Source organism: Bos javanicus, chromosome 25 (genome assembly GCF_032452875.1).
Source record: "Bos javanicus breed banteng chromosome 25, ARS-OSU_banteng_1.0, whole genome shotgun sequence".
NCBI classification, from domain to species: domain Eukaryota; kingdom Metazoa; phylum Chordata; class Mammalia; order Artiodactyla; family Bovidae; genus Bos; species Bos javanicus.
The window spans coordinates 9160956-9273979 of record NC_083892.1 but is presented as its reverse complement, the minus strand read 5'-3'; the positions used below and the strand labels follow the sequence as shown (position 1 = coordinate 9273979).

The 113024-nt window shown below is 40.6% G+C and overlaps 1 protein-coding gene across 9 annotated transcripts; it reads right to left on the bottom strand.

Annotated features, from left to right (window-relative positions):
- Nucleotides 1-30746: 30746 nt before the first annotated feature.
- ATF7IP2 (activating transcription factor 7 interacting protein 2) lies at nucleotides 30747-106821 on the bottom strand. 9 transcript variants are annotated; one of them, XM_061401108.1, is made up of 12 exons: nucleotides 106689-106795; nucleotides 105419-105564; nucleotides 105219-105334; nucleotides 82544-83397; nucleotides 81414-81538; nucleotides 75503-75637; nucleotides 74859-74954; nucleotides 71791-71948; nucleotides 45147-45217; nucleotides 43906-43967; nucleotides 43400-43469; nucleotides 39704-41710 (listed from the first exon to the last, which is right to left on the bottom strand). In XM_061401108.1, the coding sequence occupies exons 4-12, from the start codon at nucleotides 83385-83387 to the stop codon at nucleotides 41001-41003; spliced, it is 2271 nt and encodes a 756-aa protein (XP_061257092.1). In that variant the 5' UTR covers nucleotides 83388-83397; nucleotides 105219-105334; nucleotides 105419-105564; nucleotides 106689-106795; the 3' UTR covers nucleotides 39704-41000. The 9 variants fall into 9 exon arrangements, with proteins under 9 accessions (XP_061257097.1, XP_061257096.1, XP_061257092.1 ...); XM_061401107.1 differs by lacking the exon at nucleotides 106689-106795 and adding an exon at nucleotides 106366-106609; XM_061401111.1 differs by lacking the exon at nucleotides 106689-106795 and adding an exon at nucleotides 106366-106609 and having other exon boundaries at nucleotides 105219-105322.
- Between the last annotated feature and the right edge of the window lie 6203 nt (nucleotides 106822-113024).

Sequence of the window (113024 nt, the reverse complement as noted above, 5' to 3'; positions counted from 1 at the left end):
GTCGTGTCTGCAACCCCATGGACTGTAGCCGGCCAGGCTCCTCTGTCCATGGGATTCTCCAGGCAAGAATACTGGAGTGGGTTGCCATTTCCTTCTCCAGGGGATCTTCCCAACCCAAGGATTGAACCTGGGTCTCCTACATTACAGGCGCATTCTTTAACATCTGAGCCACCAGGGAGGCCCTGCATTGGGGGAGGACATGTGTAATACAAGAAAGAGTGAACTCTAATGTCCTCACTGGTGTAAGGGAATTCACACGTGTGATTTGTTTCTCCCTTGTTGGATTTCCTCCGTCTCCTCTGTCTGAACTGGGTTTCCTCTCTCAAGCTGACCTTGTAGGACATCCCAATCCAACAGGAAATTAGAAATATATATTTTGGGAACTTCCTGGCAGTCCAGTGGTTAAGACTCCCGCTTCCACTGCAGAGGGAGTAGGTTCCATCCTGGTCAGGGAGCTGAGATCCTACCTGCCACACTGCATGGCCGAAAAAAGAGAAAAAGAAAAGAAGCAAGTGTTTAGCCACACTTGGGTGTATGATCAGATGCTTCCAGCTTCCAAGAAAGCCCGTCCTCTCTCCCTCCTCTGAGCACAGTTCTCCCTCGAGCTTCTGGGCTTGGGCTCCGGGTGGAAGGGGCTGGAGGAACCGCGTTGTGCAGCCCTGCACAGATGGCCTGCGGGAGAGGCAGCCCTGCCAGGTGTCCGGAGCTCACTAATTACAGAGCCTCTCTGGCTTTAGGAAGCTGAGGTTTCTGACTCATCACCCGTGGGGCAGGAGCCTTCATTTGCCTTTTTCTGTTCTGATCATTGCTTTCCTTGCCCCCCATCGAAGGCCATGGCCTGGGACTTCTGTGACCAACCAAACCCTCCCTGGGAGGGAGTGTAAACCAGAGTTCCGACCCGACTGGGCAATTAGGAGCCAAGAGGCTTGAGTCAGCTACTTAGACTCTTTAAACCTCATGTCCTAATCTGCAAAGCCAGAATGATACTTAGTCGCAGGGTCTCTCCTCCCCTGAATATTTGTGGAGCAGGTACTATGTGCCACACATTGAGCTAGGCACCGAGACAGGTTGTATCACACAGGATAGCCCCATGCACTCATGGAGCCTACATGGTCGTGGGGGAGAGGGGCAGACAATAAACGAGAAAAAGGATAAGTAAAATCACAAGTCGGCAGCAGAAACCAACACCACATTGTAAAGCAAATATCCTCCAATTGAAATAAATTTTCAAGAAGTTTGAAAACAGGAAAAAGCTACACATTGGGATATAATCTGTGAGGGAAACAGTGTATTATAAAGAGAGCAACCTGGGCTAGGTGAGGACTCAGTGATGAGATGACTCTGAAGCTAAGACCAGGAGAGCTGAGAGCGGGAAGGCATGGGCCCGTCTGTATACAGGGGCACGAGGATGAAACAGATGGTGCAGCAGTGTGACCAGGAGAGCTGAGGGCGGGAAGGCAAGGGCCAGTCTGTATACAGGGGCACGAGGATGAAACAGATGGTGCAGCAGTGTTCACCCCGGCCCTGTCACCATGTGGGGCATTGTGCTTCCAGACCAACCCAGAACTGCAGCTTACAAAGTGCCTTCGTATGAACTGTATCATTTGATTCTTGTGACCACCCACCCAATAGAGAGGGCAGACCCTGGTGTGCCCATTTGATTGGTGGGAAAGTGATGGGAAGAGCAGTTAAGTACAGCAAGGAGGCAAAGCCTTTCCCTTTGTCTCTGATCTCCCCAAAAGTCGCCTGCTTTGATTGACAGTCCATGCGTGCTTAGTCGCTCAGTTGTATCTGACTTTTTGTGACCCCCATGGACTGTAGACTCCTCTGTCCATGAGATTCTCCAGGCAAGAATACTTGAATGGGTTGCCATTTCTTTCTTCGGGGGATCTTCCTGACCCAGGGATCGAACCCGGGTCTCCTGCATTTGCAGGCGGATTCTGTACCGTCTGAGACACCAGGGAAGCCCTTGATTGACGGGGGATGCTTGCAAGATAGCGGGTGAGTTAGCTACTGCCGTGCAACCACAGCCACAATGCATACGACAATCAGTGTTCATTGTTCACACGTCCGGGACCAGCTAGGGTTTGGATGGGTGGGTATGCTGACCTTGGCTGGATATGCTCACAGGTCTAGGTGTTGGCTGGTGATGCCCTTGGGTGAAGTGACTGGGGCGGCTCAACCTCCTTCCTGTCTCCTGTCCTGTATCAGACTGACTCAGGTGTCATCTCATGTGATGGTAGAGATGCAGGAGAGCAAGTGGCCACATAAAGCCTCTTAAGCTTGCAATTAAGATACCATTATTCTCTGCCTTCTATTGGCCAAGCAGGTTACAAATCTTACCCAGGTTCATAGGAGGTGAAATCAGCTCCCTCCTTCAGGGAAAAGAATCCAGAGGTGAGGGCAGAAGCAAAGAATTAGGGTCTTTAATGTAATCTATTACTGCAGGCTTCTGTTAGATTAACAAAATGGAGAGTTGTGTATGTGTGTGTGTGTGTGCATGCACATGCGTATGTGAAACAGTTGAATCGTTTAACGCACACATGGAATATTTGTGAAAGTGCGGATTCTAAACTAAGCCTGTTAAATCTCTAAGAGCATGACTCAGAATCTGGTTTTTATAAGCCCTTCCGTTTATTCTGACGATTGTAAAAAGTCTGCAAACTGTTATTTTAAGGGATCAGGCCCTAGATCAGATGGGTTTTCATTTTACATTTGGAGGCAAATACTGGAACAAGAAGTATTTTACATATAGACGTGAGTATGAATCTCTACTCCTCCGTCCAGAACATGTGTCCAAAATTTATCCTGCTTCTGAAAGGCCGAGTGGCCAGAGTGAAAGAGAAGGTAATACTACCGCCCTCTAGTGGTGGTTTGCGGCAACACAACAGAGCCATAAAGCGCTAAATATGTCCAGAAATCCTGGAGGACAAAGTGACAGCCTACTCCAGTCTTCTTGCCTGGGAAATCTCACGGACAGAGGGGCCAGGCGGCCTGCAAATCCATGGGATCTCGAAGAGTCGGACATGACTTAGCGACTTAGCATATAAAGCCATAAAGCAAAGATATTTTCTTTCACGTCCAATGTAGCTGAATGCAAGACAGCTGATAAAAGCTAATGTGAGTTATTTCTCACAGCTTTACAGTTTAATCTATTACTACCAGGGCATGGCTGGGTAGCTGTTTTCACTGAGCTCAAGTTATTAATTTTCAGCTCAGTTTTAAAATCCATACTCTTTTCAGCCAGTAGAATATGACAACATTGAAGGAGATTTAGAGTTTGCAGCTGGATGTCAGGGTAGAATTTACTATTCTCACTTAAAAAGAAGATATTTTAAGTGCAGAGCCACTTTGAAGTCATTTTGAGTAATTGTATTATGAAAAGGACTTGTGAATGTTTTCTTGCAAAAATTTTTCTTTGTAAGAGCTCTATATTATATTGACATTGGGGGCCAGGTAATTCTCTGCTGCAAGGGCTGTTCCGTGCCTATCAGGTGTTCAGCAGCATCCTTGGCTTCCACCCACTAGACGCTAGCTACACTCCTCAATTGAGACAACCTAAACTGCTTCAGAGGAGAGCTCAAGTTGGTTGGACTTCTTTGTCTGGGCAGGAGTGCTAATTTAGCTCTCTTTCTGATTTTACTTCCTATGCATCGCTAGGCATTTACCACTTAATTCCGATAATTTCATTTCTGAAAATCAGACTTTATGGTATTAATACAAGAACATGCATAGGAAATGTATTTCACATTATTTTAAATTATGAAAATTATATAAGGCTGCATATTAATCCCAAACTCTGAGCCAACTTCTTGAAATGTAAACACATCCAAATACGGTGTATAATAAATAAACTGTCTATAAGGATGGAGGGCACACACGAGACGGCAGAGTAGAAGTACATGCGCTCATCTTCTCCTGTGAGAACTCCAAAATTACAACTTGCTGCTGAACAACCATTGACAGGAGAATGTTGGATGCAACCGCAAAAAGACACTCCATGTCCAAGGGCGAAGGTTAAGCCCCAGCAAGGTGGTAGGAGGGGCAAAATCGCATTTAGAATCAAACCCCATACCCACCAGAGACGCTCAGAGGTCTCAAACAAAACCTTGTGTGCACCAGGACCCAGAGCCCCCAGAGACCCACAAACTGCAGAACAGTTATACAAAATAAATTCTCACACTGTTAGGAAAGTTCTAGGACCCACAACAGATTTCCCAACCTGGGGATCTGGCAAAGGGACTGAGAACCCCCAGGGAATTTGACTTTGGAGGCCAGTGGGATCTGATTACAGAACTTACCCAGGACTGGGGAAACAGACTCTCAGAGGGTACAAACACCACCTTGTGTGCACCAGGACCCAGGAGAAAGGAGCAGGGACCCCACAAGAGACTGACCCAGACTTGCCTGTGAGTGTCCAGGAGTCTCCGGCAGAGGTGTGGGTCAGCGGTGGCCTGCCACAGGGTCAGGGGCACTGAATGCAGCAGTGCTTGCATGGGACCTTTTGAAGGAGGCCATTATCTTCTTTCCCCCCACCATGGTTTGGTCTCAGGTCAAATAACAGGGAGGGAACACGGCCCTGCCCACCAACAGAAAATTGGATTAAAGATTTACTGAGCATGCTCCGCCCATCAGAACAAGGCCTAGTTTCCCCCATTGTCAGTCCCTCCCATCAGGAAGCTTCCAGAAGCCTCTTATCCTTATTGGAGGGCAGACAGAATGAAAACCACAATCACAGAAAACTAATCAAACTGATCACATGGACCACAGCCTTGTCTAACTCAAGGAAACTATGAGCCATGACATGTAGGGCTGCCCCAGAAGGATGGGTCACGGTGGAGAGTTCTGACAAATTGTGGTCCACTGGAGAAGGGAATGGCAAACCACTTCAGTATTTCTGCCTTGAGAACCCCATGAACAGTATGAAAAGGCAAAAAGATATGACACTGAAAGATGAACTCCCCAGGTTGGTAGGTGACCAATATGCTACTGGATAAGAGGGAGAAATGACTCCAGAAAGAACGAAGAGACGGAGCCAAAGCAAAAACAACACCCAGTTGTGGACGTGACTGGTGATGGAAGTAAAGTCCGATGCTGCAAAGAACAATATTGCATAGGAACCTGGAATGTTAGGCCCATGAATCAAGGTAAAATGGAAGTGGTCAAACAGGAGATGGCAAGAGTGAACATTGACATTTTAGGAATCAGTGAACTAAAGTGGACTGGAATGGGTGAATTTAACTCAGATAACGATTGTATCTACTACTGTGGGCAGGAATCCCTTAGAAGAAATGGAGTAGCCCTCATAATCAACAAAAGAGTCCAAAATGCAGTACTTGGGTGCCATCTCAAAAATGACAGAATGATTTCTGTTCATTTCCATGGCAAACCATTCAATATCACAGTAATCCAAGTCTATGCCCCAACCAGTAATGTTGAAGAAGCTGAAGTTGAATAGTTCTATGAAAATCTACAAGACCTTCTAGAACTAACACCCCCAAAAGTTGTTCTTTTCATTATAGGGGACTGGAATGCAAAAATAGGAAGTCAAGAGATACCTGGAGTAACATGCAAATTTGGCCTTGGAGTACAGAATGAAGCAGGGTAAAGGCTAACAGAGTTTTGCCAAGAGAATGCACTGGTCACAGCAAACACCCTCTTCTAACAACAGAAGAGAAGACTCTACATATGGACATCACCAGATGGTCAATACCAAAATTAGATTGATTATATTATTTGCAGCCAAAGATGGAGAAGCTCTATACAGTCAGCAAAAACAAGACTGGAACCTGACTGTGGCTCAGATCATGAACTCCTTATTGCCAAATTCAGACTTAAATTGAAGAAAGTAGGGAAAACCACTAGACCATTCAGGTATGGCCTAAATCAAATCCCTTATGGTTTATACAGTGGAAGTGACAAATCGATTCAAGGGATTAGATCTGATAGAGGACATGAAGAACTATGGATGAAGGTTCATGACATTGTACAGGAGGCAGTGATCAAGACCATCCCCAAGAAAAAGAAATACAAAAAGGCAAAACAGTTGTCTTAGGAGGCTGTGAAAAGAAGAGAAGTGAAAGACAAAGAGAAAAGAAAAGATATATCCATCTGAATGCAGAATTCCAAAGAATAGCAAGGAGAGATAAGAAAGCCTTCCTCAGCGATCATGCAAAGAAATAGAGGAAAACAATAGAATGGGCTTGGAGGAGGATATGCAACCCACTTCAGCATTCTTGCCTGGAGAATCCCCATGGGCAGAGGAGCCTGGCGGGTTATAGTCTATGGAGTTGCAAAGAGCCTACACAACTGAGTGGCGTATCACACAACAGAATGGGAAAGACTAGAGATCTCTTCAAGAAAATTAAAGATACCAAGGGAACTTTTCATGCAAAGATGGGCCCAATAAAGGACAGAAACGGTATGGACCTAACAGAAGCAGAAGATATTAAGAAGAGGTGGCAAGAGTACACAGAAGAACAATGCAGAAAAAGATCTTAATGACCCAGATAACCATGATGGCGTGATCACTCACCTAGAGCCAGACATCCTAGAATGTGAAGTCAAGTGGGCTTTAGGAAGCATCACTACAAACAAAGCTAGAGGAGGTGATGGAATTCCAGTGGAGCTATTTCAAATCCTGGAAGATGATGCTGTGAAAGTGCTGCACTCAATATGCCAGCAAATCTGGAAAGTTCAGCAGTGGCCACAGGACTGGAAAAGGTCAGTTTTCATTCCAATCTCAAAGAAAGGCAATGCCAAAGAATACTCAAACTACCGCACAATTGCACTCATCTCACACGCTAACAAAGTAATGCTCAAAATTCTCCATGCCAGGCTTCAACAGTACATGAATCATGAACTTCCAGATGTTCAAGCTGGATTTAGAAAAGGCAGAGGAGCCAGAGATCAAATTGCCAACATCCGTTGGATCATTGAAAAAGCAAGAGAGTTCCAGAAAAACATCTACTTCTGCTTTATTGACTATGCCAAAGCCCTTGACTGTGTGGATCACAGCAAATTGTGGAAAATCCTTCAAGAGATGGGAATACCAGACCACCTGACCTGCCTCCTGAGAAATCAGTATGCAGGTCAAGAAGCAACATTTAGAACCAAACATGGAAAAATGCAACAGTTAGAACCAAACATGGAAAAACGGACTGGTTCCAAATTGGGAAAGGAGTACGTCAAGGCTGTATATTGTCACCCTGCTTATTTAACATATGCAGAGTACATCATGTGAAATGCTGGGCTGGATAAAGCACAAGCTGGAATCAAGATTGCTATGAAAAAATCAATAATCTCAGATATGCAGATGACACCACCCTTTTGAAAGAAAGCAAAGAAGAACTAAAGAGCCTCTTGAAAGTGAAAGAGGAGAGAGAAAAAGTTGGCTTAAAACTCAACATTCAAAAAACTAAGATCATGGCATCCGGTCCCATCACTTCATGGCAAATAGATGGGGAAACAATGGAAATAGTGACAGACTTTATTTTCTTGTGCTCCAAAATCACTGCAGATGGTGATTGCAGCCATGTAATTAAAAGACACTTGCTCCTTGGAAGGAAATCTATGACCAACTTAGACAGCATATTAAAAAGCAGAGATATTACTTTGCCAACAAAGGTCTGTCTAATCAAAGCTATGATTTTTCCAGTAGTCATGTATGGATGTGAGAGTTGGACTATAAAGAAAGCTGCTGCTGCTGCTGCTAAATCGCTTCAGTCATGTCTGACTCTGTGCAACCCCATAGATGGCAGCCCACCAGGCTCCCCCGCTCCTGGGATTCTCCAGGCAAGAACACTGGAGTGAGCTGCTATTCCTTCTCCAATGCATGAAAGTGAAAAGTGAAAGTGAAGTCGCTCAGTCGTGTCCAACTCTTAGTGACCCCATGGACTGCAGCCTACCAGGCTCCTCCATCCATGGGATTTTCCAGGCAAGAGTACTGGGGTGGGATGCCATTGCCTTTTTTGAAAGAAAGCTGAGCGCTGAAGTATTGATGCTTTTGAACTGTGGTGTTGGAGAAGACTCTTTAGAGTCCCTTTGACTGCAAGGAGATCCAACCAGTCCATCCTAAAGGAAATCAGTCATGAATATTCATTGGAAGAACTGATGCTGAATCTGAAACTCCAATACTTTGGGCACCTGATGCAAAGAACTGACTCACTAGAAATGACCCTAATTCTGGGAAAGATTGAAGACAAGAAGAGAAGGGTTGGACAGAGGATGAGATGTTTGGATGATAGCACCAACTCAATGGACATGAGTTTGAGCAAGCTCCAGGAGTTGGTGATGGGCAGTGAAGCCTGGCATGCTTCAGTCCATGGTGTCACAAAGAGTTGGACACGACTGAGCAACTGAACTGACTGAAACTGTCTCTGGAGCTTCGCTGGTGGCTCCGCGTGCAACACGGGAGCCACTGGAGATTTGGGTTTGATCCCTGGGGTGGGAAGATGCCCTGGAGGAGGGCATGACAACCCACTCCAGTATTCTTGCTTGGAGAACCCCATGGACAGAAGAGTCTGGCGGGCTACAGTTCATAGGGTCACAAAGAGTTGAACACGACTGAAGCAACTTAGCACGCATGCACAAACTGTCTCCAGACATTGCCAGATGTCCCCTGGGGAGGGAAGGCAAAATTGCCCTCAGCTGGGAGCCACCTCCTCCGCTCTAGGGCTTTATATACCAGGAAATACAGTAATTGCCCTCCATGAGGAGCTGCCAGGGCCCACAGCAGGTCACAGCGTTGGAGCAACAGGGTGAAGCCAGTGACAGCCTGCCACACCGTGGGCCCCGACCTGTCTCCGAGCGGTACGGGATGTTCCTGGTCCCGAAGCTTAAACTGCACATTGGCTCACTATTCGTCAGCTAGAACAGAGACCAGAGGAACCAGGAAAGAAGGGCCTCTCCGTGTTTGTAGAAGGACAGCAGTGTAATTCCAGAGGTGAACTGCACACCGGAGAGGAAAGAGATGTGTGACTGGACCTTGGCACAGGGCTCCCTGAAATGTAACAGCTTTTCTTTGGCCAGGAGGGGAAGTTCAGTTGCCATGACGTGCCACTGTGTCGTGCAGAGAGGAATGCCGCTGGAGCCGAGCACAGCATCCGCATTCCTGCCCCGACACTGAGTTGGTGATGCAGGACAGGGTGTAACGAGGCGGCCGCCACGTCTCTGCCTTCTTAGCTGTGCTTCGGTTTGCATTTCCCTGAAGCCTGTTGGGGGTGCTCAGTCGCTGAGTCATGTCTGACTCTTTGGAACCTCATGGCCTTCAGCACGCCAGGCTCCCCATCCTTCTCTATCTCCCAGAGTTTGCTCAGATTCACATCCATTGAGTCAATGATGCTGTCTCACCTGAAGGCTGCTTTCCCTCTCTGTCATCCTCTGTCATCCTGGGATGGCTGGTCTTTTGTTCCCAAAAAAGGGTCCCCGAAAGGCCCCCAGATGTTCTTAGAATGAGGTGCGACATCCAGAAGTATCTCACTAGGACCAATGAGACCTGTATGCCAAAGCTTCCTGGTGAGCTGGCCGCCTGCATTCAAACCTGGTCCCCGCGTTTCCCTGCTGTGCAACCTCAGGCAAGCTGCTTGATGTCTCTGGGCCTCTGCTGTCTGTAAAATGGGAGCAGCCATGGCAGCAACAGCAGGGGGGCCTACTCCCAGCGCTCCGTGAGGACTATTCGTCTCTTATGACGGTTCACAGGGCCAAGCCCACTTACCCAGTAAGCAGCAGACTTGAGGATTGAGATTAGATTTTCCGACTCCAGATCCTGGGTTCTCAACCTTGCCATGTGCTGGAACCACTTGGGCAGCTTCTGAAGCCCGGATCCCATGGAGGTCGCCGTCTCCTTTGTCTGGAGAGCAGCCAGGTGTGGAGGTTGTTGGGGACCTCCAGGGGATTTGAAGATGCCACCTTATGACTCAGGTCCAATGAAATGAGAGTCAAGCTTGGGCAGAATCTGACCTCCCAGGGTTGGCTTTTCTCACTGAGCATAATGTCCTGCAGGTTCGTCCACATTGTAGGCTGTGACAAGATTCCCTTCTTCGTGCCTGAATAATATTCCATCCTATGGAAAACACCATATCTCCTTTCTCCACTCATCTTTCGACAGGCATTTAGATGGTTTCCATCTCTTGATGATGCTTACATGAGGTATTTTTAAAGTCGTCAGATTCATAGGAACAGCAAGTAGAAGGGTGGTTGCCAAGGACTTGGGGAGGGGACTGGAGGGGGATGTGGGGCTTTGCTGTTCAGTGGGTATGGTTTCAGTCCTGCAAGATAGAAGAGGTCTAGAGAGGCTTTGCAACACGGTCCTTACAGGTACATTTGTTGCTGTTTAGTCTCTAAGTCCGGAGAAGGCGATGGCACCCACTCCAGTACTCTTGCCTGGAAAATCCCGTGGATGGAGGAGTCTGATAAGCTGTGGTCCATGGGGTTGCACAGAGTCGGACACAACTGAAGTGACTTAGCAGCAGCAGTCTCTAAGTCATGTCTGACTCTTTTGCAACCCCATGGACTGTAGCCTAACGGGCTCCTCTGTCCATGGGATTCCCCAGGCAAGAATACTGGAGTGGGTTGCCATGCCCTCCTCCAGGGGGTCTTCCCAACCCAGGTATCAAACCCATGTCTCCTCCATTGGCAGGTAGGTTCTTTACTGTCTGAGCCACCAGGGAGGCCCAGCTGTACAGTTCTGTTCACTTAAAACTTTGCTTGGACTTCCCTGGTGGTCTTGTGGTTAAGAATCTGCCTTCCAGAGCAGAGGATGTGGGTTCAATCCTCGATCGGGGAACTAAGATCCCATATAGCCCTGGAGCAACTAAGTCCCGCAACTAGAGAAACCTACACACTGCAATACATAGCCTGTGCCAAGACGAAAGACCCTGGAAGCTGCAACTAAGACCCGGTGCAGCCAAGTGAATAAAGATGTTTTTAAAAAAGCAAACAAAACTCTTTGTGAAGAGGGTAATTTCATGATATGTGCTTTATTTTTTTACCACAACTTAAAACACACACACACAGACACAAACAGGCAGTTCAGGGGGAGTGCTGAAGGCTCCAGGGTGAGCAGAGGCTGAAAACAGGGGCTGAATCAGAAGGGCTTCCTGGAGGAGGTGCAAAGTATGGACCCGGCATGTGGAGCAGCTGCTGGAGTGAAAGGCTTCCCCAAGGGATTAATGGGAGAGTTGGGCTGCCAGGAGGTCCCCGCCAGGATCTGGAGCCTTCAGTGTGAACTGCAGACAGCCAGCCTCGGCTGGAGAGTTGCCCCGCTTGTTAGCAAGGTGTGGCCTGCAGACTCCTGCCTCCCAGCCCCCACCCCCCACCCCCATGAGTTGATGCTGTAACGGGAGTGCTTATTTAAAGGACTGATGACTCAGCCTCCAGTTCCAGCCTCTGTCTTGCTTAGTTTGTTTTCTGGCAGAGGAAGCAGAGAACCAGTGGGCAAAATGTGTGATTTGCCAGATTTTGCCAGCAGCTCAATTGGTTTCAAATTTAGCCTAAATTTCTGTCTCCTGGTACTTGAAAGGGTTTTCCAGGTGGCGCAGTAGTTAAGAATATGCCTGCTAATGCAGGAGACACAAGAGACCTGGGTTCAATCCCTGGGTTGGGAAGATCCCCTAGAGAAGGACATGGCAACCCACTCCAGCATTCTTGCCTGGAGAATTCCATGGGCAGAGGAGTCCATGGGGTTGCGAAGAATTGACTATGACTGAGCGACTAAGCACATATACACATGAAAAAGCATTTACAATTTGGTGGCAGGGGCGTGGGAGGGTGGAGTTCTTAAAGTCTAAGTCCAAGGACTGGCTGCCTTGGCATTCCCCCGGGAGCATGTTGAGAATACAGATTCTTGGGCCTTGCCCCAGACCTGTGGACTTGGGCCCTCAAAGTCCCACTCTAGCGGTGGAGGCCCTGGAATCTGTTAATGAGTTCTCGAGGAATTTGGACCAAATAATGCCAGTGGATCACAACTGGGAATATTTCATGGGATGCTTAGCCCTGTAAATTAGGCCAGCTGACCCGAATTAGGAGCTGGTTGTGGTCCATCTCACCTAAACGTCTTTTTTTCTCTGATGGTTCTCTCCTTTGTCCCACTGACCAGGATAAGCAGACCTAAGGAGTGGTTTGAAAATGCAATAACCTGACTTCAATGTAGTCCAACCCCAAAACGATGAAGTTTAACAAGAAAGGAAGTCTCACTTCATGGTCCATGTGTCCTAAGTCGCTTCAGTCTTGCCTGACTCTGCAGCCCTATGGACTGTAGCCTGCCAGGCTCATTCTGTCCATGGGATTCTCCAGGCAAGAATACTGGAATGGCTTGCCATACCCTCCTCCAGGGGATCTTCCTGACCCAGGGATCGAAAAAGCATCTCTTATGTCTCCTGCATTGGCAGGTGACGTCTTTACCACTAGCGCCACCTGGGAGGTTTACAAAATCCCCATTCATCATATTGACATGTGTTGCTTTCTTTCTGGCCATTCCCTTTCCTTTGGTAACGACACCCCAAATCCCTTGTGGAATCATCTCTACCTGCCAGGGGGCAATCTGGTAGGCATGTCACTCTATCAAGGCATCTCGTGACCCAAGCCAGGTCAATGGACACTTCTTCCCTAGACTCTCCTAGGCTCATGAGTGTGGGAAATATGACTCTCAAGCAGCTACATCTTATGGTCTCCATTAGCTCCTGGCCTTTGATTCTCCACTGTGGCCCCCTTTGAGCTGTCTCTAGCTGACAGCACAGTTCTGTGAGCTACCCCAGGCTCCTCCCATAAATGCTCTTGTTGCTGAAATTCTGGTCCACTAGACTGTGGGTTCCACCCTCCAGAATCTAATGCATGATGATCTGAGGTGGATCTGATGTAATAATAATAGAAATCAAGTGCAAAATAAAAATAATGTGCTTGAATCATCCTCAGACCACCCCCCACCTCTCCCCACTGGTCCATGGAAATATTGTCTTCCACCAAACAGGCCCCTGGTGCCAAAAAGTTGGGAACTGCTGCACTAGACAATTCTGAAGTTTCCCTCTTCATCTTTGTCCGTGTGCTGCTGGAAAGTTCCGGAAGGCTATGTCCTCTTTGGGTTTGTCATGGGGTGGGGGGAGGAGCTAGGTGGGGACCAGAAAGTGTGTGCTGTTCATTTTGCTACTTCCATCACAGACAGCAAAGGTTAAGTTGCTTTGCAGAATCTCATTGGGATTTGAGTCTTTTTCCACTTGCATTGGACTTGCAGCTTAAATTAATTGTCTGTATGCCATTCAATTCCAATTTAATGAAGTGAGATTGATAAAATCCCCCTGCGAGGGCTTTTGTTTCTAAGTAGACCTGAAGCTACAGAGTGGAGAGCCTGGGCAAGGAAGAGCTTCTGACTCTAAGTTTAGAAAAGCAATTGCAGTGGAAATGTTTGACCCCAGACACAAAATCAACTGCGAATCCATGTGGAGGTCTGAGAGGAAAGGGCCTTGCTGTACCTGTATTAGCTGAGTTCTTGTTACGCTGGCACCATGTTTCAGATACGTTGTTTGGTAGTTTTCTGACCATCGATTGGTTCCAACACCAAAAGTGACGTCAAAGTGTTAGTTGCTCAGTCGTGTCTGACTCTTCCCGATCCTGTGGACTGTTGCCCTCTAGGCTTCTCGTCCATGGAATTCTCCAGGCAAGAATAGTGGTGTGGTTAGCCATTCCCTTCCCCAGGGGATCTTCCCCATCCAGGGACTGAAATTGCAGTCTCCTGCATTGCAGACCATCTCCTGAAAAAGCAGGTTTCAGTTTCAACACTACTGCGAAGGGGCGTGACTGCCCCCTGGTGGCCATTGCTCCAAATTGTTCGTTCAGGTCTTGAACGAACAGGTCTTGAAAGGGATGAAATCTGTGAAGTTGAATGCGGGCTGCTGCTGCTAAGTCGCTTCAGTCGTGTTCGACTCTGTGCAACCCCAGAGACGGCAGCCCACCAGGCTCCCCCGTCCTTGGGATTCTCCAGGCAAGAACACTGGAGTGGGTTGCCATTTCCTTCTCCAATGCATGAAAGTGAAAAGTGAAAGTGAAGCCGCTCAGTCGTGTCGGACTCTTAGCGACCCCATGGACTGCAGCCTACCAGGCTCCTCCGTCCATGGGATTTTCCAGGCGGGCAGTAAACTGCAAACATTCCAAAATCTCAACATTTAACCGTTGACCTGGACTCTATGCATGTCTATATTCAATTACAATCTCAATCAGAAACCACAGCAATTTGGTTTGGTCCCGTCAGATAAAAATTCCTTTTTTTTTTTTTCCAAATTGGATATTCCTCAGAGAAGAGAAATCATTACAGGATTCCTCTTGTGGCCATTCTACATTTCCTTCTGCCTTGCTATTTCCTCCGGGAGGAAGAAGGGTGTTTATTTTGTCCTCCTTAGTGGCAGTGGGGCAGAGTAACTGAACCCCGAGGCTGGCATGCGCACTGATGTTTCCCAGGAAAGAATTTACTCTTCATTTCCTCCGCCTCTGGAGATCACGTCCCAGTCTCACCCTGCTGTCCTGTTGACCACTGCCATAGCCTTTTAAAAAAAGTTATTCAGTTCAGTTCAGTCGCTCAGTCGCGTTCGACTTTTTGTAAACCCGTGAATCGCAGCATGCCAGGCCTCCCTGTCCATCACCAACTCCCGGAGTTCACTCAGACTCATGTCCATTGAGTCGGTGATGCCATCCAGCCATCTCATCCTCTGTCGTCCCCTTCTCCTCCTGCCCCCAATCCCTCCCAGCATCAGAGTCTTTTCCAATGAGTCAACTCTTCGCATCAGGTGGCCAAAGTACTGGAGTTTCAGCCTCAGCATCAGTCCTTCCAATGAACACCCAGGACTGATCTCCTTTAGGATGGACTGGTTGGATCTCCTTGCAGTCCAAGGGACTCTCAAGAGTCTTCTCCAACACCACAGCTCAAAAGCATCAATTCTTTGGCACTCAGCTTTCTTCACAGTCCAACTCTCACATCCATACATGACCACCGGAAAAACCATAGCCTTGACTATACGGACCTTTGTTGGCAAAGTAATGTCTCTGCTTTTGAATATGCTATCTAGGTTGGTCATAACTTTCCTTCCAAGGAGTAAGCATCTTTTCATTTCATGGCTGCAATCACCATCTGCAGTGACTTTGGAGCCCCCCAAAATAAAGTCTGACACTGTTTCCCCATCTGTTTCCCATGAAGTGATGGGACCAGATGCCATGATCTTCGTTTTCTGAACGTTGAACTTTAAGCCAACTTTTTCACTCTCCTCTTTCACTTTCATCAGGAGGCTTTTGGTTCCTCTTCACTTTCTGCCATAAGGGTGGTGTCATCTATGTATCTGAGGTTATTGATTTCTCCTGGCAATGTTGATTCCAGCTTGTGCTTCTTCCAGCCCAGCATTTCTCATGATGTACTCTGCATATAATTTAAATAAGCAGGGCGACAATATGCAGCCTGGATGTACTCTTTTTCCTATTTGGAACAAGTCTGTTGTTCCATGTCCAGTTCTAACTATTGCTTCCTGACCTGCATACAGGTTTCTCAAGAGGCAGGTCAGGTGGTCTGGTATTCCCATCTCTTTCAGAATTTTCCACAGTTTATTGTGATGCACACAGTCAAAGGCTTTGGCATAGTCAATAAAGCAGAAATAGATGTTTTTGGGAACTCTCTTGCTTTTCCGATGATCCAGTGGATGTTGGCAATTTGATCTCTGGTTCCTCTGCCTTTTCTGAAATCAGCTTGAACATCTGGAAGTTCACAGTTCATGTATTGCTGAAGCCTGGCTTGGAGAATTTTGAGCATTACTTTACTAGCGTGTGAGATGAGTGCAATTGTGCGGTAGTTTGAGCATTCTTTGGCATTGCCTTTCTTTGGGATTGGAATGAAAACTGACCTTTCCCAGTCCTGTAGCCACTGCTGAGTTTTCCAAATGTGCTGGCATATTGAGTGCAGCACTTTCACAGCATCATCTTTCAGGATTTGAAATAGCTCCACTGGAATTCCATCACCTCCACTAGCTTTGTTCGTAGTGATGCTTTCTAAGGCCCACTTGACTTCACCTTCCAGGATGTCTGGCTCTAGGTGAGTGATCACATCATTGTGATTATCTCGGTTGTGAAGATCTTTTTTGTACAGTTCTTAAAAGTTATCAACCTATTTATTTTTGGCTGTGCTGGGTCTTTGTTGCTGCACGTGGACTTCCACTAGTTGCGGCGAGCCGGGGCTACTCTTGGTTGCAAAGCTCGGGCTTCTCATTGCAGGGGCTTCTCTTGTTGCAGAGCATGGGCTCTAAGCCGGTGGGCTCAGTAGTTGAGCTTGCGGGCTCTAGAGCTCAGGCTCAGTGGTTGGGGTACATGGGCTTAGTTGCCCTGCAGTGTGTGGAATGTTCACGGAGCAGGCATCAAACCTGTGTTCCCAGCATTGGCAGGTGGATTATATCTGTTGAGGCCTGCCCCAAAGCCACGGGTGTGAGGCCTTTGACACCAAGGCCACAGAAGCAGAGTCAAGAACCAAGGTCAACTCCGAAGCTGACTGAGGCCCTCTGTAACTGTTGCCGAAAGCCCCCGTGATCATCATTAACAAGCTTCCTGATCCCAAATTAGGCAAAAATGCCCACCTTGGTAGTCACCTTATCGCGCCCTAGCCAATCACCTAATACCAACCTTCCAGCAGGAATTTTCTTTGTCTTGAGGCTATAAAAACTGGCTATTAACCCTCAAAAAGCGTTGACTCTCCTCGGTCTAGTAGGAAGTCAGCCTGCTGCATTTGCAGTGCCCACATTATCTCTGCCCTTTTTTCTTCATAAACTCACTCCTTTCTGAAATGCTCTGTGTCTGGAGATTCTTTTCCAACGCATGCTCAGAGTGCCTCAAGACTGTATCCACTGCACCAGGGAAGTCCACTGTAGCCTTTTAATTTTTCCCCCTGCTTCCCCCTACTCATCACCCCCCTGCCCCCAGCCCATTTTCCATGTGGCAGCTGGAGTGATCGCAACCTCCAGCCTGGGCCCATCAGCCATCGGGGTTGAAAGCTTCAGTGGCTCTCTGTTGCTCCCAAGACAATGACTGAAATTCTTAACACGGACAACAGTGTTTAACAGCATCCCAGGTGTTGGTTGCTGCCTCACAAAGGAGCCCCAAACTTAGTGGTTTAAAATAATTTTTTTTTTGCCCACAGTTTTGTGGGTCCACATATGGCTAGGATTCAGTTGGGATGTTCATCTGCTCTATGTGACTTCAGCTGGGGCTTTTGCACCTCAGGATCTGAACCAAAGATGAGTCCTGTACCCACAGATCTTCCACCTCAGGGCTCCCTTCCCCCCACCTCCTCTTTCCATGTGGCATCTTGTCCTCCAGGGTCTTGTGGCCCAGGCTTCCCGGCCACAGGTGATCTCAGGGTTGTTGTACTTCTTAGATGATAGCTGGTATCTGAGAAATAGGAAGTAGAAGCCACCTGGCTGGCTCTCAGAGCTGGCAAAGCATTGCTTTCCTTGTATTCTGTTGGTCAAAGTCATCCTAGAAGCCCCAGAGTCCAGGAGGTAGAGAGACAGACACCGCCTCCAGAGCGGGGAGGGAGGCAGGGCCACACTGCAGAAGGGCAAGTGGCCTGGGAGGTACTAGGCTAGGTACTAGGACTAGGTCTGGCCCCCACCCTGCACTCTCATGAACCACTGCCTCTTGCAAACGTTCTTCCCTGTGCACTTCGCCTGGTGTGTTCTACGCAGCCTACTATTGTTGTTGCTCAATCGCTAAGTCATGTCTGACTCTTTGTTGACCCCATGGACTGCAGCACGCCAGGCTCCTCTGTCATCCAGTATCTCCCAGAGTTTGCTCAAATTCATGTCCACTGAGTCAGTGATGTTGTCTAACCATCTCATCCTGTAGATTTCAGCTAAATCGGGATTTCCAGGGGATGGTCTCACCTGACCCTCCACAGACTCTAAGAATCCACGATCCATTATTTTGTCCCTCCAGTTGCTCATTATGAAAATTTTCAACCTGCAGAAATGTTGCAAGAATAACCCTACTTTCCACTTAGATTCACCAACTATTAACATTTTTGTCACATTTGCTTTTATTATTCTCTTTGTGTGTGTGTGTGTAAATATTTTATGAGCCCTTTGTGAGTCAGCTTTGCCTCCAAGGCACTTTGCCTCCAAGGACTTCGGCAGTATCTCCTAAGGACAAGAGTGTCTTTCCACGTAAGTCCAATACGATGGTCACTTTCAGGTGATTTAACACTTATCCGCAGAGTCCAGAGTCAGACTTCTTCAAGGTCCAAATAATGTCCTCTAAATCCAGGATCTGCTGAGGGTCATGCATTGCCTTTCATTGCCCATGAGGTCCCCCTCTAAACCCAAATCCTTTTCCTTCAGAGGACTTCCCTCGGGGGCCCTTCCCCCAGGCAGTCTCATGTCTTTCTCTTTAGGATCCCTCAGCTTAAGTGCCTCCTCTTCCAGGAAGTTCTCCTGCTTCTCTATTAATACTTATTTACTTGACTGCTTGGGGTCTTAGTTGTGGCACGCGGGATCTGGGCTCTTGGTTGTAGCGTGCAGGATCTTGTCACTGAAGGACGTGAATTCTTAGTCACGGCATGCGGACTCTGGTCCCCTGACCAGGAATTGAACCCAGGCCCTCTCGCATTGGGAGCTCAGAGTGTCAGCCCCTGGACCACCAGGGAGGTCCCCAGGAGGAAGCTAACAGGCCACGCGTTATCTCCCTGCTTATTTTCACATGGACCACATTGCGTCACTCTCTGAAAGTCTCACATGTGCACTTTTTACTTGTTAACTCCTGTGTTTCCTGCCAGGTCAGCTCCTAGAGGGCAGGGACAGTGACCAGTCATGTCCTCCACACTAGCACTTGGCACGGTGTCTGACATCTAGCAGATTTCTTGATGAATGAATGCATGGATATTTCACTGTGAAAATTTCACCAATGGATGACAATAGAGTTTGGGGTTGCCAAGGCTGCATGTCTTTACCAAACTTCTACCATGTTGTAAACCTCTTGACAGGGCTTCCCTGGTGGCTCAGCAGTAAAGCATTCGCCTGCAATGTAGGAGATGCAGGTTTGATCCCTGTTCGGGAAGATCCTCTGGAGAAGGAAATGGCAACCCACCCACTCCAGTATTCTTGCCTGGAACATCCCATGGACAGAGGAGCCTGGGAGGGTAGGGGGGCTATAGTCCATGGGGCTAAAAAAGAGTCGGATATAACTGAGTGACTGAACAACAGCAACAAAGGCAACATTAGGGGTGAGGGTTGCAGTTATGTGATCAGCTTGAGGACATTCTTGCCGTGGTTGGTGAGGTAACAGGGAGATGTTTAGGGAATCTTAGCCATCAATCTTCTGACTCCAACCAGTCTGGCGTCTACGTGCTGGTGGTCAGCAGTTTCTATCCAGTGAGGCCCTGGTTTCTGTGAACAGCTTGACATACATGCCAGATTGTTATCTATATCCCTGAAGGATGAACTGCGGTGCTGTGACTGTTTTATGGCTGACCTGTTGTTCAAGCTATCACTAGCTTTCTGGCTTGACTGCCTTTGCCTTGTTTTTGCATTCCCTCTCTTCTCTAATTAGCAACTGCTTGAGTCTGCTCTTTGGATTCTGGGGAAGACCTGTGAGGCTAAAACCTTTCTACTGCAAACAAAAAAAAAAATACATGGGACATAGAAGAATCTGCCACCAGGAAGTACCCACGGGGTCCTGTTCAGTTTCAATCTTACGAATCTTTGGCCCTAATTTCAAAATTCCTGTTGCTGGCCAAAATCATTGGCCTTCTCTGCCCACTGAAGCCAAATGAAAAATATGGAGACAGAATTCGGAGGACACAGAAAGTTGGTTGCAATTCTCAGCCAGCGGAGAGGGGGAGACAGTAGGCTCGTGCCTCAAGAACTGCACCCCCCAACACCCTTAAGGAGTCTAGGGGCTTATATAAGGCAAGGGCTCACCATCAGGAGTTGGTGATGAGGAACAAGGTGGTGGGATCTTGGTTTCTTCTTGCATTGTTTCAAAGACAGTCATAAAATGGCGCCAGTAACCCAGTGATTGAGTCTGGTGGTTTGATGGCTCCACAGCCTTCCTTCTGATGTGTAACTGCAAGGGGAAGAGTGTTGTAGGCGTAAACATCAGATAGGGGATGTATTTAGCATTGAGTCAAAGGAGAAGATGTGAATTGTAGCTCCTGCAGAGTTAGGGGGCAGAAAAGCAAACTTAGTTACATGCAGAGTTAGGAGTGTTACAGAAGTCGTATCGTTGAGAAACCAAGCACCACACTTGGAGAGTTGGAGAACTCAGGTTTATCACGCCGGCGGGCCCAGAGGAGTTAGCACGCCAAGCTCTGAGTCCCCGAACAAAGGGGTTACAGAGTTTTTATAGGCAGTGCGTGACATCAGGCTATAGTGGGCAATGCTAACTGTTAATAGGCTAGTTTGAACTAGGGGTTTCGCGCACAGGAACACCGGTTAGGATCGGGGCGGCGGGTGGGGAGGGTGGGGGTGTGGAATGCCTGACCTTTTACACAGACCAAGCATGGTTAAGGAGGATTACAGGGGCTGGGTAATTGCAAAAGGGGGGCAAAGGTGAGTGAGAGAGAAGTTTCAGTTCCTAGCATTGTTATAAGTCCCCATTTTCCCGAGACTACGTGACCTACGTGATCCAGACTTTGCAAGGAGCAAACTAAATTACAGAAGCAGAAAGAGCAGGAAGTTACTGTAAATTTTAACTTTTCCTCTTCATGAGCAGTTAAAGTAAAAAAAATAAATAACTAGGAATGCTCAGCCCTGCTCACTGTTCTCTTTATCTTCTTTGTTATCAGGAAAGGGACAGAAAACTCATTTCTCTTTTCGCCTTTTCACTGCAACATTCCTTTCAACGAAATTTGAGAAAAACATCCTAGTGTCTGGAGTATTATTTGTTGTGTGTAAGAGCTGTTGCTTGTTGACTAGTGATGGTTTGAGTTTTAACTAATTTTTGTCCTTTTCCACCATCTAAAGAGCCAACCTGTCAAGATCTTCCACCACTCATAATTCCTGTGGTCTCTATCGCCAGGTGGCACGAATGGTAAAGAATCCACCAGCCAATGCAAGAGACACGGGTTCAATCCCTGGGTCAAGAGGATCCCCTGGAGGAGGAAATGGCAACCCACTCTAGTATTCTTGCCTGGAGAATCCCATGGACAGAGGAGCCTGGCGGGCGACAGTCCATGGGGCCCAAAGAGTCGGACATGACTTCGCACATACACACTGTTGTCTTAGAACTTACCTGTGCCTTTGGAGGCTTAGATTCTGGTGTGTGAGTTATTGCAAATGTGTATATTGATGCACAGTAAGGCCAAACTGAAACACTGGAATTTGAGCAGAGCAAGATTTATTGCAGGGCCAGGCAAGGAGATGGGGTTTGGCTCATGACCTAAAAAGCCCCAAGCTCCTTGAAGGGTTTCAGCAAAGCACTTTTAATAGCCAGGTTGTGGTGGAGATGGGGATGGGATGTCCCAGGGTCTGTGGTTAGCTCACACACAAGTCTCTGACTGGCTAATGGTGAGATAGCAAGGTGATGTCAGAGTGAGGTAGAAACTGCTAGGCACTCAGCATAAGACACTGAGACCTCAGTCTTTTTTTTCCATAAACATCTCGCTCCATTAACCTAAATCTATATACCCTTTATTCCTATTTCCTGGCATTCTGAAGAATGCCTCCCTGGTCTGGCGGCTCATAAAATATCCAGAACCAGGACAGGACATCTATTAGCTGCTGTCCAGCTTATCAGGAAGAAAACTACCAGGTGGACCATTAACTCTTAGCCCCTACATCTGGTCCCTAAATAATGGCCTGGGATCATGAGAAAGGGTCACAGGATGGCGACTCAGTGTCTGAGGAGACTTAGGAACTGGGGACCAAAAGAAGCCATAAAGATGTCAAACTGGATATGGTGGCCTTTAAACTGATTGCTTAGAAATCACGTACATTAAGGGCTTCCTAGGTGGTGTTAGTGGTAAAGAACCTGCCTGCCAATGCAGGAGACATAATAGATGTGAGTTCAATCCTCGGGTTGGGAAGATCCCTTGGAGAAGGGAATGACAACCCATTCCAGTATTCTTGCCTGGAGAATCCCAAGGACAGAGGAGCCTGGCGGGCTATGGCCCGGGGCGGGGCACAAAAGAGTTGGACACGACAGTTACTAACACACACAGACTAGGAAATATATAGTAAATAAGGCAGTCCATGGGGTCGCAAAGAGTCAGATGCGATTTAGGGACTGAACAAAAACAACAAAGGATTTGCTTAGTAGGGTCTGTTATGCAGATTGATCTCAGGTCTTCTAGGTACTGGAGAGGGAAATTTCCATCTTTACAAATGGAAATTTATGCCCTGATTTTAGGCAGATGGGGGAAGGCAGTGAGTTCTTCCCGTGTCTTCGGTTTTCTCTAATGCCTTCTGCTCAACATAATCCATTCTATGGTGAAGTGGCATATTTGTTGTAGCAAACGCTGATCCCTTTCAACATGGGATTAGCATTAAAAAAAAATCAAGTAGCTACAATCCTCCGCCTGAGAAAAATCTCAGGAGGCTAAAAGGTAGGAAGTGACTGAATTAGATTCATCTGCGTTACAGGACTCCTGTTTTTTAAAATTCAATGATTTAACTCCATCCTCTGGATTTGTGGTAATAGCTAACATAAGAGTATGTCTAAGAAGGCAATGGCACCCCACTCCAGTACTCTTGCCTGGAAAATTCCATGGACAGAGGAGCCTGGAAGGCTGCAGTCCATGGGGTCGCTGAGGGTCAGACACAACCGAGCAACTTCACTTTCACTTTTCACTTTCATGCATTGGAGAAGGAAATGGCAACCCACTCCAGTGTTCTTGCCTGGAGAATCCCAGGGATGGGGGAGCCTAGTGGGCTGCCATCTATGGGGTCACACAGAGTTGGACACGACTGAAGTGACTTAGCAGCAGCAGCAAGCTTTATCCACTTCAGCTCTGTCAAAGGGACATCAAGATGGAGGGAGGAGCTTCCCAGGCGGCTCAGAGATAAAGAATCTGCCTGCCGATGCAGGAGACACGGGTTTGATCCCTGATCTGGGAAGATCCTACATGACGCAGAACAACTAAGGACACGAGCACAGCTATTGAGCCTGTGCGTGGGAGCCCAGGAGCTGCAGCCACTGAAGCCTGGGTCCCCCCCTGCTCCACAACGAGAGAGCAACCCCCCCGCTCGCTGCAACTAGAGAAAAGCCCGCACAGCAGCGAAGACCCTGCACAGCCAAAACCAAAAATAAATAAAATCATATTTAAAAAAAGATGGACTGAGCATTGCTAAGAAAGCACTGCTCTCTGATGGAGCCGGGAGGCCATCGGGGGAGTGGGACTCATGCATGTCTCATTCTGGTTGGAATCTGACCTTTTGCTCACTTACTCTCTTAATGCAGGCACCCAGGGCATCTGCACGATGCTCCAGAAACTCTAGATAACTGCCAGCCCTGGAGCCGGAATAACCTTGTGACTTTTGTCTTTCTAAGGCCCCGATGCCCTCTTCCCCAGAACACTTCTGATTTTACCTGAATCTGTGTCTCCTGAATTGCAGTTCTTAGGACCCTAAATAAGGCTCTTTGTTCTTTGAAGCCTTGATAGGAATTATTGTTCAATAGCTGCTGCCAACTAAAAAAAGAGGCACAATGTGAGAGTTGTGAGTTAAGTTTTATTTGGGGCAAAACGAGGACCACAGCCCAGGAGGCAGCACCTCAGACAGCTCTGAGAGATGGCTCCAAAAAGGCAGTGGGGGAAGGTCAATATATAAGGTTTTGGTGAAGGGAAAGTTCAATACCATTAAGCACTCATTTTACAAAAGATTTTCTGCTGGTCACAAGGATCTGACGTCACCATGAAGGGATATAGCGCTTTTCTAGATATGAGGAGATGCAAGAATTGGGAGCATAAAATCAATTCCTGAAAATATCTGACTATCTAAAGACCTGTCCCACTGGATACCCTGGAGCACCGAGTGTCTCAGTCCACCCTGAACTCCCTCAGGGGCTGCTGAAGGTCAACAGCTACAGTAGCACAGTGCTCAGTCTCCCCAGAGGCAGACAGCAAATGCCCTTGCTTTTCAGTTGCTGGCAATGCTCTTGGCAAGTGCCAATTTGTAGTTGACATTGCCATCTACTAGTTGAAGATAAAACCACCACCTGACTTCATGGTGTTAGACATATCTCAGTGATGGGAAGACATTGTGAAATGATTGACAGGGGCTTTGAGTCTTCCAAGTTTAGGACATAACACCACCTCATTGACTACGCTAAAGCCTTTGACTGTGTGGATCACAACAAACTGGGGGATATTCTTCAAGAGGGGAGAATACCAGACCACCTTACCTGCTTTCTGAAAAATCTGTATGTAGGACATGAAGCAACAGTTAGAACTGGACATGGAACAACAGTGGTTCCAAATTGGGAAAGAAGTAAATCAAGGCTGTATATTGTCACCTTGTTTATTTAACTTATTGGCAGAGTACATCATGAGAAATGCTGGGTTGCATGATTCACAAGCTGGAATCAAGATTGCCAGGAGAAATATCAACAACCTCAGATATGCAGATGATATAGCTCTAATGGCAGAAGTTGAAAAGGAACTAAAGAGCCTCTTGAGTGAAGGAGAGAGTGAAAAAGCTGTCTTAAATCTTAACATTCATCATGGCATCCAGTCCCATCACTTTATGGCAAACAGCTGGGAAAAAGTGGAAACAGTGTCAGATTTCATTTTCTTGGGCTCCAAAATCACTGTGGATGGTGACTTGTAGCCATGAAATTAAAAGACACTTGTCCTTGGAAGAAGAGCTATGACAAATGTAGACAGTGTACTAAAAAGCAGAGACATATAGTCAAACCTATGGTTTTTCCATTAGTCATGTATGAATTGGACCATAAAGAAGGCTGAGCACCAAAGAACTGATGCTTTCAAACTGTGGTGCTGCAGAAGACTCTTGAGAGTCCCTTGAAGAGCAGGGAGATCAGTTCAGTTCAGTTCAGTGCTCAGTCGTTTCCAACTCTTTGTGACCTCATGAATCGCAGCACGCCAGGCCTCCCTGTCCATCACCAACTCCCGGAGTTCACCCAAACTCATGTGCATTGAGTCGGTGATGCCATCCAGCCATCTCATCCTCTGTCGTCCCCTTCTCCTCCTGCCCCCAATCCCTCCCAGCATCAGGGTCTTTTCCAATGAGTCAACTCTTCACATGAGGTGGCCAAAGTATTGGAGTTTTGGCCTCAGCATCAGTGCTTCCAATGAATACCCAGAACTCGTCTCCTTTGGGATGGACTGGTTGGATCTTCTTGCAGTCCAAGGGACTCACCAGAGTCTTCTCCAGCACCACAGTTCAAAAGCATCAATTCTTTGGCACTCAGCTGTCTTCACCATCCAACTCTCACATCCATATATGACCACTGGAAGAACCATAGCCTTGACTAGATGGATCTTTATTGGCAAAATAATGTTTCTGCTTTTTAATATGCTATCTAGGTTCTTTTCTTCCAAGGAGTAAGCGTCTTTTAATTTCATGGCTGCAATCACCATCTGCAGTGATTTTGGAGCCCAAAAAATAAAGTCTGACACTGTTTCCCCATCTATTTCCCATGAAGTGGTGGGACCAGATGCCATGATCTTCCATTTCTGAATGTTGAGCTTTAAGCCAACTTTTTCACTCTCCTCTTTCACTTTCATCAAGAGGCTTTTGAGTTCCTCTTCACTTTCTGCCATAAGGGTGGTGTCATCTGCATATCTGAGGTTGTTGATATTTCTCCCAGCAATCTTGATTCCAGCTTGTTCTTCTTCCAGCTCAGCATTTCTCATGATGTACTCTGCATAGACGTTAAATAAGCACAATATACAGCCTTGACGTACTCCTTTTCCTATTTGGAACCAGTCTGTTGTTCCATGTCCAGTTCTAACTGTTGCTTCTGACCTGCACATAGGTTTCTCAAGAGGCAGGTCAGGTGGCCTGGTATTCCCATCTCTTTCAGAATTATCCACAGTTTATTGTGATCCACACAAAGGCTTTGGCATAGTCAATAAAGCAGAAATAGATGTTTTTCTGAAACTCTCTTGCTTTTTCCATGATCCAGAGGATGTTGGCAATTTGATCTCTGGTTCCTCTGCCTTTTCTGAAACCAGCGTGAACATCTGGTAGTTCATGGTTCATATATTGCTGAAGCCTGGCTTGGAGAATTTTGAGCATTACTTTACTAGCGTGTGAGATGAGTGCAATTGTGCAGTAGTTTGAGCATTCTTTGGCATTGCCTTTCTTTGGGACTGGAATGAAAACTGACCTTTTCCAGTCCTGTGGCCACTGCTGAGTTTTCCAAATTTGCTGGCATATTGAGTGCAGCTCTTTCACAGCATTATCTTTCAGGATTTGAAATAGCTCCACTGGAATTCCATCACCTCCACTAGCTTTGTTTGTAGTGATGCTTTCTAAGGCCCACTTGACTTCACATTCCAGGATGTCTGGCTCTAGGTGAGTGATCACACCATCGTGATTATCTTGGTCATGAAAATCTTTTTTGTACAGTTCTTCTTGCCACGTCTTCTTAATATCTTCTGCTTCTGCTAGGTCCATACCATTTTTGTCCTTTATTGAGCCCATCTTTGCATGAAATGTTCCCCTGGTCTCTCAAATTTTCTTGAAGAGATCTCTAGTCTTTCCCATTCTATTGTTTTCCTCTATTTCTTAGGATTGATTGCTGAGGAAGGCACGGAGATCAAACCAGATCAAGCCAGATCCTGATGCTGGGAAAGACTGAGGGCAAGAGGAGAAGGGGGTGACAGAGGATGAGATGGTGGATGGCATCACTGACTCAATGGACATGAATTTGAGCAAACTCTGGAAAATAGTGAAGGATGGAAGCCTGGCATGCTGCAGTTCATGGAGTCACAAAGAGTCAGACATGACTTAGCGACTGAACAACAGCTAATGAGAGTGTCTTACGGGCACTTGTTATGGGAAACACTGACTGAGACCACTCACCTTGGCCAGGCTGCACAGTGACCATTTAGGTGAGTTATTTCACAACAGGAGCTCCAGATAAGGAACATAGAACTAACAAGCCAACATCAATGGAAAAATTCAGGAAAGGTCAAAAGGAGATGCCACGTGTCCTGCTACCTCCCAGAATCCTTCTCACTGGCATCCATCTTGGCTCAGTGATGCGTATGCTACCAGAAGGACCCTGAATCAGAATGAATTAGAATGATTGGCTTAAGGCAACCTGGAAACTAATCCATCACCATGAAACCCTAGAGCCACGAGGCGGGGCAGGCCTCCTGTGTTCCCTCCTCCTCCTGCTCTCCAGCTGGGCACCACTTCCCTATAAAGTCTCTTGCTTTGTGTACACATGTGTCTACTTAGACAATTCATTTCTGAGTTTTAGACAAATGCTCCCTTTGGAGCCGTGGAAGGGGTCCTCCTTCCTGCAACACACCTTCGAAGTCCCAGCTCTACAAATTATAAGGCCAGGCGTCATTGTTTTAAACAAATCGTGGTCCCCAGTGATGAGTGACTGGATTAATTTTCCTAAGGCTGCTTAACAAATTACCACAAACTCGGTGGCTTGGAACAACAGAAATGGATTTTCTCACAGCTTGAGAGGCTGGAAATCTGAAATCAAGAGGCTGGCAGGGCTATGCTCCCTCTGAAGTCTCTGGAGGACCATCCCTCCTCCCCTCTTCCAGCTTCTGGTGCCTCCACAGTTCCTTGGCTTGTGACTGCCTCACTCCAGGCTCTGCCTCTGTCTCCGCTCCTGTCTCCATACTAGAAACATGTTCACACTGTTGTTGTTGTTCAGTCACTCAGCTGTGTCTGACTCTGCAACCGCATGGACCACAGCACGCCAGGCTTCCCTGTCCTCCACTATCTCCCGAAGTTTGCTCAAACTCATGTCCATTGACTTGGTGATGCCACCTGACCATCTTGTCCTGTTGTCCTCTTCTCCTCCTGGCTTCAGTCTTTCCCAGCATCAGGGTCTTTTCCAATGAGTTGACTCTGCATTGACTGGCAGAGTATTAGAGCTTCAGCTTCAGCATCAGTCCTCCTAATGAATATTCAGGGTTGATTTCTGTTAAGATTGACTGGTTTGATCTCCTCACAGTGCAAGGGACTCTCAAGAGTCTTCCTGAGAATCTTTAAAAGGATTTTAAAATCTTTAAAAGGATTTTCTTCTATGTCCACAGCCACCTCTGAGTGACGTGCCATCTCCTGCTGACCCTTGCACCCCAGTAAATTAGTGGTTACCTCAGAAACAAGGTATTTCTAATTTCCCTAGCCCCTAGCATAGACTTAAATGTTTTTGATTTCAACTATTTGCTAATAAAGGACTTGCTTTGTCCAAAGTATTCTATGTTACATTGTTAACTCCTTACAATGACCCTGAATCTCTCACAGTTCTTGAGCTCAGGCAGCAGAGCCCCAGTTAAATAATGAAAGAGGAAGAAAGAGGGAGAGGAAGGAGTCAACATGTTGAGAAACAGGAGGCTCAGATGCTAACCTCACAGTGAAGAAGGCTGGAACTGGCTTTCAGACTCAAGGGTCTTTTTGTGAATTCCTAATTCCACAAGAACAACATATAAGACACTCCGTTTCTAGGACAGTTGGACAAGCTACTGCCCTACTCAGCTCCTGGGGTGAGAATGCGCCTCTGCTGTGTGGGGGCCTCATGGTCTCAGTGAGGGAGCCGTCAAAGTTGTACAACTGGCTAGACCTGGCCCGCTGTGGGAGAGCTCATGGAGAAGTCTATGTAAGCTGTTCCCTCCAAGTCTACTCGAGTCTGGCGTCGCCAGAGGTCAGCCAGGTGGTCGACAGGAAGGAAGGACATGGACAAGAGCAAGTACAAACTGGAAGCACGTCTCTGTGTCACCACCTCCAGCCTTGAAGCCACAGGAAACACGCCCAGTAAGAAGGGCCCAGGGCAGCACACAGACGTGCCCTGCACTTGGACAGGCGCTGGTGGAAGTGGCGGGAGCTGAGAGTCTGTAGCCAGCAGAGCCTGGGAGCCACCACACCCTGATGCCCTGCATCCATTTTTAGAACTTACAGTAGGGAACTGATGCTGTGCTTCTGCTCTGAGTCTCATGCAGTGTCTCGTGACACTAAACCAGGACCAGCCAGGGAAGGACATCCCGGGAAGGCAGTTCTAGCCTAGAGATGCAGACAGGACCCAAAGCCAGCACATCTACCCTATTAAGAGCAGCAGAGTGCACCTCTCATGGACCGCAAATGCCAGAGGAGATGTGTGTCTGGGGTTTTGACTCTGGAGCCATAAGGCAGCAAGGACAGTGTGGAAGGTTTCGTTTCACCTGTTGTCCCCTCTGGGCAGCACAACCGGTGTGTATAGGCGGAACCCAGGACCAGAGCACCGCGTGTAAATGGGCTGGGTCTCCATGCCTTGGGCAAGCCAACGTAGCTCCCAGGGGCTGTTTCCACATCTTTAAAATGGGCAGAAAATGTCTTCATGTCAACTACAAATTGGCACTTGTCACCTACAAGGATTAAATCATGTGCTGCTGCAGCTGCTGACCTTCAACCCCCCTGAGAGTTCAGGGTGGGGATGAGAAATGAGTCCCTCTGTGCTTTGAGGGGTTGGGGAACTGGCAGAACAGGTCTTCACATAGGTATTTTCAGCAGGTGATTTTATGAGCCCAATTCTTGTATCTTCTCGCATCTAGAAAACCACTAAAATCTTTCATGGTGACTGTTCTTCATGACTAGCAAAATCTTCATAAGACTATAGAAACCTTTTGGAAGTGTAGTGCTTGGTTGCATGTATTTCCCCTTCACCCAAATCACACCCCCTGCCTCTTTGGGGCAGTTTCGCAGAGCTATCTGAGATGCTGTCTCCTGGGCTGCAGTTCTCATTTTACCCCAAATAAGACTTAACTCGCAACTCTCACATCGTGCATTTTTTTGAAGTTGACGTATCACAGTTGTGCATTTTAAAAAGTCAACATATTATTATGTGGTAGAATATAAATTGCATAAACCATCTCAAGTCTGAAACATCACGGGAATTTGTTGCAAAGTTATCTTTTCCCCTTTCCTGTTTTCCAAGCCAGAGTCTTTCAGCTCCCTGGAATTCCATAAACTACCCACAGCCTTTTCTCAATATAGTCAATTTTAGCCTGTCAATCAGTTTGGTTGGTTCTGTGGCTTAAGAGGCATAAAGATTTCCCACAAAAAGAACATGAGACTTTTCCTGGGTGGGGGTGGGGTGTTTACTTTGTACTGTGTAACTGTACACGTCCTGGTCTTGTCCCCAGGCCGGGTCTGTTCTGGTGTCCCTGCTGGATAACAGTTGAGAATCTTGCCCTTGATCCAGAAAAACGCAACAAACACTAATGCTTTTTGAGCCAGCAGTTTGAGGATGCTTGCCATCTGCATGCCTCCTCTTCCTGTTATTGTGAACAGTTCTCTTCCTGAAGGCTTGTTTACCTATTAGCAGGCCAGAAGATCCGCTGGGTGGGGCGCAGTTTCACTCTGCTGATGCACACGGAAGTCCTGCTATGGGGTCAGGGCGCTGGGCCTCGCTTGGTGAAGTCAAACTCCAGCTGATGCCAACCCAAAGGTGCCCTAGGTGAAGTCCTTGTCCTCTGCTGCAGCATGCCCTCCACCGCTCTGGGCCGGAAACAGGACCTCACAGGGGGCGCTCATCTCTTCAAATTCAGTTCAGAATCTGGCTCTCCCAGTCATACTGTTTGAAAAGGTAAAGACACAGGAGACTGAAAAACAACATCTTTATTTATGACTGAAGATGTGACAGCATTCACAAAATGCCAAGGAAAGCCATTCCCTGGTTCAGTTTTTTAAGTCTCAGAGCCTCTGACATCTGAACTTTCACTACATACCAGCCAGGAATGCTTCTTTGTGGGAACAGAGTTTCCCTCTAACAGCTATTTTTCTGTTTTCTTAACATACTAGTGTTACTCATTCAGTTTTTCCCCTTGGGTCCTGACTGACACTTGTCCACTGTGCTCACCTGTTGTGTTTCTTAGGCTATCTGTAGGAGCTGCAACATCACAGCAGTGATCCCTAAGACAGAGGTAAGCAGGATACATCTATGGGAGCCCTCTGTGTTATATTCTTTTTCTGAGTAATGATGGCAGCCAGGAAATGAACAAAGGGGTTCAGTAAATTAAAGCCTTAAATTTAAGGCACACAACTTCATTTTCCTCAATTCAAATAGCTGGTTGGATTTTTTATTTTACAAAAGCTATTTTATTTTTTGTGTACACAGCACACAATGTTTAACTAGCTTTATTACACGTTAAAGTATACAAACTGATTTAGGGAAAACCTCTAAACTGTTTCCCCAAATGATTGACATGGCCCAAAACAAAAGGGGGGAGTTGAGGGGGTACAAATTCATAGCCCTTCAAATATGAACAGAATGGGAAGACATCTAGTCTCATAAAACCTTGGTGGAGATGCACCCTAGCGGATGATCTGGCCTCAGTAAACAGCTGAATTTCCCTGTGCCTGTATGGAAACACAAAAAGTCACCAAAAGTGGACTGTCAACAGAGAAAATGGGGGCTGCTTGCATCCTAGGGTTTCTCATAGAAGCAACAGCTCCATAGTACCAAAGTTATTGTACCTACGGCTGAGTGGCATGGGTCCATGATATCTATTGAAGTACTTCCTGAATGTCAATCAGAATTCATTAAACAAGAGGCCACTTACAACATGGGAAAAAGGACTGTCCCGGTATGAAGGGTTCACAATCTGAACTGGCCCTTTAAGACAATGAATAGTGTTACAGAAACATTGTAAACAAATAATTCAAATATGAAAACGCAAAATGTACAATTAGCAAATACATTTTTTTCTTTTAGGTAAGATTTTCAGAAAACCCAGGAATGGATTTTATATCACAAAATGGTCCATATCGCCCAAAAATGTCTTTCGATTGGACAGTAAAATAATACTTGCTGGAAGCTAAAAACTTAGATAAAGTACAGGCCATTGGGAGTGGTAAAGCTTTAATTTCTCCAATTTTCTTCCAGATCAGCTTATTACTAGGGTTCTCATGGCACAGGAAGAGGTGGTAGCTTTCCACGGGGGCACACTTGGGGTTGATTTTGGTGATGTTCCACGTCAGGGCGATGCCCCTGGGCCGCAGCACCCGTTTTACTTTGAGCTCAGGCTTCTGAGGAGGAAGCGTGTCGCGGACTTTGTCTGCCAGCTCCGACAGCGGTAGCGGCGGCTCCGGGAGAGGTGGCAGGTGCTCAAAGGACTCACAAACCTGAAACACGTTCACACAAAGTTCAGCAAGCAGGGCGGGTGGGTTCTGATTGTTTTTAAAGTGGTCAACCACAGTTCTACAATATGTTTCCCAATCCTCAATCCATTTATCAAAATCATAAGAGCAAAAGGATGCTTCAGGGATTTGTGAGGCTGGTTCCAGATTTTTCAAACATTAGCTTCTTTTCGAGTTAAGATCTGTACACTTTGGAATATCACTAATCTAGAATGGGTTAGGTCCCAGACCTTCTGGAGAAATATTCCATCTCATTGCCAAACTGTGTTCCCAAACACTGTGCCAATTTACATGAAAAGTACAAGTGTAGGAGAACACCCATTTCCCTCCACCCTCATTAACAATGGCAACTACTCTTAAAAATCTTTTCCAATTTGTTGGATTAAAAAATGGACTTGTTTTAATTCTGTAGCTTCTGGAAAATTCAACTACATTATTTTAATTGAGTAAGTAAGTAGATTCATAACAGCACACTTAAAAAGCATACTAAAGTGCTTTCGAAGCTGAAACGTGACCCAATGTTTCTTCATTAGTGAAAGGGTGCTTTCATTCAACTTGGAACAAATAACCCTTACAGAACATTTTGTATCAGTACCTGGGCTGCATTTTGTGACACTGGAGTTGTCTCTTTTGAGACTGAAACAGCTTTCACAGGTGACTCAAGGGTGGATACTGGGCTTTCTGTGAACAACACAAAGTTTAAAAGTAAAATTTATCTGCAATAATCAATCCCATAACCTTTAAAGCCAACAGTTTACATCTTGTGTAATAAGTAAATGTAAATTAAAATTATAAAACTGTGAAATAAGAAGATAAACTTTTGCTAAAAGTTCGAGACCCAAAGGTATCAAATATAGATAATTTTTCTTTTATATGACAAAAAGTCCCCCTTTAAGGTAAACATGCACATCGTGGTGCAGTTGGGAACTAGGAAACATTACCCACAGAAGAGGGATTCCTGCTTAGCAGTCTTAGGGGGCGGATGCTGCCGTCAGGTCAGCACGATTGTCTGTAAACACAGAACGGTTCACAGTCCTGTATGAAGGTGCGATACAACCAAGATCTGCGAATTCAGACTAGAACTCACGCAGACCTGGGTTGCAAGTATATCTACTGCTGAGGGCCATGTAGCCCAGGGGGGAATAAGACATAAACTGTGTGCTGTTGAAAGGGAGGGGAGGAAGAAGAGACAGAACAGAGAATGGAAGAAAGAGAGATGGTTAGAAGAAGAAAGAAAAGGAGAAAAATAGAGAAAATGTGGGTGTGAGGGAGAGAAAGTTTAGTAGGTACAAGAATAGTTTGAGGACAACCAGGGAGAGTATTAAGAGGATAGTAAGAAAAAGGGCTTCACGCTGGAAAGCAGGGCCCGACAGCTAGAAATTTCAGAAATTTGAACATAAATAAGCAGCAAAAACCATTTTAGATTCATTGTGTGTGCTGTGATATATTAATAACTTTAATATATTTTATGAATCTCCTCAAATAAAATTTCTTTCATTTGTGTTTTCCTTTTAACTGACAAGGATAATTAAGATTCTACATAGTGTTTCAAAGATACCTTATTAGTCACATTATTTACTGGTATTAAAAAAATCTTTCTAGAAGAGGTAATGATTTTATGCTTTTAATTCTAAGATAATCTGCACAGCCTTTTTAATGGGTTTGTTAATTAGAACTAGACTTGTGAAATCATAATCTGCAGGTTTATCGACGCACAAGAGCTGATACAAATAACCTTCTTTATATTTTCAAGTGAACAGTTTCATACAAAAAAAAAAATTCCAACAGATAATAGCTTTCCATAACTAACATTCCTTCTTTCAAGGTGGTAGGTCAAAAAGCTCTTAGCAAATTTAAACAGGTTAGAAACAAAGCAGGACTTTTATCCCAAATCAGTTAATGTTTAGATCCTCCGCACCATCAATGTCAATGTCTTGTGAATACTCTGCAGCTTTTATCCTTATCTACATAAAAATGCGTAATGGTTACTTTAGAACTTTGTATTCTCAAAACAACAGTAGCAAGCACCCCATTATTTTAACATTCTTTCTCATTAAATTGCTAGGGGAGAATTGTGGCTTCCAGTTTCAACTTAATCCTTTGGTGTTTGACCTTCCAGACCCTTTGCTGCATGTATTTACTTGTAAATATTTATATTATAGACATGATTTTTAAAGTTTGCATTTAAAAGTGAAAGTGGAAGTTGCTCAGTCGTGTCTGACTCTTTTTGACTCCATGACAATAACCCCACCAGGCTACTCTGTCCATGGAATTCTCCAGAAAAGGATACTGAAGTGGGTAGCCATTCCCTTCTCCAGGGGATCTTCCTGACCCAAGGATCAAACCTGGGTCTTCTGCACTGAAGGCAGATTCTTTACCATCTGAGCTACCAGGGAAGCCCAGCAGATCAGATCAGATCAGTCACTCAGTCATGTCCGACTCTTTGCGACCCCATGAATCCCAGCACGCCAGGCCTCCCTGTCCATCACCAACTCCTGGAGTTCACTCAGACTCAGGTCCATCAAGTCAGTGATGCCATCCAGCCATCTCATCCTCTGTCTTCCCCCTCTCCTCCTGCCCCTAATCCCTCCCAGCATCAGAGTCTTTTCCAATGAGTCAACTCTTCACATGAGGTGGCCAAAGTACTGGAGTTTCAGCTTTAGCATCATTCCTTCCAAAGAAATCCCAGGGCTGATCTCCTTCAGAATGGACTGGTTGGATCTCCTTGCAGTCCAAGGGACTCTCAAGAGTCTTCTCCAACACCACAGTTCAAAAGCATCAATTCTTCGGCGCTCAGCCTTCTTCACAGTCCAACTCTCACATCCATACATGACCACTGGAAAAACCATAGCCTTGACTAGACAAACCTTTGTTGGCAAAGTAATGTCTCTGCTTTTCAATATGCTATCTAGGTTGGTCATAACTTTCCTTCCAAGGAGTAAGCGTCTTTTAATTTCATGGCTGCAATCACCATCTGTAGTGATTTTGGAGCCCAGAAAAATAAAGTCTGTCACTGTTTCCACTGTTTTCCCATCTATTTCCCTTGAAGTGGTGGGACCGGATGCCATGATCTTCGTTTTCTGAATGTTGAGCTTTAAGCCAACTTTTTCACTCTCCACTTTCACTTTCATCAAGAGGCTTTTGAGTTCCTCTTCACTTTCTGCCATAAGGGTGGTGTCATCTGCATATCTGAGGTTGTTGTTATTTCTCCCGGCTTGTGTTTCTTGTGTTTCTTCCAGTCCAGTGTTTCTCATGATGTACTCTGCATATAAGTTAAATAAACAGGGTGACAATATACAGCCTTGACATACTCTTTTTCCTATTTGGAACTAGTCTGTTGTTCCATGTTCAGTTCTAACTGTTGCTTCCTGACCTGCATACAAATTTGTCAAGAGGCAGATCAGGTGGTCTGGTATTCCCATCTCTTTCAGAATTTTCCACAGTTTATTGTGATGCACACAGTCAAAGGCTTTGGCATAGTCAATAAAGCAGAAATAGATGTTTTTCTGGAACTCTCTTGCTTTTTCCATGATCCAGTGGATGTTGGCAATTTGATCTGTGGTTCCTCTGCCTTTTCTGAAACCAGCTTGAGTATCAGGAAGTTCACGGTTCACATATTGCTGAAGCCTGGCTTGGAGAACTTTGAGCATTACTTTACTAGCGTGTGAGATGAGTGCAATTGTGCGGTAGTTTGAGCATTCTTTGGCATTGCCTTTCTTTGGGATTGGAATGAAAACTGACCTTTTCGAGTCCTGTGGCCACTGCTGAGTTTTCCAAATGTGCTGGCATATTGAGTGTAGCACTTTCACAGCATCATCTTTCAGGATTTGGAATAGCTCAGCTGGAATTCCATCACCTCCACTAGCTTTGCCATAAAAGTGAACTATTCAGATACAATTTACATACAGTATAATGTACCCATTTAAAATGTGCAAAAACTCTTTTTGAGTTTTGACAAATGTATTATTGTGAAACCCTCACCAAATTCAAGATACAATGTTTATATTACACCAAATAGTGTCCCTTTTGATAATACAAACGAATCTGAGTCCATATTGGATCTATTTTACTTGAACCTTTGTATGCTACTGCTTTTGCTATAAGTTAAAAATGTTGCTGATGGCCTGAAATATACAGGAGCGCTCATTCTCAAGGGCTGACCTTTAAAGTTATATAACACTTTCCATTTACATAGAGATTAAAAAGTTGCAGAACAGAGGATAACATTTGTCTTGCTGGAGGTTTATAGGAACACTGTGAAGGGACCTATATGAACAAATAGCTGCCAAGAACAAAGGATTCTGACACCAAGAAGTCTGTAGCAACCAACCACATTCCCTCCCCTTTTAGTATAAAAGAAGCCTGAATTCTAACCCAGAGATGGTTCTTTGGGACACTAGTCAACCATCTTCTTAAGTTTCCTGGCTTTCTGAAGGAAGTTGCCACTCCTTGCCCTAACAACTCATCTCTCGATTTACTGTCCTGTCATGCGGTGAGCAGTACAAACTTAAACTCAGTAATATTCACAATCCCTCTCTCATCACTGGCCCCATGAAACCACAGGTCTGTTGTCACTAACAATTAGATGGCTTTTTCTAGAATTTGTTAATTCTAATAAACCATGTTAATTCTAATAAACCGAATTAACATGGTTTTTGTTCAACATTTTGTTTCTGAGATTCATCAACGTTGTTGTATATAATAATATATTTCATTCATTTTTATTGTTGAGTAGTATTTAGCTCTATAGACAGTTATGTCACAACCTACTTATCTATTCATGGACATTTGGGTTGTTTCTAGTTTGGGACTATTATGAACAAAGTTGCTATGAACATTTGTGTAAAAGTCTTTGTGTAGATGGGCTTCCCCAATGCCTCAGTGGTAAAGAATCCACCTGCAGTAGAGGAGACAGGTGAGATGCAGGTTTGATCCCTGGGTTGGAAGATCCCCTGCACAAGGAAATGGCAACCTATTGCAATATTCTTGCCTGAAAAACCCCATGGACAGAGGAGCCTGATGGGCTACAGTCCACAGGGTTGCAGAGTCTGAAGGACAGAGCATTTTGTGTAGATGTAGGTTTTCATCTCTCTTGATAAATACCTAAAGGTGGAATAATAGTGTCAATTGCTAGTGTGTTTAGAAACTGCAAAACCACTTCCAAAGTGGTTTTACCAATTTACATTCCTACCAGCAAAACAAGAGAATTCCAGGTTGTTCCACATCCTTATCAGCACTTTGTATATTTTCAGTTGTTTTCATTTCAGCCATTTTAGTGGCGTGTTGTAGTATCTCATTATGGTCTTAACTTCCCTAGTGATGAAAAATGTTGAGAATGTCTTCTTCTGTTTATTTGTCATCCCCTTATCTTCTCTAGTGATGGGTCACCTACTTGCTTTGGGTTTAATTTGTTCTTTTTGTACTAACATCTTAAGGCAGTTGCTGTTGTTCAGTTGCTCAGTTGTGTTCAACTCTTTGCAACACCATGGACTGCAGCACGCCAGGCTTCCCTGTCCATCACCATCTCCAGGAACTTGCTCAAACTCATGTCCATTGAATCGATATCATCCACCCATCTCGTCCTCTGTCATCCCCTTCTCCTTCTGCCTTCAATCTTTTCCAGCATCAGGGTCCTTTCTAATGAGTCAGCTCTTTGCATTAGGTGGCCAAAGTATTAGAGCTACAGTTTCAGCATCAGTCCTTCCAATGACTTCCAATTCAGGGTTGATCTCCTTTAGGATTGACTGGCTTGATCTTCTCGCAGTCCATGGGACTCTCTCAAGAGTCTTCTCCAACACCACAGCTCAAAAACATAAATTCTTTGGCACTTAGCCTTCTTTACGGTCCAACTCTCATATCCATACATGACTACTGGAAAAACCATAGCTTTGACTAGCAGACCTTTGTTGGCAAAGCAGTGTTTTAAGGCAGAATCTTATGTTATTCACGTTAGACTTTCATTTTACTTTCTACCTTTCCTAATATAAATATTTAATGCTAGTAATTTCCTCTAAGCACTGTTTAGTTGCATTTCTTCAGATTTTGATATGCTATTTTTTCATTCAGTTCAAAATATTTTTGAACTTCCCTTTTGATTTCTTTGACTCATGGGTTATTTAGAAATGTAATCTTTAGTTTCCAAATATCCAGGTATTACCCAAATAGCTGTTACTGATTACTTGTTGTATCGTATCTGTAATCATAGAATATGTTCTCTATCCTTTTAAATATACTGAGATTAGTTTTATGGTCCAGAACCAGTTTTATGGTATGTTTCATATGCACTTAAAAAGAACGCATTTTCTTCTGTGACTGCGTTTGAGTGTTCTATAAATGTCAAGTAGATTATTAAGTTGGTTGATAGTGTTGCTCAGGGTTCTATAACTTCACTGACTATATATTGTATCAACTACTGAGAAGGGAGTGTTGGAATCTCAAATTATAATTATTTTTCTATTTATAACTTCAGTCCAATTAGTTTTTATATTAGGAATCTTGAAGTTCTACCATAATGTGCATTAAGTGTAGATTTGTTTTTTGGGTGCACTGGGTCAGCCAAAACAACTGCTTTGTTTTTTGGTTGCAGCGTGTGGGCTTCCTCTAGTTGTGGTGTGGATGAACTTTTCCTGTTGTAGTGCAAGGGCTCAGTAGCTGTGGTGCACAGGCTCGTAATTGTGGCATGTGGGCTTAGTTGCTCCACAGCATGTGGGATTTTAGTTCCCCTACCCAGGACTGAACCCACATCCCCTGCATTGGAAGGCAGATTCTAACCACTGGACCACCAACGAAGTCCCATAAACACAGGTTTAGTGTGCCTTTCTGATGAAATGAGTGTTGCACTGTTATGAAACAGCCTTTTTTTCCCCTGGTAATATTCCTTGTTCTTAAGTCTGTCTGATAATAATATAGCCACTCTAACTTTCTTATGATTAGTGTCTGCATGGCTTACCTTCTTACAGCCTTTTAATTTTAACCTAACCATATATTTATATTTAATGCACATCATTTGCTGTCATAGTTGGGTCTTGTTTTGTTATCCAGTCCAACAGTGTGGTTGCTTAATATGCTCTTTATTCTATCCACTGAACTTTGAGTAGTTTCTTTTTACTTCATTTGATTTTCTGTCTTTTATTTCTCTTATTTATTCATGTTTTCCTTGAAAACTTTGAGTATATTTCTATCAATTCTTTTAAGGTCTTAGTCTGTTAATTCTGTTATCTGTCAAAAGTCTTTCTTTTGACAAATTTTTCTCCTGGTTTTGGATTCCATTTTTCTTCCTCATATCTCAAGTGACTTTAAAATCTGATGATGAATATTATGAATTTTACATGGTTGTGTGTTAAATTCTATTGTCTTCTTTGAAAAAAAGTAGGCTTTGTGTGATTAGCCACTTATTTTGGTTTTATTAGGGCAAAGCTAGAGTTGCCTTTGCTCTAAGATGAGTTTAGACCCATATATTCAGTGAGAATCTGCCACTGTGGTGTGTAAGATCTGAAACATTTCAAACCACTGCTGTTTGAGCTCTGGAAAATGTTTAGTGTAAAGCTTGTTGGCCTCTCTTTGCCCAGTTTCATGCAATTTCACTCATTCATGTGTGACTTGATATTTCAGCAGACTCAAGAGGACTCTTATGCTACCCTCTTGGAACTCTTTCTCTGAGTGGCTTCCTCATCTGATAGTATTCTTCACCTCATTCCAGCTGCCTCAGCCTCTCTGAATGTCAATCTCTGCCTCTGCCTGAGCAAGACAGCCTCTCTCTGCTTGGGATTTCCATCAGAGCACGGCAATCTAGGAAGAAAGCTGGGGCAACTCATAGGGCTCATCTCATTCATTTCCTTCTCTCAGAGACTGCAGTCCTGTACTGTAATATGTGAAAAAAATTTTCCTATATCTTGTTTAGTTTTCTACTAGTTTAAGTCTGATCCCATTAACTCCACCCTGAGTCTACATACGTACTTTCATAACTTTTTTCTCTTGATATATTATTAACATGTTTATGTAAATATATATACTTCTTTGATATTATTTTTAGTGGCTGAATATGGTTGTACCATATAAATTTAATTTTTGCAATGAATCTCTTATTTCTAGAAATTTAAGGGTTTCCAGTTTTATTTTTCATGAATAGCACTGCAATGAACATTTTCATATTTCCTCTATACTTTAGGCTTTTCAGATAATTATCCAAAGAATTGAGTCATAAGGCTTGCATTTTTGTAAAGTTTTGATGTAACAAATTGTCTTCCAGAAAAATTAATTTACAATCCTGTTCACAGTATATAAACTTACATTTCTTTTAAAACTATTTAATGCAAAATCTGCATTAATTCAACATTTTTTGGGGAAAAGTACACTGTGTGCCAAGCACTGTGCTAAAAAGATGAAAATATATAGATTAATAAAAACATGAACGTTGCTGCAAAGAACGTTAAGTCTTTTTAGGAAGACAGGTATGTGCAAAAACAATTATAGAACAGAAAAATAAAGGTATAATATAGGCATGCACAAAATACCACGGTAAGGAGAGCCAATATTGCCAATTTCTGCCTGGAAGGAATCAGATCAGATCAGATCAGATCAGTCGTTCAGTAGTGTCCGACTCTTTGTGACCCCATGAATCGCAGCACGCCAGGCCTCCCTGTCCATCACCAACTCCTGGAATTCACTGAGACTCACATCCATCGAGTCAGTGATGCCATCCAGCCATCTCATCCTTTGTCATCCCCTTCTCCTCCTGCCCCCAATCCCTCCCAGCATCAGGGTCTTTTCCAATGAGTCAACTCTTCGCATGAGATGGCCAAAGTACTGGAGTTTCAGCTTTAGCATCATTCCTTCCAAAGAAATCCCAGGGCTGATCTCCTTCAGAATGGACTGGTTGGATCTCCTTGCAGTCCAAGGGACTCTCAAGAGTCTTCTCCAACACCACAGTTCAAAAGCATCAATTCTTCGGTGCTCAGCCTTCTTCACACTCCAACTCTCACATCCATACATGACCACTGGAAAAACCATAGCCTTGACTAGACGAACCTTTGTTGGCAAAGTAATGTCTCTGCTTTTCAATATGCTATCTAGGTTGGTCATAACTTTTCTTCCAAGGAGTAAGCATCTTTTAATTTCATGGCTGCAATCACCATCTGCAGTGATTTTGGAGCCCAGAAAAATGAAGTCTGACACCGTTTCCACTGTTTTCCCATGTATTTCCCATGAAGTGGTGGGACCAGATGCCATGATCTTCGTTTTCTGAATGTTGAGCTTTAAGCCAACTTTTTCACTTTCCTCTTTCACTTTCATCAAGAGGCTTTTGAGTTCCTCTTCACTTTCTGCCATAAGGGTGGTGTCATCTGCATATCTGAGGTTATTGATATTTCTCCCGGCAATCTTGATTCCAGCTTGTGTTTCTTCCAGTCCAGCATTTCTCATGATGTACTCTGCATATAAGTTAAATAAACAGGGTGACAATATACAGCCTTGACAAACTCCTTTTCCTATTTGGAACCAGTCTGTTGTTTCATGTCCAGTTCTAACTGTTGCTTCCTGACCTGCATACAAATTTGTCAAGAGGCAGATCAGGTGGTCTGGTATTCCCATCTCTTTCAGAATTTTCCACAGTTTATTGTGATGCACACAGTCAAAGGCTTTGGCATAGTCAATAAAGCAGAAATAGATGTTTTTCTGGAACTCTCTTGCTTTTTCTATGATCCAGCGGATGAACAGTTCAGCACAAGTGTCTAAACTGAATATATTAAAGTATGATAAGTGGGGTCATCAGACAAGCCTGGGGAGGCACAGAGCAGAGAGCATTCCTGGCAGAGAGAACAGCATATGCAGTGATGGCAAGGAGAGGAGCAGCACTGCCTATTGAGATGCTATTAAGGCAGAGGGAAGGAATTTGTAGAAGATAAAGCTAAAAAAGTTTTCAATGTTTAAGTCATTAAAAATTCTGTTATAGGGTGAGAGGAACTTTCAAGAGGGAGGGGACATATGCATACTTATGGCTGATTTATGCTGCTGTATGGCAGAAACCAACACAGCACTGTAAAGCAATTATCTACCATTTAAAATTTTTAAAAAATATTTAAAGATATTTAATAAAAGAATTCTGTATATCTTGTTAAGGAATTTGGATTTTACTCTAAAGACAAAAATATAACCAGATTCATTATGGACTCCAATTCATTTTAATCTTTTTGAAATTGGAAACTGAAGGGTTTTTGATTCTATCATGAAGTTCCTGAAGATTTCAATGGTTCCAACCTTTGTCTGGATCCACAGTTGTGATGGTAGAATGAACTGGACTGTATAGTTCCTATAGTAATCTCTGTTTTTAAGTATTACATAATTTCCCAATCCTAATAAGTGGAATTTAAATATTTAAAGCAGTACCATAAACACACAAGTGCAATTAAGAGATGAAACCTTGTAATTTATTAGCAGCCCTGCTGCTGCTACTGCTGCTAACTCGCTTCAGTCTTGTCCGACTCTGTGCAACCCCATAGATGGCAGCCCACCAGGATCCCCCGTCCCTGGGATTCTCCAGGCAAGAACACTGTATTTTACTTCTTTTTGTTTTAATCTGAGAAAGAGGGCACTGCTGTCACATTTTCATATTATGCCCTAGCATCCCCTCATAGCCACTATTGTTTAAGGAACAGGTGTGTCTCACAGGTAAAACAGAGATTTCCAATAGCCCCAGGCAACCCAGATAAGTGAATGGATAAATTACTGTACATTCACACCATGGAATACTACTCAGCAATAAAAAGGAATACTTGCTCAACAACTTAAATACCCTTGGGAGAAATTATGCTGAGTGAAAGAAGGATACATATTATATCATATTTATAAAACATTCACACAATAATATAATAGTGAGGAACAGATTAGTGGTTGCCAGGGTTTAGGGACTGGGGGAAAACCCAAAAAAAATCCTTACGGGTAGTATGAGGGAAACTTGGAGTAATGTAACAGCTGTGTAATTTGATTGTAGTGGCAGCCCCATAAATCTACACGTGATAAAATTAATGTACACTAACACACACAAAAAACTTCATAAATGGGTCAAATGTATTTTGAGTTGCTACCCTTTCCCACTTTCTTGAAAAAGTAAAATCCTTTACCTGTGCTGCAGTTTGACAGGTCGTCTTTCGTCAGATCAATCACAGAATCATATTTCTTCTTCTCTATAGCCTGGAAAGTTGTTAAAAAATAAGATTTTGCCTCAACAGAAAATGTTTTTTTAAAAATAAAACATGTTATTTCAAATTACCATTTATAAGCCAGAGATTGAACATTCTTTAAGTTTTACAGTTTAGTTCAACTCTACTATGAAAGAGAAGCTCGTAAAATACTATCCAGTTTCTGTGAGGATGACAGGAGAGTCTAAATGAATTAATCTGGTAATAAACACAGTTGTGAAACATGTTTATCATTAGCTACTTGCTTTTTAATGTTTAAACTGGACTGGAACCTGGTCATGCTAACTAATCAGATATTAATTTCTCAGAGAATGACTCTCCCAAAGAATGAATGACATAGATGAGTCATCCAACATATAGCAACACTAAAGTTCCTAGAACTAACATATTCAAATAAATAATATTCAGAGACAATGTTTACTACCTACCATAGCTCTCTTTTCAGCATCAGCTGAATTGTTAGAATTTCCTGATGCAATTTTTCCAGTAGCTGAAAGAAAATTATTAAAATATGAACATTTTACAAGTTTACTAACTATTCAACATTTATGGACTTTATAAGATACAAATGCTGAAACAATAATAATGGGGATGCTAACTAACCATTATATAATCATAAAAATTTGTAACTCAACTGACGTATTCCAAAGACCAATGGACCAGTCCAAAAAAAGCACAATCTAATTTTGGTTCAAAAGGTTTTGGTACCTTTACAACTGTATTAGTAACTCTTTTTTGAGTATCTGTCTATAAACTACTGTAGCATTTGAGGAAATAAACTTGGAAATGTACACATTTTTAAAATTTATAGTATCTTTAGATTAGACCACCTGGAATGGCTGAAGAGGATTCTTCATACAACCAGTAAAGGCATCAGATAAATGCATAATATCCCTTAACTATCTGATTTACAATCTTAACAGCCCAAATCATGAGGGCAATTAAGTAGTTATGTAAGTGGAGATAAAGTTTTCTGAAAATAAGATGCAAATTAAATTCTCTTAATATATACTAAAAATGAAAACGAAATGGGGAATTTTGAAGAAGAAATTATGAGCCAACAGATAGCTATTTTAAGGGAAAGGAAATTGATTGGGAATCTAAGGTTAAAGATTTTTACCTAAGTATAATGAGAAACTCTAAAAAGTAACATAGGTGTTATTTTTTTAAAGTTAAAAGAAATCAAAGATTAACTAAACATTAGCCAAACTTTATTTTTTGCTTTTTTGGCTGTGCTGTGCAGCATGTGGGACCTTAGTTCCCCAGCCAGAAATCAAACCTGTTCCCTCTGCATTGGGAGACCAGTCTTGACCATTTAACTGCCAGGGAAGTCCCAGATTAGCCAAACTTTAAATCCAAAAGTACATCACTACCACCACCAAGACCAGAGCAAACAAGTACAAATAACAGATATGAAAGTATTTTTATAATTTATAAAGCCACTCAACACAAGTAAACAAAGAAACAACAAGTAAAGAAAGAAAAGGCCATAGATTGATTAACACAAGGTTAAAAAGAACCTCAACTTTATTAAACAATCAACTGATTTATTCAGGTTAATCACAGATATAAATTAAACATTTTTAAGAGTAGAATTTTCAATTCTGTTTTAAATACTGTTTTGAGGCTTTCTGATTTGACAGATCATATTTTAATCAACTTAACATACCTGTTGGATTTGATGCAACTGGAATTGTCAAATTAGGACTTTCCACAGAAATCAACAGGACGTCATTATTACTAAAATGAAACAAATATGTATTATTATGTTGAGACATGTAATCAATGGTTATAATTATTCTATTTTACCATTTCATAACTGATATGTTTTAATCTAACAACTGGTGGGGGGAGTCAGAATGATGATTAACCAAGTACCGAAGAAACCCTGGCGTATAACCAATTATTTATATAATCAAAAGTTCACGATACACAATGAATTCAGTAGAGATCCTTAAAATTTAGTAGAGATTCATTTACAATAAAGCCAAATGTACAATCTATAAGTATACAAGATCTATACGTGTACAAAATATACAAACGTCACTCTAGCACACATATGTGCCTTTGTGAAAATGAAACAATGTATAAAAGAAACAAACTCTTTGTTACAGATGAAGAAGTATAAAAAATATACTTAAAAATTAATTCTGCCACTACTTTACATTGTATCACAATAGTAGCAACATTTACCACAGGTAAGAAACTGAGGAAAGGATGATAAATGATGCTGATTATGGTTACAGAATATTCTGAGTCAGAAGACTGTCGTCTGCTCCATTTTACTCTGACTGCACTTTTTTGAATCTGACATTTAAAATCGGAATTTTTGTTAAGAAAAATCTTAACACAAAGTTTAGTAAGCCAATTTAATTTGCTACATTAATTTCACGTGACTGGTACACAAGGTTGTGCCATTTTCTTATAGATGCTCTTAATTCTTAGCTTTGCTATTTGGTCTATGATTCATTTCAAGTTATTTTTGTATATGTTGTAAGAGGTTCACTTTCCCTCTCTGGTTACTCTAGCAACATTTGTTGAAAAGACTACCTCTTCCTTATTAAATTATTTTGGCAACTTCATTGAAAACCAATGGACTCTCTGTATACTTTAATTTGTCCACTGATTTATATTTCTTTCCTCGTGCCAATACCATTCTCTTAATTCTTATAGCCTCACAGTTAAGTCGAACTCAGGTAGTATATGTCTTCCAACGTTATTCTTTTATAACACTGTTTTCACCTTCTAGGTCTTTTGCATTTCACACAAGTTTTTTGTTGTTGTTGTTGTTTTTGTTAGTTTATTTTCGGTTGTGCTGGGTCTTCAGTGCTGTACAGGCTTTTCTATAGTTGTGGTGCATGGGCGTCTCATTGCTGTGGAGCACAGGCTCTACGATATGAGGGCTTCACAAGCTATAGCACATGGGCATAGTAGTTGTGGGTCCTGGGCTCCAGAGCACAGGCTCAATATTTGTGGTGTATGTATGGGCTTAGTTGCTCTGTGGCATGTGTGATATTCCTGGACAAGGGATTGAAACCATTGTCTCCTGCACTGGCAGGCAGATTCTTTACCACTGAGGCACCAAGGAAACACTTCACACAAGTTTTGGATCCGTTTGTTACTTTCTACAGAAAAGGATGCCAAGATTTTAAGAGTGCACTAAATATATAGAACAATCCGGGTGAAGTGACATCAACAATGAATTTTCTGATTTGTAAACATGGCATCTCACTATATATTTATACCTCCTTCGTCTCAGTAATATTTTGTACATTTAAAAATTACTAAATAACTTTTCCAATAGCAGTTTTACGTTTATAGTAAAGTTGAGTAGAATGTACAGTGTTTTCCCATATACCTCCTAACCCCTCCCACACACCCTCCCACAAAATCCTGTACCACAGTGGTACTCTTGTTACAACTGATGAAACTATGCTAACATTACCATTATTGCCAAAGTTCATAGATTACAATAGCATTCACTCTCTTTTACAACTATTTGGCTGTATGGGGTCTTAGTTGTGGCACGGGGATCTTTAGTTGTGGCAGGCAGGATATCCAGCTGTGGCATAGGCACTGCGCTCTTCGTTGTGGGATCTGGTTCCTTGACCAGGGATTGAACCCGGGGTCCCTGCATTGCGAGCACAGAGTCAGCCACTGGACCACCAGGGAAGTCCCACAGTAGCATTTATTCTTAGTGTTAGGATGTTCTATGGATTTTGACAAATGTATAATGACAAGTATCCACCATTACAGTATAATATAGTTTCACTGCCCCAAAATCCCCAGTGCTTTGCCTGCCTATTCATCTCTCCCTACTAACTTCTGACAACATTTGATTTCTTACTATCTCCATTCAGTTCAGTTGCTCAGTCGTGTCCAACTCTTTGTGACCCCATGAATCGCAGCATGCCAGGCCTCCCTGTCCATCACCAACTCCTGGAGTTCACTCAGACTCACGCCCATCGAGTCAGTGATGCCATCCAGCCATCTCATCCTCTGTCGTCCCCTTCTCCTCCTGCCCCCAATCCCTCCCAGCATCAGAGTCTTTTCCAATGAGTCAACTCTTCACATGAGGTGGCCAAAGTACTGGAGTTTCAGCTTTAGCATCATTCCTTCCAAAGAAATCCCAGGGCTGATCTCCTTCAGAATGGACTGGTTGGATCTCCTTGCAGTCCAAGGGACTCTCAAGAGTCTTCTCCAACACCACAGTTCAAAAGCATCAGTTCTTCAGCGCTCAGCTTTCTTCACAGTCCAACCCTCACATCCATACATGACTGGAAAAACCATAGCCTGACTAGACGGACCTTTGTTGGCAAAGTAATGTCTCTGCTTTTGAATATGCTATCTAGGTTGGTCATCACTTTTCTTCCAAGGATAAGCACCTTTTAATTTCATGGCTGCAGTCACCATCTGTAGTGATTTTGGAGCCCCCAAAAATAAAGTCTGACACTGTTTCCACTGTTTCCCCATCTATTTCCCATGAAGTGATGGGACCAGATGCTATGATCTTCATTTTCTGAATGTTGAGCTTTAACCCAACTTTTTCACTCTCCTCTTTCACTTTCATCAAGAGGCTTTTGAGTTCCTCTTCACTTTCTGCCATAAGGGTGGTGTCATCTGCATATCTGAGGTTGTTGATATTTCTCCCGGCAATCTTGATTCCAGCCTGTGCTTCTTCTAGCACAGCGTTTCTCATGATGTACTCTGCATATGAGTTAAATAAGCAGGGTGACAATATACAGCCTTGACGTACTCTTTTTCCTATTTGGAACCAGTCTGTTGTTCCATGTCCAGTTCTAACTGTTGCTTCCTGACCTGCATATAGGTTTCTCAAGAGGCAGGTCAGGTGGTCTGGTATTCCTATCTCTTGAAGAATTTTCCACAGTTTATTGTGATCCACACAGTCAAAGGCTTTGGCATAGTCAATAAAGCAGAAATAGATGTTTTTCTGGAACTCTCTTCCTTTTTCCATGATCTAGCCGATGTTGGTAATTTGATCTCTGATTCCTCTGCCTTTCCTAAAACCTGCTTGAACATCTGGAAGTTCATGGTTCACATATTGCTGAAGCCTGGCTTGGAGAATTTTGAGCATTACTTTACTAGCACGTGAGATGAGTGCAATTGTGCGGTAGTTTGAGCATTCTTTGGCATTGCCTTTCTTTGGGACTGGAATGAAAACTGACCTTTTCCAGTCCTGTGACCACTGCTGAGTTTTCCAAATGTGCTGGCATATTGAGTGCAGCACTTTCACAGCATCATCTTTCAGGATTTGAAATAGCTCCACTGGAATTTCATCACCTCTACTAGCTTTGTTTGTAGTGATACTTTCTAAGGCCCACTTGACTTCACATTCCAGGATGTCTGGGTCTAGGTGAGTGATCACACCATCATGATTATCTGAGTCGTGAAGATCTTTTTTGTACAGTTCTTCTGTGTATTCTTGCCACGTCTTCTTAATATCTTCTGCTTCTGTTAGGTCCATACCATTTCTGTCCTTTATCCAGCCCATCTTCGCATGAATTGTTCCCTTGGTATCTCTAATTTTCTTGAAGAGATCCCTAGTCTTTCCCATTCTGTTGTTTTCCTCTATTTCTTTCCATTGATCACTGAGGAAGGCCTTATCTCTTCTTGCTATTCTTTGGAACTCTGCATTCAGATGCTTATGTCTCCATAGTTTTACCTTTTCTAGAATGTCATGTAGTTGAAATCACCAGTATATGGCTTTCTCATATTGGCTTCTTTTCACTTAATAATACACATTTAAGTTTCCTCCAGGTCTTTTCATAGCTTGATAGCTCATTTCTTTTCTTTTTTTTTTTTTAAGCACTAAATAGTATTCTATTGTCTGAATGTACCACATTTGTTTATCCCTTCACTTACGGAAGGACATCCTGGGGCAAGTTTTGGCAGTTATGAACAAAACACATTTTATATGATTCTATTTTCTCTCCTTTTTTAGCATATTATACTATTTTAATTAGTAGCTTCCCTAGAGTTTGCAATATACATTGACAACTACTCCAAGTCAGTTGTCAAATAAATTCTACACTGCTTCAAAAGGAGTACCTTCGTTCTCAGTTACATCCGACTCTTTGTGATCCCATTAACTGTAGCCCATCAGGCTCCTCTGTCCATAGAATTTCCCAAGAATACTGGAGTGAGTTGCCATTTCCTCTTCCAGGGGATCTTCCCCACCCAGAAATTGAACCTGCGTCTCCTGCATGGCAGGCAAATTCTTTTCTGTTGTGTCACTGATAAAAGCCCCTACAAGTACCTTATAATAATAAAATATTCCTAATTCCTCTTTCTGTTCCTTGAATCAGTGCTGCCATTCATTTCACTTATAGTAAGTGTGTTAACAAGCACACACATGCATACACAATCAAATACACTGTTGCTATTAATTTGAACAAACTCTTATCAGTTAAATCAACTAAGAAGAAAAATAAAAGGTTCTACTTTATGTTCACGCATTTCTTTTCTTTATGTAGATCTGATTTTCTGACATACCATTTTCCTTCTCTATGAAGAATTTTTAACATTTCCTGTAAAGCAGATCTATTGGCAACTAATACCCTAAATTTTTGTTTGTCTGAGAAAGACTATTTCTCCTTCAACTTTGAAGGATGTCCACAGTGCAAAGCATTTTAGGTTGGTAAATTTTGTTCTCATAACACTTGAAAAACTTCACTCTACTTTCTTATTGTTTGTATAGTTTAAAGAAGTTGATGTAACTCTTACCTTAGCTCCTCCATAGATAAGGTGCTTTTTCCTTGGCTTTCAAGATAGCTTCAATTTTCTGAAGTTTAAACTATATTTAGGTGTATGTGTTTGGTATTTATCCTGCTTGGTGTTCTCTGAGCTCCCTGGATTGTGGTTTGGTCTCTAATGTTTATTTGGGAGAAATTCTTAGTCACTGTTACTTCAAACATTGCTTTTGTTCCTTTCTTTCTTCCTTCTGGAATTCCCATTATGCATATGTAATTCCCTTTGTAGTAGGCGACCTGAGCTCTTGGATATTCTGGGTTGTTATTGTCATTTTTTTTTTCCCCTCTTAGTCATATTATTAAGGTCAGTCATCGCTTTTCTTAGCAATGTCTAACTAATAAACCCATAAACAGCTTTCTTCAATTCTGTCAGTAGTTTTTATCTCAAGCATTTTTCTTACAATTTCCATCTCTCTGTTTACATTACCAACCAGTTCTTGGATTTTGTCTCTTTCTATTAAAGTACATTAATCATAGTTTCTAAAAAATTCCTGGTTTGATAATTTCAACATTCCTGCCATATCTGACTCTGGTTCTGATGCTCGTTTGGTATCTTCAAATTGTTGTTTTTGATTTTTAGTCGGGTCATTTTTTTGTTGAAAGGTAGACATGATGTACTGGTTAAAAGGAACTATGGTAAACAGGCCTTCAGTAATGCAGTGGTAAAATGTGCGGAAGGAGGAGGCACTCTACTTTTCTTATGATTAGGCCTTTTAGTGAGCCTGTGCCCCTAGAATGTGAAATTCACTAGTTCGTCTCTGTCCCCACAGCCCTCTTAGGTGGGAAAGGATGGCGAGAAGGGGCTGGAGTTGTCTATTTCTCTTCCTCCATGTGTAATGCTAAAGGGAGCACATGTTGGATGTTTTCTTTCCCCCAGGTAGGTTAATCTCTGGTAATAGTTTCTCCTGAGGGTTCAGTTCAGCTCAGTTCAGTCACTCAGTTGTGTCCAACTCTTTGCGACCCCATGAATCGCAGCATGCCAGGCCTCCCTGTCCATCACCAACTCCCGGAGTTCACTGAGACTCACGTCCATCGAGTCAGTGATGTCATCCAGACATCTCATCCTCTGTCGTCCCCTTCTCCTCTTGCCCCTAATCCCTCCCAGCATCAGAGTCTTTTCCAATGAGTCAACTCTTTGCATGAGGTGGCCAAAGTACTGGAGTTTCAGCTTTAGCATCATTCCTTCCAAAGAAATCCCAGGGCTGATCTCCTTCAGAATGGACTGGTTGGATCTCCTTGCAGTCCAAGGGACTCTCAAGAGTCTTCTCCAACACCACAGTTCAAAAGCATCAATTCTTCGGCGCTCAGCCTTCTTCACAGTCCAACTCTCACATCCATATATGACCAGTGGAAAAACCATAGCCTTGACTAGACGAACCTTTGTTGGCAAAGTAATGTCTCTGCTTTTCAATATGCTATCTAGGTTGGTCATAACTTTTCTTCCAAGGGGTAAGCATCTTTTAATTTCATGGCTGCAGTCACCATCTGTAGTGATTTTGGAGCCCAGAAAAATAAAGTCTGACACTGTTTCCACTGTTTCCCCATGTATTTCCCATGAAGTGGTGGGACCAGATGCCATGATCTTCGTTTTCTGAATGTTGAGCTTTAAGCCAACTTTTTCACTCTCCACTTTCACTTTCATCAAGAGGCTTTTGAGTTCCTCTTCACTTTCTGCCATAAGGGTGGTGTCGTAGGGTAGGCCTATTCAAAAGCTTTTTTTACCTTGCCCATTGCTGGAAACATGAAAGAATTTTTTTCCAGTGAAGATCAGTAGAGCTCATATAGGTAAAACTCACAAAACTGTGCCTTCTCCAGTACCAGGACACTGCCCCCCTTCTGCCTTCCTCCTGCCTTGGAGTTTTTAACTCTGAGATTTATCTACTCTGAGCCCTCAGCAATTACAATTTGGGATTCCCTACCCCAGCAGTGGTTGCCGTGGAGGTTTCTGTTCCAGGATGTTTTGATTCTCCGTTTTTGCCTGATTCTATCTCCAATTTGAGGGGCAGTAGTTTGCTCAATGACCTTACTTCTATGGTGGATCAGAGATGAGTGGTTGATTTTTTTCAGTTTGTTCAGCTTTTTACTTGTTAGTATGGAGTGATGACACCTCACATGCTAGATCAGAAATCTGAAGTCTACTTTGTAGTTCTGAAATTAGGTCTTATATATATATTCTGGTAATTTACTCCTATGAATACCACATTCTTTGATGATATTATGTTCATAAGTGGCATTAATTTAAAATTTTAAATTGTTTATTGCCTGTATATAGAAATACTATAAGAAAACAGTATTATATATAACATATATACACACAGCACATAGTACAGAGGAAGGGTGTCATATATACACAGACATAGACCCTATACGGGTCTTCCCAGATGGAGCAGTGGTAAAGAATCTGTCCACCAATGCAGGAGATGCAAGAGATGTGGGTTTGATGCCTGGGTCAGGAAGATCCCCTAAAGCAGGAAACGACAATCCACTACAGTATTCTTGTCTGGAAAATTTCATGGACAGAGAAGTCTGGCAGGCTACAGTCCATGACTGAGCACACACAGATACCCTATACAGAAACACAATAAAATATTTTATATTTATCCACATAGTTATAACTTCTAGCACTCTTCATTACTTTACCTTTGCATAGATCCAATTTTCCATCTGGTATTATTTTCCTTCTACCTGATGAAGCTCCTTTGTATTCCTGTAGTTCAGGTCTGCTGCTGAGGTATTTTCACTTTTTTTTTAGTGTGAAAAAGTCTGTTTTTCTTGTACACGTCTGAAAGATATTTTCACTGAGTGTAGAACTGCAGAAACTGAGACAGTTTCTCTTTTAATCAATTAGAGATGTCGCTCCACTTCAGTACTTTAGAGACGTCTTGCTTTCAACATCTTTAAAGTTTGAATAGTTTACAGTGAGAATCCACATTCTATTTTTGTTCCTTTCCATGTAATGTGTCTTTTCTCTGGCTGCTTTTAAGATTTCCTTGTCAACACTGATTTTTAGCAATCTGGTTTGATGTGCTTTCCTTTTGCTTCTTCTTCTTAGGTTTGTCAACCTTTGTTCTTTTCTACTTACGGGTTTAGAATTTTCATCAAATTTGGAAAAATTTTAGATATATTTTCCTGCCCCCCACCTAGTGATGACTACAATGATATATATATTAGACTGATTGATACTATTCTTCAAGTTTCTCATGCTCTGTGCTTTTTCTCCTCATGCTTTTGTTTGAACAGTTTCTGATGATATTTCACTGATTCTTAAAAAGTCAGTAGTTATCTATTTTGTTATTAATCCTATCCAATGTATTTTTCAATTTAGTCCGTTTCATCTCTAGAAGTACATTTGCTTTTTTTTGTATCTTCCATTTCTCCTCTCATGGTGACATTTTGCTCCATATTGTTGGATATGAAGAATATATATTGACAATTGCTATTTTATGTTGTTATCTGGTAAGCCCGTCAACCATGCTAATTCTAGGTTTGTTTCTATCATTTTGGTTTCTCCTTGTTATGGGTTATCTTTTTCATATTTTGCATGCCTAGTAATTTTCTAGCAGATGTCAGACACTGTAAAATTCACACTGTTGTATGATGTTTCATTCCATCAGAGTGTATTGGACTTTATTCTCACATAAAGTTAAATTACTGAGGATTAGTTTCACTCCTTTGAGGCCTTTTAGCTTCTTGGGATAGGTCCACTGCAGTCTTTTAGTCTAGGACTAATTTAGCCCACTACAGCTATACACGTCCAAGAACTCGACCTGTTGTTCCATTTAAGTCTCTTCATTATAGCCAGTGAGAAAGAAAAAATGTTCCCAGCTCTGTGCAATCACCAGAAAATGTCTGGCCCTCTTCCTTACATTAGTACTTACCTAACCCTCTCGTTTTTCTATTCTTTGCTTGTATAGATCTGTGATCAGTCAATGATTTAATGGGTTCCCTTTGGAGACTGAATTCTGCCTTTATGTAATTACCTCTTCTTCATTATTCTGCTTCAAAACTTCTAGGTAATTCAGATTCTCCAATATCTGATCTAAATGTACTAAGACCAAGCAGGCTGTTTGGGCTCCTCCCACCCCTGTTTTTCAACTTGGAAAATCCCTCCAGGCAGAGTTGGCATAATTGTTTAGTGCATTTCATTTGTTTCCTTTCTCACAGGAATCAAGTCTTGTATTCCTTGTTGAACAATGTCTGAACACAATTTTTTTATTTGGTCTAGTCTTCTGGATGTTTACAACAAAAGAACAATTCCTTTAGCAGTTAATACTTCATGAACAGGAGACATTTCCCCATACAGTGACTTCCACTTCTGTGAAATCAACTGTTTTTTAAGTACACTTTTGAACTCAGATTTAATTGAATAATTTTTATATCAAAATTATCAATAAGATATTCTGACAAAAGCTATTATTTCTAAGTTCAATAAATAAAAAAGTGTTCAGATCCAAATTTTTTATCAATGATATTTTACTCTTCTATTCATTTTTGGCCTCGAACAAAACTTACAAAGTTTATTTTGTATATATTTTTTTCTACTAGTCATATAGTATATGGAAGACTAATAGCTGTATTTAACTCTGTTGCTTAACTACAAAAAACTATAAGCAACTCTTTTCAGATATTCATTACACTACAGACAAAACTCTCTTTTCAAGCTCAAAATGCTTAATTTGATATCTCTACTGTTTTTAATATTTGCTGCTATAGTAGATCAAACATAATGTTATTTAAGAGTCTAAGACATTAAGCAGAAAGACTTTAAAAAGCAGAGTAAAATTTTTGTCAGTCTCATTGAAATTTTGGTTTGGGGAGGTAAGGTAAAGATTTAGAAGCCACCAAAGAGGAGAGGCCCTGGTGAACACTACAAGCTTTCAGCTGGAGAAGCCACTGAGGGCTACATCTCCAAAGTCAGAGTGAACTAGATGTAGAAGCAGACTAACCAAAGTAACAGGCCTGAATTTATACCATTCTCTGAGCAGATTAGGTGACCAGGCCCTACTCTATCTGCCAGAAGACAGAATAAATCTTGTCTATAGGAAGATATTATCCAGAGCCTCACCAATTCTTCAGAAATTATCAAGTGCACTGACAGAATCAAATGACTGGAAACTGAGAGAAAAACATATACACAGATGATTGTGATACTAGAGTTATAAAACAAGAACATTAAAAAAAAAAAAACTATGAAAGTTAGTTTTTAAAATATTGAGGAAAGATAGAGAAAATAGTTAAAACCAGATGGAAATTTATCAGAAAAATAATAATCTGCCTGCAATGCAGGAGATCCAGGTTTGATCTCTGGGTCAGGAAAATCTGAAAAGCTGAAAACCCAGGAAAATCTCTAAGCCTAGAGAAGGGAATGGCTACCCATTCCAGTATTCTTGCCTGGAGAAGTGGAAAGACTTGGAAAGGGAAAAGATATTCTTGGTAAATAAATCTGACAAAAATTTAAGACAGGCAACTCAAAAGGAAAACACACAAAAGTCTTAGAGAAACTTAATGAAGGAAGTTACCCAAATTACTATCAAACATAAAGTATTTAATTTCATTATTAGAAAGAAACAATTAAAACAAATACAGGCATACCACAGAGACATAGCATGTCTGATTCCAGATCATAGTAATATTAAGTAAATACTTCAATAAAGTGGATCACATGAATTTTTTTGATTTCCCAGTGCATATAAAAGCTATGTTTACTATACTATACTGTGCTGTATACTACACAGTAGTCTATAAAGTGTGAAAAAGCATTATGTCTAAAAAAATAATGTACATGCCTTTATTTAAAAATATTTAATTGCTAAAAGATTCTAACCCATCATGTGAGCCTTCAGTAAGTTGTAATCTTTTTGCTGATGGATGATCTTGTGTCAATGTTGATGGCTGCTGACCGATCAGGGTGGTGGTGGTTGCTGAAGGCTGGGGTGTCTATGGCAATTTCTTAAGATAATAGTTAAATCTGCTGCATGAATTAACTCATCCCATCACAAAGCAACTGGTGTTTCTGTAGCATTTTATTAGCATTTTATCCACAGAAAAACTTCTTTAAAAATTGGAGTCAAACTTCTCAGACTTAGTCACTGCTTTATCAACTAAGTTTATGTAATATTCTAAATCCTTTGTTGTCCCTTCAACAGTCTTCACAGGATCTCCAACAAGAATAGATCCATCTCAAGAAACCAATTTATTTGTTTGTCCATCAAAGGTTATCATGAGATTGCAGCAATTCAGGCTCTGCTTCTAGTTCTCTTGCTATTCCACCACATTTACTCTTACTTCCTCCACTGAAGTCCTGAACCCCTCAAAGCCATCCATGAAATTTAAAATCAACCTCCTCCAAATTTCTGTTAATGCTGACCTTTTGATTTCTTGTCATGAGTCATGAGTGTTCTTAATGTATCTAGAATGGTAATTCCTTTCCAGAAAGTTTTCAAATTACTTTGCTCAGATCCATTGCAGGAATCACTATCTATAGCAGCAATAGCTAAACAAAATATGTAAAATAATAAAAGTTGAAATTACTTCTTGATCCATGGGCTGCAGAAAAGATGTTCTGTTAGCAGGCATGAAAACAACATTAATCCCATTGTAGATCACCATCAGAGCTCTTGGGTGGCCAGGTGCATTGTCAATACGCAGTAAATTTCAAGAGGAAACTTTTTTCTGAGCAGTAGATCTCAAACATGCAGTTCAGTAAAACTTTCAGTAATTTAAGCCTGGGTATGCTGTCAGCCAGGCATTGTTGCTCTACTTATACAGCACAAGCAAAGTAGATTTAGCCTAATTCTTAGGAGCCCTGAGATTTTTGGAAGGGTAAATGAGCACTGGCTTCAATTTAAAAGTCACTAGCTACATTAGGCTTCAAAAAGAGAGTCAGCTTGTTCTTTGAATTTTTTTTTTCTTTTAAAAGTCAGGGCCCAAGGAGGTCAGACTTTTAAAAATTAATTAATTAGGCTGCACTGGGTTTTAGTAGCAGAACTCGGGATCTTCAATCTTCATTGCAGCATGCAGGATCTTTTAGTTGCAACATGCAAACTTAGTTGTGGCATGTGGGATCTAGTTCCCTGACCAGGGATCAAACCTGGACCACCTGCATTGGGAGGTTGGAGTTTCAGCCCCTGGACCAGCAAGGATGTCCCAATGTCCTTTGAAATTTTGAAGCCAGACATTAACTTCTCTGTTATGAAAGTCCTAGATGTCATCTTCTTGCAAAATAAGATTGCTTCATCTACACTTTTGTTTAATGTTACCATCTTTGTTAATTATCTTTGGCAGATCTTCTGGATAGTTTACTGCAACATCTACATCAGCACTTGCTGCTTAACCTCACACTTTATGTTATGGATATGGTTTTTTTCCCTTAAACCTCATGAACCAACCTCTGAAACATTTTTTCTGCAGCTTCCTCATCATCACTCTAATCCTCCATAGAACTGAAGTTAGAGCCTTGCTCTGGGTTAGGCTTTGGCTTAAGCTAATGTTCTGGTTGATCTTATCCAGGCCTTTAAAACTTTCTCTATATCAGCAATAAGGTCGCTTCTTTCTTGTCATTTACGTGCTCTGGAGTAGCACGGTTAATTTCCTTAGAGAACTTCTCCTTGGCACTCATCATTCACAGCTTGGCCAACCATTTGGTGCAAGAGGCCTAGTTTTCTGCCCATCTCAAAGTTTCTAACATGCCCTACTTACTAAGCTTAATCATTTCTAGCCTTTGACTTACAAGTGAGAGATATGTGGGCCTTCTTTTCACTTCAACACTTAAAAGGCCATTGTAGGGTTATTATTCATTAGCCTAATTTCAATATTGTTAAATCTCAGGCAGAAGGAAGGCCCAAGGAGAGGGAGACAGATGGGGTCAGTGCAGCAGTCAGAATGCACATATTTATTAAGTTTCATGTCTTATATGAGTATGGTTTGTGGCAACTGAAAACAAATAGAATAGTAATATCAAAGATCACTGATTACAAATCACCATGACAATATAATAATAATGGGAAAGTATGAAATATTGTGAGAACTGCCAAAATATGACACAGACACAAAGTGAGTAAATGCTATTAGAAAAATAGTGCCAACAGACTTGTCTGATGCAGGGCTGCCATGAACTTTCAATGTGTAAAAAAAAAAAAAACAATATCTGTGAAGCAAAATAAAGCAAAGCATGATGAAACAAGGCATGCTCATAAGTGACACTATGAACATACTGTGAGGCTAAAGTGAAAAGGGCAGATAATACCAGTGTTGGCAAGGACCTGGAATAACAAACACCTCATATACTCATTGGGAGAGTAACTTGACACAACTTCTTTAGCAAAGTGTTTAGTAACATCAAATCTGAGAATACACATATTCTATGACCTACCAATTCCACTTCTAGTCAAACGTCCAACAGAAATGTGTGTGTATATATATATACACACATTCACCAACAGACATGCAAAAGAATGTTCAGAGCAGCACTAATCATAATTTTCCCATCTGCAAATAACTTAGATGTCCATCAAGAGTTGTGAATGGAGTAAGTTGTGGTATATTCATATAATGGACATTATACAGCAATAAAAATGATCAAATCATTGTTGCTAAGCAACAGCATGGATGAATCTCTCAACACACAAATCTGGGTAAAAGAGGCAAGAAACCAAAGTTCATTAAGTATGATTCCATTTACATAAAGATGAAAAGGAAATAAAAGCAATCCATGGGGTCAGAAGTTAGGATGGTGTTTACTGGTGTCAGTGTGGTAAGGGTGGGGCTGGTGACTGGCATGAGGCAGAACAGATGTCACTGTTGTTTTTTTCATCTGGGTGATACTTTCAAAACGTGTTTACTTTGTCAAAGCTATACATTTACTATTTGTGCACTTTTCAGTAGGCATTATATGTCAATGTTATTTTAAAATTTGTGAGTACATGTGAAGTTGCTAATGCTTATCTTGAGAAATTCATTTATACATCTAAATGAATTCCACTAAAGACTACAATTCCACAAGCATTTAATGATATGTAACTTTCATATGTAACTGTTCCACTGACTGGTTCCAATGATGGCTCTTTTTTTAAGAAACCATACCTGGGAGGAAAACTGAGGACACTGATGATTTTCATGGTCTTCTAGACGCACCTATGTTTCTACTTATACTCTACCTTGGAGAAAAACTTCTGTGTCTAAAATTAGTAATTAAAGTTCTCCAGGTAATGTTACAATAAAGTAGCCTAATAGCAGGGATCTGGAGACAAAATTGGGTCTAAATCCTGGCTCTGCCATTTATTTAACTAGCTGAGTGTTTTGGGGGCAGGAAACTTGGTTAAAGAGAGATATGTAAGATTAAATAAGTATTAATCATGAATAGGAAGGAGCACATGCAAAATAGCGGAAAGTTTTATACTATGGCTGGTAACTACTATTTTCTCCTTTGTATCTCTGCAAACATTTCTTCACATGAAGTTCAATGTAAGGCTTATTTTTTAGACTATAGTAATGTTTCATTGCATCAACACTGGTGAAGTGGTCTGTTTTTGAGTGCCTTAGACCGTGATGCTTTTCATCTTTGGAAATGATTGCATATAAAGGCATTTTCTTTCATTTACACAAGTTCCTTTTGCATCAGATACATATTCTGGTTCACAAGCCTTCTCTTCTATGAGTTTTCTGGCTCAGCTGTTCCTGCCTTTTTTTTTTTTTTTCACACTCTAAAAAGAAAATACTTAAACCATTATTATAAACACAGAAAGTTAGAAGTGGCACTAATTCCTTCAACACCTGAGGTATCAGAAGAAACAAATATAAAGTCTCATAGCTTTCTCTAGAGTTATAAAAAAGAAAGAACAATATTTTCCCTTTACTTTTTAAAAAGCTCCTTTATTTCTCAAATATTCTAAAAATTTTTAAATAAATTACTATGTATAGAAAATTTACATACATAAACTGCTACGTAGAATAGCTACGATGGAGGGAGGCCCCCACATTTGAACAATTTAAGAAGCTATATTAAAAAAATTTTTTTAAGAAAGAAAAATTAAAATATCTGTTTGAAGACATCAGAAAGCTCTGATGAAAGCCAGGATATAAGGAACTATAAAGATCCCAGAAAGAAGTGAGCTAGACACTTGCCACTGATGTCTTCTCAAGGCATCTGCCAACTAAACCACACAGGAATACAAAGATGCCAAGAACAAAGTGACTGATATCAAAGTGAACTGTACTGGGGAGACAAAATTGGAATACCAAGATCAGCTTAAAAAAAAACAACAGCTAGACCACAGGAATGGAGGAAAATCAGAATAAGTTGAGTCCAAAAACTGGAAACCAGCCTCAGTTCTGCTCAATTCCCAACTGGATTGAAATGTTGTACTATTTACCTATTGCTATATAACAATTTATCCCCAAACATAATGGCTATAAAAAATAACATTTATTACCTCACAGTTTCTGCAGGAAAAGTACTGAACTGTATAGTTGCGGGGTTTAGGCTCAGGATATCTCACGAGCTCACAGTCAGCATGCTGGCAGGGGCTACAGTCACTGGAAGACATGACTGGGGTGGCACGTCCAAAGGGCTTACTCACATGGTTGTTGGCAAGGTGCTTCACCATGTGTGATAGCGCAGGCTGCTTGATGTCCTCAAGAAACCTATCTTGTCCCCATATTATTATGGTATTTAACCTGCCCCAGAGCAAGCAATCCAAGAGAGAGAAACCTACAATGTCTTTAGTGATTTAGTTACATAGTGTCACTTTGCCACTTTTGTATCCTACTTGCTGTCACTACTAAGTACAGCCCAAGCCAGGAATTAGGCTCTACCTTATAATGGGAAAGTTCAAGTATTAGACGCTCAGTCATGTCTGACTTTTTTGGACCCCATGGACTGTAGCCTGCCAGGCTCCTCTGTCCATGGGATCCTCCAGGCATGAATACTGTGGTGGGTTATTGTCTGAGCCACCAGGACTATCAAAGAACTTATGGGTACATTTTAAAACCAGTAAAAGAGGCTGTGTCCCTGTCTCTGCCTCCTGCCAGAATATAGGGTGAATTCACTCTAATAAAAGATAATATCATTTAGAGCCTCCATAATTTTTAATACATAATGTCCAAGATTCAAACAACAAAAATCAGTAAGTATAATAAGAAATAGAGCGGACTTCCCTGGTGGCACAGTGGATAAGAATCCACTTCTCAGTGCAAGGGACAAAAGTTCGACCCCTGCCTGGTCCAGGAAGATTCTACATGCTGCAGAACAACTACACCTGTGTACCACAACTACTGAGCCGGTGCTGTAGAGCCCACAAGCCACAACTACTGAGCCTCCATGCTGCAACTACTGGAGTCCGTGGGCCTAGAGCCATAGGAGAAGCCATCACAATGAGAAGCCAGGGGACCACAGCAAAGAACAGCTACCGCTTGCCACAACTAGAGAAAGCGTGCGCAAAGCAATGAAGACCCAGTGCAGCCGTAAAAGAAACAAGGCAAAGACGACGTTCAGTAAACAGAAAGAGCTCAGAGTGACCCAGATACGAGTAATAAAAAATAAATCAGAAAATAATAGCAATTAAATGTTCAACATGTGATGACAAGATGAAGAATTTTACCACAGGACTTACTTGAATCTATTAAAAATGGATCCAATGGGAAGAGGAGATTGGAAAATTAAACTGAAACTAAGAACTAAATACATGAGTACTTAACAGCCACTTGGATACAGTTGAAGAGAGAATAAATAAATTAGAAAACAGTGGAACTAGCACAGAGAACAAAAAAGATGGAGTGTACAGAGAAAAATATAACTGGAATACCAGAAGGGGAGAAGAGACAGGATGGTGCAAAACCAGTATCTAAAAGGAAAATAGCCAAGAAGTTTTCAAAGATAATGAAAAGACATGAAGTTACAGATTCAAGAACTTTGAGCTCCAATCAGGATAAACTATTCTCCCTCCACATGACAGAATATGACTGATGAAAATCAAAGATATATACAGACTATCTTGAAAACAGCTACAGAAATACACACTATCCTCAAAGAATGAACAATAAGATGGATATCTAACTATTCAATAGCAATTATAAAAGTCTGAAAACAAGGTAATGACATCTTGAAAGTGCTAAAAATAACTGCCAACTTATAATTCAATAATACCAGGTTAAAACATTTAAAAATAAAGACATATGAAATTTTCTCCAGACAAATAAAATGTCCTGGGCAGAATTTTAAAAATAAATTTTAAATGGAATTTAAAATTAAAATTTAAATTAAATGGAATTCTTGAGGCAGAAGAAAAAGTATCCTTGATGGAAATACAGGAAGAAATGAAGAGCAACAGAAAAGGTCAATACAGTTCACTCTTACACAATGAGGGTGTTAGGGGTGCCAGTCCCCCTTGCAGTTGCAATCCAAGTATAAACTTCTGACTCCCCCCAAAACTAGTAATGGGCCTCATAGGTGGCTCAGTAGTAAAGAATCTGCCTGCCAAGCAGGAGACCTACGTTCGAGCCCCAGGTTGGAAAGATCCTCTGAGGAAGGATATGGCAACCTACTCCAGTATTCTTGCCTGGGAAATTCCATAGACAGAGGAGCTTGGTGGGCTACTGTCCATGGTGTTGAAAGACCTGACTTTCGACTTTATGATGAAACATGGACATGACTTTTTGACTGCTGCTGCTGCTGCTAAGTCGCTTCAGTCATGTCGGACTCTGTGCGACCCCAGAGACGGCAGCTCACCAGGCTCCCCCGTCCCTGGGATTCTCCAGGCAAGAACACTGGAGCAGGTTGCCATTTCCTTCTCTAATGCATGAAACTGAAAAGTGAGTGTGAAGTCGCTCAGTCGTGTCCAACTCCTAGTGACCCCACGGACTGCAGCCTACCAGGCTCCTCCATCCATGGGATTTTCCAGGCAAGAGTACTGGAGTGGGGTGCCATTGCCTTCTCCAGACTTTATGACTAAACAACAACAAAAACAAAAGCTAGTAATAGACTACTATTGACAAGAAGCCTTACTGGTAACATAAATAGTCAGTTAACATATATTTTGTATGTTATGTTATATACTGTATTCTTTCAATAAAGCAAGTTATAGAAAATATTAAGAAAATCATAAGGAAAATACAGTTATAGTACTCTTCTGTATTTACTGATACTGTAAATTTACATAGTCTGTTTACAAGATGAATTGTCTGTCAGTACCTACATCAATATTTGTCCTATAAGATACAAAATACCATAGATAGTATATGTATTATTAACAATAGACATCAAAAATGAAACTGAGAGATTCATATTTGCTTACAGGTATAATTTTTACTGGGAAAAAATCCATTATATCCACGTATATAAGAACACTGAGCAGTTCAAACCGTTATTGTTCAAGAGTCAATCATATTTGAGGAACTCTTTAAGTGAATGACCTACCTCTTGAGAAACACATATGCAGGTCAGGAAGCAACAGTTAAAACTGGACATGGAACAACAGACTGGTTCCCAATAGGAAAAGGCTGTATATTGTCACCCTGCTTATTTAACTTATATGCAGAGTACATCATGAGAAACACTGGGCTGGAAGAAGCACAAGCTGGAATCAACATTGCCGGGAGAAATATCAATAACCTCAGATATGCAGATGACACCACCCTTATGGCAGAAAGTGAAGAGGAACTCAAAAGCGTCTTAATGAAAGTGAAAGAGGAGAGTGAAAAAGTTGGCTTAAAGCTCAACATTCAGAAAACGAAGATCATGGCATCTGGTCCCACAACTTCATGGGAAATAGATGGGGAAACAGTGGAAACAGTGTCAGACTTTATGTTTTGGGGCTCAAAGATCACTGCAGACGGTGATTGCAGCCATGAAATGAAAAGACGCTTACTCCTTGGAAGAAAAGTTGTGACCAACCTAGACAGCATATTAAAAAGCAGAGACATTACTTTGCCAACAAAGGTCCATCTAGTCAAGGCTATGGTTTTTCCAGTGGTCATGTATGGATGTGAGAGTTGGACTGTGAAGAAAGTTGAGTGCCAAAGAATTGATGCTTTTGAACTGTGGTGTTGGAGAAGACTCGAGAGTCCCTTGGACTGCAAGGAGATCCAACCAGTCCATTCTGAAGGAGATCAGCCCTGGGATTTCTTTGAAAGGAATGATGCTAAAGCTGAAACTCCAGTACTTTGGCCACCTCATGGGAAGAGTTGACTCACTGGAAAAGACCCTGATGCTGGGAGGGATTGGGGCCAGGAGGAGAAGTGGATGACAGAGAATGAGATGGCTGGATGGCATCACTGACTCGATGGACATGAGTCTGGGTAAACAACGGGAGTTGTAGATGGACCGGGAGGCCTGGCATGCTGCAGTTCATGGGGTCGTAAAGAGTCGGATACGACTGAGCGACTGAACTGAACTGAACGACTGTACAAAGTAATGATATTGTCTTATGAGATTTAAAATAATGTAAAACTCAAATGCATGAAACAAACAAGGGAAGGAAGCAGTGAATGGAGTTAAAATGTGTTCTAAGGTCATGCACTGTCTATAAAATGGTAAAAGTAGCAATTCATATTAGACTCTAATGTTAGAGTCAAGAATACATATCATGATCTTCAGGAAAACTTCTAAAGGTTATCCTTTAGGTTGAAAGATGTGTAATTAATGAGGAAATGTGGAATGGAAAAAAAAAGAAATCTAAAACAAGAGTCACGTAAGTAGAGAAAAAGACATAGATAAGGGAAAAGTATCAAAAATAATGGACAAATAGAAAACAAGTATTAAAGATTACAGTTATGAGCTAACATAAAGCAGTAATATTACATTAAACATAATCTAAAATTTCTAATTAATAATTATATTCAGGTTGGATTAAAAATATATGCTCAGGTTAATAATTATAAAGCTAGTATTCACATAGCCCCTACTCAGATAAATATATTTGAAACTATTAGCACTGCAGAAATCCACATGCCTCTATCCTGAATCATAAATCTCCTCCATAAATAGCATTTGTGGTACTAATCCTGTTTTTTACTCTTTGGATTCACTATCTACCTCTGAATCCATAAATAACATAGTTTTTGCTGGATGAACTTCATTTGAATTGGAATCACACTATTCCTTGTATACTCTTTTCAATCATGTTTGTTGTGCAAGTATTCATGTGGTTACATGTGACTGTAGTTCATTTTTGTTAATGTACAGAATTCCACTGTATAGATTTACAGCAATTATTCTTCTGTTATACTGTAGATGGACTTTTTTCCTTCTGGTTTTTAGTTACTATGGAAAATGCTGCTAATAAACATTCCTACATATATATATATATATATATATATATATATATATATATCCTATCGCACATGTGTACATGTTTCTAGCTAGGGTATTTATCAAGGGATAAAACTGTTAGGACAAAGGACATTCATATCTTCAATATTTCTAGATAATGCCAAATTTTTTCTGAAGAACCATACCAATTTACTCACCCAACAACAAAATATTAAATAAAACCAATTCTCTATCTCAAACCCTCACCAATACCTGGTACTGTCAGAATTTAAAATGTTTTACTTTTTCTTGAAAGTAAAAGTCACTCAGTCGTGTCCGACTCTTTGCGATCCCATGGACTATACATAGTCTGTAAAATTCTCCAGGACAGAACACTGGAGTGGGTAGCCTTTCCCTTCTCTAGGGGATCTTTCCAACCCAGGTCTCCTGCATTGCAGGTGGATTCTTTACCAGCTGAGCCACAAGGGAAGCCCATGAATACTGGAGTGGGTAGCCTATCCCTTCTCCAGTGGATCTTCCCAACCCAGGAATCGAACCAGGGTTTCCCGCATAGCAAGTGGATTCTTTACCAACTGAGCTATGAGGGAAGCTTTTCCTTAACCAATATGAAATGGTATCTCAATGTGGTTTTAATTCACATTTCCCTGACTCCTTAGTTAAGATGAGCACCTTGTCATATGTTTATTGACCATTTATAGAAGACCCCCTCTTCCAACATGAGAGACAGCTCTACACATGGACATCACCAGATAGTCAATACCAAAATCAAACTGATTATATTCTTTGCAGCCTAAACTGGAGAAGCTCTATACAGTCAGCAAAAACAAGACCGGGAGTTGACTGTGGCTCAGATCACAAACTCCTTATTGCAAAATTCAGACCTTAAGTGAAGAAAGTAGGGAAAACTACTAGGTCATTCAGGTATGATCTAAATCAACTCCCTTACAAATATACAGTGAAAGTGACAAATAGATTCAAGGGATTAGATCTGATAGACAGAGGGCCTGAAGAACTATGGGTGGTGGTTCTTAACATTTTATAGGAGGTGGTGATCAAAACCATCTCCAAGAAAAAGGAATGCAAAAAGGTAAAATGGTTGTCTGAAGAGACCTTACAAATAGCTGAGAAAAAAGAGAAGCAAAAGGCAAAGGAGAAAAGGAAAAATATACCCATCTGAATGCAAAGCTCCAAAGAATAACAGGGAGAGATAAGAAAGCCTTACTAAGTGAACAGTGCAAAGAAACAGGAAAACAATAGAATGGGAAAGACTAGAGATCTCTTCAAGAAAATTAGAGATACCAAGGGAACACTTCATGCAAAGATGGGCTCGATAAAGGACAGAAATCGTATGGACCTAACAGAAGCAGAAGACAGTAAGAGGCAGCAAGAATACACAGAAGAACTGTACAAAAAAGATCTTAATGACCCAGATAACCATGATGGTGGGATCACTCACCTAGAGCCAGACATCTCTGAGTGTGAAGTCAAGTGGGAATCAGGAAGCATCACTACGAACAGAGCTAGTTGAATTCCAGTTGTGCTATTTCAAATCCTAAAAGATGATGCTGTGAAAGTGTTGCACTCAATATGCCAGCAAATTTGGAAAATTCAACAGTGGCCATAGGACTGGAAAAGGTCAGTTTTCATTCCAATCCCAAAGAAAGGCAATGCCAAAGAATGCTCAAACTACCACACAATTGCGCTCATCTCACATGCTAGCAAAGTAATGCTCAAAATTCTCCAAGTCAGGCTTCAACAGTACATAAATCGTGAACTTCCAGATGTTCACACTGGATTTAGAAAAGGCAGAGGAACCAGAGATCAAATTGCCAACATCCGTTGGATCACAGAAAAGGCAAGAGAGTTCCAGAAAAACATCTATTTCTGCTTTATTGACTATGCCAAAGCCTTTGACTGTGTGGATCATAATATACTGTGGAAAATTCTTAAAGAGATGGGAATACCAGACCACCTTACTTGCTTCCTGAGAAATCTGTATGCAGGTCAAGAAGCAACAGTTAGAACCGGATATTGAACAATGGACTGGTTGCAAATTGGGAAAGGAGTACATCAAGGCTGTATACTGTCACCCTGTTTATTTAATTTATATGCAGAGTACATCATGGGAAATGCTGGGCTGGATGAAGCACATGCTGGATTCAAGATTGGGTGAGAAATACCAATAACCTCAGATATGCAGATGACACACCCTTATGGCACAAAGCGTAGAGGAACTGAAGAGCCTCTTGATGAAAGTGAAAGAGGAGAGTGAAAAAGCTGGCTTAAACCTCACCATTCAAAAAATGAAGATCATGGCATCTGGTCCCATCACTTCATGGCAAATAGGTGGAAAAAGACAATGGAAACAGTGACAGACTTTATTTTCTTGGGCTCCAAAATCACTGCAGATGGTGACTGCAGCCATGAAATTAAAAGATGCTTGCTCCTTGGAAGAAAAGCTATGATCAACCTAGACAGCATATTAAAAAGCAGAAACACTACTTTGCCAACAAAGCTCTCATCAAAGCTATGGTTTCTCCAGAAGTCTTATATGCATGTGAGAGTTGGACCATAAAGAAAGGTGAGTGCTGAAAAACTGATGCTTTTAAACTGTGGTATTAGAGAAGACTCGAGAGTCCTTTGGACTGCAAGGAGATAAAACCAGTCAATCCTAAAGAAAATCAGTCCTGAATATTCATTGGAAGGACTGATGCTAAAGTTACAATACTTTGGCCACCTGATGCAAAGAACTGACTCATTGGAAAAGACCCTGATGCTCGGAAAGACTGAAGGCGTGAGGAGAAGTGGACGACAGAGGATGAGATGATTGGATGGCATCACCGACTTGATGGACATGAGTTTGAGCAAGCTCTGGGAGTTGGTGATGGACAGGGAAGTCTGGCATGCTGCAGTGCATGGGGTCACAAAGAGTTGGACACGACTAAGACTGAACTGAACTGAAACGTTAATCATTTCCCCAATGATCTGCTGTACAATCTCCAACACAAACCACAAATATATTGATGTAGAGGTTTCCAGGTACTGTTACATAGCTCTATTCCAGCACTTGCCAATATCACATTACCCTAATTACTGCAGTTTCATAACGTTCTGATGTCTGATGCCAAACTCCTTTTAGTTTGTTTCTCTGTTTAAAAGGTATCTTGACCTCTTAACCTACTGCATTTATCTTACCATTTAGAATTATATCAACTTGTCAAGTTCCATAAAATTGCACACTATGAAACTTATTGAAATTTTACTCTATAAATTAATTTGAATGAAAGTAACAGCAATTTCAAATACTGCATTGTCCAAAGCATAAACATGGTACATTTCTTAGTGAATTCTTCTTTAATATCTCAAAGTTTTGTAATTTCCTTCAGAGTTATTGGCTTCCCTGGTAGCTTGGACGGTAAAGCGTCTGCCTACAATGTGGGAGACCCGGGTTCAATCCCTGGGTCTGGAAGATCCCTTGGAGAAGGAAATGGCAACCCACTCCAGTATTCATGCCTGGAAAATCCCATGGACCGAGGAGCCTGGTGGGCTATGGTCCATGGGGTTGCAAAGAGTCGGACACGACTGAGCAAATTCTCTTCTCTTCAGAGTTATTACATGCCTGATAATTGTATTTCTAGGTACTTGATATATTTAATACTATTATGTTAAAATTTTTTTCATTTCCTAATTTTTTATATCTCATATGTGTGCTAGCCATTCAGTCACGTGTCCAGCTCTTTACGACTCCATGGACTGTAGCTTACCAGCCTCCTCTGTCTATGAAATTCTCAAGGCAAGAATACTGGAATGGATTAGCCATTCTTTTCTCCAGGGGATCTTCCCAACACAGGGATAGAACCTGGCTCTCCTGCATTGCAGGCAGATTCTTTACTGTGTTGGCCATCAGTAAGCCTATATTTGGTATATAAGAATACAACTGATTTCTTATATACTTGAGTTTAGCAATTGTGCTAAACCCTAATTAATCCTAATAATTTATCTGTAAATTCCATTGGATTTTCTACATATATATAATACTCCAATCATCTCTGCAATAATATTTACTGTTTTAATATTTTATATTTTTCTTTCTTTCTTTTTTGCATTAGCCAAGATATCAGTATAACATTAAAGTGGTAACAGCAGGCACCCTTCTATTTTTATCTCAAAGGGAATATTTCCCATATTTCACTATCAGATTAGTTTTAGGGTTTTTATAGATACTCTTTCAGAGAAGGCAATGGCAACCCACTCCAGTACTCTTTGCCTGGCAAATCCCACGGATGGAGGAGCCTGGTAGGCTGCAGTCCATGGGGTCACTAAGAGTTGGACACGACTGAGTGACTTCACTTTCATGCACTGGAGAAGGAAATGGCAACCCACTCCAGTATTCTTGCCTGGAGAATCCCAGGGATGAGGGAGCCTGGTGGGCTGCAGTCTATGGGGTCGCACAGAGTCGCACAGCACTTCATGACTGAAGTGACTTAGCAGCAGCAGCATAGATACTCTTTATTAGATTAAGGAAGTTACCTCTTATTCCAAGTTTGTTAAGAATTTGTTTTTAATCATAAAACAGATATTTTATCAAATCCTACATCTATTGTGAGCTGATGATGACTCTCCTAGCACATTACTTAACTTGTTATTGTTAAACCAACATTGCAGCATTCCTGGAACAAACTCAACTTTTATATATTGTTGAATTTGGTTTACTGATCTCTTGTTTAGGATTATTTGAATCATTCTGTGGGTAAAAATAAACTGTAATTTCCATCTCTGTAAAATTCTACAATTGATTTCATTATCAATGTGTCAGAGTTAACACACTTTAGTATCTAGTCTCATGAAATGAACTGGAGAATTGTCCCTCTTATTTTTATATTTGGTATGGTTTGTTTAAAACTGGTATTATTTCTTCCTTAAATGTTTTCTAAAACTCACCACTGAACCTCACCTACTTACTTACAGGGTCAAGTTGCACATTTCTTGTATACATCTATTCTCACACTCACCTTGGGCTGAGAGTGCTGCCTAATATAGTTTCATGCATTGTACATTCTGCTTTCATTATAGAGCATGGAAAGGTGACTTGTTCGTATCATAGATATAAGCCATTGATAAATTTTGCATATCAGCATATAAAATGTTATTTTAATGGTGTCTTCACATTTTTTCTTCTATTAATAGCATTTTATTTTTCTTTTTTTGTCACTTTATGAGTCTCAGCACAGGCATCAGTAAGTGGCAGTAATAAAGACTCATTGAAATGTGACTCTTTTCTTTGCCAACTAAGTACATGCCTTCTTCACAGCAGCTTCCTGACTCAAACTAGAGTGCAGACCTCAATATCATGGAACATTAGGATTTCTTCTCAAGAGTCAGAACTGCATGTAAATGGCGTAGATCTGAAATGCTTCTCTTCAGTTTTACAGCATCCTTGAGTATGCACAGTCATTTGGGGGAGAAGAGTGATAGTCTCTATTCAACGGCCATTATTTAACTCACTTATTTTTGGTTATATAGTTTCCTCTTTTTAAAAGCTGTGGTATAATTTACCATATAAAAGCAAAATCATAGGATATTTTAAGGAGTGAATGTTAAGTAAATAAATAATATTATAAAGCTCAAAAACTGTTTAGAGGCACCAGTGAAAATAATTCATTAAAATGTCCCCACCCCTCTACCCTTGAACATCAATCCAGGCCAAGATCACTAATTAAGCTTCTCTGTTAAACTAAATTACTTCTTCCCTGGCAGTCCCAAATCTTTTATTAAACTAGACTGCAGATCAGGTGTGTCTCAGTTGCTTTGTGATCAATTAGATGAATAAGTTAGTCTATTCACTCTAATTTGACATTATCGTGATACTATATACTTCCAACATGCAGGGAACTAATTTTAGTCACTTTTTCCCTTGTACTATTTTCCTAATCTTACTCTTTTGTGTAATTTTTTTGAAATCACTGTTTCATAGGGTCTTGATTCTTCTATGTGTAGAAGTGGAAACTACTAGAATGATCCAGTTTATCACTCTGGTTGCCATATCAAAGGTACAAATCATCACAGTGAAAAACCTGATCATCTAACCAATTCAGAGTTTTATTTAGTACAGTTAAAACAACAATTAAACTTCTGAAGAACCAATTTTTTCATGACGGACAAAAATAGTTTTCATATAAATAGGAAGCTTTAAGCTATTTTACATTGAGAAAAAGAGTACATGTGTTTACAAACACATTTAGATAAGCAAGTTCATGCATTTTTATAGATATGCTTACCTTTCAGAAACAGCTTCATTAGGTTCCCGTGACCAATTAATCTTTTCACTTGCTTTTTCTGAATAGTTAGTAGTTTCAGATTTCACAGTTTCCCTTTCCTGTGGACTATTAACTGACTCTGGATTCTTATCCAAATTCATTGTTTCTGAATTTGCAACCTGTTAATTGGGTGAGGAAAAAGCAGCTGAGGGGAGGGTTACCAACTGTGGTCTTCTACACAAAATTGATAGGTTAAAATTTCACTTGGAAATTGTTCTCAAACTATTTCTGCATACATATGGTAATCAATGGCTGATGATCATGATTGCAGTTACTCTGCCAAAATAAATTTAAAAAAATACATCAAAAGAAATAAAAATAATGACAACATGAAGTAACTTCTTAGCTTTAAAAGAAGGAAAAACAAATACCTAAGTACTTAGACACAGAAGAATGAAGAATATATTTTATTCCTATTACACTGAATTTTAGGAATTAATAAACATTCGGCTTTAACAAAGAAAATTTTATTTTTTATACTTATAGTAGTAAAGTGAAGACCAGAAATGAATCAATTTTCCAACTTGTTCTTCTCTAATTGATGAGTTTGGGATATCTAATAATTTCCCAAATCAAATACTGGTTCCTTTTTGCTAAACAGTTTCTCCTTCAATTTATCTCTTCTCTCTCACATTTTACTGTAAGAAGCAAGAAACCAAGCCAAACTTTCAACACTTTGCTCAAAAATCTCAACAGCCTAATAAAAATACAAGCTATCACTTATAAATTATGCTTTCCATGTTATATCACTGTAGGTCACATTTCAGCTAAGCTTTCTCCAACAATGTAACAAGAACTCCCTCCTCCCCAATTTCCAATAATATGTTCCTTATTTGAGTTCACGGACAGTGCTTTTAAATGTCCATATTTCTACCAACAGTCTGTTTATGAAGATTTAGGTATTTTCTTAAAATATATAAAGTTTCTCTAAGATGTTCCTCATTTCCTCCTGAGCCCTTATTTGCAGACTTTAACATCTATATTTCTACTAAGTCTGTTCAAGGCAATCCAAGCTTTTGAAAAATCATGTTCCTCAATATTCCTCCAGCCTCTACCATTCCAAATCCACTTCCACATTTTTAGGTATTTGTTACAACAGCACACCATACTTCCTGGTACCACATCCTGTATTAGTTTTTGGAGGCTGTGATAACAAATTACCACAAACTAGGTGGTTTAAGACAACAGAAATTTATTCTATCACACTTCTGAAGGCCAGAGGTTCGAAACTGGTTTTATTAAGATCAAGTTGTTAGCAGGGCTGGATCCCCTTCTGGAGGCTTCAGGAGAGAATCCACTTCCTTTTTTCCAGCTTCTAGGAGCTGTCAGCATTCCTTAGCTTGTAGCCCTTGCCTCCATCTTCAGTGCAATCATCCAACCTCTGCTTTCATTGTCCCATCTCTATTTTCTGTCTTTAACCTTCACTCCTTTTTATAAGGACCCCAGTGATCATATTGAGCCCACTAGGATAATCTTCTCATTGATAAGCTTCTTTTAATAACATACTCACAGGTTCTGGGAATTAGGTCAGGACATCTTTTGGGAGCCATGATTCACCACTATGAACCATCTTGATACAATTAGCACTGATGTGAAACTTACAGAATATTACACCCAATATTCTTTTCAAGTGTACATGGAACATTCACCAGGGGAAAGCATATCTTGGGCATAAACTAAGTGTCAATAACTCAAGGTTCAAATTTTACATAGTATGTTCTTTGACCAAAACAGATATCAATAAAATTAAGATAGCTAGAAATGTCTGAAAATTAAACACATACTTCTAAATAATCCACAGATCAAAGAACGATACCACAAGAGAAATAAATTATTTTGAACTAATGGAAAACAAAAATACAGTATAATACAATTATTATACTCTCCACGCTGAGAAGTATATAAGTGCTAAGAGGATGCTTAGAAAAAGCAATGCTTAGAAAAAAACTTGTATCTTTAAATATTTTCTAGTAGAAAAGAAGGTTAAAAATTAAAGCTCTTTCTCTTTTAAGAAGCTGAAAAAAGAAATATCTAAAATAAGATTGATCAAAAAAAAAAAAAAGAAAAGAAAACATGGATTATACAAGTAACAGAAATGAAAGAGTACATCACTACAGATTTACAAGTATTAAAATGACAAGGGAATTTTATCAATAACTTTATGCCAACAAAACCAACAACTTAGATAAAATGGACAAATTCCTTGCTAAGATAACTTACAAAACTAATACACAAGATGAACCAAAAATCTTAATTGCTTTATACTATTAAAGAATTATATTTTCAGGAAAACGTCTTCTTATAAGAAAACTTTTGGCCCAAATGGTTTTCAGAGGTGGATTTTATCAAATATTTAAAGAAGTAATAAAAATCTTACACAAACTTTCAGAAAACAGGGAAGAAAATGCTTTGCAATTGAGTTACTGAGGCTAGTGCATATATGATACTGAAGGGAACAAAGATAGAAGAAAAAAATTCAGTGAATGTATACTTAAGATTATTTTAAGTTTTATATAAAAACTATAAACAGATCCTAAACTCTATTTAATGACACTCATGTTAAGATATTTTGAAGTGGACACTGCAAAGCGTATTTTGATATAAAATATATTAGTACTTATGAATGGACCAAATATAAAGATGGCTTGGGGGATGAGTAGAATGACAGATACATGACAAGTATAAATATATTAAAAAAATAAAGGTAGAAGATAGACATTGACTATACAAGCATTCACTGTAAAATTCTTTTAGCTTTTCTGTGTATGTTTGAAATTTTTCATCCTGATAAAATGACAGAGAGGGAGGCAGTCTAGGCAATCACAAATCGCCTCTCTACTCATTTTATAAAAGAAATACAAGTGGCATTAGTTTTGGCCACTTCTCCAGAGTCATAGGAATTTCTTAAGTATAAATTTATTATCTTTTAAACCCATGTCTTCATCTGGAAGTACATTCTCTTCTTATAATCCAACTACTTATAATGTGGGTCAAGTAAGTTATTAAAACTCCTATACATTTATACCAACCTTACAAACTGTATTGTTGGATACCACATTTGGTTCCACAAAATGCCTTTGAGATAACACCGCTTTAACACGTCTTTGAAGTTTTGCTATTTTTGCCTAGGAAAAAAACAAACAAACCGGAGTACCAAAATATATATATCATATAGAGACGGCGAGAAAACTATTTGCCCATGTAGTTTTGTGAGACTTAGGCATCCATCAAATATATGAGAAATTCTTACGTAAGACAAACATTTAAATCAGGTTTGATGCTAGTATAATATGTCCAAGAATGGAAGATTAAAAAAGAAAATGAAACTTCTAATTAGTTCACCATAAAATTAATGGTGATAGAAATGCCAATCCACAAGTAACCCTAGAAGAGTAAAATAAAACAAAACAAAAAAAACCCTAAAGAAAGTCTGAAACGGGTTATACAAATGCTAATACAAAATGTTTTTGAACTGACACCAAATGGCTGATGGCTCTACAAGTATTTTTCAAGGACCAAACAGCTGAGGTATAATAAATTCTATATATAGTATTAATATATCAGGTTGTGGCCAGGAATCAGATTTCAGTATACCTTTATTTTTTTTTCCTACCATGTACAACATCATTAAATTCTACTTTTTAAAAGTACTCAAATGAAATTAGAAACTTACAAAGAGTTCATCCGCTATTGCTTCATGTTTATTCTTGCACTGTGTCTTCCCAATGCGTTCAGTCAATTCTCTCAGTTTGTTATCAAATAGTTTGTAACTTATACTATAGATCTCCTGTCGAACCAAATGTCTGACCTAGAATTTAAAAATACAAACCACCATGTTTCAAATTTAAAAGCAATTTATTTTCTACTTCTTGAAAACAGCTTTGCTTTTTTCTAGGTTTACTGTAACTAGTAAAATGTACTTTATTTATATATTTGTATTACTGTATCAGTAAGTTTTATAAAAGTTAAAAATCAAATTCAGCAGAACACATCTAACATTTAAATATATGGATAAGTTAGAAATTAAGTTTATCCTCCCAATACTAATTTTAGTTTCCTACAGTTTCAGTTGAATTCCATAATACAAATTAAAGCCTATTTAGTCCCATTTATATATATTTTTAATGACCATAACTGAAACCTAGTACTCTATGAAAAGAGACTGTATTTATTTCAAATGGCTGGTCGATCTGTAGTAGATATAAAGCAAATTATGAAAATCTGAGCCTTGACCCTGTCATTAACAAGCTGTATCACCTTTGGGAAGTCACAACACCTCTGAGCTTCATTTGCCCTGTCCACAAATGGACAGATGTCATACAGTGTTGCAAAAGGGATGCTCGTAGGATTTTCATAAGAACATAAAAAGATAATATGCATAAGAGCTCTATAAAATGGAAAACACTGAATTTTAAAAAAGGACATAAATATGCAAAATAATCTCCATACATAGTTTTATGTTGGGGGTGGGGATGCGGAGTAGGGAGGACTTCTTATTGTTAAAATTGTAAGATACTAGTGACAATTATGTGACTAGTGCTATCTGGCATAATGCATGCTATTCTATCAGATTATAGTAGTTGGCACATGAAACACTAATGAATTTCATTATCTGGCTGGTTTTCAGAAAATAGATTGGCCTATTTTCAGGGAGCATAGTTAATCTCAATGCCCAAGGAAATGAACAGCTCTGCTGAGCCATACGTTCAGAAATATTCACTACAGGTGTTTGCTCAATGTATATGCTCCTTTAAGCAACTCTCACAACAGAGTAGTCTCTTTTAGTACAAAACCTGTCATGATATAATTAAGGTATTTATTAGCAATATTTATATCTTCCCCTAATATCTTGTAACTTGGGGTTCAAAATTAGAACAGTTTCTATGTTAAACTCATTTATATTTATGTCACTTGGATGACTAGTCTTAATCAAAAATTTACTTTTGATTATTCCCAAGGTTTTCCCTTCTCATTCCCAATTGTTCTTGCTCCTCAAAATTTCTGTCTACTCTATTTCTTCTGTAGTGCTTCATTAACATTTCTTCAGTGGTTTTTCAACATTATCAGACATGATTATCACTTGTACTCTTACAATTTTTGAATATCTGATTAAACTAACTGCTTAAAATAAACGAATTATGTAAGTAAATGCTCAAAAACCCATACTATTTTTACTGACAGCCATTACCTATCAACCCATGTAAGGTTTTTATGCATTACTGCATGCTTGCCAGTTCACTGACTACGGTCAATATGTGAAGCTCATACCCCAATGAAATTTTGGAAAAACATGTCAGTTCTGTTTAGGGAAATACTGTTTTGTTAGAAACAAAAGGAACAGTGTTCATCAAACTTTCCTGGTAAGGAGCATCAATCACATGGAATACTTGTTAAAAATCACAAATTCTTAGGCCCTGACCTGGATTCATCAAACAATTTCCTGGAAAGGGGCCTGGAAAGTTGTATAGGCACCACTACTGATTCTCATCAGGTACGTTTGAGAAAAAAGAATCTTAAAACAATTATTAGTGAGCTCAGTGTAAAATAAACACAATTTAAACAAGTACTCTTGATGATTCAGATGAAGGCAGACCCTTAAAACTTCGTTATTTTGGACTAACTGCTCATTAAGGCATGATTCCTATGGTGTAGAGAGATATTCGTTCTCACTTAGTGGTGACATTCTTCATACAGAAGGCAGGCACAATAACCTCCACCAAATACCTCATTACTGTCTTCTACCGATGGTAATGTGACTAAAATTATGGAATCAGATGAAGTTCTAGCTACAATTTGCATATGGCAGGCAAAGTGGCCTAAATATTAGAGAAAGACTGGCAATTATGTATCTGACTCAACTTTCTACAATGGTGCATAGGGTGAATAACTTAGACTTCAGAAGAAAACCCCGTCTACTTCAGTAATTTAATTGGAATATACCAGGACAAGATCCTTTTGAAACCTCAAAAGATGAGTCAACAGCTTTTGGACTCTCTCAGTAGGAAAGAACAACGTCAGAATGGGAAGCCCTATTCCACTGGGACTCAAACAAGGAAAAAAGATGTGGTTTAGAGAGTCAACTGTTTAGACAGGAATTAAAATATCAAGTGAGTGAGAGTTAGTTACTGGGAGACAGATAAAAGGAATTAGCTAAAAACCTTTGTCTCTGGACAATGCAAGAAACTTCTGGTGGTAGTGGCTCGGGAGGATAACAAATAAACGGCATTGTCTAAACCTCAAAGGGAAAGGACCGTATTCTGCGTCAATGTGGACCAACTATTTTGTGAGGCAGATAACAGCAGTGAATGAAACTCTGATTTTTCCATGCCAGAAAAATTAAAATGTTAAAAGAATAAATTTTGTCTTTATATGTCCACATCATAACTTATTACTGAATTCAGCCACTAACTCACTGGGAACAACACATCTGCAATCCCCAACCTCTTAAGCTATATCCACGCAAAAGACATGGGTTGGATCCCTGGGTCAGGAAGATCCCCAGAATAGGAAATGGCAACTCATTTCAGTATTCTTGCCTGGGAAATCCCATGGACAGAGGAGCCTGGTGGGCTACAATCCATGGAGCTACTTACGATTGAAAGACAGAGCATGCATGCACATGTGCATGTACACACGCACACACACATGCACGCATGCTTAACCTAATTCTGCTACCTCATTCTTGCAAACAACAGAATATTTACGTTTTTTTTTTAATGTCTCCTTTGCCTTGCAGAAGAAAGTAAGAGGTAGAAAGGGTGAAAGTGTTGCCTCATCTTTTAAGCTGATTCTATTTGAGTCTTTCAAAAGGTTTCCATTTATTACGCAAATGTATATTCATATAATACATAACTATGTAATTGTAATGGCCTGTGTTAGAAACAGTAGTGTTTTGTTTCTGAAGCAGTAGGATAGTTTGGATTGAGACATTTTGATCCATTATTGCTAATGACAGACATTAATCACATAATGACTTTTAGTTGAGGCATTTCAGTGGTAATAAAATAGCAAAACATGACCATACAAGTCCTGATACAGGACCTACTAAATTTGAAGCTCACTGACAGGGATCAAGACCATCCCCATGGAAAAGAAGTGCAAAAAAGCAAAATGGCTGTCTGGGGAGGCCTTACAAATAGCTGTGAAAAGAAGAGAAGCCAAAAGCAAAGGAGAAAAGGAAAGATATAAACATCTGAATGCAGAGTTCCAAAGAATAGCAAGAAGAGATAAGAAAGCCTTCCTCAGCGATCAATGCAAAGAAATAGAGGAAAACAACAGAATGGGAAAGATGAGAGATCTCTTCAAGAAAATCAGAGATACCAAGGGAACATTTCATGCAAAGATGGGCTCGATAAAGGACAGAAACGGTATGGACCTAACAGAAGCAGAAGATATTAAGAAGAGGTGGCAAGAATACACAGAAGAACTGTACAAAAAAGATCTTCATGACCCAGGTAATCATGATGGTGTGATCACTCACCTAGAGCCAGACATCCTGGAATGTGAAGTCAAGTGGGCCTTAGAAAGCATCACTACGAACAAAGCTAGTGGAAGTGATGGAATTCCAGTGGAGCTATTTCAAATCCTGAAAGATGATGCTGTGAAAGTGCTACACTCAATATGCCAGCAAATTCGGAAAACTCAGCAGTGGCCACAGGACTGGAAAAGGTCAGTTTTCATTCCAATCCCAAAGAAAGGCAATGCCAAAGAATGCTCAAACTACTGCACAATTGCACTCATCTCACATGCTAGTAAAGTAATGCTCAAAATTCTCCAAGCCAGGCTTCAGCAATACGAGAACCGTGAACTTCCTGATGTTCAAGCTGGTTTTAGAAAAGGCAGAGGAACCAGAGATCAAATTGCCAACATCCACTGGATCATGGAAAAAGCAAGAGAGTTCCAGAAAAACATCTATTTCTGCTTTATTGGCTATGCCAAAGCCTTTGACTGTGTGGATCACAATAAACTGTGGAAAATTCTGAAAGAGATGGGAATATCAGACCACCAGATCTGCCTCTTGAGAAATTTGTATGCAGGTTAGGAAGCAACAGTTAGAACTGGACATGGAACAAGAGATTGGTTCCAAATAGGAAAATGAGTACGTCAAGGCTGTATATTGTCACCCTGATCATTTAACTTCTATGCAGAGTACATCATGAGAAACGCTGGGCTGGAAGAAGCACAAGCTGGAATCAAGATTGCCGGCGGAAAGATCAATAACCTCAGATATGCAGATGACACCACCCTTATGGCAGAAAGTGAAGAGGAACTCAAAAGCTTATTGATGAAAGTGAAAGAGGAGAGTGAAAAAGTTGGGTTAAAGCTCAAAATTCAGAAAACAAAGATCATGGCATCCGGTTCCATCACTTCATGGGAAATAGATAGGGAAACAGTGGAAACAGTGTCAGACTTTATTTTTCTGGGCTCCAAAATCACTACAGATGGTGACTGCAGCCATGAAATTAAAAGATGCTTACTCCTTGGAAGGAAAGTTATGACCAACCTAGATAGCATATTCAAAAGCAGAGACATTACTTCGCCAACAAAGGTTCATCTAGTCAAGGCTGTTTTTCCTGTGGTCATGTATGGATGAGAGAGTTGGACTGTGAAGAAGGCTGAGTGCCGAAGAATTGATGCTTTTGAACTGTGGTGTTGGAGAAGGCCCTTGAGAGTCCCTTGGACTGCAAGGAGATCCAACCAGTCCATTCTGAAGGAGATCAGCCCTGGGATTTCTTTGGATAAAGCTGAAACTCCAGTACTTTGGCCACCTCTTGCGAAGGGTTGACTCATTGGAAAAGACTCTGATGCTGGGAGGGATTGGGGGCAGGAGGAGAAGGGGATGACAGAGGACGAGATGGCTGGATGGCATCACTGACTTGATGGACATGAGTCTGGGTGAACTCCAGGAGTTGGTGATGGACAGGGAGGCCTGGCGTGCTGCGATTCATGGGGTCGAAAAGAGTCGGACACGACTGAGCGACTGAACTGAACTGAACTGATACTCAGAGTAAATCAGACATGTATAGAAACTGTAATACAATGAGATGAAATAGGCCAAAAAGAAAAGAAAAAGTACATTTAATGATGCCAGAAAAGCAAAATGTCAGATAATGCAACATTATCTGTACAAACTTGGAAATGACAGCAAGTGAACCCAAAGACTTTACAATGAATGTCTGGGCTGCCTGACTCTATTAAGTATCAACTGTGATAACAAACAGCTATAGCTGGAGATCAAAGAATCCCATGACCAGTACAAAAGAGACAGAATGAAACTCAAGGTCATGTGGTATCTGACTTGAAAGATTTGAGCAAAATACTGACTGAAAAGCCTATTCTATATTAATACCACAGCCTCTCCCTTCACATGATTCTGTAGGCTTCTCTGTAAAGGACCATTTTCAAGGATCTAGAGAGGTGACGTAAACAATTATTTTTTCCTAATACCTCCACCTGCTAATTCAGTTTTCATGTACCAGTCCTTCATCATGAAAGTTATGTGTACTCACCATGTAGATCAATTAACTTTTACTATCTTTTAAAAAATAAGCTTCTGAAGCAAATATTTAAGCCCAATATTTTACCTGTTCCAGCAAAGCTGTTTGCTTTTCCAGAGCTACAGAAATATTTTCATTAATTTGCTCTGAAGTTTTCATACGCTTAACATTTTCTTTGTTTTCTGAAAACATCCTCTTCTTTTGATTATGGCCTTGGGAAGATGAAAAGATCAGAGATAAAAATTTTCCTTCTAATGAAAGAAACAGGGGGATTTTCTAATTTAGGGACCCCTAAGCAAATTTAAAAACTAAAATGTGACCACAGGACCATTTTTCAGAAAATGTAATTGTATAAAAAATTCCAACAAATTAAAAAATCTTAGTACTGGTCTGGGATATACTTTCCTCCCATCTTATTTAATACACATTTAATGCTTATTTAATAATAATAATAACTGAATAAATTATAGCATTAGATCTTCTATTTACAGTTGAGTGGTCTTACATTATTTTTAGTTTTTAGGCAGTCCAACATATTTTTAATAGGTGACCCTATATTACTTCTAAGCAATTTAAAATTCACCTTGTTAAATGATTATTCTGTAGCCTAGACAAGAAAACAAATATATTTTTCCTATGAAATAATTTTTTTCTTATATCTCATTAAACTATAAAACACCCTACTTTTAATAAACTTCTGCTATTTTAATAATTTTATAATCCTAAAACTCCATTGGTTAATTATTTGACGTATTTCTTACACTACATACACACAAACCTGTATGTATATGTATGCTTATTATCTATCAGCTTATACTTGGCCTGTGATATATAGGTCAATTCTACAGAAAGAAATGGGTTCATCAACTATTTTAAAAACCCACTCTCTCAAATAGCCTTAATAAAACTCCAAAACAGAAAAGGTGTCAATGAAGCAAACAATCTCTATGAACCACCTTTTAATCCTGTTGTGCTTTCAAAGGAAAGTGGTTGTTTCCTTCTTTGCCAGAACTTACTTCCCGTTGGAGACAGAGGATACCATTCCCCATCACTGCTAAGAATGGTTCAGAAACAAGATACTCTGAAATAATTATTGTCATCATTTACTGTTTTCCTGTCTGTAAGGATTCTACTGTATCTATATCTGAGATAATGAAATTCCCCCAAGCAAAGTAACTATTTTAATTTCTCCAAGAGATACATAAGTATTCACTTACTGTTATTACTATCAGTGTCACGTGAGGACAGCCACTCTGCGTCTATATTTTCACAACTTAAAATGCTGGAAAGACAGGTTTTATAGGATTCTTCACTTTTCAAAATGTCATCAGCACAGTTACTTGAAATGACTGAATTCACCAACTTAGGTATTTTATCACCAGGCACAAAAGGGTCATCTGAACTGAAAACTAAAATGTCACTTTGCTTTTTATCATATAACTCAGCACTGGAATTTGCTTCTAAATAGGAAACTATCTTGTCAATTCTCTTATCATCCAAGGTATTTGTTTTTGTAGACTTCGGAATTTGAACTATATCACTCAATACACTGGATAAATGGCAAATGGATTTCAGATTACAATCTTCTTCATGTTCAAAAAAGGATCTTGTTACACTTGCCTGACATTCAAAATGATTTTCAGAAGTATTTTGTGAAGCTTTTGCCTTGTGTATAAAGAGTTTCCCAGGAAATTCTGTTTTACTTGGCTTTTCATAAGGGTACACAACTTGTTCTTCTGTGTATTCCAATCTTGTTTCCGAATCAGTAATTTCTAGTGGTTTTATTAAATTCTGAGAAAATTCTTTACTTTTTGGTCCACATACTGAATTTTTGATGGAGTTCAATGAGGAAGCATCGTTTTCAGAATGTCTACATTTGCTACTTATGACATCAGTACTTGACTTCTGATTACCACTTGATATATTATTCTCAACTGCTGCTGTTTTTAGTGCTTCAACATTCCTTGACTTATTCAGGATCTCTACTTGCTTCCGGCAACTTACAGGCATTGTTTTCTTGGCTTTTAAAATCTTTCGTTTACTTCTATCTGGACTTGCCATCTTTCATATCCTGGAATGTAAAATACCATATTTGAATGCGTTTCTCTAACAGACAAAAGCTAACATTTATTTACAATATTAAAATAATGTTGAGACTATGTGCCAGATTTAGATAATTATTTTTATTGAAAATTATATCCATTTTCATCTGTGTCACTGATAATTAAACGTTGTTCTATAACTCTAACTATATAAAGTCAAAATTTATACTGCCAGTAAGCCTTTATTTGATACTAAGTCTGATCATTTATCAGGCCACTTTTTGTTATGACACCTCACTACTATAACCATTGAGTTCTAATTTAAATAATCTAAGCAGGCCATACTTAAAACATTTTTTCATAAAAACAGATAAACAATGTTTTGTATGGAATATTCCATTTTCTGTATCACGTGGCACCTTTATTAAAGCTTTCCTAATATTCCAATTTTCAAATTAATGGTATTGCAAGAGCTGATTCCCAACAGTTATCAGTATGAAATGAGCACTAAGATACACAACATGATGCTAGTTCAAATAAGAAAACCAAGTTAGGTTTCAATACATTCTTAATCCTGAATTATTTCTGTTAAATAAAAATCTACTACATAGCAGAGAAAAACAATATTTATTTGTATTTCTCATTATTCACATTAAGTATTCACATTAAGTCCAATCTAAACCATAGATAGGTAGATGGTTTAGAAGAAAACTGCCAAATTACAAGGCAAATATAAGCAAAACAAACAACTATATAATACATGGTAGACCAGTTACCTAACAAACTATAGAGCACACTAAATTCAAAGACACAGTCTATGAGGTAGAAAGCATTTGTACTTTCAAGGTACAAATAACCCAGTGGGGTGGGGTAAAGTCCATGGGATTGCAGAGACTTGGACACAACTTAGCAACCCATTCAAAGCTACCTGAATAATTTTTTGATTTATCCTTATCTATTTTCCTACTTGAAGCTTTCATTGACTATATATATTCTTTTCATTCAGTATATCATTTGATCAGGAACAATTCCAGGATTTTTGAGACCTGAAGGCTAAGTGAATCTTACTTAAAAGAAGGGGGGAAAAAAAAACCCCATAAATTCAAATTTCAAAAACCTGTCATGCATACTTAAAAATCAGAAAATCCAGAAAAATAGCACACTTTCATTAATTAAGGGCCTGATATAAGATAGAATTCTACTTTCCCTATTTGACTATATATTTGATTGCCTCTTTATGAATACAGTTTTTGTAATATTCACCATAGAAAAAATGGAGAAACCAAGTCTTTCCTAGGGCAAGGTTGATTAATTTTTAATTCTTTTGAGTTTTTGTTGTTTTTTTCTTTTTCAAACTTTACTGAGTATAGTACTACAGAAAAGTGCACATATCATGTGTACACAATTAAAAGAATTTTCACAAACTGAATACACCCCTTTAACTAAAATCTAGATCAAAAAGAGAATGATTCATAGGTTCATCAATTACAACAAATACAACACACTCTGGTAGGGGATGTTCATAATGGTGGAGGTTATACATGTATGGGGCAAGACATCTAGGAGAAATCTATTATTTTCCTCTTAACTGTGCTGTGAGTCTAAAACTGTTCTTTAAAAAGGTTATAGAAATAAAAGAATAAAAAAAATAATTCCAGTCCCCTGGAAGTCCCCTCATACTTCTCCTTCTAGTCACTCGCTCCCCGTCTCCCAGGGATGATCAGTAGCCTGCAATCTAACAGCATAGATGAATTTAACCCACTTTTTATATTTTATATAAATGAAATTACATAATAAGCACATTTTAGTGTCTGGCTTCAGAGAAGGCAATGGCACCCCACTCCAGTACTCTTGCCTGGAAAATCCCATGGACGGAGGAGCCTGGTGGGCTGCAGTCCATGGGGTTGCGAAGAGTTGGACACAACTGAGCAACTTCACTTTCACTTTTCACTTTCATGCATTGGAGAAGGAAATGGCAACCCACTCCTGTGCCATTCTTCTTGCCTGGAGAATCCCAGGGACGGGGGAGCCTGGTGGGCTGTGGTCTATGGGGTTGCACAGAGTCGGACACGACTGAAGGGACTTAGCAGCAGCAGCAGTGTCTGGCTTCTTTCACTCTTGCTTATATTTGTGAGATTCATGCATGCTCTGTTTAACTGTAGATCATTCTTTCTCATTGCTGTACAGTAGTCTATCATTTGAATATGCCACAGTTTGTCCATCTGTTCTGGGTTGATTAATTTTAAACCAAAAATCAGGATGTATACAACAATCAACTTCATCTAAAAATATAAATTCTTATTGATAATGCTACAGCTTTGTGTCATTTAAAAACAAACAACAAAAAAAAAATCTTTTATTTGAAAGGTAGGGTTCTATCAAAAGGAAAAATATGTATAGTGAATTTCTCTACTTGAATCTGTTATTGAATATATTTCTAATAAAAGTTATCTTTTGAGGGGAAATCTATGAGAATTAAATTCCCTAGTTAAAATTTTAAACATCAAATAATTGGAAAAAATTTTCCTTATCTTCTGACTTCATAAATTACAATCTTTAGCTTCTTCATAACTCAGATACTCCAGGTGCCAGGCACCACAGAGCACATTCCCACCACAATAAAGCTGATAGCAGTAACTGAATACACTCAAAAGTGACTGTGAGCCACAAATGTATCCTATTAAAGACACACTAAGTATATCCCCAATCACAAAATGCCTGAAGCAATTCTTTTGCTGGGTGAAGCAAGGGTAAGATGAAATTAAAATGAGAGACAACAGTCTTATATGATTACAGTTAAACTATCTTACTTTTGTAAACCTTGCAAACACCAACTAAGGGAACACATTCCTGTGGTCCTTTTCAGGGCCTTTGGAAAAATCCCAAACTTCTTGCCTGGAAAATCCCATGGACGGAGGAGCCTGGTGGGCTGCAGTCCATGGGGTCGCTAAGAGTCGGACATGATTGAGCGACTTCACTTTCACTTTTCACTTTCATGCATTGGAGAAGGAAATGGCAACCCACTCCAGTGTTCTTGCCTGGAGAATCCCAGGGACGGGGGAACATGGTGGGCTGCCGTCTATGGGGTCGCACAGAGTCGGACACGACTGAAGCAACTTAGCAGCAGCAGCGAAAAGCTGTGAAAAATTTTGAGATAAAAATGCTTCTACATTTGATGCATAAAGACATGTATTGTATGGTTTCCCTGGTGGTCTAGTGGTAAAGAATCCACCTGACAATGCAGGAGACACAGGTTCAATCCCTGGATTGGGAAGTTACCCTGGAGAAGGGAATGGCAACCTACCCTAATATTCTTGCCTGGAAAAATCCCATGGACATAGCAACCTGGTAGGTTAGAGTCCATGAGGTCCCAAAGAGTCTGACATGATTGAGCATGCACACACGCACACCAGGAAGATCCCACATGCTGTGGAGCAAATAAGCCTCTGTGCCAGAACTACTAAGCCAGTGCTCTAGAGCCAGTGAGCCATAACTATTGAGCCCACACCACAGTTACTGAAGCCCACATACCTAGAGCCCATGTTCCACAAGAGAAGTCACCGCAATGAAAAGCCAATGCTTGCTGCAACTAAAGACTACACACGGCAGTGAAGACCCAGCGTGGTAAAAAAGAAACAAATTAAAAAAAAAAATACATGTAATATATAATGTATAACAACATTCTGAAGATACTGAGTATCTCTGATCCATCCACCATTTAACCAAATACAACTAGCAACTTGCATTTACCTATGTTTTCCATACCGTGCCCCTTCCCTCTTCTCTATCCTGAGGTAATCTGTAACCTGACTGTTGAGTTTATATATCTATTGTCTCTTACGAATTATAGTTTCATTACAAATGTCATGCAAAAACAATGAAGTTTGATTATACTTGTTTTTGAGCAAACTATAGTTTCCTAATACTTGTTTTTTCACTCATATTCTCCTAATTTATGCATGTGATTATATACAGCAATACTTCATACATTTTCATGATATTATAATAAAGCACTAGGTCAGTAAAACAAAATTTGTTTATTCAATTACCTATGAAGGATATTTGAGTCATTTCCATCTTTTTTGTTTTTCTTAATAACACTTTTGCTGTGAACATATTTGCTTCAAGGTGTATATCTGTAAGCATTTCTTGAGTGGGTTTGTTGGGTAGCTATAAGTTACACAAAATTTCAAGTTCTCAAGAAAGCCAACTTACCTTCCCAAGTAGTTGTACCAACTTACATCCCTGCAGGAGATGTGTACAAGTAACCATTATTCACATCCTCTTGAGCCCCTGGTATTGCTAGACCTAATTTTTATCAATCTACTTGGATATAGATGCGTATCTCACTGCCTTAGTTTGCATCTCACTAATTACTGGTATTTTTTCATGTTTACTGGTTATACCTGTTTCCCTGTCTGCAAAATTCCTAGTTATGATTTGCTCATTTTCTTCTACTGGGTTGTCTTATTTTTAAAGAGAACTCAATAAATTATGAATATACTATATATATATGAGAGGAGCTACCCCAGATCCGAGGTCAGGGGCAGAAGCTGGGAGGACCCCACGCCCGAAGGGTGGCGGCCAAGAGGAGTTACCCCACGTCTGAGGTCAGGGGCAGTGGCCGAGAGTGCCTGGCTGTGACAGCGCAGGAACAGCCAAGAGGAGCTACCCAAGTCCGAGGTCAGGGGTGGCGGCTGGGCAGAGCTACCCCACGTCCGAGGTTAGGGGCAGCAGCCAAGAGGAGTTACCCTGTGTCCGAGGCCAGGGGTGGCGGCTGAGAGGAGCTACCCAAGTCCGAGTTCAGGGGCTGCGACCAGGAGGAGCTACCCCACGTCCGAGGTCGGGGGCGGCCGGGAGGAGCTACCCCACACCCCCACGCCTGAGGCCAGGGGCGGTGGCCGGGAGGAGCAACCCCACATCCAAGGAGCGGTGGCAGAGCTATCCCACGTTGAAGGTCAGGAAGGCAGCGGTGAGGAGATACCCCTCGTCCAAGGTAAGGAGCGGCGGCTGTGCTTTGCTGGAGCAGCCGTGAAGAGATACTCCACGCCCAATGTAAGAGAAACCCGAGTAAGATGGTAGGCGTTTCAAGAGGGCATCAGAAGGCAGACACACTGAAACCATACTCACAGAAAAATAGTCAATCTAATCACACTAGGACCACAGCCATGTCTAACTCAATGAAACTGAGCCATGCCCATGGGGCCACCCAAGACGGGAGGGTCATGGTGGAGAGATCTGACAGAATGTGGTCCACTGGAGAAGGGAATGGCAAACCACTTCAGTATTCCTGCCTTGAGAACCTCATGAACAGTATGAAAAGGCAAAATGATAGGATACTGAAAGAGGAACTCCCCAGGTCAGTAGGTGCCCAATATGCTACTGGAGATCAGTGGAGAAATAACTCCAGAAAGAATGAAGGGATGGAGCCAAAGCAAAAACAATACCTAGCTGTGGATGTGACTGGTGATAGAAGCAAGGTCCAATGCTGTAAAGAGCAATATTGCATAGGAACCTGGAATGTCAGGTCCATGAATCAAGGCAAATTGGAAGTGGTCAAAAGAGATGGCAAGAGTGAATATCGACATTCTAGGAATCAGCGAACTAAAATGGACTGGAATGGGTGAATTTAACTCAGATGACCATTATATCTCACACACTAGTAATGCAATGCTCAAAATTCTCCAAGTCAGGCTTCAGCAATATGTGAACCATGAACTTCCTGATGTTCAAGCTGGTTTTAGAAAAGGCAGAGGAACCACAGATCAAATTGCCAACATCCACTGGATCATCAAAAAAGCAAGAGAGTTCCAGAAAAACATCTATTTCTGCTTTATTGACTATGCCAAAGCCTTTGACTGTGTGGATCACAATAAACTGTGGAAAATTCTGAAAGAGATGGGAGTACCAGACCATCTGACCTGTCTCTTGAGAAATTTGTATGCAGGTCAGGAAGCAACAGTTAGAACTGGACATGGAACAACAGACTGGTTCCAAATAGGAAAAGGAGTACGTCAAACTGTATATTGTCACCCTGTTTATTTAACTTCCATGCAGAGTACATCATGAGAAACACTGGGCTGGAAGAAGCACAAGCTGGAATCAAGATTGCTGGGAGAAAGATCAATAACCTCAGATATGCAGATGACACCACGCTTATGGCAGAAAGTGAAGAGGAACTAAAAAGCGTCTTGATGAAAGTGAAAGAGGAGAGTGAAAAAGTTGGGTTAAAGCTCAACATTCAGAAAATGAAGATCATGGCATCCGGTCCCATCACTTCATGGGAAACAGATGGGGAAACAGTGTCAGACTTTATTTTTCTGGGCTCCAAAATCACTGCAGATGGTGACTGCAGCCATGAAATTAAAAGACGCTTACTCCTTGGAAGGAAAGTTATGACCAACCTAGACTGCATATTCAAAAGCAGACACATTACTTTGCCAATAAAGGTCCGTCTAGTCAAGGTTACGGTTTTTCCTGTGGTCATGTATGGATGTGAGAGTTGGACTGTGAAGAAGGCTGAGGGCCAAAGAATTGATGCTTTTGAACTGTGGTGTTGGAGAAGGCCCTTGAGAGTCCCTTGGACTGCAAGGAGATCCAACCAGTCCATTCTGAAGGAGATCAGCCCTGGGATTTCTTTGGAAGGAATAATGCTAAAGCTGAAACTCCAGTACTTTGGCCATCTCATGCGAAGAGTTGACTCATTGGAAAAGACTCTGATGCTGGGAGGGATTGGGGGCAGGAGGAGAAGGGGACGACCGAGGACGAGATGGCTGGATGGCATCACTGACTCGATGGGTGTTGAGTCTGAGTGAACTCCAGGAGTTGGTGATGAACAGGGAGGCCTGACGTGCTGCGATTCATGGGGTTGCAAAGAGTCGGACACAACTGAGCCACTGAACTGAACTGAACTGAACTGATATGAGTTATGGGTATATTCTCTCATTCTGTGGTTTGTCTTTACTCCTAATTTTAACAGAGAAAAGATTTATCGACTACTTCCTTTCATGCTAAAATGTAATCTCTCTTCTTTGAGAACTTCTTCCCTACCCCATGTATATGTGTGAAATAGGGAGGCCTATTGGTGGTAGAGAAGCTTTCTGATTTAATTTATTGGAGAACATGGAGCTACACTATGGGCTGCACAATGATAAAAATATAAGAGGAATGCAGAACTCAAAATGAACATATAATTGGTATGATTTTTCACAGTGAATTACTTATAAAGTTTACCAAAAAAATACTTCATCATAACAGTCTGAAATGTGTAGTTGATAAAACTTTAGATACGTAGGAAAACCTCTGAATCAAAATGCTTAAGGGTACAAACAAAACTTTTAAAAGGCTCAGAAAAGTACAGCTGACACTTGGACAACATGTGTTTGAAACAAGTGGGTTCACTTACACTCAGATTTTTTTCACTGAATATATACTACTGTACTACTGGATTTATCCACAGTTGGTTGAGTCTGAGGATATGGAGTGCCAACTATAAAGTTATATGGTGATTTCTGACTGTGTGGAGAGTCAGTACCTCTAAACCCAAAGTTGTCAAGGCTCATCTGTACTGGTAACTGCCCACAACGTGAAGAAATGGCTTACATATTGTAGAGAGATTGAGAGAATGAAATTTGTTACTGGGAGCATAAAAAGCAATGCGTGAATGCATGTGTGCTAAGTTGCTTTAGTTGTGTTCAACTCTGTGTGGCACTATGGACTGCAACTGCCAGGTTCCTTTATCCATGGTATTCTCCAGGCAAGAATACTATGTTGCCATCCCTTCTCCAGGGGATCTTTCTAACCCAGGGATCGAATCTGCATCTCTGATGTCTCCTGCATAGGCAGGCAGGTTCTTTACCACTAGTGTCACCTGGGAAGCCCATAACTCAGTCTAACTGGGCAATACTGACATCACCATGCTGACTTTTCAACCACCTTGAATCCTTTGCTGAAAATAAGCCTGGAATGGGTTGCTGTGCCCGCCACCAGGGGATCTTCCCAACCCAAGGATTGAACGCAAGTCTCTTAAGTCTCCTGCATTGGCAAGTGCGTTCTTTACCAGTAGTGCCACCTGGACAATTGAGTCTGGCAGGCTACAGTCCATAGGGTCAAAAAGAGTCAGACATGACTGAAGCAACTTAGTACGCATGCTTAGTGTATGACAGACTACAAGAACAGTGTACATACCTTAATTTTAAAATACTTTACTCCCCAAAAATGCCAAAACAATTCCAATAGGAATATCAAAGGTCAATGATCATAGATTACCATAACAAATAAAATGATGAAAAGGCTTGAAATATAATAATAACCAAAATATGACAGACACCATTGGACAAAGGCTGTTAGATAAATGGTGCTCACAGAGTTGCTCAAGCAAGGATGCCACAACCCTTCAGTTTGTAGAAAACACAGTATCTGTGAAGCAATGATTAAGTGCAATAAAGCAAGGTATGCCTATAACTGTTTGAAAATATTCTGTTAATTTTAAACTTTAAAAACATAACCTAATTGCCCCTTTTATTCTATTTTATCTGACGATGTAATTCAGCTGAATATATTGCTTTCCATACCACCAAATTGTTTTAGATGTTCCTTACAAAATTTATTGAGAATATTTTAAACAAATGAATCTTTTAATAGGAGAATTTAATCCAATTTGTATTTATCATATTAATTAATCACACATTAATACTTTACATTTGGTTTTATGCCCTTAGATTTTTATAACTTGCTGCTGTTATGTTTTACATTTTCTTATTTATGTTATCTCCATGTCATTTTAGTGTGAAAACGTCCTATTTTTTAAGGTCTACATTTGCTTTCCATAGGTTTATACATGCTTAATAAAGATATGAGCCATGCTGTGCAGGGCCACCCAAGATGGACAGGTCATGGTGGAGAGTTGTGACAAAACGCAGTCCACTGGAGAAGGCAATGGCAAACCACTTCAGTATTCTTGTCTTGAGAACACCATGAACAGTATGAAAACACAAAAAGATATGACATGGGAAGATAAGCCCCCCAAGTCAATAGGTATCCAATATGCTACTAGGGGAGAGCAGAGAAATAGCTCCAGAAAGAATTAAGAGAATGGGCCAAACGAGAAAATGCTCAGTTGTGGATAGGTCTGGGTGGTGAAAGTAAAGTTCGATGCTGCAAAGAACAATACTGAATAGGAACCTAGAATGTTAGGTCCATCAGTTCAGTTCAGTTCAGTCGCTCAGTCGTGTCCGACTCTTTGTGACCCCATGAATCGCAGCATGCCAGGCCTCCCTGTCCATCACCAACTCCTGGAGTTCACTCAGACTCACGCCCATCGAGACAGTGATGCCATCCAGCCATCTCATCCTCTGTCGTCCCCTTCTCCTCCTGCCCCCAATCCCTCCCAGCATCAGAGTCTTTTCCAATGAGTCAACTCTTCACATGAGGTGGCCAAAGTACTGGAGTTTCAGCTTTAGCATCATTCCTTCCAAAGAAATCCCAGGGCTGATCTCCTTCAGAATGGACTGGTTGGATCTCCTTGCAGTCCAAGGGACTCTCAAGAGTCTTCTCCAACACCACAGTTCAAAAGCATCAATTCTTTGGCACTCAACTTTCTTCACAGTCCAACTCTCACATCCATACATGACCACTGGAAAAACCATAGCCTTGACTAGACGAACCTTTGTTGGCAAAGTAATGTCTCTGCTTTTGAATATGCTATCTAGGTTGGTCATAACTTTCCTTCCAAGGAGTAAGCGTCTTTTAATTTCATGGCTGCAGTCACCATCTGCAGTGATTTTGGAGGCCAGAAAAATAAAGTCTGACACTGTTTCCACTGTTTCCCCATTTATCTCCCATGCAGTGATAGGACCAGATGCCATGATCTTCGTTTTCTGTATGTTGAGCTTTAAGCCAATTTTTTCACTCTCCACTTTCACTTTCAGCAAGAGGCTTTTTAGTTCCTCTTCACTTTCTGCCATAAGGGTGGTGTCATCTACATGTCTGAGGTTATTGATATTTCTCCCGGCAATCTTGATTCCAGCTTGTGCTTCTTCCAGCCCAGTGTTTCTCATGATGTACTCTGCATAGAAGTTAAATAAGCAGGGTGACAATATACAGCCTTGATGTACTCTTTTTCCTATTTGAAACCAGTCTGTTGTTCCATGTCCAGTTCTAACTATTGCTTCCTGACCTGCATATAGGTTTCTCAAGAGGCAGGTCAGGTGGTCTGGTATTCCCATCTCTTTCAGAATTTTCCACAGTTTATTGTGATCCACACAGTCAAAGGCTTTGGCATAGTCAATAAAGCAGAAATAGATGTTTTTCTGGAACTCTCTTGCTTTTTCCATGATCCAGTGGATGTTGGCAATTTGATCTCTGGTTCCTCTGCCTTTTCTAAAACCAGCTTGAACATCTGGAAGTTCACGGTTCACGTATTGCTAAAGCCTGGCTTGGAGAATTTTGAGCATTACTTTACTAGCATGTGAGATGAGTGCAATTGTGCGGTAGCTTGAGCATTCTTTGACATTGCCTTTCTTTGGGATTGGAATGAAAACTGACCTTTTCCAGTCCTGTGGCCACTGGTGAGTTTTCCAAATTTGCTGGCATATTGAGCGCAGCACTTTCACAGCATCATCTTTCAGGATCTGAAATAGCTCCACTGGAATTCTATCACCTCCACTAGCTTTGTTTGTAGTGATGCTTTCTAAGGCCCACTTGACTTCACATTCCAGGATGTCTGGCTCTAGGTGAGTGATCATACCATTGTGATTATCTTGAATCAAGGTAAATTAAATGGGGTCAAGCAGGAAATGGCAAGAGTGAATATCAACATCTTAGGAATTAGTTAGCTAAAATGGACAGGAATGGGCAAATTCAATTCAGATGACTTACATCTACTACTGTGGTAGATGATAGATACTGCAAGAATCCCTTAGAAAAAAATGGAGTAGCCCTCGTAGTCAACCAAAGACTTCAAAATGCAGTTCTTGGGTGCAATCTCAAAAACAACAGAATGATCTCACTATGTTTCCAAGGCAAACGATTCAATGTAACAGTAATCCAAGTCTATGCTCCAACCACTAATGCCAAAGAAACGGAAGTCAAACAGTTCTATGAATACCTACAAGACCTAGAAGTAACACCAAAAATAGATGTCTTTTTTATAAGGGACTGGAATGCAAAAGCAGGAAGTCAAGAGATACCTGAAGTAACAGGCAAGTTTGGCCTTGGAGTACAAAAGGAAGCAGGGCAAAGGCTAACAGAGTTTTGCCAAGAGAACACAATGGTCAGAGCAAACCCCCTCTTCCACCAACACAAGACAGCACTCTTCACATGGACATCACCAGATGGTCAATATTGACATCACACTGATTATATTTTTTGTAGCTGAAGATGGAGAAGCTCCTTACAATCAGCAGAAAAGACCTGGAGCTGCTTGTGGCTCAAATCATGAACTCCTTATTGCAAAATTCAGGCTTAAATTGAAGAAAGTAGGGAAAACCACTAAGATGATTCAGGTATGACATAAATCAAATCCCTTATGCTTATGCAGCAGAGATGACGAATAAATTAAAGGAATTCAATCTGGTAGAGTGCCTGAAGAACTATGGATAGTGGTTCACAACACTGTACAGGAGACAGGTATCAAAAACATCCCCCCAAAAAAAGAAATTTAAGAAGGCAAAACGGTTGTCTCAGGAGACCTTACAAATAGCTGAGAAAACAAGAGAAGCAAAAGGCAAAGGAGAAAGGGAAAGATATACTCAAATGAATGCAGAGTGCCAGAGAATAGCAAGGAGAGATAAGAAAGCCTTCCTAAGTTATCAACACAAAGAAACAGAGTAAAATAACAGAATGGGAAAGAACAGAGATTTCTTCAAGAAAATTGGAGATAGCAAGGGAACATTTCATGCAAAAATGGACACAGTAAAGGACAGAAAGGGCAAGGGACTAACAGAAACAGAACATATTAAGAAGTGGCAAGAATACACAGAACTATTAAAAAAAGGTCTTAATGACTGTTGGGAGGCACAGTGCAAAACAGCCTTGAAGGAGAAGATCCTTGGGAAAATGGTGAGGGGCCAGAAGTACCCAGGCATTGTGTACTGATAGTTGAAAAACATTTCCTGCCTTTGGCTATGCTCGGCGCCAAGATTTAATGATTATACACTAAAGACGTTGCTTGAGAAAAATGGGTCATGGGATAAACACATGGGTCATTAAGAACGCGCTGGTCCTTGAAATATCTTTTACTGATTATATCTTAACTTTGTACGTGGTCTGCTCGCCGTATGCTCTGAGCTCTTTGTTCCTTGCTCCTATAAAAAGGCTTGACTGCAGAAATAAAATTGTCAGTCCTTGCAGAGACTGTCCGAGTGTTGTTCTTTCAGGCTTGCCGTTTCCAAGTTCCGGGAAGAGAATTCCCACAATGACCCAGATAACCATGTGATGGGCTCATTCATCCAGAACCAGACATCCTGGAGTATGAAGTCAAGTGGGCCTTAGGAAGCATCACTACAAAAAAAGCTAGTGGAAGTGATGAATTCCTGCTGAGCTATTTCTAACCCTAAAAGACGAAGCTGTTGCAGTGCTGCACTCAATATGCCAGCAAATTTGGAAAACTTAGCAATGGCCACAGGGCTGGAAAAGGTCAGTTTTCATTCCAATCCTAAAGAAAGGCAATGCCAAAGAATATTCAAACTACCATACAATTTTGCTCATTTCACAGGATAGTAAGATACTTAAGCTCAAAATCCTTCAAGTTAGACTTCAACAGTACATGAACTGAGAACTCCTAGATGTTCAAGCTGGGTTTAGAAAAGGCAGAGGAACCAGAGATCAAATTGCCAACATCTGTTGGATCATAGAAAAAGAGAATTCCAGAAAAATATCTAATTCTGCTTCACTGACTACTCTAAAGCTTTTGACTCTATGGATCAAAACCTGTGGAAAACTTTTTGAGAGATGGCAATACCAGACCACCTTACTTGCCTCTTGAGAAACCTGTATGCAAGTCAAAAAGCAATAGTTAGAACCAGATATGGAACAACAGACTAGCTCAAAATTGGCAAAAGAGAACAAAAATGCTGTATATTGTCATCCTGTTTATTTAACTTATATGCAGAGTATATCATGCAAAATGCAGGGCTAGATGAATCACAAGCTGAAATCAAGATTGCCAGGAGAAACATTAACAACCTCAGATATGCAGATATCATCCTAATGGCAGAAAGCGAACAGGAACTAAAAAGGCTCTTGATGAAGATGAAAAGAGGAGAATGAAGAAGCTGTTTAAAACTCAACATTCAAAAAACTAAGATCATGGCATCCGGTCCCATCACTTCATGGCAAATAGATAGAGGAGAAAGTGACAGATTTTTCCTGGGCTCCAAAATCACTGCTGACAGTGACTGCAGTCACAAAATTAAAAGATGCTTATTCCTTGGAAGAAAAGTTATGACAAACCTAGACAGCGTACTAAAAAGTAGAGACATCACTTTGCCGACAAAGATCCATATGGTCAAAGCTATGGTTTCTGCAGTAGTCATGTACAGATGTGAGAGCTGAACCATGACAATAAAGAAGGCTGAGCACCGAAGAAAAACATGCTTTCCTGGTATAAATCTCACATGGTCATGACACTGATGGATTCAAATTGCTAGCATTTTGTTGACAATCTTTGCACCATATTGCTCTGTAGTTTTCTTGTAATCTCTTTTTGTTATCAGGATAATACTGGCCTGCGTTCCTCTTTTATTTGTTGGAAAAATTTGTAAAAAATTGGTATCTTTAAACGTTTGTTAGAATTCAACAGTAAAACCATTTGATAATGGCTTTTTGTGTTTTAATTCAATCTCTTTTCAGATTTTCTATTTCTTCTTGCATCAGTTTTGTTCATTTGAGTCTTCCTAAGAATTTGTCCAATTTATTAATTAATTGGTATATAAGTGCATCATTCTATAGTAGTCTCTTACAATCTTTTTAACTTCTATAAGATCAGTAGTAATACACCCTTTCATTCCATATTTTAGTAATTTGAATCTTTTTCATGGTCACTCTAGGTAAAGGTTTGTCAATTTGGTTTATCTTTTTGAAAACAACTTTTGGATTTTCTTAATTTTACTTGTTTCTTCCTTGATTTTATTAATAATTTCCACTCTAATTTTTTTTTTATTTTTAAACTTTACAATATTGTATTAGTTTTGCCAAATACCGAAATGAATCTGCCACAGGTATACCCGCGTTCCCCATCCTGAACCCTCCTCCTTCCTCCCTCCCCTCCCCTCCCTCTGGGTCGTCCCAGTGCACCAGCCCCAAGCATCCAGTACCGTGCATCGAACCTGGACTGGCGACTCGTTTCATACATGATATTATACATGTTTCAATGCTATTCTCCCAAATCTCCCCACCCTCTCCCTCTCCCACAGAGTCCATAAGACTGATCTATACATCGGTGTCTCTTTTGCAGTCTCGTACACAGGGTTATTGTTAACCATCTTTCTAAATTCATTCTATTTAGGTTTAGTTTCTTCTTTTTGTATTAAAGTTAAAAGTTAGTTTGTTGAAGTCTTAAAAAAAATGTGGGCATTTATCACTACAAATTTCCTGAGAAACTATTTGCATCTGAAATGTTTTGTTGTCTTCTCTTTAATGTCAAAGTATTTTCTAACTTCTCTCATGATTTTTTCTTTGACCTACTAGTTATTAATATTTAGGAAACTGTTGCTTAATTTCCTCATAGCTGTGAATTTCTCAAATTTATTCTGCTTCTTCAATTCTAATTTCATTCCACTGTGATCAGAGAACATACTTTGTTGTGATTTCAGTCCTTTAAAATGTGCTGAAGTTGTTTTACAGCTTAACATAATATCTACATTGGAAATTTTTCTATGTACGTTTGAGAAGAATATATTCTGCTTTCATTTGGCTGAATGTTCAAAAGATGCTTCTTCAGGCTAGTTGGTCCACAGAATTACTCAAGTCTTTTCTAACTGATCTGTTACTTATAAAGTGTTTTAGTCTCTAACCATTATTGTTGAATTTTCTATTTCTCCATTCTTGTCAGTATTCACTCCACCTATTTTAGTGTTGTTCTTAGTTGCATATTTTTCTCATTGTTTTAACTACCTATGAGACTGCAACTTTTATTATAAAATGTCCCTTTCTACATCTAATCTTGAAAGACTATTTTGTTTTAAACTAGTATACCTAGATTCCTTATGATTGCTATTCACATGGCTTCTTAAAATCCTTTACTTTCAACATAATTGTATCTTTCAATCTAAGTGTGTCTCCTATAGATAGCATATACTTGGATGTTATGTTTCATTCAGTCTGACAATCTGGTATTTGAATTGTCTAATCCATTCACACCTGATATTGATATAATTGGATTTATGGCTGCCATTTTACTTTTTGTTTTATATGTCTCACATCTGTTGTTCCTCTATTCCTTTACTGCCATATTCATTTTTTAATGCTTTGTACGTGGCATCATTTTAAATTTCATTTTTTTCTGCCTCATATCACAGAGAAATATGATTGCCATCTCTAATTCATTAAACTCACTTCAGTTCAGTTCAGTCACTCAGACACGTCCTACTCTTTGTGACCCCATGAACTGCAGCACGCCAGGCCTCCCTGTCCATCACCAACTCCCGGAGTTCACCCAAACTCACGTCCATTGAGTCAGTGATGCCATCCAGCCATCACATCCTCTGTCGTCCCCTTCTCCTCCTGCCCCCAATCCCTCCCAGCATCAGAGTCTTTTCCAATGAGTCAACTCTTCACATGAGGTGGCCAAAGTACTGGAGTTTCAGCTTCAGCATCATTCCTTCCAAAGAAATCCCAGGGCTGATCTCCTTCAGAATGGACTAGTTGGATCTCCTTGCAGTCCAAGGGACTCTCAAGAGTCTTCTCCAACACCACAGTTCAAAAGCATCAATTCTTCGGCACTCAGCTTTCTTCACAGTTCAACTCTCACATCCATACATGACCACTGGAAAAACCACAGCCTTAACTAGACGGACCTTTGTTGGCAAAGTAATGTCTCTGTTTTTGAATATGCTATCTAGGTTGGTCATAACTTCCCAAGGAGTAAGCGTCTTTTAATTTCATGGCTGCAATCACCATCTGCAGTGATTTTGGAGCCCAAAAAATAAAGTTGGACACTGTTTCCACTGTTTCTCCATCTATTTCCCATAAAGTGATGGGACCAGATGTCATGATCTTCGTTTTCTGAATGTTGAGCTTTAAGCCAACTTTTTCACTCTCCACTTTCACTTTCATCAAGAGGCTTTTTAGTCCCTCTTCACTTTCTGCCATGAGGGTGGTGTCATCTGCGTATCTGAGGTTGTTATTTCTCCCGGCAATCTTGATTCCAGCTTGTGCTTCTTCCAGCCCAGTGTTTCTCATGATGTACTCTGCATAGAAGTTAAATAAGCAGGGTGACAATATACAGCCTTGACATACTCCTTTTCCTATTTGGAACCAGTTTGTTGTTCCATGTCCAGTTCTAACTGTTGCTTCCTGACCTGCTCATAGGTTTCTCAAGAGGCAGGTCTGGTGGTCTGGTATTCCCATCTCTTTCAGAATTTTCCACAGTTTATTGTGATGCACACAGTCAAAGGCTTTGGCATAGTCAATAAAGCAGAAATAGATGTTTTTTTCTGGAACTCTCTTCCTTTTTCCATGATCCAGTGGACGCTGGCAATTTGATCTCTGGTTCCTCTGCCTTTCCTAAAACCAGCTTGAACATCTGAAGTTCATGGTTCACGTATTGCTGAAGCCTGGCTTGGAGAATTTTGAGCATTACTTTACTAGCATGTGAGATGAGTGCAATTGTGCGGTAGCTTGAGCATTCTTTGGCACTGCCTTTCTTTGGGATTGGAATGAAAACCGACCTTTCCCAGTCCTGTGGCCACTGGTGAGTTTTCCAAATTTGCTGGCATATTGAGTGCAGCACTTTCACAGCATCATCTTTCAGGATTTGAAATAGCTCCACTGGAATTCCATCACCTCCACTAGCTTTGTTCGTAGTGATGCTTTCTAAGGCCCATTTGACTTCACGTTCCAGGATGTCTGGCTCTAGGTGAGTGATCACACCATTGTGATTATCTGGGTCATGAAGATCTTTTTTGTAGTTCTTCTGTGTATTCTTGCCACCTCTTCTTAATATCTTCTGCTTCTGTTAGGTCCATACCATTTCTGTCCTTTATCGAGCCCATCTTTGCATGAAATGTTCCCTTGGTATCTCTAATTTTCTTGAAGAGATCTCTCATCTTTCCCATTCTGTTGTTTTCCTCTATTTCTTTGCATTGATCGCTGAGGAAGGCTTTCTTATCTCTTCTTGCTATTCTTTGGAACTCTGCATTCAGATGCTTATATCTTTCCTTTTCTCCTTTGCTTTTCGCTTCTCTTCTTTTCACAGCTATTTGTAAGGCCTCCCCAGACAGCCGTTTTGCTTTTTTGCATTTCTTTTCCATGGGGATGGTCTTGATCCCTATCTCCTGTACAATGTCACAACCTCCGTCCATAGTTCATCAGGCACTCTATCAGATCTAGTCCCTTAAATCTATTTCTCACTTCCACTGTATAATCATAAGGAACTCACTTATTAAACCTAATAAATTCTTTTGAACTTCCTGCTGCTGCTGCCAAGTTGCTTCAGTCGTGTTCGGCTCTGTGCGGCCCCATATACGGCAGGCTACCAGGCTCCCCCATCCCTGGGATTCTCCAGGCAAGAGTACTGGAGTGGGTTGCCATTGCCTTCTCCTCTGAACTTCCTATATTTTTACTAATTATTATTTTCTTACTGCATTAGTTAAAACCTACAGTGGTCACGTATGAATGTGAGAGTTGGACTGTGAAGAAAGCTGAGTGCCGAAGAATTGATGCTTTTGAACTGTGGTGTTGGAGAAGACTCTTTAAGAGTCCCTTTGACTGCAAGGAGATCCTGCCAGTCCATTCTGAAGGAAATCAGCCCTGGGTTTTCTTTGGAAGGAATGATGCTGAAGCTGAAACTCCAGTACTTTGGCCACCTCATGTGAAGAGTTGACCCATTGGAAAAGACTCTGATGCTGGGAGGGATTGGGAGCAGGAGGAGAAGGGGATGACAGAGGATGAGATGGCTGGATGGCATTACTGACTTGATGTACGTGAGTCTGAGTGAACTCCGGGAGTTGGTGATGGACAGGGAGGCCTGGCGTGCTGCGATTCATGGGGTCGCAAGGAGTCAGACATGACTGAGTGAACTGAACTGAACAGTATGCTATGAATAGGTATGCTGTTAATGGGTATCGGTCTCTCATCATCAATCCTGAAGAGGGTATGTGGTTTCACTAACACCATTAAATATAAAATATCCTTCTATTCCCAGAAGATTTTATCATTAATGTATTTTTGATTTTATCCTTTTCATATGTTTAGATGATCATATAACCTCATTTTCCCAATTTGTATCATATTGGTTGAGCTCTCAAAATATTAAACCTAGATTATTCCTGAAATAAATCTCAGTCAGTCATATGTCCTTTTTAAAAAAAATTGCTTCATGTTCCTGTATTCAACTTGGTAACATTTTGTTTAGGAATTTGTATCAATATTACAAGAATGATGAGTCATCAGGTTTTAAAATCAAAGTTATTCAGGATTCATATAAAAACTGTTAAAGTCTTTTTTTTTTTTTTAAATTCTGATGAGTTTGTCTTTGCAAGTAGTATTACTCCTTCCTTAAATTTTAGAAATAATTCATCATAATGCCATCTGGGCTTGGAGTTAAGTTTGTGATAAAGGTTTTAAATTATGAATGAATTTTTTAAAATACAGGATCATCCCTATTTTGCCTTTCTCTGTTAATTTTGTTTCTCCATACTTCAAAACTTAACAGAATTCCTGGTTTATAAGGTTCTTCATAATATCCTCTAATTACACTTGTAATGTAATCAAGATCTGTAGTGATGTCTCTTTTATTCTTGATATAAGGGATGTGTTTTTTTCCTTTTCTTGGTCACTAGACTTTTATCCATTTAATCAATAATCTCATAGCACTGACTTCTAGTTTTCTATTACATGTAGTGCTCTAAACATTTCATCATTTCCTGTTAGTTTTATGATTCAAGTTTTTCTTTTTTCTGGGCTGAGTCTTGTTGGTGCATCGTAGGCTTTCTCTAGTTGTGGTGGGCTGTCTTGTTGTGGAGCACAGGCTCTAGGGCTCAAGAGTTTCAGAATTTGTGGCAAGTATGCTCAGTAGTTGTAGCTCATGGGATCTAGGCTAGTAGTTCTGGTGCATGGGCCTAGTTGCCTCATGGCATGTGGATTTTCTGGACCAGGGATTGAACCTGTGTACCCTGCACTGGCAGGAGGATTTCAAGCCACTGGACCACCAGGGATGCCCAATGATTCAGTTTTCTTCAGGTCTGATTTTCTTCTAGATTAAGACGAAAATTTAGATCTTTTAATTTTCAGTCACATTCCCTTTTTCATTTTTTTCTTTTGCATTTAAAGCTACAAAATTTCCTAAGCTCTACCTTAGTTGAGTCTCATAAATTCCAATAAACCCTCTTGATTCTCATTTGAAATACTTTCTAATTTCCATTGTAATTCCTTCTGTGGAGGTAAATAATGATCTGTCCATTATTTAGAAATACATTAATTCCCAGGGAATTGCAGATTTCTAAGTTGCATTTTTGTTGTTGAAGGTTAGCTTCTTTTAATTCCACTGTAATTAGAGAATCTTCTGAATAATTTCAATCCTGTAATATTTGTTGAGGCTATTTTCATGGCTAATTTTTCCGAAAGGTCCACCTGTATCTGAGTAGAACACGTATTCCAACATTGCTGGGTGCAGTGTTATTCTATGTCGATGTCAACCAGTTCAAATTTCTTTGCTGTGTTGTCCATATTCTTCCAGCTATTAAGAGTGTTTTCAGAGTGGTCTACTACTGTTGTCAATTTGTCTATTTCTTTCAGTTAAATCACTCACTCCACCTTATAAAGTTTAAAGGTATGGGTACATAAGGATTGCATTTATTTTCTGTACTTCTGGTGGTGGATTGGTTTTCTTCATTACAAAATATCTCTCACTTGGGTTGCTTCTTGTTGAAATTCTACCTTAATATATTATCAATACTAAATAAAGCACAATTGTTACATTTTATATTTAAATTATCAAAATGAATCTAAGATAGGTTGTATAACTTTAAAAAAGTTTAAAAACACACACATACTCACACAGTTCAGGAGCCAGTATTTAAATCAAGGATCTTGAGATTCAAAGAAATCTCCTATCACAAGTAAAAATCAGATACTATGATGTGACAAGGTTACTGTTAAGGGATATACAGTGATCAAGAAAATGACAAAACATGACCAACTTGTGTCAGGTCTTACAATGAGCATGAATATTATTACTACTCTAACTGTGGTCCACGGACCAGCAGCATTAACATCTAATAGGTGCTAGGAGAATTTTGCTTTTACTTAAAAATTTTCTTTATCAATGTAATAGCATAAAATTAAGCAGTATATAAAATGTTCACAATGAAACAGCTGGTTGTCAATACTCACTCCCTATGGCAATCACTTTTAATATAACTTTTTTTAAAAATTAATCTCAGTATTTTAAAATACGCTCACTTGTATTTCACTTGAGTTACAAATTTTTATTTGTATAGGACCACTATCATGGTCCTATACTTACAGATGAGAATTTACCTCTTTTCTATACCTATACACTTTTTTCATCACATATAATTAAATCAATACTTGAGTTGTTACAAGCAAGTAACCAGAGAATCATGATTGCATTATCTTCTTTGTATTTCCTTTTCCCTAAAGCTATCAAATTTTATCTCCAAATTTCCTACAAATTTAGCCTTCACTTTTTTTCGAACTCATCAAAACTGCCATATACCAACATTCTCCCTTATTCTCCACTCGCTTTTAGGTCATGTTTAAAGATCATTTCTTCAGCAAACATCTTTCCCTAAGAGAACTACTTCTTCATCTGAATTTCCCATTAGAAATATATATTTTAGTCATGATCTTTGTGGGCTGAGATGTGTCTTATTTTTAAATTCTCAGCGAGATGCTTTTCATGTAGAAGCTTTATTTAATGCTGCTACTTTTTCCTTAATAAAAAGGACAAGAACAGACCTCAGTAACTTTGGCAGTAACTATACCATAAGCAGCACTATACACCGTAGAACCTCAAACATACACTAATGGTACCACTTTTAACAGATACTATAATACCTCTACATAGTTTTCTATATACAAACCCCTTATACCTCTAGAAATTTAATGAGAAGTTCAAATTTTCACATTATATTCAATTATATACCCAATTGAGAGAGTTATGGTTACTTCCCTCTAGATATGGCCTGACTACAAGCTTTCTGTCCTACTTAGATCGATAAAGCTAAAAAGGGATACAAAGTTACTTGACTCTATAGTAAAGCATTTGAAAGGTATGGGTTGAGGTTTAATTAAGCCTCAGAGAATAGAATAAGTATTTAAATGATGTAAGAATATGAGACAGAATAAGATAGAATATGGTTATTTGTATTTTATATGTAATAATCTCATTTAACTTAATGAGAATACTCTTGTGCATTTAAAATCAAAGTATATTTTTATTTTTAACAACTATGTTATTTAAATTTGATTACATCAAATGAAATACATCTGTACACACCCACTATAACAGAACTACATGATATGCACAGGCAACAATGCAGGGATCATGCAATATTTTCAGACCAGAATTCAAGATTCTATGTAGCAAGTAAATACAGTAGAATTGAAGGTTGAGGTGAAGTACAAGAGTCAATAAGGAAAGCAGAGCAGAAAACTCAAGATGTACCTAGATACACCAGTTCTTAAAGGATGCAAATCATTTCCAATAACAAACTGTTCATGCATTTCTGTTGAGGTAGAAGTCAATCTTAGGATGTAGTCTGTAAAAATCTGCAGATAAGACTGAGAGTTAAGTAGATTAATTTGCTTATGGTCAGACTCAACATTTTCAAAAATGTATTGATAGATGAACAAACTAAGACATACTTCACGAGAGCTGAATTCAGTGTAATTAGTCCTTCAGTCAGACGCTTCATTTTTGTTTTTTCAATAGCTTTCCTGTGACATAAATTATCTTGAATGTTCTTCCCCATTTGTTTGGCAAATACTTATGTCGTCGATCATTTTACTGGCTATAAGTAAATATATGACAAAATCATCATGAAGAGAGTATTAAATCCCAATGTAGTATAACAGCCCGATTAAATGGATTTCACATAATTCTTCTACTTTTTAACATTTTGTTTCTAATGAATTATTCTGTACGATCATCTTTTCCTAGGTCTTGACCATACTCAAGTCTTTAGAGCAGTGAATACTAGCTCTTCACAAAAGAAGCAACACGTGCTGGCTTACAATGTTGGAAATTTCATCTTCAACATAGCAGTTTTCCAAGCACAGTGAGGTTTTAGAGAGAAAAAGCAAAATAACTGCTTCCTCTGTACAGAACACATTCTTGAACTTTGCCAAAAAGGAGAAAGTAGGTGGGAGAGGGGCGTTTGGAGAAAGTAGGGGGGCGGGGGGGGGGGGGGGCGAGAAGCAGGATATGGTCTTTTTTTTTTTTTTAATTTACTTAAAAATAAACTGTGTTAAAGAACCACGCCTGCTGGTACACGGCTTTCATCCTTCAATCACAGCATCCCTACATGGATGAGCTCCACAGGTGTACGTCACACGTTTGTGCTCCAGGTGCTTTAATTTAAAAAGGCATTTGGGCATCAAATGTTCTAGTGCCTTCGAACAACATACATCAAGGAAAGCCTCCCCGCCGCCAGGACAAGAACACAACTTCTGGCCCCTGGTTTCTTCAGATAAATTATAACTAAAACAACTCCTGGAAATGTGGCAACGGAATCCCAAAGATGGGGAGGGGAACTACATTTTCTCCGTCAGTTTCTAAAAGTGGTCCCGTCAGGTCCCAAGCTTGTACTTACTCGCCGAGTACCAAACCCTGAGGGGACGTGCCTCTGCGACCCCGACTTGCACACGCGGCCGCCCGCCACTCCCGCTTCGCTAGCCGCCCACTCCGACAGCTGGAGGAGACACGTCCTCTCGCCCTTCGCCGGCGTTTACCCAGCCAGGTCGGCGCTCTAGCTATTCCATAGACTCCTTGGAGTCAACCCCGCCACAACCGCCCAGCTCGCGCGGGGCTCCGAGGCTTCCGGGGACCGGCCCTCAGGGAGGCACGCGGCGCCGGAGAAACTGCCGTCCCGGCCAACCGCCGCTCGCGCGGGGCTCTCGCCCGGTTCCAACGTACCTAGAGCGGCGCCGCGCTGGCCGCTTCTGCACAAACTCTACCTCCGGGGACTGCAACCGCCGAGCACAATAACGCTCTTCAGGAAAGCGGCCGAGGTAAGTCTGTCTGCGCCCACCTCCGACGGACTTCCGGCCAATGGCGGAGCGAACTTGCGGCAGCCCAGCCAATCAGAGGCGACCTGGTGGAAGGGGCCGGTAAGTGGAAGTCGGCTGAGGGGTGCAGAGAGTTCGCCTTCAGGCAAGCGACTTTCTGTCAGCGTGTTGCGTCACTCGCGAGTCCCGCGACTAGCCTCCTGAGCCAGGCCTTGCATTTGAGTGACTGAAAGTTTTCCGAAAATTACTTTTTACAAAAACAGGCGGCTCGTCTGCAGGCATTTAAAGTTTTAAAATACTTAAATAAAATTCTGTAGATCTCAATTTCGGTTTTTTTGACAACTTAAATTTTGTGACACAGGCCAGTGGTCATATTTTCTTGCGTTGCCTAAACGGATTTGCCACGCTAGGCCGCGTCAAACGTCAAGAGACCTACTCCGCTGCCGATAACCTCTTTTTTAGCGATTAAAGTGAATTATCTAATTAAGCACCCTCGATCTAGTTTAAGGCCTCCTCATCACGGAGGACAGAGCTGCTTATTTGTACTAGTAACTACTGGCTACGAGAAAAAAGAGAAAAAATTGGACGATCTAGAAATAGATTATTCATAGAAATAGGTACTGTAATCCAGTTGGTTCCCAAAAATGTGATCCAGGGATCCCTGGAGGTCTATAAGGTCAAAGCTATTTTCTTAACAATAGGAAGATGTTATTGGCCTTTTTTATTCACATAATCTCAAGAAGTTAAATCGAATTTTCCAGAAGCTTCTAGAAAATTAACAAGTCTTTTGCTACAAGTTGAATGCAGAAACGGATATAAGAATCCAGCTGTTTTATGTCAAACACTAGGGAAACTGGAAAAAATGTAAAATATTGCCATCCTTTGCACAGTTATTTTTTGCTTCATAAAATAATTTTTCTTCCGTTTTACTGAGATATAACTGACATACAGCCTTGTATAAATTTAAGGTGTACAACATTACGATTTGACTTACCTAGAGAAATGATTACCACAATAAATTTAATGGACATCTGTCATATATAAATACAAAATTAAAGAAATAGAAAAAGTTATCTGTGTGTGTGTGATTAGAACTCTTAGAATTTACTTTTTAAAAACTTCATGTATAGCTTAGTTTAGTTCAGTTCAGTCACTCAGTCCTGTCCAACTCTTTGCAACCCCATGCACTGGCGCACGCCAGGCTTCCCTGTCCATCACCAACTCCTGGAGCCTACTCAAACTCATGTCCATCATGAAGGTGATGCCATCCAACCCTCTCATCCTCTGTTGTCCCCTTCTCCTCCTGCCTTCAATCTTTCTCAGCATCAGGGTCTTTTCCAATGAGTTGCTTCTTTGGATCAGGTGGCCAAAGTACTGGAATTTCAGCTTCAGCATCAGTCCTTCCAGTGAATATTCAGGGCTGATTTCCTTTAGGATTGACTGGTTGGATCTCCTTACAGTCCAAGGGACTCTCAAGAGCCTTCTCCACACCACAGTTCAAAATCATCAATTATTCGGTGTTCATCTTTCTTTATAGTCCAACTGTCACATCTACACATGACTACAGGAAAAACCATAGCTTTGATTAGATAGACCTCTGTTAGTAAAGTAATGAACTTGCTTTTTAATACGCTATCTATGGTGGTCATTGGGAGAAGGCAATGGCACCCCACTCCAGTACTCTTGCCTGGAAAATCCCATGGACGGAGGAGCCTGGTAGGCTGAAGTCCATGGGGTCGCTAGGAGTCGGACACGACTGAGCGACTTCACTTTCACTTTTCACTTTCATGCACTGGAGAAGGAAATGGCAACCCTGTCCAGTGTTCTTGCCTGGAGAATCCCAGGGACAGCGGAGCCTGGTGGGCTGCCGTCTATGGGGTTGCACAGAGTCAGACTCGACTGATGTGATTTAGTAGCAGCAGCAGCAGCAGCAGGTTGGTCATAGCTTTTCTTCCAAGGGCAAGCGTCTTTTACTTTCATGGCTGCAGTCACCATCTGCAGTGATTTTGAAGCCCCCCAAAATAAAATCTCTCACTGTTTTCATTGTTTCCCGATCTATTTGCCATTAAGTGATGGAACCAGATGCCATGATCTTAGCTTTCTGAATGTTGAGTTTTAAGCCAGCTTTTTCACTCTTCTCTTTCACCTTCATCAAGAGGCTCTTTAGTTCTTCTTCACTTTCTGCCATAAGAGTGTTGTCATCTGCATATGTGAGGTTATTGATATTTCTCCCAGCAATTTTGATTCCAGCTTGTGCTTCATGCAGTCTGGCATTTCACATGATGTACTCTGCATGTAAGTTAAATAAGCAGGGTGACAGTATAAAGCCTTGATGTACTCCTTTCCGGGTTTGGAACATATAGCAGTGTTGTTTGTATTTAGCATGTTGTATGTTACATCCCTATACTTATTTCTCTTATAACTGGAAGATTGTACTTTTTGACTTGGTTCATCTTATTCCTGCTGCTTCTCCACCCCTTTTCTTGCCCCCCCACCCCACCCACAAATTTGATCTCTTGAGAAAATAGCAATTTTGAATATAGTTAAAGACTACATATAGAGTTGCTGAGAGAGAAGGGTGGTGTGAGAGAAGCATGGGACAAGTGAATTAGAACTGGATACGGAATTTAGAATGATTTCAGTCACATTACTGAAATCAGGGATGATTGTGGTAACATTATTACATCCTTATAGATGTCAACTGAAAAAAATGTACAACCTGAGAGTTGAGAAGTATGTTTTATTTGGGGCTTTACTGAGCATGTAAGCCTGGATACAGCCTCTCAGATAGCTCTGAGGGACTTTTCCAAAGAGGTAATGGAAGAGCCAAGATACATAGGAGTTTTTACAAAAACACAAGTAATAATTTAGGCTTTGTGGGCTACCAGCTCTCTGTTATAATTACTCAGGTCAGCTCCTCTAGTGTGAAAGCAACCATAGGCAATATTTAATTGAATGAGCATGTCTGTGTCTCAATAAAACTTTATTTACAAAAACAGATAGTGGCTCTGATTTGGTCAGCAATCCATAGTTTGCAGAACCCCAACAGTCAACAACATGGCAGTGATTCACATTTATGTTTCTTTTAAACATTTTATAACTATAGCTTTTATATATAGATCTAAATCAATGTTGAGTTACTTTTTGTTGATGGTATAAGGTAGGATCAAGGTTCACTTCTTTGTTCATGCTATTTTTCTCATTTCAATAACATTTTTGAAAAGACTGTTCTTTTCCTTCTTTGAATTGCTTGACATATTTACCAAAAAGCAATTTAACCATGTACAAGTCTATTTCTGGACTCATTGTTTGTTTCTATTGATTTATATAATTATCCTCATGCCAATATCCCATAGTTTTGATTACTGTGGCTTTATAGTAGGCCTCTAATTTAGCGAGTATAAATCCCCCAACTTTGTTCTTCATTTTCAGAATTGTTTTGCCTATTCCAAGTCCTTCTCATTTCCATATAAATTATAGAATCCACTTGTCACTTTACATAAGAAAACCACAGTGATATTGATATTGAGTGTATTGTATACATAGACAAGTATAGAGAATTGACATCTTAACAATATCAAGTCTTCCAATTCATGAGCAATTAACATGTATATGTATAATTTTTATTAAAAATATTAGTGGTAATCTTCTGAGGGCTGAGATTATAGAATATTTTTGTTCTTTTTACTTCTCTGTCTCAAAAATATTATTTAAAAAATATTTAGTTAGACCAAAAAAAGATACTAATTTTGGTTATGCAACAACTCAATTTAATTTGAATGATTCAGAGACAAGTAACTATATTAGAAAAAGAGGATAATTGTTTCTTTCTAACTAAAATAGAAGATTCATTACCAAAAGAAAAAAATTATTTGATGATGTGTCCTTAGCAACTAAATTTTTAAAAAGCAACTGAAGAAAAAGAAGAATGGGAAACTGCATATTCATCACACCATGAAAGCACCGTCATCCAAATAACTTTTTTATACACTGTGAATTCATAATCTATTTTCTCTTTTGAAAGCAAAAGAAATATGCATTTCTAACTTTCCCCATTGAAAAATCCAAGAAATAATGACCAATCTAATGGCAGTGAACTCCCCCAAGGTTCAGTCTATGTGTTATTTTCCACTCCAAGAAGCTTGAGCTTCTGAGAAAAATAGTTGATTCCAGTTCTCAGCAGGAAAGTACAACTTAGCCTGGAGCATCGAGGGGAGGGGAATTAAATTTTACCTTTTAAATGGAGGAGTATTCTAGAAATTGTGGGCTGATTTTAAAATCATCACCACAAACCCATTAAATGATTTTGATTTTTTAAAATATACCCAATGACTATCTGTATGCATTGTTATGAAACACAAACCATATACAAGCGTATTCTATACAGTAAAATTTGAAATCCCCTGTTTGCATCTAAGGGCTTTCCTGATGGCTCAGTGGTAAAGAATCTATCTGCAATGCTGGAGCCACAGGAGACCCAGGTTGGATCCCTGGGTTGGGAAGATCCCCTGGAGGAGGGCATGGCAACCCATTCCAGTATTCTTGCCTGATGAATCCCACGGAGAGGAGCCTGGTGGGCTACAGTCTCTAGGGTTGCAAAGAGTCAGACACAGCTGAAGCGACTTAGTATGCACTCATGCATGTTCACAATTAAACTTACCTACAATCCCACTCTAAGCTTCCTACCATGACTTTACAGCTTTTTTCCTACTTACACACATATATACACATATCTGTTCACAGGGCACGTACAAATTTAGAGCTTTTATTAGTACATGAATGGGCCTATCCTACCATTCTGTTTATCAGTCAAGACACAATACCCTGGGACTTCCCTGGTCCAGTGGCTAGGACTCTATACTCCCAATCCGGGGGGCCTGGGTTCAATCCCTGGTAGGAAAATAGATCCCACATGCTGCACATAAACGAATCTGTATTCTGCAACTAAAGATCCCATGTACGGCAACTGAGACCTGGCGTAGCCAAATAAATAATTGCTATTTGTTTGGTTTTTTTAAAAACATAATATCATGAAGTTCTTTCCATGTTTGCATAAATGTAGCTCATTCTTCTTAAAAACTAGGGCATCATATTCTGTTGTACAGATGTACAGTAACTTATTTAGCTAATTCCCAACTTTTAGACCTAGCATGATGCTCCCTCCTATTTTCCTTTATACACATTATGCAATGAATACCTTTCTGTCTTGTTCCCTTGTTCTGTAAATTAAGGAACCGTAAGTGGGCAAAAATGCTTTAATAAATGGTAACTGTGTATTAAAATTTGACAATAATTGCCAAATGTTGGATTCACAGGAAAGTTGGTCTAAAAGAGAAGTTGTTCCAGAAAGAAAGGACTAGACTTTTATTGGTTAGGATGTTTTGCAAGTGACAGAAAACCCTAAGTAGCCCAAATATTAAGAAAAAAAGTAGCAATTGAAAAATGGCGTTTCTTTTCATCTCCCTAGTACACTGACTAAGATCCTGTGGATTCAGAATAACTTGAAATTTTGAGGTGGAAGCATAAGATCATTTAATGATAACAACTTCGGCCGACTTTGTTAGCTCTGCTGCAGTTTAAAAAGGGGAAGGGGAATTTTGCTCCAATTTCTGGTAGACAAAAGATAAGAAGCCCAGCAAGACCTAGGGCTTTAGCTCCTCCCACCCCACCCCCAGCCCTGCCACCTCCCACACCCATCCCCACCCATCCCTTGCATCCACCCCTGGGTCCCAAGGCAGCAGGGATTCCTCCACCCCTATTCCCTGATGGCTGCAGGCCTCTGTGAGCCTGGCATCAAGTCGCAGAGGCTGCCCTGTCTGGGTTGGGCCGAGGTGAACCCCAACCAGTCTGCAGAGGACACAGGTCTTGGGGTGGTATGCTTGGTGGAGCAAGAACAAAGGTGACCACTGGAAGGACACCCAGGACAGAGAAGGCTGGTCTAGACTGGCATAAGCTTGGCCATCTCAGTATCAGGCCAAGTTATCACACCTATCCAGCACCTGGGGTGACTGACTGGTCCCAAACAATGTGGATGAAGCTTTTCAGGGCCCGGGAGTGAACTGTGGCAATTACAGTTGGGGCACTGGTGGCCCTTGGGTCTTGACACTGGAAGCTAGAGATAATAGAATAGCATACTGTGTTGGGCTGGGCTTCCCAGGTGGCTTAGCTGTAAAGAATCCACCTGCCAGTGCAGGAGACATGAGTTTAATCCCTCGGTCGGGAAGATCCTCTGGAGAAGGAAATG

Coding starts and splice junctions, on each gene's coding strand:
- ATF7IP2 (XM_061401106.1), bottom strand. CDS start 83,387: ATGGCAAGTCCAGATAGAAGTAAACGAAAGATTTTAAAAGCCAAGAAA. Junction 75,638..81,413: donor AAACAGCTTTGCTGGAACAG/GTAAAATATTGG, acceptor TTTAAATTCTAG/GTCAGACATTTGGTTCGACA. Junction 43,470..43,905: donor ATGCTGAAAAGAGAGCTATG/GTAGGTAGTAAA, acceptor ACAACTTTCCAG/GCTATAGAGAAGAAGAAATA.